The sequence below is a fragment of the Uloborus diversus genome, chromosome 1, assembly GCF_026930045.1.
Source record: "Uloborus diversus isolate 005 chromosome 1, Udiv.v.3.1, whole genome shotgun sequence".
NCBI lineage: Eukaryota > Metazoa > Arthropoda > Arachnida > Araneae > Uloboridae > Uloborus > Uloborus diversus.
Window position 1 is genome coordinate 208,498,828 of NC_072731.1, and position 144,179 is coordinate 208,643,006.

The 144,179-nt window shown below is 31.9% G+C and overlaps 5 protein-coding genes across 5 annotated transcripts in view; 2 read left to right on the forward strand and 3 right to left on the reverse strand.

The window, feature by feature from the left end:
- Positions 1 to 6,647: 6,647 nt before the first annotated feature.
- Positions 6,648 to 31,727, reverse strand: LOC129234148 (NADPH:adrenodoxin oxidoreductase, mitochondrial-like). Its single transcript, XM_054868047.1, has 11 exons — positions 31,445 to 31,727; positions 30,903 to 30,995; positions 22,533 to 22,655; positions 19,709 to 19,753; positions 16,532 to 16,702; positions 13,124 to 13,316; positions 12,686 to 12,858; positions 12,536 to 12,598; positions 11,197 to 11,305; positions 8,424 to 8,588; positions 6,648 to 6,989 (listed from the first exon to the last, which is right to left on the reverse strand). Exons 1-11 carry the CDS (start codon positions 31,592 to 31,594, stop codon positions 6,865 to 6,867), a joined length of 1,410 nt encoding a protein of 469 aa, XP_054724022.1. The 5' UTR covers positions 31,595 to 31,727; the 3' UTR covers positions 6,648 to 6,864.
- Positions 31,728 to 32,210: 483 nt separating this feature from the next.
- Positions 32,211 to 47,133, forward strand: LOC129224564 (rho GDP-dissociation inhibitor 2-like). The gene is made up of 5 exons (XM_054859044.1): positions 32,211 to 32,343; positions 34,600 to 34,774; positions 40,423 to 40,506; positions 43,482 to 43,622; positions 45,784 to 47,133. The coding sequence occupies exons 2-5, from the start codon at positions 34,603 to 34,605 to the stop codon at positions 45,981 to 45,983; spliced, it is 597 nt and encodes a 198-aa protein (XP_054715019.1). The 5' UTR covers positions 32,211 to 32,343; positions 34,600 to 34,602; the 3' UTR covers positions 45,984 to 47,133.
- Positions 47,134 to 49,302: 2,169 nt separating this feature from the next.
- LOC129218420 (dynein beta chain, ciliary-like) lies at positions 49,303 to 70,153 on the reverse strand. The gene is made up of 5 exons (XM_054852678.1): positions 70,090 to 70,153; positions 59,116 to 59,271; positions 55,493 to 55,663; positions 52,942 to 53,214; positions 49,303 to 49,503 (listed from the first exon to the last, which is right to left on the reverse strand). Exons 1-5 carry the CDS (start codon positions 70,117 to 70,119, stop codon positions 49,303 to 49,305), a joined length of 831 nt encoding a protein of 276 aa, XP_054708653.1. The 5' UTR covers positions 70,120 to 70,153.
- Positions 70,123 to 77,463, reverse strand: LOC129218429 (dynein axonemal heavy chain 11-like). Its single transcript, XM_054852689.1, has 4 exons — positions 77,332 to 77,463; positions 73,400 to 73,520; positions 70,170 to 70,345; positions 70,123 to 70,129 (listed from the first exon to the last, which is right to left on the reverse strand). Exons 1-4 carry the CDS (start codon positions 77,361 to 77,363, stop codon positions 70,123 to 70,125), a joined length of 336 nt encoding a protein of 111 aa, XP_054708664.1. The 5' UTR covers positions 77,364 to 77,463.
- A 55,039-nt stretch (positions 77,464 to 132,502) lies between these two features.
- LOC129218434 (zinc finger protein 678-like) overlaps positions 132,503 to 144,179 on the forward strand; it is a gene marked incomplete at its 3' end in the record, with an annotated part of 13,224 nt that continues 1,547 nt past the window's right edge. Inside the window, exon 1 of the mRNA XM_054852703.1 lies at positions 132,503 to 133,333. Coding sequence (XP_054708678.1) covers positions 132,503 to 133,333 — 831 coding nt within the window. The remainder of the gene's footprint in view (positions 133,334 to 144,179) is intronic.

The window sequence follows — 144,179 nt, forward strand, 5'->3', positions numbered from 1 at the left end:
TACTCCTTACCATAAGGAAAGCTGATTAGTTCAAAAAAGTTTGATGAGCTGCAGTTTGCTATGGGAACAGGCATCCTGGTTTTAATCCAGTTCCTTGCATTTCTTTTTATAAACACGTATATATATATGTGTGTGTGTCTGTGTGTTATAAATTATAAATAAAAACGATTAAAATAATAAATTAAAATTATAAAATGTAATAAGCAGAAATTTATCAATTATTACTATTAATTCCGAATATTTTGGGTTGCCGTTTCTGAAAATGTTAAGCTGACCACACATTCTAAAACTGAAAAAGTTTCAAAAAAAAAAAAAAACTCTTAAAATGTTTTTTTAAATGATTTTTGCATTTATATTTAAACAGTTTTTACGGGGGGGGGGGGGGGGGGGGTTGAAGCTTCATTATTGTTTCTGAAAATTTCACACAGTCTTCAGAAAATTTACTTGAGTCCACTATCACACCTGGTTCTACTAGTCACCAAACATGTAAGCAATTACTATACTACTAGGTATGTCCTGAGAGTAGGTTGCAAAAGAACTAAATTAATTAATCCGTCAACTTTTATTTTAAAGGGTTTTTCCAGAAAATACAAGATCGCTTAAAAATAGTATTTTTTTTACTTGTATTGTGATAAATAAAATTTCATGGTTAAAGGGAAGTCATTAGACTTTTTTTAACCTTGCCTTGTAACCGATACATTTCCAGATCTTGTAATAATGTTTGATATACAGCTTACCTATTTTAAAGCCTATACATTATTTTTTACTCTTAGCAAAAATGTTCTTGAAATCTACATTGCATTTTGTATTTATTACAGGGACACCTATGTAAATTTTAACATTAAAAAAAATTGTAGGACAGTCTTTGATTTTGCAACATTAACTGTATATTTTAACTCTGTTGAATTTTAATACAGTATACTGATATGCTAAAAACTGAATGAGAAACGTAAAATGGTGCGTAATGGTATAAAATAATCATAAAGTTAGTAAATCATTATTTGAGTATGATGTGAAACATACAATTGATATTAACTATTGCACTCATTTCATTAATCTTAAAACTTGCCATTCTTAAAGTAGTTTTATAATTTTTGGAAGTCATTCCTTCAACACCTAGCTCCTTGAAAAATTCAGGTATTGAATAAAATACATATGATGTGATGAATACAATTATAAAATGAAATCTTTTATTATGTAGGATGATTTTTATTCCAAATTCGTTTTTAACGATTGAATCTATTCTCATAGATAATCCAGTATATATTTAACATATTTGTTATTTAACTGATTGATCAAACTAATAATGGTAATGAGCAAATAAATAAGCATTTTGTTTAATAAAAGTAAATGAATGAAATATAAACTTCAAGTGTGCATATATGCTTAAAATTCCTTAATGGGAGGGAAATGTCAAATATATATTGCTAGCAATTGTGTACAATACAGTCAGTTCGCGATAACTCAAACATTACTATGACTCAAAGTTTTTATTGAGTCCCGGCCTTTTTGTTTTTAACTCCATGCTAATTATGCTCAATATCTCGAAGTTAACTTCCTTTGACTCGAAGTTTTTTAAAGATGACTTGAAATTTATTTTTAAAAAACGTTACAAAAAAAAAAAAAAAAGAAAGAAATATATAATTCAAGTGACTATGACAAAAAAATTCATTCATCCTCACTTAGACCTCTAAGCACTTGTTGAGCCTATGTGCAATAAAGAAGTTACACTTGTGAAAATGAGTACAGCTTGTTTTTATTGTTGTACTGTACTGTTTAACCTTAGACCTGTTGCTGGACTACAAATCTGCTTTTAAGTTGTCAAATTGCCGAGTCAACCTAATGTACCTTTATTCAAAGGCTGACCTAAGTTAAGATGCGTTCCCCTTCATTCTTTAGTCGATCATTTCCTGATAAGTTCGAGAGAGAGAGAGAGTTTTCTAAAGATATCTAAACGAAAGCTAAAAACCTTGAGTTTAGAAAATAAAATAAATCTTAAAATAAATCTAAAATTAAAATTAAAAGGAATCTAACAACCAAAAAGAAAGTAATACATAGAAATATGGCTCCAAAAACTTGGTCAACGATATTAAAAGAGAAACTTCAAAAGCAGTATAAATTCATAAATTCGAATTTGATACGAATGAAGATGTGCACCTTTCCTGAAGTAGAATCAGCTCTATTCAAGTGGTTCCAGCAGTATCGAATTCAAAACAATGCCATTAATACAAGTAGTAGATGTTTGCTGCGTGAGAAAGCAACAAATTTTGCTATATTGCTGAGCATAAAAAATCGCCACACTAGTGCTGGATGACTGGAGAAGTTCAAGACCAGACACAATTTCGTCTTCAGAACTCTTGACGGAGAAACTGTGCATATTGTGCTTAAAAAGTTTTCAGTTCTGTAATTTTGATGAAATATGTACAGATTAATTAAAATACTTGATGGCTTTTAATATTAAAATGTCGAAAACTGAAACTAGCAATATGTCGAACTACCAATAAGTTGAAGTTTTTTGTCAGTCCCTTTAGATTCGAGGTATCGAGAATTGACTGTATATATATAAAACGTCCTTTTCATCTTTAAGCTATTCATTTGTTTTCATATCATCAGCATCGTTTTTGTTTTCTATCATGTTCGATCACATGTTTATTCATGTTATTTTTCAGGTTTTTTTTTTTTTTTTTGCACCATCAGTATCATGAACTCACGCATCCACTTGGACAGTTCTAAGACCTAGAAGTGCATTTCCTATTTTGAAAAATGTTAATATTACAACAGTTCTCCTAATTGGTAATATTAATTTGATACAAATGTCATAGTAAGCTTTGTTTCCTACATGTAATTTATAACAATAAATACAATGATAAGGATTAATTAAAGAGTTTAGTGGATGAAGATGTTATGCGAAAAATATTGAATTTAGAAAAATCTTATTAAAAGCCAGTAATTTGCATTACTGGCAATTGGTTTATTTGATGGGAACAGAATGAGAAACAAAATCACCCAGACTTTTTTCTCGCTTTTAGAGTGTTACAAGAAAAATATCTTCTATTGTGACAATTTTTCGTGATTTCTGGGTTTTGTAGCATTGCTAATACTGTCGGTCCCACTTAAATGAATACCGTCGGTTCCAAGAAATATTATTCGATTAAGCGAGGAAATTTTATTTACTTTTCTTGGTTGATAACTTTTGTCTTAAAATGTAATAATAAATCAATATCTAAGTAATAGAAGAAAAAATGTTTTTTGTTAAAAAGCGTTTTAAATAAGCTAAGTAATCAACAAATTAGTATAATAATTAAGTATATATAATACAAGTACACATGAAAATTATAAATGAGTAACTAACAACTTGAGATATTAGATCTTTGTTTTGACACCTTTTTTCCAGTTCATATTTTTGGAGAAAGTCTATGAATAGTGGATTCCTTGCTCAAGGTATTTTGAGAATACCTTTCTAACTTCAATTACCATGTTTTACGTAATTAATATTTATCAATTTCTTATCGTCTGCAATGTTTATATTTTGTTTTTTAATTTATAAAGGAAACTAGATAGAATAGTGGAAATGCTTTGATGGAATATGAATGTATGTTTTTCCCACCCGTTATTTGCCGTAATTTGAAATTTTTACGTCAACAATTGCTCATTTAATTTATTTTTAACATATTCAAAAAATTTCTCAGCAAAATATATGCGAAAGCTGATTACTATTATTCGATTATCTGGGGAAATTATTTGGATTAAGCGGGATCTCTAACATTACACTTATGGGTAAATATTCGGTTCCAGAATATTTTATTCGTATAAGCGTGGTATTCATATATCCGTCACCCGATAAAGTGGGGCTGACAATATATAAAAGGTGAAACACAGTATATTAATGACAGTTTTATCCACTATACTCTTCAGTTGTGAAAGTTTCTTTTTAATCATTTTACACTAAAAAATTCATTTGTAATAACTTTCTGGGGGCTAAAGTGTATACATGGATCGCTAAGATGTACTTTTTGTGTTAATCACTAAATTAATATTTTTATTTTTAATACATGCACATTTTTATTACTTACGTTAATCCGTCCTTTAATTTTTTTAAAACATAACTATAATTTTCAAATAATGAGCTAAGGAAGTTCACAATTTATCAAATAGATGACTAAGCTTATTAAAAGTAATAATAAAATTCATTCAAATGTAGAATATGAAACCTTAAGTCATGTTAATGCTTATAATGATGTAAAGAAATTTTAATCATGCATTATAAAAGTACTATGAGCAATGAACGTTATAGTTTTTGCTAAAAACTCATTTGAAAAGCATGCATTTGATTGTCATCCTCGCATTTGTTCTATCATATTTTTGTTTTAATTCACAAATAACTTGACTAAAGTATTAAAAAAAAATCAGTTTTTGATCAATAATATGTATATTTTTAGATGCATAATTTAAAAATAATTTATTGTAAAATGCTTTTATTAGAGGAGAACCGAGTAAATGACTATAAAATGAAAAAAAATATGGCATAGATGAGGCAGTGAGAAGCAAAAAGGTGTGAGTGCTAAAATTAAAAATTTGGAGAAATAATCAGAACAAATGGTGGGAGAACCTCTCCTCAGCTATGGATAACACTAGTAGCCACTAGGTGGTGCTATACAGCAACATTTAGAAAAAAAAAATTCAATGAAAGTGTATGTAGGTTCTGAACTTCAAATGCATTTTACTCCAAACTTTAAAATGTCCACTTATGTCCATTTGTTTATCACTGCCTCACATTAAGTATAACACTATGGGGATACTGTAATTTGTCGTTGCTAATCTATTTCAGTTGTTTGATATGAAAAATTACAGAAACTCTTGTGCCAAAATATTAACTTGTCATGTAGCTCATGTCTAGTACATGTCTGTTGCTCGATTAGTTGGCAATTTATTAATTGCTACTAGTGATGAAATGAATACAGTCCCTTGACATGCGGAAAGCATTTTCTAATAAAATTTTAAATCATAGGTAGCTGTTGAATCATTGCCTGTTCACTTACAGTTCTGCAGCACAAATATATCCTTTGAATGTCTCAAAAGTGACAGCAAATATAAAGTACAACATGTAAATGAGAAATTTTTGAAAGACAGGTATCGGGTGAGAGGATGAAATGTCGTTATTTACTGTACTTGAAAATCATCCATCAAGGCATGACGGGTGAAAATTGCTTCAACATTTGAACGAAGCAACTGCCTGTTTGGTGACATTTTGATGATTGAAATTTTAACCCTAACACCAGTGGATTCCTCCTAAACTCCAGTAGATAGCGTTCATGGTAGATCGCTTTTTCGTTCCTTCATTCTCCTAAAATGACGGTCTTAGCAGTAAAACAGTTAATTTAACGAATCCAGTTCAGCCTCATCACAATAAAGCCTTTTCCTGCATTACTAAAAAATATTATCATGCCGTGGTGCGAGTTCCATTGTTGATGGCATCAAAGCGTTACTCCATCAGTGACTTCTTTATTATATATATGAGGATTGATAAAATATTTCATTTAAAAAAACATATTGTGGCTTTCTGTTTCCTCATAACATGTTTTCTACAATTTTTAAATACATGGATGTATCCTACCATAGTTGAAATAGCCTACCCAAGAGCTACATGAAACAAATCTGCTAAATTTAAAGCAGATTTAGAAGAAAATATCTGTGAAAGTTATGTGTTTGTTGATTTTTCATGTTTGTCAAATAATTGACTAATATTAGTGGTCCACATTACAGAACTGTAATTATTTTTGGATTAAGTAACCTTTTTCTATAAATACAGCAACTTTTCAATTTGATTTCTCATACACTATAAACTTCCTAAAATATCTTTCTATTTAAAATATACAAATATATTTGCTCTTACTTTCTGAGATGTTTACATATTCTCATTGTATTCCTAATGTAAGTGTTTTCTTTTTCTTTGCTTATGTTTTGTTATACATTTTCAGTGCTGCTAGTCAAAATGTTCATTTGTCCTTAAACAGATATCCTGTTCAGATCCCCCTTCCCCTTTGAGTTCTAAGAAAAATGTTATAAATTGATGCTCTTGGACAAAATACAAAAGTTTTTATTTGTTGGTTTCATAAAAATGGAAATAGAAAAAAATTGTACTGAAGCAGGAATGTATATGTATAGTATATATATATAAATAATTGTGAATTTTCTGTAGTCAAAGATTATATTACGGGAACAACAATAATAAAATATAATAAAACTGAAATTTGAAGTGTTTTGTTTTAAAAATTAACCAAATCTCAGCTGCACTTAAAAAATAGGCTTTTGTATCCCTTATTTTTTGCTTAAAATGTTTTATTACAATTATTTGAATATAGGAAACACGGTAAAATAACTGATATATAATCTGAACACTTCTGTCATATTCAGATACAGTGTTGAATTTTAAGAAGGATGAATCTTTTATGGAAAGTAAAATAAAGAATCAGATTTTTCTGTTATTAGCAGAGGCATATTAGTATTTTTAGATGAATGAGGACTGATATCCCTTAGAATTGGCTGAATAGTAAAAATAACAAAACTTTAACTTTTTGTCTTTGTTTTTTTATAAGCATTTGATCATTTTTTCCCTTTATATTTACTATAATTGTAACGAAATGATAAACTTATTTTTTTATTGCTATGTTCAAAATTTTAAGATTAACAATATAGTTTTCGTTACTGTACAAAGTTTTAAATTTTGGTAGCAAATGTACAGCATAGGAATAAAACACAACATAATTATAAACATAAATAATAATTTCTATTCGGTTGAAATCGAATAATTTAACATAAAATTTATATGTTACAAAATCACATGAAAAAAAAATTAAAAGATAGTTAAACTATTTCTAACATTTCGTCTATATCACATATCTTCACTCTTGGCTTTCCAAGAGCTTTTCCTCTTTCTTGTTCTAGTTTATCCATTTCCATCCAATGGTTGAAAGTGGTGACTTTCACACCTCAAAAGTAAAAAGAATTAAATAGTTCATTATTTCTATACTACTAAACTTAATAACTTTGCTGAATCAGAGCTGGCTCAATGGTATAAGTAGGGGTCGAATTTTTCAGTCTGCTGATAGATTTTCGTATGCTAAAAAAAACTAAGATGGAGCAATTAAAAAGTTAGAAGGAATAAATGAGTTTAACCTGGGAAAAGTTCAAATTAGCTTTTTAATTAAATTTGTATTTTGGGATCATATTTAAGAAGAAACTACTGCTCATTACCAGATGAAAAATCAATAATTCTTAAAGTGATTTAATTTATGATATTTCTTACTTTATTTTTTAAGTAATTGTGATAAAGTTATCACAATATTACTCGGCATGCTGGAAATAAGTGAGGTTGACCTGAATGCCGTTTTTCAACAAAAATCAATTTTCGTTTTTCAACAAAATAAATAAATAAACAAAAATTAATTTCCCTGTAATTTTTCTTTTTTTAATCAAGGAAGGGCATAACTTTCACTTTGAGGGGGACAAATACAGGCCTGATTCCTTTTTTTCTGCTCACCCTTTCTTAAGTTTAACCAAACAATTATATATATAAGTAATAAAAATTTTATTCTTTCAATATAAATGATTTTAAATTCCTTATATGAAGGCAAGTTCATTTATAGAATAGCTATAGTAAATTTATTATATAATAGTAAAGTATTCTAATTTTACCACTCCAATTGTTTACTTCGTTTAAATTAATTTGTTTACAAAATTATTTATAATCAATTACATTTTTCTTATCAGAATAATGAAATTTGTAGTATTGTTAATTATTTTACTTTAACAAAATTAAACCATTTATTAATATGATTACGATAATAATGGAACTTACATCATTTTTGAAGTTAATTATACCCTTAGAGAGTTTAATATGTTTTTCTAACCTTTTTATTTTCTGGTACGTGGGAAAGCACCAGGTTAGGGTAATTGAAAATCTTATGAATCCCGAATTTTATAGCACGTCTGCTGATGTGGGGTAATACAATATGTTTATTTTACTCAAAATTATTACTTCTGTGTGATTCTAAGTGTGGTGAAAGTCAGAAATTATTACTGTTACTGTTCAAGATGTATAAATTATAATGACTTGAGCTTATGTTTTTGCATTTTAAAAAGACTTCTCTTTTTCTTTTTTTAGTTTGAAGTAAAAAGTTTTACCTGTAACATATTTTCATGCATCGCTTTAAATTTAAAATGTCCCAGAAGTCACTAAAAACGTAATGTCAGGAAACTGTTGAAAATTGACTTTATCATTAGTTTTGAACTCCTGTGTGTCCAAGAAATAGTTTTCAGAGGTAAAAAACTCCATTAAATGTATCACTGCTATACTGACATCATTAAATATAAACTTTCAAAGTATTTACATCTAATTTCAATTTTGTTTCACTGTAACTTACCTCGTTGTTTGAGTAACTCCAGTATAATTTCATTTCCTGCTAAGGGCTTTGATGCTAATTTATCAATGTCTGCAAGGATTTTTTCTGCAGTCTCATAGCTTCCAGACATAGTGGATACAATCACACCGGTAGGACCCGTTTTAACCCAACCACTGCAGAACAGATCTATAAATTAATTAATTCACAATTAGGTTTCAACTTATATGTGTAAATTAAGATTGATGATAGCAATCTACTTCCACACACAATTATGAAACCTTTTAAATTGATTTACATGATGCTCGCAAATCTTTGCTTATTCTTTACACATCATGGTTTCCCTCATTGTTCTTACATTAGTAGGGTTACTTGCGTAAATGATCAAGTAATAACTCTGCTCTAAATATATGACATTCTAGATAATAATACTGTCGCCCCCGTTAAATTAAATATCGTTGGTTCCAAGAAATATTATTCGATAAAGCGATAAATCGGGGTATTTGATTAAGCGGAGAAATTTTATTTACCTTTCTAAATTGACAAAATTTGTCTTACATTATAATAATAATAAATTAACAGTTATATAAAAGAAATAAGAAATATTATTGCTAAAAAGTTTTTGAAGTAAGCTAAATAAGCAGCATAATATTTCAATAATTGGTATATAAATTGCAAGTGTGTACGAAAATTATAAAAAGTAATTTACAACTTGGGTTGTGAAATCTTTGTTTTCGCACCTTTTTTCTGTACTTTATTCTTTGAAAAATTCCATAATAGGGGATTTCTTGCTCCAGGTCTTTTGGAACACTTTTCTGACTCTCCCCCCCCCCTCATCTACCGTATTTCACATTTAATATTTATCAGTTTATCATCTCCTAAAATGTGCATATTTATTTGTTATTTTATTTAATTATCAACTGCACCATTTTTTTTCTTTGTCATGACAAAGAGATTTTTCTCGCCCGTGGTCAGGGGTAAATATTACTTTATATTTTAATGTCAATAATTGTTCTTATTTAATTTCTTTCTAATTTATTCAAAAAAATTCCCAACAAAAATATTTGCAAAAACTGATTAATATTATTCGATTATCCAGGGAAATTAATTGATTAAACGGGGAACTTTAACATTGCGTCTGTGGTGAAATATTGGGTTCTAGGAGGGTTTATTCATATAAGCGGGGTATTCGCCTATCCATCACCCGATTAAGCGGGGCTGACAGTATTTTGGAAACTATTCTTATTAAGGATAAGAAAAACATTCAATAAAAACTGAGTTACATTAATAAAATAAAGTAGGACACTTTTGGATGTGAATGAGTTACTCAATCAAAAGAATTTAAAGAAAAATAAAACCAATAAATGTGAATTGTACAAAAAAAAAAAAGCCTTTAACTTAAAGATATTTACACTATTTAAAAAAAAACTGTTCTTAATAACCGTTCAACAAGCAATACTAGGTATTCTAGCAATGAAAATTTAACATTTATACTCTTTGTTCAAGGCTCAAGTGTTTAGTATAGTTCATTAGAACAAGTTTGAATGACCAAAACTGCTATCAAAAACAAGATAAATTTTCTTAAAAGCATTTAATGGAGTTTTTACAATTTAGGTTCAAAATGAAGTTTTAAAGAAAAATTTTACAGCTCAATCATTTTTCACAGCAGTCGGAACATAAAGTACAGGGAAAAGGCAAATTTAAAAGTAATATATCATAAAAATTTGCAAGTTATTTCCATCACATTCTTTTTTCTGATACTCTTTTTAAGTAATAAATGATTATTGGTTCAGACTTTTTCTGCAATGAACCACATTGCTCTAACCCTTCAAAAGGGGATTAGGGGGGGGGGGGGATGGTAAAATTATTAGTCTTCTGATAGGATAGGTGTAAGAAAAGAAACTTTTGTCTCAATTTTAGCATTCCTTTATTAGGGAGGGGATGGGGAGCAGTAGCGTAACTATGGGGTCTAGCACCCCTGGCGAACTAAAGAAGTTGTGCCCCCCCCCCCCACCAGAGTCGCCCACGTGGGAAGTCGCCTGAGGTCATTGTGACCTCTCAAAAAATAATTTTTTTTTTGAAACATTTTATTGATTGATTTGACAAATAGGACAGGCAGCATTGTAATTTTTTTTCTTATTTTCTTTTTTAGAATTGTTTTCAATGATGCCCAATGTTCCTTCTCAGTAGATTATATACCCCCCTTTAGCTCTTTTTCTTGCGAGTGTTTTTCAAATTCTAAATTCAAAAAAAAAAAAAAAAGTCTTGAATTTTTTTTTATTTTTAAATTAGTCGAAATGTTGCCTCCCTGCTGCTGCGCCTCTGGTGGGAGCCACTCCTGCCAACCCCTCGTTACGCTACTGATGGGGAGTATGCTTCTATAGGTTAAGTATTAACATGTTTCATGGTTGTACTTCCCTGAGGTTTTGAGATAGAGTGGTGGTTTATGCTGTCAAAATTTACAATAAAATGCTAATATACTACAGAACAAGCTTGATTTGACGATTGTCAAGGGACTGAAAAAGTTATCGGCAAATCAAAGATATCGTTAAATCGAGGATTATAGACAGTACAGTCAAATCTGTACCAGTGAAATGTATCATTACATTGGGGAAATAGTTAAATCAAAATTATACTGTAATTATAAAATTTCTATAAAAACTTTTTTCAAAAACAAAATATACTTCATGCAAAGATTCATTTCAGAGGCAAAACTTAGCTGATGAAGTCTGTTTATCAAACAAATATTTCACAGAATAGCTTTGCAACAAAATATTAAAATTGCTAATGTACATACTTTCCTTTCCTTCAACTCTTCCCCCATCGTTTAATATGATGTGCTTAGTTTTATCAAAAGGAATGTCAGGCTCAATCAAGACACTTTTGTATCCAACGCTTCGTAGAACCTATATAACAAATCCATCAAGAACAAACATGTTTTTACTAAAGAATTGGAAAAATATATTTTTCATAAAAAGAGTTTGAAGAATTCTTTACAAAGAAACAACATTTAACAATTAATACTACAGTCAACTCATAACAACTTGAATATCTCAAAAGTTTTCTTTTAGGACTTCTATTTACCGAGAGTGGACAATAGCTATGAAAAATTTCAAATTTCAAAAAAAGAGCACAAACTTTACAGTATCTGTCTTATTGGTATTTCAGAGAGGATTCTTCTATTAGATAATGGACAATTCTTTATACATAGTAGAAATTATTTATATAACACTTCACAGGGTCAAATCTTTCATTGTTCTAAACTCATGTTAAAACTAAGGTACGAAACTGCGAAGAGAAGATCATAAAAGTCTCTTGTATCTATCTCCACAGTCTTTTAATTCATCCCCTGTTATGACTATACAACTCATTCTAATAGAGAAAGTTTTTACGAACATGCTGGCAACTCATGTCCACTACTAGTTATAAAAATATTTTATTTTTAATTTGCAAATGAGTTTTTACGCCAATTTCAAAAAAATAACTTTTTAAAACTGAAAGACAAAAAATAATTAAATGGACTAATAATTCACAAGTAATAGGGAATGAATTCAAAAGAAAAAAAATCGAAATATACAAGCACACTAATGAGCATATCCAAAGAAAGTAAAAGGAGAGCAGCTGCCCCCCCCCCTCCTCTCCCTTTTCAAAAATAAAAAATATTTAAAAGAAAAATAAAAAAACTCTTCCTTTTCTGCAAACTCCCCACAAAAAAGTCTTCTTTAGCAAAAGAACCCCCTTCCCATACACCATGTCTAAGTTAAGTAAGCTATCTAAAAAAGTTTTAATTAAATAAAGTGCCTTTTCCCAGACCTTCATTTAAAAATTTTCCATTTGGGGGGGGGGAGAGAAACAGAGGAGCAAAGGGCAAGATACTAAATGCATTTTTTGAAACAACAGAATACACACACGAAAGCATAACTAGATTGTTTCCGAAATGTGTGTGTGTGAGTAGGGCGGGGGGGGGGGGGGGCAATTGATTTGCCCCTGATTGGTCAAATGATAGGTCTGCCCCCCCCCCCTTTCATCTTGAACTGGATAAGCGTAGACTGCAATTTTACCTGCAGAATTATTCATAAGCATGCCTTCAGGAACACTTGAATCAAAATTTTTTTCAAGAAAAGAGATCTACTTACTAAACCACATTTTATCACATCTTCTTCCTCAGTCTGTAATATTTGTGGATTTTCAAAGGTCCCCTTTTGATTAAAACAAAGAATTGAAGAATGACATAGTAATGATTGAATTTACAATTTGAGCATATAATTAATGATTATGAGACATACTTCCATTTTATTTATCTTGCAAATTAAACTTGTTACTCTTCCTTGGTCATCAGATAGGATACAGTTTGGTCTTCGCAGGAACTTTATTTCACATGTTTTAGAACTTCCAGTTTCATTTTTTGATGCAGTGTCATACATCAGCTGAGTTATTCTCTTTTTAGGCCGTGGTAAAGCTAAAATGAATAAAACTTTATTGATCAAAAATTATTAAATCATGGATTTCCAACACACCATACACACACAAAGAAACACACATGGTTACTTTCTAATGCCAATATTTTCTAAATGTGGAAATGACTCATAAATGCTTTGTTTTGCCACAATTATTTAAAATTGAGAAAGATCTCTCAGACAAAAGATAATGCTTAAACAAATTAACAGAAATATATAAGAATGAAGCAAATCAAAAGCACTGGGAAAAATTAGTAAGTAACTTACATGAAATGATTTCAGGAATTCCTTTGAAATCAGTGACATTCATTTTTGTTACACATCCAGACAATTTTATCAATTCTCTCAACTCTTTAATTGTGAATGAGACTTGAAGAGGCCCTCTCCTACCAATGAGAACAACTTTCTGCACTTGACTTTTCTTTAAAGCTTCATAGGCATATTCAGTTATATCAGTCGTCTAAAAAACAAAAGTATAGTTCATTGTTTACAAGAAAACATTACTCTCTAGAATAAAACATAAAGAGAATAATGGTTCAATAGTTACATTATAAAATTGGATAAACAATATAATGCTATTGATACATGCTCAACCTTTAAGGAGGTTTGGAAGGAGTAACTGACTCCCCCCCCCCTGAAATCAATGCAGTACCATATCTCTAGTTCTTAGGGTTGGTGTCCTAAGAGTATGATAACAAAGCAGTTATTTAGTTTTACTTATTTATTTTTTACTAGGGGGCTTTGCCCCCTACTCGCTAACGCTCGCCAACCCCCGGAACTGCTTACCCAGTTCCCTCGGATCGCGAGGGATCGCTTCGCGATCCGAGCTCGCTACGCTCGCTCACCGGTCACTAAATATTAGTCTAGCTTTGTCTGTATTAAAAAAAGGATAATGCTTTTTTTATATGAATATCATAACACTTATGATTTTCATACATTTAAAGGGGACAATTACTTTGACATGCAACTCGTGCATTGGATTATTATAAAGCAAAAGTTTGCAATTTCATTATCTTTTGAGAGAAGTATGCAAAGGAACATTTTTTTACTAAAATTACAAACATAATATAATCTTTGTTTCCTACATTTACTTAATGCAAAAGAAATTGCAGTGAAAAAACTCTACAATGTTAAACACACTTAAAAACATTTCATGGTCATTAACTATACTATGTTCAGTGTCAAAATATGTGTGTATATATGTTTTAAAATGTCTAACAGTTACAAAGAGAAAGCAACTTCTGACATTCTCTGAAAGCTGCAATTTAGTAAAAAAAATATGTTAGAATGAGTGTTTTAAGAGTCAAGAAACCAAATCCAGTGGCACGACAGCTTATGAGGGCGAAGGCCTTCTGTACCCATCTCACTCCTTCTGACCAAGGGCTCTGGGGTGCTAGGCAGATGTTCCAGTTAAGAGGTCAGTCTAACACAGAATCCCCAGGGTTTAGTTCCCAAGCATACTTGGTACTCATTTTATCGACCCACTGAAGGAATGAACAGCTGAATCAATCATGCCCAATCCGGAGATCAAACCCAAACCTGCAGCGTGGAAGCGCTACCACTGAGCCTCTGAGCTTCAGAGCACTTGAATGTAATTTACGAAGAAGAGAGCAGTGGGCTACGGAATCTTTAGATGAAAGATCTGAACACAGATTGGTCAGAAATGCTACCGATAAGCGAAGGTGCACAAATGCACATCGTCTTCAAATCAAGAAAATTCCGCAAATGTTTCCGAACACATTTATGGATTAATCATGCACCTTACTGGAGAAAAAGGGTTGACCTAAGACTGATAATTATAAAACTGGAGAAAAATATTATTGTAGCAAAAAAAATATTGATTATTATATAACTGTAATATTTGTCATACCTCGGATACCATTTATTTCATCCGACAGCAATGTGCCTTTTAAATTAAAACGTAAACAATTTCCTGTTAGATTAGCCTTCCTAATGACTATAAATAAAGCAGAAGGTCAAAATGATTTTGTGAAAACATATTAGCAGTAAAATCAGGTTTCACGATTCAATTTGTTGCTTTACTTTGTCACTGTGGTTCAGTTCTTAACATCAATGCCATTGCAAAAATATGTGAAATGTTTCGCTCTTCAGGTCTTCATGATTCAATTTGTTGCTTTACTTTGTCACTGTTGTTCAGTTCTTAACTTCAATGCATTGCAAAACTAAGTGACATGTTTTGCAATGCGAATTGTCCAATAAATTCATTTAGTCTATGCGGAATAACATAATACAGTGAAGCATGGTTTATACGTTTCTCTTCTATATGTTTTTATCAATTATACGTTTTTTAAATTGTCACTGGAGGGTCTAATATACATTAATCTTTACCAATTATACATTTTTTCATTTGTACGCTTTTTTCATAGTCCCTTAAAAAACCTATAAGCGGTGCTTCACTGTTTATACAAAAATGTGGTTGGAAAAAAAATTTCAGTATTTACAGGTTGCAGTTAGTAAAGCTTGACCACGAAAAGAAGGTGGATGACCTTGAAGGGAAACATCATTTGCATCATTTGTAATAGGTAGGATCTTCCAGAAAGCACCAAATAGTAAGAGGCATGGTCTCGCTAATCCTATCTATTCCAAAATAATAACAAACAACCTATTACAAATGATTTTTTTGCATTAAGGTCATCCACCTTCTTTTGGTGGTAAGCTATAGCAGGGCTGTGGAGTCGGACTGGATTTATGGTAAAGGAGTCGCAGTCTCTCTCAAAATTCGCAGCTCTGCCAATATTTGTGGAGTCAGACTAATTTTGGGTAAAGGAGTCGGAGTCTCTAAAAAACCTGTAGTCAGAGCAAGACATTTTTCCTCCGACTCTGCAGCCCTGGTAAATAGGGAATTTTATTTTTTGTAAGCACTATGGTTAAGGGAAAAACTTTTCAACATCATAATTAACTTTGCAAAGGATTAAAAAAAAGAAGAAAATCATAATACTTCTCTGCATACATGATAGAAAATTGTATCAGAGACATAATCAAATGATATGACTCTTGAATGCCTTACATATGATATGTCTATGACTGAAAAGTGGTTTTGTCAAATCTAAACATATTTTATCAAAAGTTTGATCCTGTGCGTTATTTATAGTCATTAGGGAAGGCTAATCTAACAGGAAATTGTTCGCGTTTGAATTTAAAAGGCAGGTTACTATCGGATAAAATAAGTGGTATTCGAGGATAAGTATCAGTGTGATTATTAGCATTTTTTTAAAAAATAAAATAATATTTTTCTCCAGTTTTATTACTATCACTGTTAGTTCAATTCTTTTCTCCAGTAAAGTGCATGATTATACCGGAAATAAGTTTGAAAACACTTACAGAACTCACTCGATTTGCAATTCGCGGTTCACGGCGTGCGTTTGCCTGCCTAATCCTATCGGCAGCATTTCTAACCGATCAGCGTTTAAATCTTTCATCTAAAGACTCCCAATCACACTGCTCTTTTCTTTGTAAATTATATTCAAGTGATCGAAAACACTCATTCAAAAATCAAAATTCTAACGCTAGAAGCGAGTCTGCAGCACTTGTAAACAACCGATCGGCGTTTTATATATATATAGATACTTATTTATTTTTTAGGCTCATTGTTTGAAGAGAAATACAAAGCCTTATGATGTCTGGAGATAAAAGTACACATTTTATTTATATTACTTTCAAATTATCCAGTCTTTGCAATAAGATCCTTGCAACATCTAGGGCCACATTTCCATGGCCAATCACAACAGCAGTGTCAGTATCCAAGAGAATTTGCTCATTGACATGATCTGGATGACCATTGTACCAGCCTACAAAACTACGAGCAGACAACACATTCTTTGATTCCTGAAAAAAATATCAATTTTTGAAGTAAAAATTAATATTGAATATAATACACTGATTAAAAAAGGAACTTGACAGGGAAAAGACGCATAACTTAAGCAAAAAGTGAACCTTTGATAAAAATTTCTTGTGGATATGCTCGAGTACATTTGAAAACATCAGCAGCTATAAAATTTATAATAAAACAGAAATAACCTGGGAAATTATATTTTTTTAGCTAAAAAATAGAAAAGTTTTCCTTTAAATATTTGTATGCTTGAAAATCAATATTGATTTTGTAATGAAGCTTTAAAAATGTCTACACCTGGAATATAAAAAATGACTTACTTTTAATTAAAAAGAAAAAAAAAACACACACAGATTTTTTTAAAAAAAGTACTTTACAGGATCAATTGCACAATTGCATTGTTTATGGATGAAAAAACATCCGAGAAAAGGTTGGATTTCTTTTGTCGGATGTCTTTTCATCCAAAAGCTCATTTCTTTTGCATTGAAAAAGGTGTCCATTGTAACGTTGAAACACGTTTCAGTAATCTTCAATTCAGTCTGTTTGATGTGGTTATTTATTTATATATTTTCTACAACCAAATTATGTTTTGGAAATGCATTAACATATGCTTCATTGAATGCTTAAAATTTCAATAATTTTGCCTCCTGTATTGTTTTTAATTATTTTGCAAAAATTGAACTAATTTTAACTTACACTACTTTAAATTCACTTATTTTATTTTTTTATTTTAATGATTATTCTAAAGCTTAAGGTTAAATTTAGTTATTATAAATTTATTGGTATAGTTTACTTATTTTGCGGAGAAGAGTATATTTTAAGCAGTCTTGATTTTTCATTTGTTTACAAAATAACATATTTAAAGTTATATTCTATTTTAAATTAAAGCTGATGTGATTATTTTACCTTACCCCAAATTTGAAAAAGGCCCCAATGTAAAAGAAATGAACGGAAGAATACAAGTAGACTAAACAAAAAACGTTTTGAGAGAGGAGCCCCACACTTTTTGTATAGGGTCTTGAAAGTGAAAGCCATATCTATTGAAATCAAATTAGAAACAGCAAAAAACATAATTTTTTATTGCCAAATTCTTTTCAATATTTCATGAAAATTACAAAAGACCAGCCTTTTGTTTAAAATATGTTTTGATAATTGGCCTATTAGTGCAACTTTTCTGGCATAGATTGATTTGATCAAGAAGAAAAGATGTGAACTTTAAATGGAAAAATTTTTAGTAGTTCACAATGTCTTTTTTTTTTTGCATAAACTCAGAGCATTAATAAGAAAGAGTGTTTGAATTAAAGGGTCATGTAGAAAAATTATTTTGTTTGGTTTCAGTTTTTGACAGCCCACTCCAAATGTTTTGGCGCAGTATAGCCCTCAAGGGCTCTTGCGTCATAAAAAATAAATAAACCAACCAAACCAAACGTATTTGTGCTTTAGACTTAAGTCGAATTTTGGGACTCTATGGCATTATGAAGACACACATCGCCGCTTAATCAGCATACCGTTAGATAGATTTTCAAAAGAATACGACCTCAGGAAGAGGGTGTAAATTGAGTTTCAAGATTCCGTAAATACACTAGATAACATCTGGAATCAATTAGGTTTTGTTACCATTGTTGCGGGAACCGAAACCGGTGGTTAGTATCCCCGTCCTTTCTCCCTACATTTTCTTAGAATTCTTAGTGTTGTAACCCCTACACCAATTCCAAGAATCTCCAGTTCAACCTGGCGACCATAGCTCTGAATGTCAGTTTTTTTGAAGCACCAGTTTTCATTCTACATGCACTCGTTTTCCTTGCCATACTTAAAAACCGGTCGTCGAGTGTCCAATCTTGACTAGTATTCTATTATCTTTGTTAGTAGAACTCATCAGTCTGAATAACCGAGCTAAAGGCAGTTCTCAACTCATTGAAGCTGAAAATGTAACCAACTGATGGATAAAGAAAATTTATCTCATCAGCAAATGTCCGCAGCATGGTGCAGTTCGACTCGTGAATTGAAGGCAAAGCTTGGGTATTTAGCAGTAAGTTACCGCCCCAAGTGATAACTACATACAATATACCTGACAACCCAGTTATCATATCCAGTTTCGTTCTTATTAGAACTCATCAGTCAGGATTTGTGACCTGAGCTGGAGGCAGATGTCATCTGGTGAGATAATTTTTTTTTATCCACCAGTTTTTTTAGCACTCTCAGCTTCAATGAGATGACATGTGCCTTCAGCTTGGTTAATCACAAATCCAGACTGATGGGTTCTAATAAGAGCAAAACTGCAGTCTCTGGATATGATAACCAGACTGTCTGGTATATTGTATGTAGTTTTGCATTAGACCGGGCTTAGGGTAGTAGCTTATTGCTAAGTAAATGTATTTTTTGATAAAACCTAGTACATGTAGCTAAACCTATAAACATTAACAACACATTATAAAAATAATTAAAATGTTTAATACTACTATAAATTTCAATTCATACAGTACAACTTGTTAGACTTCTTAAAAGTTGTAATTAAAAATTTAGTGCTCAAGTATTCTTATGGTTGATCGAGTCTGAAGACTCATAAAATAAACAAGTGGTATGAAATAATCAGGGGTGATAGTAGACTTAAGTAAAATTTTCTGAAGACAGTGTGAAATTTTCGGAAACTATAAGGAAGCTTGATTGTGAATTGAAAATTGTTAATGCATAACTTCTTAAACTTTATTACGATTATCTACCTACATCAACCTCACACTGCTTCCATTTACTAACTGGAGGGAAACACAATGGGGTAAACATAAACACGATTTCATTCACAAATCAACAACAGTTATACAGTCAAATTTTTAATACCCAGTGACTCTCAAAAGGTTTAGTCTTGGACATAATGCACAAAATTTTACTTCTCAACAAAATAAAATGAAAGGAAAGGATCTAAAGTTGAAACACAGAAATTCTATTGACATTTTTCCCAATTGACCCTAATTATCTTGTTGATAGAAAGAATAATGATAGAATACCTCACCAGGAATTTGTAATGTTCTATCTTGACTAGCTCCATATGCCTGCAAAGTAAAAAGCAATACCATTATGATTTGAGCAAATTACAAAATTATTTGTACACAATCCATTAAAAAAATTGCCAATACATAAAACCAAATTGTGCGAAATCATTATATGTAATTCATTTCCAACAATTTACCAATTATTAAAAATTAAAACTAAATTAATCTGCCTTTCTTAATGAAAAACAACTAAGATTATACCAAGTACAACTACATTAACTCCATAACAGTGACATAGGGAATTTTCAAATATAAATATTTTATATTAATATTTATTTCAACATAGTAAAATGACAGCCTCTAAATAATGATAAACTCAAAAGTTTCAACAGCTTTGCCAACTTTGGAAAAACTGATCAATTTTTAAGGAAAAGATAAGGTTGAAATTTGAGATATCATTTTCAAAGCTAGAATACATATTTAAAGAAAAAAATACTAGTAAAAAACTCAATTTAAATAAAATTTAACTTTATGCAACAAATACTTTAAGTACGTAATGAAAAGTGCATGAAGGGGATATCAAAAATTCAGATCAGTTCTTAAAAAATTTAAAAAATAGCTATTAAACGACTAACTTGGTTCTAGCAATAAAACAAAGGAGTTAAATGAAATATACTTCAGATCTTTTTCAGGTTGAGCATATTTATTTATTGGTTATTCTTTCAAAAAAAGGGAAAAAAAGAGAGAGAGAATTTTATTTTTTGGCTAAACAATAGATTGATTCTAAAAGTAATAAAACGACATATTAACATTTGAATAAAATTATTCCATAGTTTGTATGGGTGGAAAAAAAACACACACATTGCAGTACATTTTTCTTTTCTACAGTTTGCTTATCACAATGAGTACTTCCATGTACCTTCAGCAAGATTTTATAAAAACAAATAAAATAAAAGCAAAAAAATAATCACCAACCAGGTGTTTATTTTCATTTTAGCTCTACTATAGTAAAAAACAATGTTCAGCACACAATAGTTACAAACTACTTTAAAAGGTCTTCTATTACTTCAACTTTTTTATTTTGAAACAAACACAAAAGAAAAAAACTTAGAGAACCACTTAAAATTAGCTGCCCTCATAGAGGGTACTGTTCAAAAACTTTTTACTTCGTTTTTCTAATTTATTTTAACCTATCACATTCATAATTTTAAATTAGAAGGAAAAATTGCTGTAATTCAGTTGAATGAATTTTAAAATACTGCATGACAATTAAATATTTTAAAACCTTTTTTTAATATACATACAAGTATCTCATTTTTAAGCAGTCTTGAATTATGATTTGTCAAGCCTTGAAAGAAAGTGTAAATCAAGTGACCTAAAGGTTTTTCAAAGGTCATGTTCTAAAAATATATACAACTAACTATGGGAACACAAGAAATAAAGGACAATTAAAAAAATATATACAACAAACTATGGGAACACAAGAAATAAAGGACAATTAAAAAAATATAGGAAATATAAGACACTTTTGATGATTTTTTTGAAAATATAGGATATATAGGACTACTTCCACCCCTATTTTATCAATGTGAATATTAAATAGGGAAGACAAATTAAGGTTTATAAATGCAGAATTTTAATATTGTCAAGTTTAACAACTTTACTTTTAAGCAAATTTCCATTTTTGTAAATGTATACCAGGGGTTCCCAAACTCTTTCGATTTGCAGCATTCTTTGAAGAGTAAAAAGAAATAAAACAATAAAAAATTTTCAATACTGCAATATTGTCTTCAGATTTTCCTAATTGTCTGACAAAATTTGCTTAGTTCTTTTTTTGGGGAGGTTGCAGTCCCTACCCGTGGCCTTCCACCGGGGCAACCCTGAAAATGTATTATAATCTTCCAGTTTGATTTCTACTTCCTTTTGCAAAATAGGAAGTACTGCATTTGCGAAAAAAATTTCACTCAAAAATCGGTCTTAGTTTCCATTTTGCTCACTCCTGAATGAATGCTGAATTTTTTTTTCAACCCAACCACACATGGATAACTGCCTAAGAACGTATAGACCCCCGAAACATCCATTTTGACAATCCCCGAGTTAATTATGAGTTTTCTCCTGGCATCCGTATGTATGTATGTATGTCGCATAACACAAGAACGGTATGTCCTAGAAAATTGAAATTTGGTACGTAGACTCCCAGTGGGGTCTAGTTGTGCACCTCCCCTTTTAGTTGCATCTGGGTGTTTCTAAAGGGGTCTTTTGCACCTTTTTGGGGGGATGCAAGGCATTGCATCCCCCTAATCTCATTGTTAATTTCGATGTAAACTCAACTGGTGATATAATTTGGCGGACACTTGGCGATATACTGCCAGTCTTTTGGCCGCCAAGTTTTGTCGCCAACTTGGTGACAAATTTGGTGTTTTTTTTTAAATATTTTCTTATTTATTTTTTAAATCTGGTTTCAATTTGGCCACTGTTGGTGATATTTCGAGAGTTAAGTATTGAATCACATTGAAATCGCCAATAATGTGAAAGTAATATTAAATTGTGTAAAACGAAGTCATGTAATGCACTCATCAGCTCGTTTCCTTTTTGATAAATTTAATAGGATGAAAAAAACACAAAAAAAGGGCCAAAAAATTAATAAAAATGCTGATAATAAATAAAAATTAAATAAAATAAAAAAATAAATAGCATTTTTGCAGAAATTCCCGAGGCTGTAAACGAAAAAAAGAAATTAATCATTTGAATTATTCCTTGTGTAATAAAGAGACAATAACATACATAACAATCAAAAGGTAATCACAATTTCTAAAACTTGATTAAAAAATAGTATTACCAAAACAACTGCATGATAATTGTCTTGGAGCTCAGAAAGCTTTACATCTTTTCCAACTGTGACGTTGCCGTAAAAATTACATCGTTCATTCTGTGCAACCTTAGTAAAACTATTTGTTACAACCTATTAAAAAATTAAACTTTTATCATAAAAACATATTACACATTTTGTTTTAAAACAGTATGAATATTTGAACATAATTATGAACTTGTGATTTAAATCATCCCTCCGTTTAAATTCTGATCAACGTCTTGAAAAGTTCAACTTTAAAAGAAAACTAACATGAAGATTATACATTCTTTATGACCAGTGGCTTATTCAGAAAGGATATTTGGGGATGTATCTCCGTCCGAAACTTGGAAGTTTCCTTTTTTTGACCCTAGAAAAGGATGAAAGCTCAGGTCTATTGCCCTTTTTTTTCAGGGGGGGGGGGGATTTACCTCCCCTGGCTTTGAGAAATTAATGCATACAGATATTTGAGGGCATGGTTTTTCTATATTTTTCGGTATAATATACATTGAGTATGGGGGGAGATGAGGCATGTTGGTCCGCTTTTCTACTTTTCATTTTGTTTTCATCAAAAAACTGAATGAGTGCAGTTTGATTTTCTACCATAATATTCATTAATTATTTAAAGCCATCCCAGATATTTTTTAAACATTCAATTCATTAACCTTTTTATATTAACTTTTTAATAGAACTCTGCGAAGCGGACCAATGGGCTATGTTGGTCTGCATTAAGAAAACAACTTCTAAAACAATTTTAATGAAAAATATTATCCAATATTGAACCTAACTTATGTTCTTTTATGCCTAGCATAAAAAAAAGTTTAAAAGATCAATATAGCCATTAAAACATTAAAATGATCAACTTCTACTTTTGCATCTATTTAGTTCGTTAAAATTTTTTTAAAGTAAACATTTGAAAAACTGCTTCCTTTCATTGCTTATGAAATTAATGAGTGACATTCATAGCTAGATAATATAGATGCACGCCATGCCCGGATACATTTGCTGCATATACGTGCACTGGCTGAAAATCGTTAATAATATCCATATTAAATACAAACTATCTTCAAAAGTTGCAGATAAATTAATGAAAAATGTCCATTATTGCTTCCACAAATACATGATTGAAAACAAAAGGCATTTTCTTACTGAAATTTTTACTTACCCACTGCATGTTAACTTTCATTCCTGCAGATAGTTTTGAGCTATGGGCACAGATACTTTATACAGTAAAACTTCTCTAATGCAGATACTAACGGGACAAAAAATTTTGTCCGCAACAGAGAGGTGTTTAATAATGTTATTTGCATTGAAAATTGGGGAATTAAAAACTGTCCACATAAGAGGGGTGTCCGTTAGGAGGGGTTTTACTGTATTTTTATCTTACTATGGTGATGTTTGGTGATTATTTCAGGCCAAATGCATGCTCTTTGTTAACATTCAAACAGTTCCAGAAATCTTCCACGCCAAAAAATGTAGGCTCGTTTATAGGGGAGGAGATGGTGGGGAAGGGGGGGGGATACCTCAGCACACCGCCTCCTTTTTGAAAAATCGTAATATCTATCCCTGCCTTTCAGATAGTTTCATTCAGTGTCCACTTGACTTTTTCCAAGTGCATTTCCAATACTGTTTCTTTTTTTAAAAAAAGTGGTAATGGTTGACAAAGAAATTCCAAAGTTTTCATCAGTCTCAACTTATTTTAATTTATAATAAGTTGTATGCCAGTAGTTTATTTTTCCTTAATTGCCTTGAATTTTGTTATCTACAGGGGTCTGGCCAGAGGAAATTTGGGTCCGTTAACGGACCCTTCACAAAAATCCGATCAACCAAAACGGACCTTTCACAAAATCCCGACCAACCAAAACGGACCCTTCACAAAATTCTGATAAACAAAAACGGATCTTTCACAAATTGTTGATTGGAAGAGCAAATCTCAAGTCAAAATAACGCAGCATATTTCCAACAATAATGTTTGGAACCTTTTTTAAAGTTTAATCAGAGGTATCAACTTATACAAAATCTGTGCTAATTTTGCAAAAGAAAAAAAATGCGCTCTTTTGACGCTCCTGCAAGCGATAAATAACTACTAAGGCCAAATAAATATAATGCTTGTTGTTGGTTTCTATGAAAGAAATTAACAGCTGAAAGTCAATTTGGTTTATAATTTTGCTTGTTTGTTTTATGCAGCTGTGTTGTTGCAAACTTCTCTGAAAAAGTTAGTCGTAGGCACTTTTCTCCCCGATCATGATTCAATAAACAATAATATACAGCGAAATGAACTTGGAACTGCAAAGGATAGTAGGGATGGGGGGGGGGGGGAATGTGATCGCTTCAGATAGGGTTACCAACTTTAAACTTATCGCCACTTAGTGTCTGGCGGGTGCGATGTTTAACTATTTATCGCTACTTAGCGTCTGGCGGGACGATGTTTAATTGTTATTTTGGAAGAAAGCTACATGGGTTTGGTTTTTCGATGCTAAACAGGATAATTAATTTTAAATAAACTCTTTTATTCATCGTTTTTTTCTTTAGATGCCTACATTTTGAAAAGCGCAATCTTTTTAGATTCGATATGAGAATCATAATACTTTATTCTTTTTTCAAGCTAACTTCGCTTTATTAGGATGCAAATAAATGAAAAATCTCTTTATTTTTGTAACAACGCTTATTTTAAATTTTTAAAGCGGAATTCCATTTTCTTTTATGAGTCAAAAATTTAAATGCTGAATCGATGTTCATTTTTATTTATTTATTTATTTTTGATTCAACTGTGTCCAGACATTAATGAAATGTTTATCATAGGACTCTAAAGTGCAATTCTAAAATAATTTTATGAGAAATATTTATTTTACAAGCCGTTTTTATACTTTTTATGTTTTCACTTTGAGAATTGCGATCTGTTTGCATCCGCTATGGGAATCTGATTTTTCAAATTTTCGATGTTTAGTACGCTTTGTTAAGAGGCAAACAATTAAAATATTTGTTTATTTTTGTAAAAATCATGGAGTTTATAAGTTTTAAACGAAATTTTGTGTTTTTTAACAATCGTGTCTTGGTTCAAAAAGTTAAATGCTGAATCTTTGCCTGAATTTCTTTATTACAATTATTTTAAATACTATACATATAACATTTCTAGTATAATTTAACATAATGTAGAATGTAAATAAATATTGATACTTAGGGGCACCCAAAGAGCGATGCCGCCCTCCCATACTCCAATACTCGAAAAACACTCAAAAATGGTATTCTCAACAGAAAAGAGGGAAAACACTCAACATTAAGTGTCAATGATGCAGTTTGCGCCATCTCAAAATTCAAAAATTTCGTTTTTACATTTTTTTTTTTTTTTTGCAAAATTTGATTTTTCACAAAATTAATTGATTTTTCACAAAAATAATTTATTTTTCACAAAAAACGGACCTTGTGAAAAATTCTGGACAGACCCCTGATCTATTATTCAGGACGTGGTTTTTAAAAATAGTGATGTTTTTTTTTTTGAGAAAAGGCCTAAAATATTTTTGTAGACAGGTGCATCAGAAATCTGATTATCACTGAAAATACATGGGATATATAAGAATTTGGACAGAACCAAAGAAAATGTTGCAAAATACAGGTTTACAGTTATAGACAGAATTTCTTTTCACTGCATTTAAAATAGTGTATTGAAAACAGCTCTTACTTGCAATGCAACAGGGGTGAGAGTTTTAAAAGGGCAGCTGATTTTCCCCAGGAGATTCCTAAAGTGGCAAAAACAAGTTGATTGGGCGTATAGTCTGCTTCTGTATATCACTATTGTACACAGCGGCATAGCCAGGGGGGCCACTGGGCCCCCCCCCCCCCAAATTTTCGTTATCGACATAGTAATATTTCATGTAAAAATTATTTTTTTAACCAACTTTTTCATGGCGAAAAGGTTGGTTTAAAAAAAATTGTTTGTATGACAGCAGTGGTGTAGACGGGGGGGGGGGGGGAGGATGCAAAAAAAAAAAAAAAAAAAAAAAACTAATACAGACACGAACAAAGTACATTATGTTTTAAGTCAAGGAGAGAGGAGGCAATTATTCCCACCTAAAATCCTCTCTCCCGAATCTCCGAGAAACCAAGGCTAGCATGGGGCAAAATTTAAAGTGTATGCCTTTGATATCACTGCTTCAAGTCGCCTGAGCTATCCGTACTGGATCTTGTCGGATGACTCGTTGACCCCCGTGTCTAATGATGGGAATTCTTAATTGGTCTGGCCTGGCGTACTACCAGTCGAGTTTAGAAGGGCCCTAAAGCGTATTCTTCAGTCTTCTATTGTAAACAACGGGGCCCTTTATGCAATGTATGCTCCAGGAATGACGGCGTCTAAATTGATAATGGCCCAGTTTTACTGCCCAGTTAACTGTCGGATAAACTGTCTGCGCCACCCGCACTCTGTCCTCGAGCTGGACAATACTAGACAGATTGCACCAATCACCAGACCACAATACGGACCCTGCCCCTGCCCCGGAAGTGCTTTCGGCTCTTATGAAAGCGCAAATTACCCAAATCGACAACAACTTGTCACAGAAATCCATTGACACTTTCCCTTGAAGATTGATGCCTAATAAAACTTCCAAATTGTTCCTTCTTGGCTCGGTCTTTTTGTCCTGAAGCATCTACAAAAAGTATCCAGTGGAGAGGGATCGTTTTTCAGAAAACATTAGTTTAATCACTTTACAATAACGGAAGGGAGAAATTTATTTGGATGCAGTGAGATAAGAATCAGTCCCTTTTCGGTTCTCTACCTAAACACAAGTTTTATTTTTGATTCCGCTATACGTTAAAGTTCTCTTTCAGTTCAGAAGGAAAAAGCATGCACAAAGAGAAACTTTTGATGGATTCTACAAATAAATGAGGTAAATTATCCTGCAATATTTTATGAGCTGCTAACTTTTTATTTCATATTTCATTGCTGTTATTCTTTAAAAAGAAGGGGTTAGGGGGGGGGGATTTGGTTTCAAGAAAAAATCATATGTTAAATTTCGAGAGGAGATTTATTGTTTTAGCTACTTTTACATTGAAAAATGCATATCCCATGAAGATTGTCACGAATAAAACATTTTGTACTTATGCTTGAGGATAAGGAAAAAGATTCTTTAATTAAAAAAAAAAAAAACGACTATTTATAGTTATTGAGCTTTTTATTTATTTATTTATTTTGAATTTAATTATTTTATGATATTTCACTCTTAAGAATGAGAGTTTGGTTTTGTCCCTCGAAGTTCACAATTTTTGTACTCCTTATTTGCAAATAGTCGACGAAATGACTTTGTTTTTTAATTATTTAAAATTTATATAAACTGAAAAAAAAAAAATAGAATAAGTAAAAAAAAATTGGTTGATTGACACAAAATTTATTTTCTGGCAGATGTGAAGCCATACAATAGTTTAACGTACCAAAAATGAAAATTAGGTTTAGCTAATAATTCTAGTTAGCTTTACTATTCAATAATTTCAGATTTAAAAACAAATAGAATTTTTTTTTTTTACAAACCATACGACAATTCAAATAAAAATGAATAGAGCTGCACATTTGACCAAAGAGTTATTTTTTTTTACTGGGGAAGTGGAGTGAGAAAACTTCAGACAAAATAATGTAGTGACGAACAAAAGAATTCATTAACGTATTACATAATATTTATAATTCAGTTTAATGTGAGTTTCTTTTCATAAATTTTTATTTAAATACGTCTAAATATTTTTCTTAAGCATCATAAAATCCTTCGAAATATACCAGGGTTGGTAAAAAAAACTCGTTTTTTTTTCAAAAAAAAACCAAAAAAAAAAAAACGTTTTTTTTTTGTTTAAAACCGGGTTTTTTTTGGTTTTAAATACTATTTGCGAGAAAAACAATAAATTTTCGGAAGGTAATTAAGGTTCCATGTAATTAAGTTATTCAATATATAGTCATATTGTACCTAATTTCTTGATTAATTAAAGAGATAAGAACAAAATCTTGTAACTAAATTAAATAATTAAAATAGCTTTCTGCGGGGAAATATTGATTGAAATGTTTGACTTGATTAACATATTAGTATGCATGTATACATAGACCCTTTATGATACGAAATACTTCAAGAAGTGGTTGTGATGCGGGTTAAGATAAAATATAATGAAGATCCAAGAAAAAAAAACTTTATAAAACCAACATAATATGAATAATTATCGAATAAAGTAAAAGTTATATTTTTAAGCATAATCTTTTTCAAAAGAACAATTTTCATATTTTTTCTTTCTGATCTTACATAATGCTAATTTTTATATACAATGTCGCAAATATTGAAGTAAAGCAAAATGTACAACAGTACATGATTGAACAGTCAAAAAATTGATTGCTGTTGTACTGAAAAAGTTTTTAAAAAAAGTGCTGCTCTATATTCCGACTCCGTTCTTATTTTGGAAAGACTTGGAAAAGATATCGACTATCGCTAAAACAAACCAAATCAAAAATACGAAAATTGGTGTAACATAGCTTAAATTATAGCTTATTTACTGGCATACATGTTGCATCCAGCATTGAAGTTTAAAAAAATATTAAATGCAAACTCTTTAGAACAAATAAATGTGTAGCAAATTCTATTTCAAGAATTTTTATATATCTTCTGCAACAGTGACTGAGTGGTGGAAAAGCCAGGAAAAAGAATTTGAAAAATGCAATGCAACCATCTTTGGTCAACCTTACAAGTCAGAGTTAAAATTCCAGGAAAGTGCAAATAAATGGGCAAAAATGTCACACCCCTGCAACAGGAGGTGAGCAATATAATGGATTGCATCTACAATAAAAGATTCAATCCTCGGTAAATCTTAACTAATCATGCAAATTAAGCATAATGATGGAAGTTGACTGAAATCTGCTTTATGGCACATATATCGAAATAAAAAATATATTAATATTTTTTTTCGATTAAAGCTTGTAATACATTTTGAAAAAAGCAACTTTGCAATTTTAGTATTTATCTCTGCAACTTAGCTAGGAACTTAGCATAAATGAAAATTTTACATTTTTCAATATGTGTGGGAAAATCAATGTAAACCTTTAAAATGGATATTTTTTGTGCTTTAAAAAAAAAAAAAAAAAACATTTTTTAAAAACACCGCATGGTTTTTTAAAAAAAAAAACCAATTGGTTTAAATCATGGTTTAAACCAATGTGGTTTAAACCAAACAACCCTGAAATATACTTTACCAATTCTACACTAATAACGAAGTAATTAATGGTACATAATAGCTCCTATTCTGTTTATTTTAGTTTTTAAACAAATATTATTTTACGTAGATTCCTTCTTCATCAGCTCTCTTCTAACTAATGAGATAATTAAAAAGATTAGTTTCTTTAGATCTCAATTTAGATATCAAATCTAAAGTTTTCTTTAGATCTCTTACGGGATTCTAAGAATAATTATAAAAAAAAAAAAAATGAACTGCTGAATGAAGGCCTTCTCGATATTTCCTTAGTAAACTAAACTATTTAATTTTGATCCGAATCTTGTTTTCAACTGATGAAAGGGTACATACGAATCATGAATATAGTTTTTATTTAATACTTGATGAAAATGATTTTAAACAATTTTATGGAACACAGACACACTATATATTTTCCCAAACCTCCATATTCTTCTTTTAATACTGGCCACTCTTCTCGTCTCTACGGCAGCAGTAGAAAGGACATTTTCGACCCCTTAAAAGAGTAAAAACCGAACTAAGGAGCACTATTGGCGAAGAACGTCTAAATAGACTTGCTCTGATGTCAATACACGGAGAACTAAAAATTTCAGATGAAGAAATAGCGGAAGGTTTTTTAAAAAATAAAGAGGTGACTAAATTTTTAATGCAAGATAATTTTTATGTACTTTTAAATAGCTAACTAACATTATGGTAAATACATTTCATTATTTTTGATTACAAATTAAAAACATTTACATTTTTTAGCATATTACTGGTGCATTAATCTTGATGTTATTTATCATCGAAAATATCCAGCACCACAAATATGGGTGCAATTAATTTTTATTGATTTTTAATGAATTATTAGTAACAATTTATAATGCACATAATGCATGATGAAATCTATTTTTAATAACGTAATTCGCGATTTAATGAAAAATAGTTAATTTGGAAGTACATTGATAAAATCACCTGCCACCCCCCCCCCTTTCGAATCAGAATCCTGGCTACGCCACTGATTGTACATATTTGTATTTATGATTCTACTTCCTCCTTTTTAGAAATTTTTGCTCATTTTGAAATTAAGATATGAAAAAGAAACAGTACAAATAGCACCCGCCAATTTAAAATACATTAGTACACATAATAGAAGAGAAGAAAATCATATTTAACCTTAATTTCCGGGTGATCAGGAGCAACTCCATATCTGATCAAGCCAAAAGGTACAGGTAATCTCTCAAAAATATCTATTTCAATACTCTTGTTCTGAAAGAAATGGTAGGAGGGAAAGAATGCAAAATTAAATACTTTTAGGCCATGTATAAAACCATTATCATAGAAAAATTTTTAAAAAACATCATTTTAACACTTAATGAAACAAATGTGTTTGTAACCCCATGAGAAAAAAAGTTAATTTTTTGGTCATACCTGTTCTTTAAAAAATCATTTGAGTAGTTGAAATTAGTTTTTGCAGCATTTTATCTTTGTTCATAAAAATCCGTTATGGTTGCATTATTTGTTTTGTCTTTTTGGAAATGGAAGAAAATATTTTTGATGGTTCAAAATAAAAAGGAATCCATACAAAAATTCATCACATGCTTATGAAAGTTTAAATTTTTGTATGCATCTCGAAATTTTTTTAACAGAGTCACATTATATTACAAAAAAAATTAAATAATTTTCAGACATTAATTCAATAGTAAAACAGTAAATACTTTTAACAAATACTGAGCAGTGTAAAATCCTGCAGGACCGCTCCCAACAATACAAATTTTTTTCCGAATTGCATTAGATGTGTATGAACGAAAACTTTGCGCTCCTTGTAGCGCTAACATAAATAACTTGGTCGGTTTGCTCGAAATCATAATCTACAAGCATTAGTAACAAAAATACTTTCAAATATAAAAGACACACAAAAGATTAAAAAAAAAAAAGAACAGCCTCTCGAAATCTTGCTAACTCAAATTATCTTCTAGATTAAAATGACAGCATGTTTTTGTTTACAGATTTACAACAAACTATGCAATCACAGTTACACTTAGGTTGCGTTCGACGAACCTCACCGGTCTACCGATAAGTAACCGGTTACAAACCGCAGCCTTCTATGATCAACCGGTTACCATTCTGAGCAGTTGATTGGAGCGAGTGATCATTAGTTGTCACGTGATTAACTAATCGGTCGCTCACGGTCGTGCTCGTCGAACGTAAGCATAAAGTGGAGATTTAAAAAAAAATTTAAAGGTTTTTCAAAATACATTTTGACTAAAGAAGTGGATACAAGAAACTTTTTCTAAAACTTTAGTGCACATATAACACTTTTTGAGGTTGAGTTCGAAAACATATGACCAGTACACTTCAGTGCACCACCGCGCGGTGATCATGTTGCGGTGCCACCTCTCCTTATTTCCGAACGTCCCCTAGAAAAAGCCTAGGTTACTTAACCGGTGATACTTTTCGAACACACCCTTGCACTCTCGACAAAAGACAACTTTTCTTGTTGTATTTACTACTCTCGTCGAAAAAAACTTGAAACAAATTTCTGAAGTCTGAAAAACACGCACCGGAAGCGATTTATCGGTTATTCCCAATTTGGAAGTTACATTTGCTAATAAACGTAAGAAATTATATCTTAAGAATGTTTAAAACTAATATCCGTTGCACTCTAGAAAATATTTTAATTCAATTAATCTCAAGATAAGACGTAAGCCTATTGTCTCTCAAAGGAATTTGATATTCACTTGTGTAACAAAGTTTCCATGTTTAAGTTTCTTTCTCAAATTCGGGGTTACACCCAAAATGCAGAATTTATAATTTAATCTTCTTTCATTCGTTATTATTATTGCTATTTATTTGTTTGTTTATTTTTTCTGTACTTTTTTCAAGAAACCGTAAGATTTTAATAAAAAAATATTTTAACATATTTCTATCGTTTTTTAGAGAAATAAGTAAATTACAGATTTTTTAAAAGATGACTTTGATGTGCATCAAAGCAGGGGGAAAAACAATTGTTTCTGTTGAATTTGCATACTAAATATTTAACTGCTGAAAAAAATGTATTTGGGAATCAAGGAAGGGCATAATGTACAGGAATTAATGAAATGATTCTGTATGAGTCGGTTTTTGCTTTTGCTATGAAGGAAAACCAAATGCAAATTTTAATTTTCAAAGAACGTATGTTACAAATCAAATACTAAAACTAGAATTCTGACCATTAGCTATGGTTTAATTTAAATTCTGAAGGAACCGCAAGAGTAGGGCACCGAGATTTTTTGAATTTATCCGGGATTGTCTTGATTTTTAGAAGTTTGTATGGGTTTTGTCTTGAAATTAAAATTATCATTATGATCTTTCTGAAATTTTGTAAAATAATCAAGATAAAAGTGCTGTTTTTGATCCAATAGATGGCCCTATAAATCTAGATGGTTAGAAACAGGCTTCCACCACTCTTTGCTGATTCCTTCTTGGCACTTTAAATTCTATTTACAAAAAGAGATTTTGTAGCCTTGTTAGATTTGTTTACATTTTGTATTGGCTAGGCTGCACTGCCCCCCCCCCCCCCCATGTTGAAAACGTTCTTCTTTTTGTCATGCTCTGCCTATTTTAGAAAAATGTCAACTTCAGTACAAATGCAGGCAGGTATATTTGATGTCTGTGTTATCCCACAGCAATTAATTTCTCCATAAGTTGATGTGCAGAATAAGGTTTAGAATAAGTTAATTCAGATACTTTTTGAAAATGTGCAAAATGATATGTTTCTGAATGCCAGCTAGGAAAAATATCTGGGAGGGTAGGGGTGGCATAGAGGAAGAAGAGCACTCCATTATGCTTCTTTTGTTTCGCTGTGACAGGAATTTCGTTGTAATGGAATCCAAGCAATGGAAATTGAACCAGAACTGAAAATTTATTAATTTTGTTGTAACGGGATTTCTCTGTATTTTGTCATTCTAGGAGGGTGGATTTGTTGCAAATAGAAAAAATTATGTATTTTATCAATTATTTCTTTTGAGTACAGGCATAGCAGACTTCAACCTATTTAAGAGTCATAAGAGCATATGTCCACTTGGTTCCAGTTCTGATTTGTGCATGTGTATCTACATATAATGTTTACCTTGTTTAGATAAAGATAACCGTAATGTTGATGCGACTTTGTGTCATCAACAAATAGATACAAGTATAGTTTGGTTTATGTGGCCCCAAGCTCCCGATATGATAAACTTAATGTTTGATGAATGATCAATGTATTTTTCCTCAATAACTTTTCCATATGTGCATTTCTTACATGTTTTGGGAGAAATGAAAGTCAAGCTCTTATCTTCACTGTTAAGCCAGATTAGTTTGACTCACTGCTAATTCAACTGTAATGTGAAAAAATTAGAGACTAAAACGGCAGCAACCCAGGACCAGTATCTGTACTTTGGAGCTGTATTGATGCATCAGTTTAGAGAAAAATTCTGAACCGGTTTAACAGTGTGGGATGCTAAATTTGTTTAAGTTACTAGTTGGGACTCTCAGTTTCAATGAGATGACATTTGCCTCCAGCTCAGTTTTCAACTGTTCCAGACTGATGAGTCCATAACAAGGACAAAACTGCAGTCTTTGGTTATCATAACCAGGCTATCGATATACGATATATAATATTTTTCAAACGATATGTTTCAAAGCTAATAGCTATAAATGTAGATTAGAATAGGTAAAAAAAATAGTGTAATTTTGGTGTTGCAGTTGACTATAAAAATGTAATTGTGAAAAAATATTAGTCAAATTGAATTATTGTCAGTAAATTCAACTCAAAAACTAGTTTCGGTGAAATTATCAAAATTGGTATCTGTGCAATAATTTCTGAAATTCACTGTGTATATCTTTTTTAAAGGCAATGTCTGATGGTGATAAGGTTGCAGATCACCATGATGAGGAAGACACAACTTACAGACCTCCCCCTGAAAAGACGCTGAAAGAAATTGTTGAGGCCGACCAAAACGATGCCAGTTTGCAAAAGTACAAGGAGGCATTGCTGGGACAAGCCCTAAAAGAACCCATAATTGTTGGTTAGTGATGATAACTGAATTATTTATTTGACTTATATTAAAAGCTTTATTTCATAGCACTAACATTTGTTACTGGGTCCTCTTGCCATATCATTTAAAAGACTTTTCTTTGTACCCACAGAAAAGTCTACAAATATAAGTTTGCTTGCTATTTTAATGCCCAGAGTTTCTTTCTCTTCTCCAACCCCTGAGATATGCTTGTTTAAAGCTGCTAATTGATTCCATTAGCCATGTTAATTTTGTTTTACATATTTTGTTACTTTTCATTATTTAAAACCAGGATGCAACTAATTTTCTAGTGACTGGTCTGTTGATCAGTGAATTTATTTTCTAAATTTCTACACCTACTGATTATATTACCAAAATATATTATATTTTCAAGACATTTCATTTATTTTCAACAAAATATTGAAACAAGATGTCTACAAGTGAGTAATTTGGAAATTGGTCTCGAAGTAGTCGCAAGTATTATGAATAGGTCACGAAAAATTTCCACCAGCATTGAAAGAAAGATCTGCTAAACCTTTCCAATTCAATCTGCTTTTTTCTCTCGCTCCTGCACTCAGCCAGGTAAATTCAAAGACATAAAATAGTCGAAATATCTGCTTTTAAAATTATATTGCTTCTGTTTTGAATATATCGTCTAAACATGCAAGTAGCTACATTAGCAATTCTCTAAATGTGTAGATCAATAAGGTTGACAAGCTTTTAACTGTTTTATAGATTTTTAAATTGATGCTCAATAAAGAATTCCAAATATAATTTCGATTCAACAAGCTGCTTGTCTATAGAATGAAAGAAATAACAGAGCTACACTATTAAAATTTATAAAAAGTATTATGAATAGCCCTATATTAAAAAAACAAAAGTTTATTCCTTTAATTTTCAAATCTAAAAGTACAGGGCATACATTTAAATTTGTCTGGTTTAATTTGCAAACTTACACATTTAAATGTTCCATTCTAAATATTTTTTTCCCACAAAGCATGCTGTATCAAAATATCAGTTTTGAACCACTGAAGAAGTACACCAAGTTCATTTTCTAAATTTGGAATAGATCAATCCTAAACTGGAGGAGATCCTTTCAATGCTGAGCTACAGAAGCTATATTGATTTTTCTAAAACCTTTCCACTATACTCTTTCTGAGCCATCCTAAAATCAGCAGGCTATGGTGCAGATCCAGTATCAAAACCAATTACAAACTTCAATGAATTTAGTTGTTTCAAGAAAATATTACCTCATTTATGAACAGAGTATTTATGTTACTTCATAAAAAGGCATAAAGTTGAGAAAATAACATCATCAAAAGTATTTAAATAATTTATAGATGATAATCGAGTCCTGATCAACTCGGTTTTACATTTTACTCAAAAGAAAAAATATATTACATAAGTCCTGACATATAGATTTTTAGGGTGATAACACTACTAGTAAGTAGAGTGCCTTGAGAACAGAGTGGTGACAACAGCGGTGTTTTTTCGACCCAGACAAGCGCAGCCGCAACTTTCGTTCAGATGCGACGAGAGAAAATTTTGACTGTTTGGCTGAAATAAGTCGATTTGCCACCAAGTGTGAATCGTTATCGCAGTTTTGGCAGCAGACGTGACTTCAGTTTCTGAAGCATTTCGCGGATGCTACTGAGTTTTTCTCCATTCTTTCTTTTCACACATCCGCCAAAAACAAATACATAAGATTTCTAAGAAAACGAATTGAAAATGATAAGCGACCTCACCATTTTCTTTACGTATTATGTGTGCATGAATGAAAACAAAGTAAATGACAAATGACAGAGTAACGAATGAAAGAAGAGCATTACTTTAAAATGAGTCTTCTTGAAAAAAAGAAAAATTCTATGATAATTGTTTTTCAATGAGAGAAAATTTGCAAAATAAATAATGAACTTCCATTACTTATTGTAACGTGCAATAAAAAAAAAGTTCCTCTTGAAGCAAATTAGGAAACATAATATATCTGTAGCTGGGCAGTTTAAGGCAAGTCACCCGATAAAAAATCGAGACTTTTTTAAACTCTATTCAGAAGTATAAGAAGAATTATATGCGAAGATTTCAATGAACAAATTTTCATTCTATAAGCTCATAAATGGCAATCCAATAGAGTAATAAAAATTTGTAACTCATCTCTTGGCTTTGTTTTAGTGACTAAATTCCCTTTGCCTCTCAGGTACAGATCACACTATGAATATGAATGATTTAAATTAATTTTAAACACATTTAATTTTGAACATTTGTACTGTGAGTTATTGGAATTGAGTTTCACATTCCCCTCTCTCCCCCTTTTTTATGGATTCTGCATCTAAACAATAAAAATGTGCTCCAGTTTCAATTTTCTTTATAATGAATCATAAATAATAAGCAGCTTCAGAGAATAAACTTTAAATAGCTTCCATATAATAACTAATATATATTTCTTTTTCTTATAAACGATGCATTTTATTCTCAGATAATTATTTCATTTGAGTAAAAATACTATGGGCAGAAACCCATTTACGCACATAACTAACTTCTAAAACCCAAAAATCAAACGTTCCTGAAGCGGAGAATGGTTACCGCAATGTTAGTGAAGCCAAAAAGCTTGCCAACGCTATCCGAATATAAAATCCCAAGATCAATGCTCTATAATTAAATCAATTTCTCACTTAGAGTTGCAAAAATGATAAAAAGTGATAGCCTTTATGCACTTCAGACATAAGGTAAAATGTCAGTACAAAACTGATTATTCAGAAAAACCGCATTTTTCTGAGACCCATCCAATCTTCCTATGTTAAGTCTACGAGAGTTTTGTCAAGATGCCCTCCGGCGGACAAAGGCGATTCCCCGCTTCTCAGTGCGGGGTGTTCTTGTCACTCTGATCATTCAAGGCACTCTACTAGTAAATAAGTCTTATTTATTAGAAAATTTAAACAAAACTACAGTATAAACAAAATTTAACAATTGTCAAGGAACTAGAAAAAGTTATCAGTAAATTGAGGAGCGTGGACATTCAATGCAGTCAAATCTGGACTAGTGAAATGTATCGTTAAATTGAGGAAATCGTTAAATCGGGTATTGTTAAATTAAAGTTATTCTGTACTTTTAAAATTACGTTTAAAAGCAAGATCTACTGGCGACCATATAGTTATAGCAATCATACTGCTCTGATTTGTACCGAGAAGAAATGGTTAGTCTCCATTTTTCCCTGTATGGGTCATTCCATGTCAAGTGATCCAAAGTTTTTTCCCTCACCTTTTTGTATTTCTTTGAAATTTGGCTCATCAATTGTACCCTTTGAGTTAATCAAAAGTCCAAATTTTTAGATTTTATCTCTATTATTTTTTTATTTATGACACTTTGATTTTTCGAAAAACCCTCTTTTTTTCATGGATGTTTGAACATAAAATGGACGATAACTCAGCACCAGACATAGATAGAAAGATTTGGTAAAAAGCATTTTAAAGTACATTAGTTGCTGTTTAATTGGATATGCAACATGACTAATTTCAGAAAATTTTTAATTTTTAAAAAATGAAATTTAAATTTTAAATTTGAATTTCTCAGAAAAGGTATAGTGAATTTTTTTTTTTAAATTCTTAAAAATGTGTGTGTATTTTATCTTTATTTGTGCAAAGTTTCAAGTTGGGATCTCAATGTGATCATATTTTTATGAATTTTTTAATAAAATTTGACTTATGAAATAATGACATTTTTCAGATTCTAACTAGTTAAATATAGGGTTCTCTTACTAAGGATGGTCTAGTAAGTAGTAATTGATCATGACTATGCTTGAAATGAGCTTACATGAATTTGTAGATTGGTACCCCCCCCCCCCCTGCCACACAACCACTTTTTATCTTTCTTTTTTTCAAAACTGTATTTAAAAAAAAAAAAAAAGCTGGCTTGTAAGAGTTATAATCATAATAAACTGGGATGCACGCTGCCTGCTAAACATCAGCAGTGACTAAGGCTTAAAAATGGGGGGGGGGGGGAGGTCAGAAAAACTTTAACAGACAAATAGAACCACTCATTTGCAGCCTTTTTTTTTCTTTCGAAAAGTGAGACAATAGGGGGAGGGGGAAGAGCAATCTGGAATGAAGCTTAACAACATGGAAGGTTATGCTCAAACTAGCAAAATTTGTTTGATCTATAACTGCTTTTAATATATCATAAATAGATCTCGCTGCATTGCTCTCCTTTACAACTGAAACTAAAAAGAAAACTAGCATTAAAGAAAAGAAGACCGCCGCACTCCAAATGTTGTAGAAAGACAGTTTTATGCGGAGATACATATGATCTGATACTTAGATTGATTTTTAGTTTAGTGTGAAAAGAATGAAACAAAATGGGGGGAATCACTCCTATTTTGCTATGATCTTGGGGCAAACTATTTCTTTCCTCCCTCCAAAATTGAAAGTTGGCACAGGGGTAGGGGATGAAATGAATCATAACTTTCCTTATCATATCAAGTAAATTTTGTGAAGTTCGGATTGAAAAAGAAACACTTGGTCCGAAAAAAAAAGCGTCAGGTGAGGCGTGATACTATTATAGTGTTAATCGTATGTGTGGGTGGGGGGGGGGGGAATGTACTTCGTCTTGCTTTAAAGAAGAACATTTACCAGCTTTTTATATGCTTTCTATTCATTTTGTTTTATTTTATTAATTTATTTTTTGCGTTTTGAAAATAGTTTTGAAAAAAAAAAGTGGTGGTGCTGGGGGGGGGGGGGGGGCTTTTTCTTGCTTTAAAGAAGATTATTTACCAACTTTTAAAAGGTTTACTATTTATTTTGTTTTATTTATTTATTTATTTAATTTTAATTTTCGAAATGTTTTGAAAAAAAAAATTAAAAGTGGTGGTGGGGGGGGGGGGGGGCTTACCAATCTACAAATTCATGTCAGTTCATTTCAAGCATAATCATGATCAATTACTACTTACTAGACCATCCCAAGTAAGAAAACCCCATATTTAACTAGTTAGAATCTGAAAAATGTCATTATTTCATAAGTCAAATTTTATTTAAAAATTCATAAAAATATGATCCCATTGAAATCCCAACTTGAAACTTTGCACAAATAAAGATAAAATACACACAAATTTTTGAGAATTTTTTTAAAAAAATTCATCATACCTTTTCTGAGAAATTTAAATTTCATTTTTTAAAAATTAAAAATTTTCTGAAATTAGTCATGTTGCATATCCAATTAAACAGCAACTAATGTACTTTAAAATGCTTTTTACCAAATCTTTCTATCCATATTTGGTGCTGAGTTATCGTCCATTTTATGTTCAAACATCCATGAAAAAAAGAGGGTTTTTCGAAAAATCAAAGTGTCATAAATAAAAAATAATAGAGATAAAAATCTAAAAATTTGGACTTTTGATTACCTCGAAGGGTACAATCGATGAGCCAAATTTCAATGAAATACAAAAGGGTGAGGGAAAAAATTTCCCAAATTTTGGATCACTTGACATGGAATGACCCGTATGTGATAGTTACTGATGTCACTATAGTTTTCTCAATTCAGGGAGATTGTTTTGTACCCTAGTGTTTGTGTTTTGCACCCATATTGAAGCACTTATGTTTTTCATATGTTAGATACATATTTACTAAACAATTGTTTTTCTAATTTGTTTAAATCAACAAACTTCATTTCAGAACCTGACAACCCTAGCAGAGTATTGGTGAAAAGATTAGCACTAGTTGTTGAGGGACGTCCGGATGTTGTCTTGGATTTAACCGGTGAGTATTTGTTTTTATTTCAATTTAATACAAATATTGTCTTTATCATTTTTGAACTACAGTAGAGAACCAATTATCCGGGAAGTTCGGGACCATAGCTATCCCGGATGTCTGAATTTCTCGGTTTTCTGGATCGCTAAAAAGAGTTTTAGGTCGATTGTTTATAAAACTTAAATTACTATAATAAATAGTAATATGTATTAAAATAAGAAGAAAACAGTTCAGAAATGCTTATCAATATCGAAACATTGAAAACTACTAGTGAGAAAATAATTCAAACACCAAAATCTTAAGTTATTTAATAAGACCTGAGACTCTCACATTCATTCTGAAAAAGAAAGAGATACACCAATTTTCGATGTTTTAAAATGAAAGACAATGAAGGGAAGAGCAAGAAACAAGTTTTAGAACGTAAATGTGTGATTCTTCCACTATAGTGTATGAAAGAATTTGTTTTCATGAATGAGTTTTTTTTTTTTTTTTTTCATTTTTTTGTGAAGGTTTGGCATTAGCGATCATTGCTTTTGCATTAAGTTAATGCCAATTGAAATTTAATTTATGAGTTCCTGCAGCCTTATTTACAATCTTGCGTTTAACGATTTCAAGATTCCACCATCAACTATCCGGAAAGTTCGAGAATTGCGGCATTTCACGAGCTTTTGCGACGTCACTTCCGCTCTAAATGGTTATAATTAAAGGCCATTCAATAAAACATTGCATTATAATGTGACAGTATTTATTTCTTTAGTTTTCAGTTGGAATAAAACACAAAAATTTCAGACTTAGTGTGTACTTTTTAGTTCAAGAAAATATTCCGGAAATTTTTCCCTGCGTTAAAGACAACCCTTTGAAGTTCATTTTTGTAAACATTTTCCAGAGTTATAGATAGTAATCTGGTATTTATTAAGAAACCGCTCATTTTCTTTCATGTATTTCAAAAAAAAAAAAAAAAAAAGCTTAGTTTTTCAAAAATTGCCAAAAATGCGTATTTTAAAAAAAATGGCGGGAAAATCGCCAAAAGTTGTCAGTTTTTTGGTTCCCAGATAAAAGGTTCTGCATTGTATAAACATATGGTAATCATTGAAAAAAATATATATTTCATTTTGAAAAAGTATTTTTCATTTTTACTTTAAAATAGAAATTGTTTTTTTAGCTTTTTATTTAACTATTATTTTTAAAAAATGTCAAGTGGCTCTGTCCCCTGCTTGCCAATACTCACAAACCCTCGAAGATTGTTTTGTAATACTTTTTTTTGAATCATATGCTCGGAAGAATCGGATCAAAATCAGCATTCGGATTAGAACAAAATGAAAACCTGCTCTCCCCACGTAAAAAAATAGAGTACCATAGTGAGTCGAAATTCCACACAACTTGAAAGTAGTAGTGCGGATTTTGGCAACAAAGAAAATAAGCTATTTTTTAAAATTGGAAAAATAAAAACAATGATAAAAGCGAAATATTCATGTGTCACTTCATTAGACAATTGATTTTTTTTTGAAATCATACAAAAAAGAAAAAAAAAGAGAGAGAGAGAATTATGAATAAAAAAACTTAAATCCTGATTGACCTTGAAGTAACTACTGCCATGCAAAAGCACGCACAATAAACGGCCCCATTTTGAAAAAACTTGATACTTTTTTTATTTCAAATACTAAAAGCATTTGTTTTCAATTTAAATATCCAAAATTCTTTACATTCAGCTTTTACATACTGAATTCTTGGTATTGTTGGCTCCTTTTTGTGTTGGACCCCACTTGCCTTTCTTAATATTACCAATATTGTGCTTGTAAATTATAAAAATCTTGAAACTAACCTGATGAGATAGCAAAGTTTGTTAATTAACTCCAATCCCCCCCTCCCTCTTATTAAAAACATTAAAATGTCAAGATTCTAAAAGTAATTTTACAAGATTTCATTCTATTTTTACACTTATTTTGCAGGTGCATATAATAAATATGCAAATTAACCTGACAGTAGATGGCTGCATAAGTATTGAATTAGTGATCTGAAAACGGATGGAATTGAATGCGGCATATTTTTAACCCCCGACACACAAAGGAATGAGGTTATAAGTTTGATGTGTCTGTGTATCTGTCTGTGGCTCTTTAGCGCTTAAACGGATGGACCGATTTTGAAAAAAAAAAAAAAAAATTGTTCGAAAGGAGAGTTGATCAAGAAAGAGTATTCTTAGCTAGGTTGCATCCTTGGATGACATTAATTAACGAAGATATTAATTAAAAACCTCTAAAAGGTTTTTTGCGATTTTTGCAGTGAAAACACAGTTAAGAATTTTTAAATGTAATACTAAAATAAAGAGAAATTTTTTCCACGTCTGATAGAATGTGTTTGGAACTTCCCATGTTTCATAGAATTCAAATTATAACGTTTTTTAAAAGCAGATTTTAATAAAGGCTAAACTTTTATTCATGCAATTGATAACCAAATTCATTGTTGGCCGACAAAGAAATAAAACGCAATGATTTAAAAAAAAAATTCTGTTGCCAGTTTCTATTTAATAGCAAATAATATTCTTGGCATTGATTTTTAATAATGTAAGGCTTTTTAAAAGGATTTTCAATTTTCCTTCTTGATTCTACATTTGCGACTCAGTTGGGGTTTTTTTAAATTTTTTAATTTTATCAAAGGAGATTATTGTAGGTTTGGAGTCTTCAGGATTGCTTCAGAACTGTAAATCATAGATTTGTTAGAGAATTATAATCTGGAAAAATCAGAATCATTATTTGAAAAAGAAAGGCCTTTAATTTAGAGAATTAAATTTTGTCCCTTTAAAACTTATCACAAAAAACCCTTTGTATGATCATGTTTATAATTTTTAGTGTAGAACACAAGAATTTTCTTTTTGCTCACCTGCACCTCAATAAATTATTTCCACAAAGGAAAAGCATCATCATAATTATAATTTTGAAAGAGAAAAAAAAAGTTTGTTTAAATACAATTTCCCTTGTTTACTCTAGGTGATCTGGATACGTTGAAGAAAAAGGTATTTGTGGTCAAAGAAGGAATTCAATATCGCATACGTATTGATTTCTATGTGCAGAGGGAGATAGTAACTGGCCTGAAGTACATTCAAAAAGTGTTAAGGCATGGCATTCAAAGTAAGTTTTTAAACCTAGAGACAAACTATATGCTCTTTATCTGTGTTCATGTGCATGCATGTTTCATCTATTGGTTTGAATTATTTTAAGAGTTGATAGGGTGGAATTTTGCTACACACAATATTCAATTTCTCTTAATTCAAATTCCCTTGTAAAATTTGAAATGTTACTTAAAAAATGTTAACATATGTTTAAAGAAATAATAAAATACTGTCTGACAACAGATTGTATGGAAAGACAAATATTTCTTTTACAGCCGGAAACGGACGAATCTATTATTTTTTAGTGATGCCAGCTTTTGCAAAAGTAGAGTCTCATTTAAATGAGCGGAATACCAGCATCAAATTTTTACTTTTCCCTCATTCAGATAGCCTTATCTGGACGTTTGAAAATTCCATATAATCTGTAGTTGGACAGTATATACTCCAAACCCTGATTACAGATGATCGAAATTTTGTCAGGGAACTTGGTTTGAGTTGGATTATGAAGGCAAGATAAAAAAAAATTATGATTCTAGATTTCAATTTTGAAGCTGAATTCATTGTCAGAATTCGAAAAAGGATTCCCCATTTGCGATGGAAATTTCAGGTAAAACTTTTGAAAGAAATGGTACTTGATATAGAACCTGCTGAATTGTTTAACTTCCAAAACATCCCTCGTCACACTCAAACAGTGGAACAATACCTTAATTAGGCACTAAGGTATAGTTTGTGATGTAAACAAGAGATGGGTTTACAGTTAGGTCCCGCTACAGTGCGATCCGACTTACGCGAAATGGCTATAACGCGAGTTCTTCATGAGTAATGAAATTTTTATTGCTGATGCAAATTGCTCGCCTGCAACATGAAACTTTTTGGAAAGGAGCAGTGGCGTGTTCAAATGGGCTTCGTTGACACTATACAAGACGAGTTTGATGGAATCTGCCATACGAAAGGGGGTCAGGGTTGCCACGCACCTGGAAAATATGGAAAACCTAAAATTCAGGGAAAATGAAAACACCTAAAATGGTCAGGGAATTTTCTGGGAAAGTCACAAATTTTTGAAATTTCTAGAAATGTCAGGGAATTCCTTCCCAATTTTTGCATCTGATGGGTGAAACTGTTGCGTAAAAATGTGAAAGTGCGGTAAATGTCGCATTTCAGATAAGCGAATTTTCCTGATAGTTGAGAGGAAGAAAATCTAAGCCCAGCTAGGCTGTTCCTAATCAATTAATTAGTCCCCAATAAAAATTAATTGCCATTTTAAAGCTATCTACCCCCTTGCTCATTATAGCCTCTTTCGGTACACTGTTCTGAGTACCCACAACCTTACAAAAGTAGTAATTTGTATAACATTGACCTATCCATAAAACCTCGTTAAACCGCCAACCTTAGTGACAGGCTAAAAGTTGGGGAAACTCGAGGGTGGCGGTTTAACGAGGTTTCCCCTATCTTTCGTAAATGCATGGTTTTAAGAAAATATAATTAAAATTATGTATTTTCCTTCCCAGTTGATCTTTGAATCATAATGGAAAATGGATACTAAAACAATAAATAAAACAAACACAAATATTTAAAAGATAAACTTACCGGCATGAACCAGTTTAATGTTTAAAAAAATACCTATCTAAAGTGCTTTGTTTTTTTTGTTGGGTACATAACTCATCCACATATTTTTCAAGACGGAGTACATTGTTAATCATTTCTCTGTCAGTTTTTTCATTTTGTTCAAAGTAGAGTCTTAAGTTTTTTGACGCAATCCTGTGCTTCTTTCCCGGTGACTTTTGGTTCTGATTCCTCTTCGTCGCAATCCGAAGGTTGGTCAACTTCAAGATGTGAGTGAACCCCCAAGATATATTTTGATATTAAAATGTTTTTTCATGACAATATCCATTTGTCAAATTTTAATTTTTTACTCCACTCTACTGGCCTTGCCAGATAGATGGGAGTCTACTGTATTAATTATTCAGTTGGACATATACCCACTTGCTTTATTGTTTTAAAATAATATGAGTGGAATGTACTATTACAGGTGCTAATAAAATGTTAAATGTTTGAGCAATTTTATTTGAACAAAATTTTTATCAAACGATAAAATTTTGAGGAAATCTCCAAAGTTGTTGAAATGAAAAGAATTAATTTTAAGTATGTATTTTCAATAAATTGCTAAAATTATGTTTTAGATGAGAAGCTTACCCACATGGTTGGAAGTTACGCTCCAAAGTTAGAAATGCAATCCTATTCAACTCCACTGGATGAAATGCCTAGTGGACTGCTTACAAGGGGAACATACACAGTAAAATCCCTTTTCACAGACGATGACAAGAATGAGCATCTGAAGTGGGAATGGTCTTTTGAGCTTAAGAAAGACTGGGAAGACTGAATTTGCATTTTGTACAGATCTAAGCCATTTTATTTCCCTTTTTTTATGTTTTAGGAACACATAACTGATCTATGCCAATATTATTTAGCTGTTTGTTATAATAAATCAAAAAAATTTGTATATCTTCTACAATTTTTGACCAATCAAAATATATACCTCCTGTTTAATGCCAGGACTTCGTATCTCAGTGATTATACATTTAGCGTTTGAGACTGCCTGCTGAACAAATGCATTTTATGCATCTGAAACCAAAGTCTTCTGATGCAAAATGAAAGCATTGTTTGTTTTGTTAAAAATAATAACTTTATAATATAAAATAAAGATATGTTGTTAATTGCAGTATTAAATGAGCATATTTAAAAAATAATACTAATATTTTTGTCAAGTTGTCTAAAAAAATGAACAATGCCATCCCTTTTGTTCCATTATGTATTTTTTTTTTCTTGAATTTTATTTCACGTAAATGTGGCTCGTAAGTGAAAATTTAAGTTATATTTCATTAAACATTTCTGTAACAGTAAACGTCTTGAAAATCAAAAAAAAAAAAAAAAATTCTTTTGGTAAACATTGTATTTATTCTATTGCAGAAGGACTTGAATCTGTTTTATCATTTGCATATCAGTTCCTTTATCCAAGATTTATTAAATCGTTAAGACTGAATCTGTGCCTTAGAATAGATTATGTTGCTTTATAGTAACTTGTTATTTATAAATGCTGGAATGCAAAAATGGAGTTGTTGAAATGCTGAATATTATTAAAACTGTTAAGATTTTTAAATACTCACTTAATTTTTCACTATCAAGAAATCGTACTGAGGCCTTTAATGTAGAATATTAGACAATATATTTTTTTACTTAATAATTTATCATTCTTGATAATTACAATCACTTGCCCAAAACCATTTCCAGTTTTAGCATATTCCTAGTTATATGTTTATTGAAAGTATGTTGGATTCATGTGCTGTTTAGTGTCGCATTAAGTGCAATTGTCATTTCATTGGATGCATTGACTGCAAACAATGTGTAAGAATATTTGTAATTTCAAACAAATTGAAATGTGAACATAATGTACTTGTAAGTTACACTTTTTTATTGACGTGCACTTCTTTTGTACTATTTGCAAGCAATAAACAAGTGGATATTTTGCCTTACTTTTTATTAACAAGTTCTTATTTTGTTCTACAATTTTTAAATACCACTGAAAGAACTTTTCCCGCCTTCATAAAAATATAAGTAATCTTCATCCTTGGTTTTTTACATGTCACTGAAAAATAAAAGCAAATATTAATAACTTTTGCTCTCAATAGTTAATTATAATAAAAATTTAAGAATTTTTAAATAATTTTTTGAAAGGCTATTTACAAACAAATGATGTCCTGTTTTGATGGGGGGGGGGGGGGCTGAAATATGGCATGACATGTGACAAAGGGGGGAGGGGTAAAGTGGGTCAAATGTTAATTTAAAAAAGACATCTTTTATGGACAGCCCCTTATAGGTTTTATGTTATAAGCATCCAATCATTTTGGTAATATTAAAGTTCTGAGAAACCAAATGGCAATCTACTTATATTTTAAAATTGCATAATTGGTACATATCAGAAATTCTCAAAGTCAAGGCCACCATCAAATTCAAGCTAAATATCACTCTTATAGGGGTTAATGGCTCCTTGGATTTTTGGATCATCACAACAGTCCTTATGTGTATATAAAATACCATATTAGGATTGGAAATCTCCTTCAACAGACACTGGAGATAGGCATGTAACGTATTTCACTCTTTAGGGGACATAAAACTGGCCAAGTTTTTTTTCTGGTGCCTGGTAAAATTCTGCCCTAACTGCTTTTGTAGATCCCCCCCCCCCCCACTCCTTTACAATCTTCATAGGCTGATAAGAGGATTAACACCTTTTTTTTTCTTCAGAAAACAGGAGCTATTCAAATGTAGGAACTCTTTTGTCCACCTGCACTTGGTTATGGAAAAGAATGAATAGATGGGTTTAATGAAGGAGTGATTCTGAGAATGAGTGGTCATGTGACCAATATGGGCGAACGAATTTCATTCTTCACTAAGAGAGAGTTTAGTTGTTGCCATAAATAATGTTGTGCAAAAGAAAAAATAGAGATTATTGAGTATGAAAAAGAAATAAAGCTAGCATTAAAATAATTGAGTATTCTGATGTTGGGAAGACACAAATTGGAACTTTTTTAAAAGAAAAGAATAGCAATAAAGAGCTTTGGTTTTTGAACAGCAATAAAAACTAAAAAGGTACTGAAAATCAACGAAATTGATTCTATTGTATTTGACTGGTTTGGTTCAGCTAAAGGAAACAAATTAAGATAGGGACACCCAGATTACCTAGTGGTACGAAATATACTTTACGACCTATTCTCATACCAACCAAATACACATAATAATTGGTCGAGCCGTTTCGGAGGAGTTCAAACACTAACGCCATGACGGGATTTTTTATATACAGTCGATTCAGTTAATAGGACCACATTGGGACTGGGTTATTTTGGTCCTAATAACCGGCTAGACCAAACTAACTGAAGCTTGACCTTTACACATAACATTTACATGCCTTTATGATTATTGTAAGCCTCATATGTATGGTAAACATACAAAGAAAAATTTCTGTTGACAAAATTTTTTCATTAAAATAAAGCAAATAATATGTTTACGTTGGTTCAATAACATGTTTAAATTGATACGGTTTCTTTTATTCCTTCCATTCAGTATCGATTCATTTCAGTAACCAGAAGTAACCGAAGATGTGGAAATAAAAAAAATAAGTAATAAAAAATACTAATTGGTCCTTAAAATTCCACTGAACTGTATTAATTACGTATTTTACAACTAAACATTTTGTTTGGAAACTATTTACATATTTTTGAACATGCTATCCGAACTAAAGAAATTTGAAACTTCACTGAAATTTTGATCTCTGCTGGAACAGTGCTGTCATGCAAATAAAGATATGTTAACCATTTTTTCCTGCAAATATTTCTGAATTTAGTTTAAAGTTACAAGGAACAAATATTAATTTTCACTGCACTAACTAGTAAGTTCCTTGACCCACTTCAAACTCGTTTAAGCAGGCGATTTTTACTTTTTTTCCCAATTTGTTCTCATGCTCCTTAGTCCAATTAAGAGAAGTTTTGGTCCCTACAAACGAATAATATTAGGCTTGTGTAATGGGATTTGTTTTGGTGCTTTAAGATTTGGTTCAAATAAGCGGCTGGGCCGATTAACTGGTGGTCCAATTAAGCGGATTCTACTGTATTATATTTTTACGGGTAAGGCTAATTTTACCCCAATACTCACCCATCATCTTCCAATTTTCTTAATTTTCCTTGTGCTTTCAACTCATTCAGCTTCTTTTTATATGCAGAAGACCAATTTCGAATCATAATCAATAATCTCTCTTTGAATGTTGCAACATTTAGTATTAACCATACTTCTATTTCCATTTCAAAAGGTATATCTTCCACTTTTCTCAACAAAAGATCAAATTGCGATATCTATTTTTAAAAATAAGAAAGATTAGACATGTGATTTTTCAGTGTTTTCACTGAATTCAGTAATTTTTAAGAGAGCAAAATACTGTATGCAGAAAAAAGAAGGGCATTGCAGGCTAAATTCAACATCTGAAAGTTAATTTCATACTTCCAATTAAAATTGTTGGCTATACAGAAACAAAAACACATGGTGAACTTACAGGTGTAGTTGATATACTAACAAGGCTGTTTGTACACACAGCTATGCAATTTTAGTATTTATCATCCTATTTGGGTCAATGTCAAAAAGATATTGAAGTGCCAATAATTGTAGAAATTAAACAAAAATACAGAAAACATACAAAATATGTGATTGTTTTTGAAAATGAATGTTAATTTAAAAATGTGCTAGATGAATTAGCAAGATAAGTTTTATGAATGTTTCATATGCATTGGCGAAAGAGGTCATATGCATTATCAGTGGTAGTTTTTCGTATGCAAAAGAAGACAAATTCTTAAATTTTTCAAGTAAAATGTGTCAGATAAAATAAATTGTATCACATAAAAAATTTATCATCTTATTTAATGAATTTAATTAATTTATAGATTGCCCTAAAAATGACCATTTTTGCTAATAATAATAATTTTTTATTATATTTAATTTTTTAAAAGAGTAGGTTTTAACGACTCCAAAAATGTCTCTTTTTAGTAAATATGATAATTAAAAATGAAGTTATAGTCGATTAGTACACTGGAAGTGATTTCTTTAGAACTGGAAGATAAGTTGAAAGACCAAGTAAAAAGAAAAGCTTAAAAAATAAATAAATATATTGAGGAGAAGTCTAGTCAAAGAGTATAAACTACTAACGTGGAGCATTTTTCGCTCAAAAATGGTCTTAAATGTTAATATTAATATAAGAGAGATCTTTAAATGCGTTTTCTGAATAACTACTTTTCAAACAAGGAGGGGGTTAACTCCGTTTTTTAGAAATGAGGCTACAAATTTCAATTCAGTGATCTTAAAGAAAAAAAAAACCTTTGCAGTCTTAAAAAATTGAAATTAAGGAATAATAAAAGTATTTTTTGGATAACACTTCAAAAGAAAACGCAATCTTTGAATATTATTTAAGAACATATAAGATTCTGTACTATAATTTCCTTAAGTAAGGGCTGCTGAAATATAGATTTAAAAAAAAAAAAATTCCACCAAAGTGAAAATATCCACTTAAGCTATATAGCACAATTTTAACCACGTCTTTCTCTGTAAAAGCCTGCCACTGTTGCATTCGCAACATATCTCATGATTCAAAGGTACTCTTCCTACTTTGAAGAACAGCTTGTTAGGCACTCTTGGCTTCCTTAAGAGGTTTCCATCTCCAGCTCAGTCACTTTCCTATGCCGGGCTGATGAGTGCTAATAAGCACGAAACTGCAGTCCTCGGGTGGAAATGACTGAGCTGGCGGTGTATTTCATGTATTTCTGCTTTAGCCCTGGCTTTTGGGCGGTAATTTACTGAATATACCGTGCCTTGCCTTCAATATTCGAGTTGAACCAAACCATTGTTTTGGTCACTCGTCTGGTCTACGCTAATTCTGCATTAGCTACCAGTTTGTTTGGCACTCTTGGCTTCCTAAAGAGGTTTTCCATCTCCAGCTCAGTCACTTTCTGATGCCGGGCTGATGAGTGCTAATAAGCACGAAACTGCAGTCCTCGGCTGGAAATGACTGAGCTGGCGGTGTATTTCATGTAATACACTTAATTGTTATTGTCTGTGCTGACTAAGTGGTGCGAACAATAAAGGTTCTGGTTCATTAGTCACACTTGATGAAAACTGTAAATATTTTTTTTTGCACAAAATCTGCCTTGAATACAATTTTTTATGGTTATTCAACTATTGGTACTTGAATATATATATATATATATATATATATATAAAGACCAATTAAATAACCTGCTTTTTTAAATATTTTTTCAGGGAAATTTCTAACAGTCTAACTGAAAATCGTCAGACAAATCAGTTCAAAAAGTTGCAAGTTTAATGGAAACCGGCCGAGTATTAACATATATTTGAGCATTTACATGATAGAGAAGGAATAAAAGAAAAATGCACCAGGTGGCAGATGCCCACCCAAGTCCAAAATACTTTCTAGGACACCTACTAAATATTTTTGGAAAAAACATGTGAGGAGTTTACTTTCAGAAAGGATTATATCCAGTTTTATAATTCTTTGGCAAAACGAAAAAAACGTTTACGCACAAACACTAACTGTTAGAATTTCAAATTTCTCACAATGTTTTGGTAGAATAACAAGTGACTATTGGCATAAGTTTAGGAATTTTTCCTCAATTTTACCAGACCTAAACAGCAAATTTTATTTTGAATATATTCTCTTTTGGTGTAAAACAGTGGATATAGTCCCTTTTGCAAAAAAAAAAAAAAATACGCATTTTCTTCAGAAATTATTTTTATTAGATTGAAACAAAATATTCATCATTTTTTTAATGTATATATATATTTTACTCTACTTTACTTGATTCCTACATACTTCCTTTGTTCTTTTCACTCAACATTTCAAAAAAAAAAAAAAAAAACGGACCTTCCATCCAATTAAGTATGAACAATGAAACCACCCAGCCGATTCAGATAACGACGCTGTAGCTATTAAAATTAATAGATCACAATTTAATCAATTAACCACAATTTAATAGTAATATTAATTATTTAATATTAATTTAGTGATCACAATCCGAGGTTGCGTTTGCCTAACTGATGACAGACTTCGCAAGGTGATGGGATTTCTTAATACGGACAGGTATCACGCTTGATTGGAAATGCTTAGCCAGTGCTTCGTCCGCTATTTTAATTATGAACTACTTTTGAATTAGAAGTGGCAAATTCAAACTTGGATATGTGCTCTTTTGATATGAAAGTGAATGAGTGGGCGCCGGCAAATAAAGGATAAGTTCCACTTAGCTGTAAAAGACATAGTGAGAAAAAAGGGGATGGACATGTACCGTTTAGGTGGTAAAGCCAATGTTTATGCATTTTTTAACAGTAGATATTTAACCACTTCAAAAAGTAAGAAGTTCATGGGTCGATAGGGCTTATATTAGAGATTCTGAAAATGAAAAGAGATTTTTTTTTTCTCTCCAAAAGTGGATATAATCCGTTTTGTAAGTAAACTCCTCAAGTCTCTGTGCTCAAGATTACTTCCGAAGGCCTTAGCATTTATGAAAGCAAACAGTCGCCATCTTTAATAACATCATAGCTAGAAAATGTACTAGGTGGCAGATGTCCACCCAAGTCCAAAATACTTTCTGCCCCATCTAGGCACAGTTTAATTTTTAATTAAATAATAGGTTGACTAAAGATAAAATTGTTTATAGAAATGGGTTTTTCTCAATGTCCTCTATACATAAAAATATTTTGACAAAATAAGAAACAACCCTATTTAAAGTCACCTGATGTTTAAATTCTTCTTCAGTAGGTGGTTTTTCCTCCAATGGAGTAGGTTCAATTTCTTTGAGTTCGTCTTCTTCCATTGCTTCTGCAGTTTCAATGATAGGACCATAAAGAACAAAGTCTTCTAGAGACTCCTCTATTGTTTTCATCCATAAATCTGAATATGTTTTGAAAGTAGCAGATACAGAGAAAATTTGAGCTACAGCAGAAGACACATTGGATGTAAGAGTTTGTTTCAGGTTGCTTAGAAGCTGGCATTCCTCCATGCTCTCCTTATAAAAAAATCAGGTCATCAATGGTGGCAATTCGGGGAGGGGGGGACCCCTCCCCACTTTTTATGGTTCATTTATTTATATAATTTTCCAATTTAGGAACCAAAACTAGAAATTACAAAAAGAGCAGAAATGTCAAATTTCCAGATCATAATTATTTGTTTTACTTTGCTGTATCTGTTTATAAAACACTAGCTGCATTGCCAGTCTTCGCCCAGTCTACCTTGGAAATAAAAATTGTGTCAAGTGACGTGTATTCAGCAATAAGGCTGAACTAAATAAAAAAAAAGCCCCCAAAATTTCCCTTAAAAACAATGACTTTTAAGAAATTCAATCATGAAAGATGGATTCAAAAAGCGTAACCATGGAAACACAAAATAAAATAAGTTTAAGGAATTAAAATGCGGAAGAAAATGGTTAATAATTTGAGCGAATATGAGCTTTTTTGAACTTGGTTTAAAAAGGCTTGTAACTTTTTTCCCTTCCAGATAAAAGCTTATTTTTTTGACCATAGGTCAAGATAAATCTGGAGTAAAAAAGGTCGCTTTTTCCAATGGCATTAAAAAGAAAGCTGTGGGACAATTCCTTCACTTTTTATTGATTTATCTAATGAAGAAAGTAATGCCTAAATTTCAGCTAAGCCTAAAAAAATTCGAGCTAAAAACGCAAATAAATCCCGCTGTAATAAAGTTAGAGCGTTGAAACAAATTGCGTAGACCGCGGAAAATTCTACCATTTCCAACGATATGCAATGTTACTATATTCAAGTAATTTTTCACTCCCATAATCAGGAATTTACGTGAAAGTTGGGTCTAAATTGGAATAAAAAAAGAACTATTCATCGAATTTTTTTCGAACTGGCCTGCAAACCTTCTCAGGACTTAAAGGAACAAGTTGTGAAAATTTCACCGCAATCGGCCGGGTAGTTCTCGAGTTTTGCGAGTTCAAACACACAGACGCTTTTTGGAGACTTCATTTTATACTATGTAGAGATTATTTAGGACAAGCAGTAACTTTTAGTTAAATATTCATTGTTTAGATATTAGTAAATCAATTGTTTTACTTAAACAAGCCATACTTGATTAATAAAATTATTACTAATGTTTGTGACACCTCAAAATACTTTGGGGTAAATAATGCAAGTCTGATTCATGTCTAAGTGTTTCTTCAAAGGGAAATATTGTGTACTGACTACTTTTTGCATCTCGAAAATCCACTGAAGCAGGTCAGAACCCGGAACCACATCATAAAAGGCCTTATCACCACACCACCCAGCCGACACTTAAAATATACTGTATTTCAGATCTTAATTCCTGAAGTATGGAAATAAATTTCAAAGCTTGCATTGGAAAGGGGGTTCCAAAAACCTTGAAACATGTCTAAAATTTTAAAACTATTTTTTCATTTCTAGAATAATTTTGATTTTTAATATTTCAGTGAAAAGGGAAGTTTTTTATGACAAGTATGCTTTTTAGATCACGGAAAAAATAAAAAAATACTTTTCAAGTTGGATTTCCAAAAAAAAAAAAACATTTGGCAATAGGGCAAAATGCTGCACCAAAACATAATCTTAATAGTTATTTTGGCGATGCACAGAGATGCAAATGAGCAAACAGAAGTAAAGAGAAGTAATTGGATCTTCTGAAGGTCGAAGTGAATGATAAGACCGAACACTGAAGTGAAACAACAGCTGTCTGGATGCCATGTCGGTGTTAAAAGTTTGGAAACAATGTTTACTGGCTTTATTCAAGATTTTACCTTTTTTTTTTTTTGGAGTTATACTTTTTTAGTGTTTTTTTTTTTTTTTAAATAAGTGTTCAAAAAATAATTGTGTCATGTGCTGAACTGTGGGACATGCAAAAATGCATTAACAAACGCCTCCAACGAAAGGCGATAGTTATTGTTCCATATTTGGTGCCATACTTCAACAGACATGCAAAAAAAAAAAAAACTATAATTAATGCTTTTTATCATACATATATCTGAGTAACCATAACCCACAAGTACACTGATTGAATATATTTATGCAATTGTGTATCAAGATTGTAAATGAATAATAAGCCCAGGGTTCCATCCCTTGGAATAGGATGCATTTTGCATACTGCCAAAAAGGAAAATGTTGCATAACGCCATGAGCACACTCTAAAAACTTTAAGTCCAAAACATATCAGGATTTATTTTCAAATGCAGTTTTTTCATAATGTGTGAGGCTTAATGCAATGAGTAAGTTTCTTAACAACTTACAGGAATGCAATTTAGTTGAAAATTTTCATCTTACCAGGTAGTCTGCATTGGGATCAGACATCTTTCTGATTTCACTTGCTGGAGAATATATTCTTTGAATTACTGTGTCAAACAATTGCTGAAAACTATGGGGCTTCTCCCTGGATAATGGCGGTGCAAAAGTTATATCATCAGTAAGATTCATAGAAATTTTGTAAAAAGGTGCCTAAAATATAGCAAGGAAAATAATCAGCAACAACTCATAAGAAATGAAGGATCTGATTGAAATCTGTCCACACCATGAGAAGTTATAAATGGGCACAAAAAATAAATAATTAAATAAAATAAATAATAATTTTAAAAAAATACATACTTATGAGAATAATTGAAATCGGTTATATAAAGGAAGGGGGGGGGGGGTGTTCTGGATAGCCAAAGAAAAAAAAAGAATTGAGAGCCTCTTCCTTTCCAAAGTCTAATTTTTAAGATAAGAAATCATTAAGGTGCTATATGGTATCATAGTTGTTTAAGAAATCCTGGTTTTTATACTGGCTAGGCACCCATATTGAGAAACATCCCAAGTCCCTATCACTGTTACTACAACATGTAGGTAACTTTTTAATTGAATTATTTATACATTTTTTCCCCTCACAAATATTATTTATACAGTTCAATCCTGTTACAAAGAAACTTCAAGGCACCCGAAAATTTTAGTCATTGCAATGGGAATTTTGTTGTAACGGAATCCAAGTAACGCAACGGCAAATTAAACAGGTCTGACATTTTATTTCGTTGAAATGGATATTTCGTTACACTGCTATTACTGTAAAGAGATTTTACTGTACATCACTTTTATTTTATTTGCATATAAATTTTATGTCAACATTAAATTGATCTGTTAGGAAACAACTGTCAGTAATGTCCAGATTGTAGGTTTTTTTTAGAAAAACATTGCAATTAATTGAATCAAAAGATCTTAATACTATGTTGTATTATATTGTTCAGAATTTTTTTTTTTTTCACTTTTTGCATTTTATGCAATTTTCTTTCAAACAAATGTTGCAAACTTTTTTGATTTGAATTGTACAGGGTTCATACTCTATTTGAATGGAAAAATTCCATGACTTTTCCAAGACTTTTTCATGACCACACAAAAATTTTCATGACCTTGTTATACGAAGAGAATAATACTGTTTAATATCAAATTTGCCAATTTTCAGAAATAAGCATTAGCAAAACTCTTACATGAATGTCACTATCTCATCGAAACACTTACTTGTGATTGAAAAAATATCAGTGTATGCCTAAAAACTTTGTCTTCATCACGTAAAGTAAAAATCTCAAAGCAAAGTAAAAATATAGTGAACGGAATATAATGATGCTTAAATGTTTAATAATTTTATAAACAGACAGAATGATAATGAATGGGACAAAGGTTGAATGAGTCATTACTAAGTTTCAATAAATTTGTTCAAAAGTTGCCTCTTAATGTCAACTGTGCATTTAATCATGCACATAACCTGACAGTATTTTGGTTCCTTAAAGTAAAGCCACATTCTTTAGTAAATTCATGTTTCTAAATCAGATATTTATTAAAAAAAAAAAAGAAACATCTAGTAGTGAATAAATCTTCTGATTCATAATACTTGTTAACTTATTTGCTCATTTTCAAATGCTTCTAAATCAATAGGTTCAGAAATTACAGAACATAGTGCTTGATTCCTGACTTTGGACGTAGCAGTGGGTAGCATGGATTAGTTTTGCAGAGTGTATGTTGGGTACTACTGTTTCAGAATGCCTATTTCTGTATCCTAATGCCTGACTAAAGATCATTATTTTCTAAAACCTTCGACAACTTAAGATAAAATAAGATGAGTACAATAATAAAGTTTTTGCAAGTGATGAAAAACTCGGATGCGATTGAATCGCATTTTTTGAGTTGGCGAAATCAAGAGCTTCCAAGTTTTATGCTAAAGAATATAAAATATAAGAAGTGCTGAAAATAATGGTAAATTCAAAATGAGTGATGTCCAGGCAGTAAAATCATAATGCAAAAAAAGACGAGTGGCTGCTACAGAAGTGGATGCAATGAGATTTCAAAATTCGGACGTGTTTTTGGGATTGTTCAGTTTTTCAAGTTTAACAGCTTTTATGTACAATACTATTAAATAACTCAATATTTCTAATACTCTTCTAGCTACCACTTCGTTTTCTTTGCCCAAGATATTTTTCCATGACTTCAAACAAATTTCCATGACTATGAAAGAAAATTTCAATTTTCCATGACTTTTCCAGGTCTGAAATTTGCTTATTTTTTTTCCATGACTTTCCAGGATTTCCGTGACCCGTACGAACCCTGATTGTAAGAATTATGTATAGTTATTTTTATTTTATTTTTTAAATGTTTAGAAAGAGACCTTACGGTCTCGGAAATTCAGATCAGGATGAAATTCAGCAGATTAGTAGTACCCCTTAAGAGTGTCCACACAGTAAAGTAATAAAGCGCACTAGCCAGAACATTCCGAGAAAATGGCCTTTACAGTTTTATGCGCGGCTTATATACTAGTAGAGATTTTTGCCAGCAGCTGCTCGGTGGCTGTGTGGTCAGCATACTGGATTCCCACGAAATAATTTCCGGGTTCGATACCTCTTCAAAAAAATTTTTTTCACCAAAATGTAACTCATTTGTTCAACCTTGCAACGTTTATTTTTATAGACAGTTAAAGAATCTAAATTGCGCATATCTCGTTGAAAATAATAGAAAAATAAATACCCGTGAAAACTGCATAAAAATACTATCAACAGTCCATCATCAACTGTCATTGCCAATTTTTAATAAAATCATTTGGTATGCCTAGTATACTTCCAAACTTTCGGACAAAAGAGAAATTTTCATGAGTATTAATGAAGTATGTTTTCCTACGAATCTTTTACAGAAAAGTTGTTCCTGTAAACAATTTTCCTTCATACATTGTGCAAGATATCAAAACAGTTTTCGTTTCCCACGATTTAATGATAATTATCTTTCTGGTGTAAGTATATAAATATATCATTGATAAATAAAAACTATGTTGTTTAACTTTATACATAAATTAACAAGTCCTACCCTAATTTTGCTACAATGGTAATTCAAATTAAAATTTATAATTGATTGAATTTATCTCTATTTTCTATTAAAAATACATTACATATTTAAAAATAAAGTATTTTCTTCAATTCAAATTTCAATTAGCTGTAACAGTCGCTTTATAAATTTATATAAAAACATTCTTCGAGACGTATCGAATCCAGGATGGATTGCACGAGAATCCAGTACGATGACCACATAACCATTGAGCTGCTGCTGACGAGAAATCTCTACTAGTGTATGTAAGCTGTGTGTAGAACTTTAGAAGTTGTTTCCTCAGAATGTTCTGGCTAGCCCGCTTTATTAATTTACTGCTTGGATACTCTCAAGGGTTACTACTAATCTGCTGAATTTCACCACAATCTGAATTTCCAAGACCGTAAGGTCTCTTTGTTCATGTGACAATTTAATGAACTTCAACTTGAACCAAGCATTTTACAGCATCTGAGAAATTACAACTGTATTGAATAGCATCAATTAGTGGTAGTGTATTTAAAAGCTTTAAAACTGAAAAGCAGACAAAAACCTGCAAAGTAGTTAAAATTTATTACCAATTTTTTATTTCTTTTATTAGTATTTTCAATCAAATATTCTAAACTACATTTAATGACATTTTTAAGTCCATCTTCAATTATTGACTCCAGATAAGTTATGTAACTCTTCCACTGATCAGAATTTTCGTTGCTCTTGAATAAATCAAGATTTTTCTGAAAAAAATATAGAAGCAAAATTTAAAAATTCATCATTTTCGAAGTATTACATTACATATATAAATCACAAAGATCAAAACTACCAATTATAAATACACTAAATAGCACTACATAAGTAAAAATGAACTGTTTCTGAAACTTGTATGAACTTCATGTTTACAAACAGCGTTTAAAGGGGTTTTTTGGGGGGGGGGGGGTGACACTGCTAATCATAGCACCGGGTGATTGTCATGCTAGGAATGCCCCACTGATTATATACATATATATGTATGTGTGTGTGTGCAATGATATTCCCATAGGATATACTCTCAAACATTTTTTAGACATATAACGCATACCCTCAAGCTTCAAAAATTTCATATTATGACATACTATGTACATGATCATCACATACACATATTGTGCATAATGGATTACTGGGAGAATACCCTCAGAAAAATTGATGAGAATATCACTGTGTATGTGGTTCTGTAAAAGTTTGAAATCTGGTAAATGTTAGCGTTTATATAAGAAAGACCAAATATTTCCGGTGAAAGTCAACATTCTCCAAGTTCAGTCTTTTACGGTAACATATACGCACACAGTTAATGCTTGATTCGCAAAAATAATAGTTGGGGCCGTGGTAGCCCGATCGGTAGAGTGTCTCAATATCCTCCAAGTGAAATGATACCTCTGGGGGTGCTAGTACTAGGTAGCTATTAGCTCCTGGACTAGTTCTAAATTCTCATTAACTGTTCGATCCGGTGATAGTGCTGCCATCTATCGGTATATAAAATAATGGAGGCAAGGCACTTAGTATGCAGTCCTCGACATAAATACAGTTGTAGTCAGTTGTGACTCTGAATAGGAATAGGAAAAATAATAGTTCTTGGAATCGAAAAACATTGAAAACCAGGCACTTTATAGGATATGCATATTTCCACAATCAGCTTTATTAAAAACTAGTGGTACCCGCAAGGCTCTGCCCGTAGTAGAAAATTAAAAGGTCATTTGGTTCGCCTGTATATTTACAAATAATAGATGATGAATTTCTCGCTAATTTGCAATGTTCATTTGCTTGCCAATGTTACGGTTCCACGTTAAGATAGTTTCGTAATTTTCTCTTCTATGTTATGATAATTTGCTGGGTAAAATGTTCTTAAAATTGGAATAGGAAAAGAACACAATCAAATTTTAGAAAAATTGCTTCGAGGTGCACACCCACATGCTACAAACTAATTTTGTGTCAAATTTCATGAAAATTGGTTGAACAGTTTAGTGATAGCCACAAAATGTCTATTCAGGTTTTATTCTCACCAATTCATCTTGAACGATAAGTGTAAGATGTATTTACTCACTTGTTTTCTTATTAATGCATGAGCAGTTGTCTTGTTCTGTTATTGAGGCTTGTTACGAGTCTCGGATCAGAAAGAGTTACGATGTGTAAACATCAAAGAATGAATGATTCAAAGGATGTGACGGTGCGATGTAGGATATAAGCAGAAGGAATTGAGGAGGAATCACTGCTGCTCGCGTTTTTCATCCCTTCGGCTGTAGATAGCCGTTTTTCAATGATCGCTTGCTTATTGAAGCGGCGTCCGGAACTTAAAATAGGAAAATGGCTGTTCGTTTTTGCCAAGAGTGTTAGGGAATTAAATTTTTTTTAAAAACATATTTCGGTTACTGAAGTTAGTTGCATGCTGTTGAAACATGTTATGATTCTTTTACTATTTACAGAAGTTATATAATTTACAGTTGTTAAATATTATATTGTTCAATAAAATGAAGTTAGTTTTAATTGACTTCTGTTACTTCAATCTTCGATGAATCATTCACATATGACAAGAAGGCATCTGCTAACCTGTGGAGTTGGCTCTATTTTTAGAATTACAAGAGTTCAGCTCCCGTGTTAGTGTTAGACATAAATGACTGTTAATAACAAACAGTAAAAAATCCTATCTCATCACCTCACAACACCAATAGTAAAAGAATATGTTTCTCGTTACTTACAATGTATTACCAATCATTCTGCATGACTGGGGTAAAAGACTCTTATCAGCACTCATTCACATTGGTCGAATCAACCAAATGTTTGGTTTCACTGATATGGTTGATAGCACGTGTGCTTAACGATAGCAGGACGAGTGTCCGTTCATGGGACTTGGATATGCTAATGACAGGGGGATATTTAAAGTGCTCGTGGCTTATGTTCTTTCTCTTTTGATTATCACTCATCATCGTAGGCGGTCTCTAGATCGGTATTCAAACTTGCTTGTTCGTGCCGCTCGCCTTTCTTGAAAATGACGAGCTGGAGTTAGCTTATTTCCTAATGGGTTTCTTCTTCGAAGTATTTTAGTCGATAGTCATGCAGTTTGCATAGCTGTATTAGTTATTTCGTGCTTGAATAGCACATGGAGAGATATAAAAATGATTGCAATCTTAGTATATTTTTAACATTTACAGAATGTTTTAGCTATTTACTTTATTGTTTAATAAATGTCATGCAAGTCAGAAATAGTTTGTTAGTCTTATTTCAGAAATCACTCTGCTAGTATTAAAGGAAATATTGGGGAGATATTATTAGATTAGAAATTCTCCCCAACAGTTAGGCTAACATTTAGGCGCTGTGCGCATCACAGAGATCCAGACAGAGATCACGATAACCAGACAGAGAGATTTTGAGCTTTATTATTAGTAAAGATAAAGATTTTTAGTTGAGTAAATTGAATGAATAGGTATGCTACAACAAAATTAGTGCATGCAATTACAATGCTGTCTTACTAACCCTTATTTAGGCATAACAAAGTCTTCAATTTCAGTTTGCTTAGATATCATTTTTTAAAGATAGGTTATTAAATTTGATCAAAAGCAATTTCATTTTTCTTTTGCTCTAAATTAAAAAAAAAAGTCTTAAGTTCAGATCTTCAAAAATTTTGAATGTGAGCTCAGGGTCCATTGACCATTTTCAATGCAAAATTTCTTTGTAGAAATAAAAGCAGTGGTGGGGGTTGATGAAATTTCAATAGAAGTGAAAGGAATTACCTTCTTCAATCAGTAGGTTTTCATTTATTATTTTGATAGAGAAACAAATGTTAAATTTGATATTAAAGCATAAAAATATTGAAATATTACAGGCACATGTTTTGGAGTTATAGGGAACCTCTTTCTCAATATAGAAGTTAAAAAAGCTTGTCACTAAGCTGTAGTCACCCAAGGAGCTTTAATTATTTTTGTGTAACTACTGGTCAACTTCAAAAATAAAATAATTCATACTTGTGAAACAATTTTCATTTTTTCTTCAGTAGCTTTAACAGCATTTATGGTTTCCCATACTTGAGGCGCCTGATGCACCATGAAATCAATTAAAGAATTCGGGCCAGCTCGTGTAAACATAGGAGTGTTGCACCAAGTAGCAATAAAATCTTTGGTCTCTTTGACATTTTCTTTGGCTTCATTTATGTTTTCAAAAATAACCTTCAGCTTACAATAGAGATTTTCAGAAAATTCATATATTCCTTTAGAAAAGAAAATAAATACACATAAAATGCAAAAGGTGTTATTTATGTCTAAAAGTAAATTGCTATTTCAAGCAATGATAAAAACTTATTTCAATCAGCCAATTAAAAAAAAAAAAACTTCACCAGCTATTGGTTGTGATATTGGAACTACATTCAATTTTGTTTCATTAATCTATCTATTACATTTCTAAAGACAGTTGATTCTATTTCGATAGAAAAACTACATTTCTATTGTCTTATTATCCATAAGATTTAGTAAATTGAAACATATGTACTGACATAGCTTTTCTAAGCTAGTCAACTGATTTTTAACGTTAAAAATAAACATTTTAATTATTATACATTTCAATAAATAAATATTTTCCCCATTGATTAAGAAAGATAATTAGGATATTAAGTTAAATGTTATCAAAAAATTTTAATTTACTGCATCTACATGTTTACCAAAACACCAACAAAATTACTTCAATCCATGGCACCGCTGATGATAGTTTCTGCATCCATGGGTCTGTATCCTGTCAGCACACTACTTTTTTTTATTAACTAGCCTCGTCGGCATAGCTTTTTCCTTCTAAAATAAGTTTGATAATTGCCTGAGGTTCTTTTTCTACCCCCTCAATTTTTATAATTTGTTTGTTATGTTCATAAAATGTTTTTCACAAAAATTAAACTTTGTACCTTTGAGACAGTATTGTAACTAATAGGCTGGTCTAGTCCTAGTGGAGGTGAGAGTAAACGCGAGCCCAGCACATGAGTAGCTATTCTCAGGGAGGCTCTAAGCATTATTCAAAACCAGTGGATAGAAAAACTACATTTTATTTGTAGCAAACTATAACTACAACTACTTTGATACAAATGTAGTTAACTACAACTGCTTTTTTTTAAATGTAGCAACTTCAAACTGCTTTTGAAATGTAGTCGCTACTTCGCTACTTTTCAAAAAATAAGTAACTAAAGAGCATACAACTAGGGTGTACCACAAAAAATGAAAGTCGATTTTTCAAGTCGCATATCCTCTAATATTTTTTTCTCTTATGTGAAAACAACTGTGAAAAGAAGTTTCAGACAATTTGAACAATGGCAACCCAGGCTGACTTGCGTCTGAAAGTGTAAACCAGCATGCTACGTTAAATTGTGTGATCGAAAGTGTATGCTAGGTCAAATCGGGAAAAAGAAGCTTTTCTTTGAAACTCGTACTTTATGTTGATAAAATGTTGCCCCTATACCCCACATGTACAACAAAAACATTTATTCAAATTAAAAAATATTTTGATATCCCACATTTGGCCAAAAATTTATAATTTTCTTCAAAAAATTGATTGTTTTTCTATTTCTATTTTTAAAAAAAATACAAATTAATTTAAATAAAATATTCAAATTAAAAAATATTTTGATATCCCACATTTGGCCAAAAATTTATAATTTTCTTCAAAAAATTGATTGTTTTTCTATTTCTATTTAAAAAAAAAATACATATTAATTTAAATAAAATATCAATTTCAAAAATGATTAGCGAACACATTTTCAGATCTATGAAAAAAACCTTATTTTTGAGTAGTACAGTCGAACTCGCTTCTAACGAGAACCCGTATTTATTAAGAAATCAGGAAGACTTGGTTGGTACAATGTTTAATCTATGGAAACGTAACTCCCTTTTAACGAGTAAACCTTGCTTAAAGCGAGCAATGTTTTTGTGATTCGTAAAATTTCTATAGGCTTCCAGCTCAGCTAATCCTTTTTTTGGCAAATTCACTTTAACATTCCAAAGTCAACCTAAGTTAATGATAAATCATAAATGCTGAGAACAAGTGATGACAGCACTTTTTTAATTTGTGGAGTAAAGAAACATTTAAAAACTATATTGTATACATGTGTATTCATCAAAAACAATGGCATAAGAAAGAGACATTGAGAGAGTTCAAAGCTTATTTAGTACTGAACAGTGAACGAAAAAAAGAAAATAAAGCAATTATAATGAATTATGATTTTTTACGAACTTGCTTTTTATGAGCACTCTGTTATAAAAAGCGAATATCGCGGTTCGTTTGCGCTCGTTAGTATGAATGAGTTCGACTGTACTATGTACTTAAGTATTGCAGGAGAGCAAAAGTTTCTATGTAACGCTAATCACCTACTTTACTGTTTATATTTTTCAGCTTAAAAATTTCGTAAAATTTACCTACATTTTTTAAAATTTGTATCAAAAAAAAATTTTTTTTTTTGAAGAAAATTATACATTTTAAGGTCATGTGTGGGATACCTAAATATTTTTTTTTCTTTTTTTTTGTGGTGCATGTCGGGAATATTGGCAACATTTTATCAACAGAAATTTCGAGTTTCTAAAAAAGTTTTTTTATTTGGCTTAGCATTACAAGTGCTGGTTCACACTTTCAGACAGAAGTCGGTACTGGTTGCTGTTGTTTAAATTATATGAAACATTTTTTTACAATTGGTTTGATGTAAAAGGAAAACCATAAAAGGGTGTGTGACTTGAAAAATGAACTTTTGCTTTTTGTTTTGGATACCCTTACACACACACTGAGAGGATTGAACCAAAAACGGTGATTGTACTTATTGTAAGCCGGCCGGAGCAGTTCAATATTATCTTCTTAGATAAGATTTACAGTAGCTTCTTTATTATGCTCTTTATTTGGTGAATAATGTAAAAGCACTTATCTTCGATAAACTTTAATTTTCACGATTTTTTTTTTTTTTGCATGTTCGTCGTAATCACAAAAATTTAAGCGTCGCAAAATATTTTTGTTTTTTAACTTTCAGTCTGTTCATATAAAATTGACAAAATTTTAATATATTTGTGAAATAATCTTCATTTTTGCGAAAATAAGTGGTTTTTCAGTATTGGAACAATAATCTCTTTGAAATCTAAAGCATTCATTTATTTCTGGCTGCCGAGAATATCCCTAGGGAAATTCTTGGCAGCCAGAAATAAAAGGAGCTAATTGGCGGTTATCGCTAATTCAAATACTTTACTTTTTAAGTCAAGCTCTCTTCAATGCAAATATTGGGGAAACGTAAAAATTGTGACGGCAAAGAAACTAATGACGCCAAACAGATATAACGTATGACGTCAAACTGATATGCCTGAGGACAGGTCGTATTTTTATGAGTCTTATTCCTCATTGCATCTGTGGTCGTACTTGTGTAAAATTTGTAGTCGTCCAATTTCGTTTAAATCTTGATTCTTTTTTTTTTAAGTTTAATAAAAGCAGTTTACAGAAATCACTACAAACTACTTTTTTTTTGCATTGAACTACTCACTACACAAATTTTTTAAAAAGTAGTACACTACACTACAAACTACTAAAAAATATAGCTAGTGCAGTAGCCTTGCTACTTGTAGCGTGCTACTTCCAACCACTGTTCAAAACAATACTTAAAACTAAATCAAAAAAATATTGGAAAGTGAAAAATAGAGAAATAGAAAAAATTTAAATATCTGAAAGGCATGAAATCTTTATTTCTATAAATGAACTATTAAAAAAAATACACAGCTGGAGGAGATGACGAGATCCTGGAGAAAACATGAAGGATCAGAAAAAAACTTTCTGAAATTGAAGAAAAGACAGGAAAAGTCAAAATTTAGATAATCAGACTTAAATAGATAAATGCTATTTTGGCCTAAGAAATGCATTTTAATTCGGCAGTTGCACCCTTGAACTAATCCAAAAACGTTCAAGAATGGTTGGTCCCTGCTGGCCTTAAAAAAACATGGTGAGGATATAGGAGTTGCCAAGCAAAAATTCAGAAAATCAAAAGAGTGAGAAGGGATCTACTGCAAAAAACTACAATTTCTTCTACAAATAAAACAATAGTTTAAAACACTAAAAAAAAACGCTTTTGTAGCAAAATGAACTAAAAAGTGAAAAATAATCTTTGGATTATAGTAGTTGACCAATCACTTAATTTTAATGTAATACAAAAACCGTGGGGTGCTGTCTATTTAAATTTTTGCATGGACATTGGACAACAAATGGAAGAAATTCAAGACAACTGATAAGAAGACCCCCTTCCCCCCGCCCACACACACACACACACGCTTTTTTGTATTACATTTAAGTGATTGGTCAACTACTATTATCTAAAGATTATTTTTCACTTTTTAGTTCATTTTCTACGAAAGCGTGCTTTTTTAGTTTTTTAAACTATTATTTTATTTTCTTCTTTTTAGTTTAACTTGTTTTACGAAAAAAGTATTCATTTTAACATTGGTCAAAATCTTTTAAATTCATGAAATTTGCCCAAAAAAAAAGCGACTAAAGGTCTCGGGTGGCATTCAAAACGTGGTCTCTCGAACTCCAAAAAGAGCAACTGCACCCCTTAAAGTGTAATAGCCGAGCTCTATAAACATTCAACTTCGCTGATAAATTGCCTGTGGAGTAATTGTCTAATCCAACTAATCCATCTCAGTCATCGATGTATGTGTGCGGAAATCATATCTACATTACTTTGAAAATTTGAGATGCATTTGAATAAAAGTTTTGTTCAACAATGGTCTGATCAGCAATGAATTTCCAATTGAAGGCTCACATAAATTTTGGCATGAAATTAGTTAAAAACAATTATATTTCATGTTCTAATTACCTTGGAACAAATTTTGTCTGATGCAGAAAAATTAAAGATATTTGTATATATTTTTAAATAATTTTTGCGAGCATTTTTTAAAGTATTTTTTAAAAATTCTTCCTTTTTCACATTGTTGGATTTATGCGAAAATATTGATTAAAATTGGAAACTAACAATTAAAAGAGTTAATTAATTAATTTGATTATAGAATATTGCATTGTCATCGGGTTTGAGGTCGCGTGCCAAATTTCAAAAGAATCCGATCGCAGGAAGTTGGCGAAATATGAGCTGCAAGATTCCGTTACAACAGGGGACGCATTTCAGCATTTCATTTGGGAGGTCGAGTTTCTCAAATACGAATTGCCTCAGTATAGAACAAAACACATATTGGCTAACAGCAAGTATTATCATGATATGGGAGGAGATTGCATACTTAAAGAGCCCCCAGAAAAGATATTTATTGGTGTGAGGTTTTTTTTTCTCAGTATTTTTAAAGAGTATCTGTGAAAGCATACTATGCATTGAGCAGCTGAAACTTGTTTCTAGCAGAACAAAGTGATGAACACTCATTAAATAGACACACTTAAAGTATGAGCGTAACAATAAAAGTAAAATACCAAGTCATTTTATTGTGAAAATCATGCAGCCACACCACTGCACGGGCCTCTAACCATCATTACGCAGAGCACACAAGAACAAGATATTTAGCATATATGGGGAAATTACGTCGTTAGTTAAAATTAACCATGATTCTTCATCAGTTTTTTTTCTGTTCTGAAAAGGCTTGATGAATTTCTAATAACTTAAAAAACGGAAAACGCTTGCTCAAGTGTTGAAATGTGTCGAGTTTCATCAACCATTACGGAGAACCAGCAAGATTGTTTTTCTTTAACATTGATTGGCGATTTACGTAAATTGAATTTGTTCATTTTTTATCATTCCTCTCAAAAAATTTGGAGGTGCGACCGCCTCCTATTGACCCCCCCTATTTGCCGCCCCTGAGTTACAAGATACATACATACATAAAGGTGAAGCTAATAAAAGCGTGTGAAAAATAAGCACTCATAATTAACGTAATGCATCTATGTTTTTAACAATATTCAAAGAAATAGCTAAAAAAATTTTAAAAGGAAAAAGATCGAATCAAAAGGTTGTGAAAAGCTATATCATTTGTTAAAAAAAAAGAAAGAAATGAATAAAAATAATTGAGATAAAATAAATAAATAAAAAGAATCAGAGTAAAAAAAGTAGCCAATATTTATTTCCAGGCAATGAATTCCATTGACATGCCACAGTGGATCATTTGACTTGCTATACAAGAATAACAAATAGATTTGAAGTCCTGTCAAATAAAATCAATACCCAACATTGATTGAAAAAAAAAAAGAATAAATGCACTAATGACAATAAACTGTTTGATTTTAAAAAAAGGATTTTCCTTTTTACAGAACTATAAAACAATGAAATTTAAAATTCTAAAAGCCTTTGAAAAAACTCGTTGGAGGAAATAGAAATGAGGCAGGGAGGAAACCTAAGACTAACATTGGATCTGCAGAGCTATAAAAAACATTTAACCAACCATATAAGGGTCATTTTCCCTAAACAGCGTAATTTGGACAGGGCAAGGAATGGCATTCACTGTGCCAGGGGAATGACACTTAGAGGAAATAATGCGTTTTACTGACGATATTATAATTTATGTGGGAAAAGGAAACACTACTTTTATGAAATTGAAAAAGATCCAATGTCATGGTGTCCAAAAAGTAGTTATTGTGGTTATTTGTTTCCTTTACATTTTACAGGGGAAGGACGACAGGGGAATGACAAAAATTAAAGCTAACTTATATATTGTCATAACTGCAAACAACAAATATCAATGTCACTTAAAGTAAGGGGGGGAAACTCTATACAAACAAGAGTCAATCATTCATTGAGCGATTATTACAAAATTAAATGAATTATCAAAGACAGGGTAATGACAGTCATGAAAAATACTTATCAAGATTTAACTTGAGATCACCCGAATATACTCGACATCGTATATTTATTCAAAAAGAACTAATTAAGATTATTTCTATGATGAGACCAGAATTCAAAGATTAAATTATGAGTTAATACAACTATTACCAGGTGTGAAAAACATTCATTCCATTCCTCGACAGGGGAATGACAAAAAATCAAAGGACATTTTTTACTATTTTTTTTAAAATAGTGCAAACCTTGAAGAATTTTTTTTTTCTCTTTTACAACATTGCATAACACTTCTTAAGTGGTTAAACAACATTTTCTGTACAAATATGCATGGCTTCCTGAATCTTTAGAGCTGATTTTGCTTTAAGGTGGAGGTAGGGAAACACAGGAGAATGACATTTATCATGTTAAAAAATTATTTAAATGTATAATAATAATAGAGTGTTTGTTTTTACTTATTTTACAAACATAAAAACATGTTGTTAAAGCATTCTAGCGTCAGTTTTATTTCTATACTAGTTAGTTTGTTATTTTGGAGCAAGGACAAGAATTTAGCAGTTTAGAGAAAATGACCCATAAAGTAAAAAATGATTAAAAATAAATGCACAAGTAAAAGAAATTTAAAACCATCTACAGCCTTTGTTCATGATTTTTCAAGTCCTTTCATACTTATATATATATATATATATATATATATATATATATATATATATATATATATATATATATTTCCCCATTATATTCTGCATAAAATATTTTTTACCATCATCATTCCACTTCTTAGAAAGACCATCTTTCAGTAACTTAACAATTTCAGTCCAAGGTTCCTCTATTAAATTCAACTCAAATTCAACTAAATTCGTAGCAAGGTCGTTGAACCATCTTACTATGGAAGCCATCAAGGATCGTGTCTGAAGAAGGTTACCCGCTTTTTCATTGAATAAAATGGCTTCATTGGTCAAAAAATCATCTTTCTTCAGCAGCTTCAAGTATCTTATTTCTTCAATGACATTAGTTATCTGCAAAATAATTAGTCTGTCAAGAAAATTACCCTTACTGGTGACTTAAAATAATGTTAAAACTACATTTAACTTTTGCTCTATTCAAAAAAAAAAAAAAAAATTTGATAATTGCTATAAGTATTATTTTTTAAGTTTTTATTTGCGTGCTGTGACGGCTATACAAATGTATTATGGGCATTAATGTCACTATGGTCAATCTGATTAGCCGATAAACAAAACTTGGTAAGGGCTTTTTTAGTGACTTAAGTCTCATTAAAAGACTTTTAAAGTTAGAAAATCTACTTCAACTTGTTAACATTACAGCATTTCTTTTCTTTCTTTCTTTTTTTTTCTTTTCTTTTTTTTTTTTTTTTGATAACAAAAAAAGAGAAAGCACCAAATTTATTTTTAAACTGAAATATATACTTTTTTTAAATTTATTAGTTTACATTTTAACAAAAACATTCATTACCAATCATGAAGAACAGCCAAAAATATAAGAAGACCTTCCAAACTGGATCTTGTCCGGCATTAAAGTCCCTAGCCAAATGTTCCTACTGTTAACTTTTATCCCACATCTAACTATAGAGAAAATTTTTGAATTTCAAAAAATGGCTCACTCTTAAAATTTTTGTTGAATATCTAACTGTAGTTCTATAAAAACCCATACCTCTTCTCTACATCTTTGATGTTGGCAAAAATAAACTTTTGAACTGGAAGTATCTTTTTCAAAAGTTGCGTGAATAACTATTACATTTAAATTTTTACATATCTTTATTATCCAAATTTTTAGAATTTTTTAATGATTAATCACTTTTTGATTTTCTAAAAAATTTTCAAACTACAGTCGATTTGCGCTACAACGGGATTCGACTTACGCGAAATGGCTATAACACGAGTTTTCACGAGTAACTAATTTTAAAGCTAACGCGAATACCCTCGTCCACAACGCGAAAATTTTTGACAGAATAATTTTGACCGAAAGCAGAAGATTAATTTATCACTCTTTCTTGTTTGTCCTCTTCTTCTGTGCATGCACTGACAAGGGAAAGACTGATAATCTGGTCTGCAGCATGAATCATCATCGTTTTCATATTCATATTTTAAGTTTTAAACAAAGCAGCTAATGCACTTTTTTCCATTAAAAAAATTTTTTTTAACAGCTTTCAAAACAAATGAATAATAATTAAAATTAATAAACTCCTTAAAATAAATACATCATATCAAAAAAAAATCGTTTCTTTTCCCCCTGCTGCCAAAAATAACTTTTTAAATGAATTAATGCATTTACCAAAATAAATAAAAACAATAAAATGTCAACTTAAAGAAATAATTTTCATTGTCAAAAAAAAAAAAAATCGTCTGCGCATATCTTTATGTAGACACATAAATGATTTCGAGTTTATCCGCCGAAAACTGAATACCTAAATTAAAACTTTAGCGTGAAAATAAAAACAAGTTATATCAACAATAATTATTTCACAGTTAAAACCATAACTGTGGAGTCGGAGTCAATCTCATTTTGCGACAAAGGAGTCGGAGTCGAATATCTAAGAATCGGAGTCAGTCATTTGTCCTCCGTGAATAAATTGTTGCCAAAGCTAAGAAATCAGAGTCGAAAACGGGAAGTCGGAGTCCGATTAATTATTGGGCACAATAGTCGGAGTCAGGTGCCCCTATATTCTAGGAGTCAGAGTCTGGAGTTTGGCGTCAAGAGCTATTTCCAACAAAATTTGTTTGAAGTAAATCCGCCTTCAAGTACGGAATCCATTGACTTTCAGTTTCCCCGTAGGCGCTAATGTTAAGGGATTTGAACTGTTCAAAATTGAACGGAAAATTGTTCAAATCAAAAAGATATTTTATATATATGTTTTTCAACAAAAGCTTTTTCCTACAAAGTTTGTTTGAAGCAAATTCGCCTCATAGTTCGGAACTGCCTTGAATTTCCCCGTAGGCGCTAATGTTAAGTTTTTTTGAACTGTTCAAAATTGAACAAAAAATAGTTCAAATCAAAAAGTGAAATATGAGAATGAGGTGTCCTTGTCGAGATCTTTCGAACAAAAAAAAAGTTTGTTCGAATCGGACTATTCATTGAAAAGTTATTAGGGGGGAACAGACAGACAGACCGACAGACATTTTTCCCCATCTCAATACCCTACTTTCCAATTTTTAATTTCTCGATATTTATTTAATTATTTTATTTATTGAGCAATCACGATTGCTTATTGTTCTCATTTGACTGTTTTGATGTCCTATCATTTTATTTTCCCACCGCCACCCTCCGCACCCTGTCACCGTCGAGCGGCTCCTCACGATGCTGCTCCTATAGCGAAAGCCGTCTCCAGGTTGCATCCATGTCCTACACACACGCGCATACATACACAATTACACACACACACACACACATACACACACGCATACACCTACATACACAAATACATACACACACACGCATACATACAGACACCTACACATACACACAAACACATACGCCTACACACACATTCATACAAACAACTACCCACACACTTATGCCAGCACACAGACACAAACACACATGCCTACACACACATACACATAACCCCCACACACAAACACACACGCCTACATGCACACACTTGTGATTGCGAAAAACATTATTTGAATTCAAGATGTCAAAATTCAAATTAATTTTCTTTTTTTTTGACTTCTTTTGTTTTTCACGATATTTTTAAGATGTATTAAGCCTTCTTTCATGCTTTTTCCCTCTTTTTCTGACTTTTACTGGGAAAGTAGGCTAAAAACTGTATCGACTGTACAGTACTATTATAGTGCTGCATTTTATTTTTACTTCATACTACCACAATGTTTTATTTTATGCCTCTTTCTCCCACTTATCATTGATTTTGTGCATCGTAACAATATTTTATGCTGAATAATACAGATTTTTTAAAAATACAGTAAAAATTCACTTCTTTATCTAAGAAATGGTAATACATAGTAAAGAAATGGTTTGAAACAGCTTGAAAAGTGTTTACAAATGAGGAAACAAAATAGAAAACAGAAGACAAATGAAAAAACACAAGTCATTACTTGTAAATCAAGAGTTAAAGTGTAATGATTTTCCGCATCATCAATAAACAATGGTCGATTCAATTTCTGCTCAATATTTTTCAATGTTTCTTTCCATCTTCCAGAAACTGTATTTTGAAACCTGAAATATTAGAAGAGCATTAATTTTTCAAGAACAAGAATTCTGATGCAAAATTTATTCATACAATAATTTAACGTAATTTAAATGAAGTCAAATACAATAAATAATGAAAACCAAGTCTGTTGACTGATTTGCAATATTATTTTAAGAGAAGGTGTAATGTAATTTATTGCATGTCCACAACAAGGTTTGCAATGTCAATCAAAAAGTGTGTACTAGATGCTATTTATATTGATTTTTTTAAAAAAATATTTGATATGGTACTACATGCTGTAACAAAATACATTATCATTCAGACTATTGGACTAGAAGTTGGCTCGCTCAGAGAAAAAATAAGGTTGCTCTAAATAGTAAAATCATCCTCTCAGGGACAAACAAAATATTTGAACATGTAATAATTTGCAATTGTCACATTTGTTTACAATGTTGCATGACTCTAAATATGCTGAAAATAAAATTTAAATCAGAATATAAGTACAAATACAAAAGAGATGACCAGCAACAGCCCCTAAACCTAGTTGGACTGGCCTCAGTCAATTATTTGTTAATTAGTCCAGTCAATGAAGGTAAAAATAGGCTTTGTCACAGCTAATTTAGGGAAAGCTGAATTTTTGCAGGATATTAGCACACCAAGTAAACACTAAAAAAACACAAAGTCCCGACCCCCACCCCTCTTGCTTCCTCCCCCACCCCTTCCGAAACATTGCAAGAGCAGTACTATGATTATACGCTTAAAGCTCAAAAATTAATGATGTTACCGGGGAGTTCCTTTTTTATTTCATTCCTAACAATATTATAAACCAGTGGTGCCCAACCTACGACACACGGGACACATCTGGCCAGTGAAGCTGATCCACATGGCCCGCTGTTTTGTGAAATGTTATAACTCGAAGAGTCCGATTAATGACAATGTTACAAATTAGAAGCCAAATATTTAGAAATAAGTTTCTGAAAAACAGGTTGAATCTAACAAAAGAAGCATCAAGTAATGATAACAACAATTATTGATTTGCAATTTTTTTTTCCTTTTCCGTATTTTCCCATTTCATTTAGAAAAGAGTAAAATATTTTGAACTTTTATATGTGCTTTTATCCCGATAGAACGATTTTAGTATAATCTGCGGCCCTCGGGAGGAAAATGTTGGGGACCACTCTTATAAACAAATTATATTACATACACTTTTTATGTAGATAACTCAGTTTCACCATTTTAATAACTTAATCATTTACAGAAATCTCACTACAAAAAGTAACTTCAACAAATTATAGTTTTTTATCTATACATCTTGGGAAGAAATGTTTAGACAAAATTTATGGGTAATGACAGTCACTTAGCTGAAATGGAGCAACAATATAATGACTTTCACTAAGTTTTACTACCATTGTACAATTTTTTGTCACAAATTTTGTTTGGCTAACTATTTAAGTCTTGCATTAAATAAATCATGAATATAGTAAAACCTGTCACACACACACACACAAGTTGACCACCCTTGTAAGTTGACCACCTGTCTAAGTTGACTGCTTTTTCAGGTACAGAATTAGTCCTATATAATATAAATTAACCTCTATAAGTTGACCACCTGTTTAAGTTGACCACTAAAATAGTGCACTGCAAATGGTCAACTTTCACAGGTTTCACTGTAGTGTATTTCAACTGATTATTTCCTTGCAGCGGATATTATTAATGTTTAATAATACTTTTGGTTATTATTTTTTAGTCTTTTATAAGGGGTCATCTTCTAATGTTTAATGGTTTGGTCCGAAAATATTGTTACAGTGCATTCCACTACAATGTCCACACATTGACGTGCAATCGAACCAAGCTTTGCGACAGATGCAGTTTGTAACTCATTATGTTTTACAATTGCAAGATATTAGTTGGAGAAGTTCACTTAGAGCAGAGGTAATAGCCATGAATTTAGGAATCAGTCTGTTGCTTGAAGTAAATTGCCAACCCCATTCTTCTGCTGAAAGTTTAAAACCTAACCAAGTTTGAATCTGGTGGTAAACCCTAAAAAGATGCTGATGAGCGGCGCCTGAAGTTGGTGGAAGTTTTGCTAAATCAAAATTTGACTTTAGGAACATTTTTGCCATTACTTGCTTATACACAAACTTTTATTCATACTTGGTTAGGTTTTAAACTTTCAGCAGAAGAATGGGGTTCGCAATATACTTCAAGCAACTGATGGACACCTAAGCCCATGACAATTAGCCCTGCTGCTCCAAGTGAACTTCTCCTACTAATGATCTTGCAATTGTAAAACATTGTGTGTTACAAACTGTAGCTGTCGGAAAGCTGGGTTTTGATTGAACGTCTATTTGTGGACACTGTAGTGGAATGCATTGTAACAATATTTTTGGACCAAACATTATTCGGTAGACTATCAGCGACACAAACGAACTATAAACTTTTGTAACAAAATATTTCATTTTCGTTGTAAAACCTTAAAGTAAACGTAATTATATTGATGCTCCATTTCGACTAAATGACTATTGCAGATCATCATTGTATTATTATCTATAAGTTTTGCTCAAACATTTCTTCCCAAGACGTAATGATAAAAAGCTGTTGTTTGTTGAATTTATTTTTTTGTTTTTGTAGTGAGTTTTCTCTCTGTATATGATTAAGCTAGTAAAACGGTGAAACTGGGTTATCTACAAAAAAATGTATGTAACATAATATGTTTATAACAGTGGTCCCCCAATCTTTTTCTTCCCATAAGGGTCGCAGATCATACTAAAATTGTTCTCATGGACTGGAGCACATATAAAATTTCAAAATGATTTACTCTTTTCTAAATGACATGGGAAAATACGAAAAAGGAAAGAAAATTGCAAACAAATTTTTATTATCATTACTGGATGCTTCTTTTGTTAAATGCAACCTATTTTTCATAAACCAATTTCTAAATATTTGGCTCCAAATTTGGAACATTGTCATTAATCGTACTCTCCGAGTTGTAAAATTTCACAAAACAACGGGCCACATGGAGCAGCTTTGCGGGCCGGATGTGTCCCGCGTGCCGTAGGTTGGACACCACTAGTTTATAATATTGTCAGGAATGAAATTAAAAAAAGGAACTCCCGGTAACATCATTTATTTTTGAGCTGTAAGCGTATAATCATAGTACTGCTCTTGCAATGTTTCGGAAGGGGTGAGGGAGGAAGCAAGAGGGGGGGGGGTCGGGACTTTGTGTTTTTACACTTTAAGCACTAACATCCTGCAAAAATTCAGCTTTCTCTTAATTAGTTGCTACACGAAACGCGTATAATCATAGTACTGCACTTGCAATGTTTTGGTGGGGATGGGGAGAAAAGCAAGAGGGGTGGGGTCGGGACTTTGTGTTTTTTTAGTGTATACTTTATGTGCTAGCATCTTGCAAAAATTCAGCTTTCCCTAAATTAGTGTCGACACAAAAAACGTATAATCATAGTACTGCTCTTGCAATGTTTCAGAGGGGGTGGGGCGAAAAGCAAGAGGGGTGGGGGTCGGGACTTTGTGTTTTTTTAGTTTACTTCATGTGCTAACATCCTGCAAAAATTCAGCTTTCCCTAAATTAGTTGCAACACGAAACTTTTATTGACTGGGCTATATCCCCAATGAAGTTCAAGAGCATTCTCAAAATGATTCCCTCCATTGCATTTAATATCATATTCCAATGATCTATAGTAAAGGCCTAAAACCCTACTCATATAATATTTTTCAAAATCTTAAGCTTACTCTAGGATTTAATAACAAGGTATTATTAATTACATAAAACAAGGACAGGAACTAATTGCAAATGATAAAAAAATCTGGAATACTTGCATAATAAGGCATTCTTCAATTTCTTTATACATCTTAAATATTATATGATCATCATCCAGGTCGATAAAACTAGAAAATTAAAATGAGAAACTTATGTCATCAAGAAATGCTTTATTGATAAAAACAGATTTTATATATATCCCCAGTCTTAGTAAACTTCTCCAAAGCACAAAGCTTTATTAGCTTTATTACTTGTTCATTACCTATGAGAAACATCATAATATTTACATGTAATTCTGTGTTGTATATCTTTCACATCAAGGAGGGAGTTAAAAAAAAAGAATTTTCGGTTTAAGTTAAGTTTTAATTTTTCTCACAAATATTCATAAGGAAAAAAAAATAGGCAAAAAAAGTAAAATTAAACTCCAGCTATTTCTATGATTGCACATTCTTTTCTTAATGAAAATCAGTGAGATAAGATGAAACTTCAAACAAGTTTGTGGAAGTTCTCTTTTTGGACTTAATTATTTTTCCTTGCCAGGTAAAAAAAATTTTTGCCAAACAAACACAACTTAAAATCTAAGTAACTTTTAAGAAGTATAAAATAAAGAAATATCATTTTCAGTAATACTTTAAAGCTAAATTAATCGATAGACAAATAGATTAAAACCTAAATTGACTGATGTAATAATAATTTAAGATGTAGATCAGGAGTTAACAAATCTAAGCAAAAATAAAAAAATATATATATATATAAGCAAAAATTTGGTGTCTGCTTTTATGTTTCAAAATTTCGATATTTTACCATAATTTCTACAAAAAACATCATTTAATCACCATTTTTAAAAGCTCCATCATAAATTTTTAAATACATTTTTGAAATGTACAAATACAGCAAAAAATAAAAAGCAAGTATTTGTTCCTGCAACAGATAAGTTAAAATATTCCGAAATACACCTATTAATCATAAATTTATGACATGCTTAAAAGTTGTTAATGTAACATAGAGAGGCAGTACAAAATATTTTGTATATTCCTAATTACATCAGGAATGTCCCCTTTTTCTCAAAATCTGTAAATATATATAAAATGCAATAGTTATTATTATTATTATTTTTTTTTAATAAATAAATTCTGGGAACCTAGAATTGATTAAGTTTGTTTATGCTTATGCCCATGGTTATCTTTTCTGAAGATAATTTAGTATTAAGTCTAGAACTAAACATAATTTTCTTGGATCATATACAAATAAAAATGGTTCTAATTTCAAAAAATTTATATATAAATAAATAATAAGAAGAAAAATAATAACAAAGTTTTAAGTAGACTTTGTAGCATATTTAATCGAAAATTTATTAAATTTCAAATGTTAAGAAAACAAAAACATTTTTTTTTAAAAAGAAGAAAAATGTCTTCGTATAATGGACAACAGAAGTACATTAGTGAGGGCTTAACCAGTTTTTTGTTGCCTTCATAAATACAGAGGAGATAGTCCAGTCAAAATGTGATGCAATGGCAACAAAATTGAACTTTTGCAATAATGCCTTTTTGAAGATTACAGTGGATGATCAAAATTAGGGTGGTTACATGTTATTTCCAAATGGATTTCTTTTTTTAGGGAAAAAACATTCAAAAATCTAAAAATTTAAATCAGTAGACCTCATAAAGAAAAAGGTGGTTTTTGAAATAAGTTTAGAAAGTAAATATTTATAGATGAATCAAAATATTGATTAACATTTATTTAAAATCGACAAAAATGCACTATAGATGAAAATAAGAGCTTACGACTTCTTGATTTGTCTCATGGAGTCAATTGGAATATTTAATTTCTTTTGCAAATCGTTTGCCCACTGAAGAATACCAGACATTTTTGGCAAGTTTTTGTAGGTTACTGGATCTTCTTTCTCTTCAGTATAATTCACTAAGTTAGTATAATTTTCCTTGGCAGCCATGAGTTCCAAATAAATATTAGTCACCATAGATGATACGAGTTTTTTAAATTCAGTATTAGCTATTGGGCGAGTGATAAGATCTTGCAACAAATTCATGAGCTAAAATTAAAATGTGTTAAACTTCACCAAATGACTTTTAAGGAGTTATGCAATAAAATCTTAATCAGAAAGGTTTTTTTCCCAAATGATTATTAACACAAACTTTTGTTCTTAAATCAAATATTTTTTATCCTTAAATGCAGGCTTGCCAAATTTCTGAAATGATCAACTGGGACACTGGACCCCCCTCCCCTCAGATGTTGAATATTTAAAAGGGTATGGTTTTTAGTGTTTTAGAGGGTAGTTCACTCTCAATGAATAATAAATGACACAAGCAGATAAATTTATATATTTTATTTCTTTATAAGTTACTTATTTAAGAAACACTTTGAATGAGGAATAAAAATTTGAGCAATATTTACATGTACATTTATTTCATTAGTTAGAACATTTTTAGGAAGTCTTTTTTGGTTTTAATCTTGTAGTAAAAATTTTCACAAGCAAATCCAGTTTTAGTTCCACATGTTAATGTTACAAATAACAGAGTAGAGTTATTCTGAAAAATCTTTCACAGTTAACCATTTTTAGACTCTTTTGGTTATCTACAGTTAAAATTATCTTTTTCTGCAATGTGAAGTAAACCCACAGGGACATTGGGATTTTGTCTAAAAAATGGGACTGCCTTAGTTAAAGCTGGCTATCTTTAGGATTAATACAGAGCTTTAAACGTGTCGCAAAAATTTTCGGCTCTGGGCCGCAACTCACTGATATTTTATCCAATCCCTTGCATTAGGATTTCTTTAGGGATGCCATAGTTTTAGTAATTTTAGCACACAATCCTGTCTCCAGAACCTTCTTGCACTGTTGAACTGCATCAACCGAACCCAATCTAATAGTTTGGGGTGGGATATGTGCCAGTGGGAAAATATCACTTGTTTTTGTTGATCAGTAGATAAAATTAGTCAAAAAACATATTGCAAACACTTTTTAGAAGATGTTGTCTTACCTTGTTCACAAGATTTCTCTGGAAACAAAAGATGGACTTTCCATCAAGGTTCCACACCTGCACACAGAGCTAAAGACACTTAAGACTGGTGCAAGACACATTTTCCGGACTTTATTTGAGCTCAAGAATGGCCACTGTATTCCCCAGATTTGAACACAATGGATTATTCTGTTTGATCCATCGTAGAGACAAGGGTGTGTGCTAAACCTCATAAAACTTTGGCATCCCAAAAGAAATCCTTATGCAAGGTACAGCATAAAATATCAGTAAGTGAGTTGTGGCCCAGAGTAGAAAATTTTGTGACACGTTTAAAGTTCTGTATTAATCCTAAAAGTAGCCACTTTGAAAATTAGCAAATATATTAGACAAAATAATGTATTCATATTTACTTTGAAGTTCCGTCATAATATTTTCATTAGCATTAAAGTTATGGTGTATTAGGTGTGTCTAAGTTATTTCTTGTCACACTGTACATAGAATACAATTAAGTAGAGTAGCACATTGGGTAACTGATTTTCATGGCTTTGATGACCATAGATTTATGATCATTTTGAATTACTGTGTTGCCCCATAAATTCATGGAAATTCCCTCATACGGTAGAATGTCCTCCTTCAACGCATAGGTGAATGTGGGCTTGCTGACTTAGATCAGGCCCCTGCACAGAAATTTTGTGGCCAGTCACAAATGACTTCCCCCCCTCTCCATATTGTTTACCTCTATATTTCACCACTAGTCTTAAAAATATTGGGTTCCCCCCCCCCTGTGCACGCCCTTGACTTAGATCTTCGATTTAAAAATAACTCTATAGAAAGAAATTTAATGGTGTTAAATTACATGATCTAGGGGTCTATTCTGATCACAAAAACAAGAGAATACATGATCAGGAAAAGTAGATATCCCAACTCTGTACCTTAGTTTAAGTTGGTAAGTTCTTTGACAAATGTGCGAGTAATTCGTGGCAGGTATCAGTGCTGTAGTTGTGAACGTGTAAGAATGCTGTTTCCATAAAATATTTGATTTTTTACTGTAAAAAAAACTGCAAATATAGTGTAAAATGGTTTTAAACCACCTTTTTTTTTTGGTGGACTTCTCCCTAAACATTTTTCCCCCAAATACAGCAGTGGCATAGATGCACTATCTATGGCCCCCAGGATAAAAGTGGTCCAAGGAAGATTGTTGAATTGGTCTGCAGCAAGTCCATAAAAAATAGTTCATTCCTCCCCCTCACCTCCATTAAAAAAATTACAACTAATTTACCAAATATTTACTACGTATTGCTTACTTTTATTATTCATTGCTATAGCACCTGCCTCAATGAAAATGAATGCTGTGCCACTATGTTTGATGATACATTGACAAAAGTAAGGGATTAAATTGTGCAGTTTCAATTCTGTGCATTTAAGGTGCTTTATTTTTGCCACAAAAGAAAAAGCCGGAAGCACTTTGTCTTCACACAAATGATTATTGAGCCAAAAGTATCTCATTTTTATAAGTATTTAACAGGATTTTTGCTTTTTTGAGCAGTTATTAAAAAAATTCTTTTTCATGAAATACCTCAATGTATTTAGCTTAAAATAAAGAGTATTTGTACAATATTGATCTACGAATGAGTTGCCCAGTTGTATAGATATTCGGCTCTACTAAAGATGTCAACAATTTGTAGGTGAAGTCAGTATTTTTTCCCCTTCTCCCCCCCTTTTTTTTCACATAACCACATTAGTTGATTTTTAACTCATCAAGGTGTTTCTGTTTTATAATTATATTGCAACAATTTTTCCTAAGACAATCAATCATAAGAATATACTCCACATTTTAAAATTAGCTGGGAACTTTTTGTTTAATTTCACACTTGGTTGTTTCAATTATGTTCTACCTCCAATGCAATGAATTTTACATATTTTTATAAATCTGCAACAGTTGCATGGACTTGTGTCTGAAATTAAAAAAAAAAAAATCTTAAGACGAAAACTTAGGATATAGTGATTTTGACTTAGAATCTTTGGGTAGCATGATGTCTAGAGAAAAATAAATTCTGCAAAATTTTTCAGTCAATTTCACAATTTTTTTGCTATCATAAGCCATTTTTCACAGAATTAGAAATATTTAAAAACTAATTTGCAAGGTCATCATTGGAATATTTTGGTTCATGCTCAAACATGTTCCCATAAGACATAACCTGGTAGAAAGAGTAAACACATAATACATGAAAATTAAAAGTTTGAACTTGCATTTTGACAGCAAAATGTATAAAGCTCAATCCTTGTGTTCATTGTAGTAGAATTTTGTTGTGCTTTCTGGGATAATTTTTTTAGAATCAATATCCTTTTTCTGAAAGTTGCCTAAACCAGAGTTCTTAATGTTTCAACTGTGAAACATTTCCGTGCAGGAGGATGAACCTCTGAACCCCTTACCTTACATTCACTAAAGATGGCCTAGTTTTGCCCATTTAAGACTGGTTTCAGAATTTTTTCTAGGAAACTCCTCCCGCCCTCTTTTGCCCATCCACTTTTGCATCATCAAACAAAAGACAGTCAAAAAGTTAATGAATTCAATTTTGAAAATTTCTTGGGGAGGGGTCTTGAATATCATCCTCCTTAAATTACTTAAAGGTGAGTTTAAACTGTGTTTCTATTGCTTCAGCTTTGAAAACTTTGTCATGGGAAAACAACAGTCTAACACCTTCTCCTTATGTGACCTAAAAATAGCCTAAAATAGTCTGTTATTATATACTTCACATTATTATCAAGATCTAATAACCTTTACAATTTTATACACATTAGTTAAAAGTTTTGTCCATGGGAAACATTTAGAAGCAGCATTCCTAATTTGACATAAAACAAATTTGAAATGAAACATGAAAGAGAAAAACGTTTCATACTTTAAATGCTTCTTCAGTAGGGGAACAAGTAATACATGCTTGACCAACAGTTATGCCTAATTTTCGATCCATTTCCCTTAATTTGATGCAAAATTTTTTGTAATCTTCTGTAAATACCTAAAAGGAAAATAAATTTATTTTTGAAAAAATTTTAATTTGAAATTCTTTTTGATATTAAGAAAAATAATTTGACTAAAGCAAAGTAATAATAATAATAAATAACAATTTACTATTAAAACACTATGTATGTTTAACTCTGTGTTGACCATTTTTGCAACTGGAAGTACGAATATAGGATTAACAGTTGTGAAAATAGAGGTCTTGTGAGGTAAACGGGGACACGCTGTATATGCTTAGACCTTACAGGGTATCTGCTACTTTTTGAGTTTTGAAATCCATGACTTTCCATGACTTCTGTCCGAAGCTTTCCATGACTCACGTTCTTCAAATCCATGACTTTCCATGACTTACGCAAGTTACTTCATTTGACAATGACATCAAAATTGCGTATAAATATAAATAGAGACTATAAAACAGTATAACTTTGTTTTAGGAAAATATCCTTTTTATCTCAGCTATGTAAATAAATTTAAACAAATGCAGCAAAAAATATTCAACTAAATATGTATATGAAAAATAAATGATGCAACAATTTATTGAGACAAAAAATAAGTACGAGAATTTAAGAACATTTAAAATCTAAAATAACCCATTATCTCCCCAAAGCGCAGTGTGAAATTGTAAAATACAAATTTAGTAAATGCATTCATACATTAAACAGAAAAAAAAAAATTCAAAATACTCAATTCCAGAGTCATCATGGCGAAAGATAAGTTAGTAACAAAGCTGAATACGATCAGTATAATTATTCAATTTTAATGTACAAAAGCAAGCTTACCATTAAATATCTAAACTTCAAACTGCTATTTCTACTGTTTATGTGTGTTTTTTTAAACATTGTAGAAAAGCTATGATATGAAAAAAAAAAATCCCCAGTCTCCGGAATGGGAAAACATACGATATTGATAACATACGATAGTCCTGAGCGCGAAATCCATGACCAACAGTCAGTTTCCATGACTTTTGGACATTTTACACTGAAATCCATGACTTTCCATGACCAATTTCGATCATGTTCGAAATCCATGACTTTCCCTGACTTTCCATATGCGCGGACACCCTGACCTTAGCTTAAATTATTTGTGCTTATTGTAATTAAAGAAAATGACTTACTTTATTTCACAGGGGCCGCAGGGGGATTTCATACACAGTGATAGCAAAGGTAACCAAAAAAAAGTTACAGTACTGTGCTTTGAATGACTTTTTGTTGGAATATCAGTTTTTTTTAGACATTTGCAATTTGTTGCTAAAATCCTATTCTTAGCAATCTCTGAAAGTAAAAAGAATGTTTTTTATTCTTAATTTATTTATTAATTCTATTTTTTTTCTTTTTCGTGTGTGTGTGTATAAATTGCATGTGTGGAAGACTTGGCTGAAGCATAATCAAATGTTGAAGAAATAAAAACAGTCGGAAAGCCTATTTTTCATCTGTACAAACGGAGTCACTCATTTAGTAAGAAAAACCATAAAATGTGGCAAGTGCAAGCAATAAAACAGCAACCCTTTATGTTTATGTTCGCTATCACTTCTTTTGAAACAAGATACACATTGTTACATGCATAAATAATGCACAATATTTATGAATGCATTTACATTTTAATAATAAAAAGTGTTCATAATTAATGAGTTAAGATGATAAGCAAAACAACCAAAAAATGAAGTTAAAATGCAATAATAATGTACTGTTAATACTTTTGAATTTAAGTCAAGAGGGTCATAGGAACTGTCCACAAAAACAAGGTAGTTTTCAGAAAATAAATTGTAAAGATTTTCCAATCTAATTCTGTAAGAAGCCTGTTGAACACCAGGAATTTTGTGCTCAGGTATACTTAAGTATATATCAGCAGCTTCAAATATTTCCTAGGGATAGAGAAAAAATTTTTATGAAGTAATTCAATTTTAAGTCCTTCAGAACATGAAACATACAAAAAAAAAAAAAAAAAATTTGAAATACTAGTGCTTTAATCAAACAGACAGTATATTTTTATGCAGTATTCTTTTTAAATTATTGCTCAAAAAGATATTCAAGAAAGTACCTAATGAACGATTCACATCAATTTAAAAAAAAAACCTTATTTCTGAGGATAAAAGTATAATCATTTAACTAATAAATTCAGACAAGATTTTGCCCAGTGGCCGAAATTCGATCATAATCATAACTGAAAATTTGAGGAAGAACAACTTACAATTAAAAAAAAAAAAACAGCCATGAAAAGATAATCAAAAGGGAAATATTTTTAATGCTTGTGGTTACCTACAAAGCCTCATAATTAACAAAAAGCAAATTAAACAAAAGCAAGAATTTTATTAATTAACACTCAAGCCAGAAACGGCAATACATAATATTATTCAGCAATTCCTTCACACCTAACTATCAAGCTAAAGATCAAACAAAAATGAATTTTCACTTACTTAAAATTGCTTAAAGCTCTTTTTCTAGTCAATTTAGGCCCTTCAATTAGGCGCGTATGGAGAAAATGTCTTAGGGGATATTTATTACATGGGTCTTTTAACCATACCAAGTTCAAAGGACTGCAATGAATTTTTCTTGTAGGAAGAGCAATTTAGGATTTCAAAAGATAATTAATTAAAACTTGGAGGTTTCATGCTCCTTATAACTCCTCTTAAGGGGGAAAACAAGTTTAGACGGGTCAAAAATCTACTTTTTTTGTGTCATAAAATGTTAGCAAAACTATTCAAGAATATGTGGTCAAAATTTCAGTAAAAAATTTCTGATTAGTTCCAATGCCATGAGCACTAAAGTGACTGTAGAGATTAGAAAACGTTCACAGCCCTTTTTTTTTTTTTTTCAAACGTGTTTTTATTGAAACAACTTTTTTCAACTGGGCATTCTAGCTCAAAGAGTTATTGACCATTCGTTCTGAAAATTTGTGAGAATATTCATAATTAAAGATGAATAAAATATCCTCCAAGTTTAAACAAATTCTGATTATTTCTTTTCTGCTAAATAATTCCCAAAAAACACTAAAATTTTGGCCTCCACAACAGCATTAGATTCCAAAAGAAAAAAAAAAACCTATTTTTGATGCAGAGTGCTATAAAGGAGTAGTATGTGGGTGTTTTTTATTTATTTATTTATTGTAGTGGCATGTGGAAGCAACAATATACAACTGTTTCCAAAAGTGTCGCCTTTTCAATGAAGCACACAGTAAGGCAATGATGATTGAAGTAAAAATGAAGACTGAAGGAAGTTGATAAAGCTTTAAATGCTATGACATCATAAGTTTGATCAATACAACGAGGTTTACCCATTTACCACAAAGAGTTTGTACAAAACGTGGAGGAAAATTTAAGTGCTGCTAAAGCAGAAACATTTATGAAAAAGCTTGATAATTTACTATTTCACAAATCACAAAACTGTTTCATTAAAATTAAAATACAGTAAGCTCTGATTATCCGTGGAATAGGGTGGCATGGTAACCGCGGGTAAGCCAAAATCGTGGATAATCTGAATAATAGGTAAAAACGATACTTAGTGTATGCAATAGATAAAAAATATTAATGACATTCACACATTCATTTAAATTATAACTAAAAACGTTGCTAAATTGCATCTACTAACATTAAATTTCAAAAATATATGTAAAATCAAAAACCGAACAACGACACAATCAAGAAATGTTTCAAAGAAAAAGAAATGTGAAAGGCCCCGCCGATAATTCGACCGCCAATAATCACAGCCAATAATCGGGAGTTTACTGTAGTGGATTATAGTAAAAGAAGGAAAATATGAATAAAACGTAAGATTCACTTTGATCTTCGTTTTTATTCTTAATGTTGCAATTAAAATTGTGGATACTTTCTTTAGTAAAATATTTTTTTCATCCTGTAACTTTATCTGTTAACAATATATTAATTAAAATATCTAAGTTTTTCTTCATTAAATTGTTGAAACTGAAAACTAGTCGTAATTCAAACTTCCAATAAGTCAAAGTTTTTTTCAGTCCCACTAGATTCAAGTTATAACGTATGTCCTTAAAATTTAACTGGAGTAAAAATGAATATTCATTTTTATTACATTTAAATTTTAGTGTTTGTATTGTAACTTAAAATGTAACAATTAAACTATGCATTAATTTTAATTTAATGGTAAAAGCCTTACTTAAAGGATTTTATAATTTAGAGAATTTTAAACCAAATGCAAATAGAAACGAAAGCGTTTGTAACACTTCTATGCATTACTTTCAGCATTTCAGCACTGAAAAATTTGCTTGCAACACTGTTTGGCGAGAGTAATAAAAACTATAAAAATTACTACTAAGAATAACAGTAAATGAAATAGCAATTATACTCACATTGATTTCGTCCAACCTTTGTATAAATTTCTCAAAGTTTTCAAACACCCTAAAATCAGGAAATTCCCAAGGATATGTCTTTTTGTTTTCAGGCAATGTTTTACTTTGTTCTCGACAATCATAATACGACTTTATGAACAAACTTACAACTTCAGTCGATTTCTTTACACGTGTTTTCATCTCTTCCCTCTTTTCTTTGAATAGAGTAAGTGGTTGTAAAAACAGATGAACCTGAAGAGACAAAATATTTTTGTTCAACAATATGAATTACTTTCTAGACAATGATCATTTTTAGTTTTAAAATTTTTTATCAATTCCACAAAAAGACAAGAATTCAATAATATTCAATAAACCAGCAGGAACGTAACTTAATTCTTAAAGTTAATCAAAATGAAAGATGTTAATGGAATAAATTTTTGCATGGAAAGCAGGACGAGGGGTCATTGTTTCAAGCTGTTCAAATCTCAGGCTAACCTGGAAATTAGGGAAAAATACTACTTTAGCAGGGTTGTGGGCATTTGGAACAGCTTGTACTGAGAAAGTGGGTAGATAGCTTTAAGAGGCAAATGATCATCATTGGGGTCTAATAAACTGACAAGGAATAGCCTAGCTGGGTCCAGAGCCTGTTGCTGGTCCGCAACATAGCATGCATTCAGGGGTCTGACCAGGATTTTTCACAGGGTCCGTTTTTTGTGAAAAATTGATTAATTTTGTGAAAAATCAAAGAAAAATTAAACACTGCATCATTGAAACTTCAAGTTGAGTGTTTTCCACTTTTCTGTCAAGAAAATCATTATTGATTGAAATAGAAAAAATTGATTAATTTAAATACTTTCACAATTTAAATTTATTTTTTATTTGTTCTTTACCACAGACAATGGACATAAAAAATGAATTTTGAACTTAAATAGCATTTCTTAACTCTTGACGGCATTTAAAAAAATACTTCAAAGGTTTTAAATAAATATATTTAACTTTTTCTTTAACTGAAAAATAACTCAAATTATCTTGACTAATTCCTGTCACGTCTGATTTTCTCAATATTTGTAGATTGTACAGAGGAAACTACTCAAGCCAAAAGGCTTTCATGTTAATAATTTTCTGCAAACCAGCACGTCACAAATCTCAAATAAACAAGGTATATTTTTTAGAAATTAAAAGGTTTCTCAAACGGTTAGACAGAAAACAGAATAGGATGTACAGTATTTTCAATATCTTACAAAAATGTTTAATATTTCTTACTCTGTACACAGAAATAGAAAAACAGGCAACATAAAGTTCAAAGAAATGTCTTGATTAAGCTGGAATTCAGTAAAAAGGGATTTAAACTACTTGAGGTTCTACAGTAGCTTTGCATAACAAAATAAAATACAATAAAGTTAAATGCAAAAGAGAAAAAAAAGCAATAAAAAACAAACAAATGAACAATACATTTTATCACTCAAGAAGTAAATTTGCCTTAACTGTTGGTAAAAATGGAAACTAAAAAATCTGAAACTTTCTTCGGTTTTTTCGTCTTTTATACTTTTTTTCAGAAAACGCTGAATTTTAACTCGTTTTCCAGCTTTTTTTACCTCAAGAGAATTTTTGCGCTTTGTCAATATATTTACGCTACAATATGCTACAAGTACCCCACACTTTCCCTAAAAAAAGACAAAAAAAACCCACATTTCTTTTAAAAAACCCAGCTTTAGTTGGGTTTTTTTTGGGTTTTATTTAAAAAAACCCAAAAAACCCTGGGTCCATGGGCTTTTTTTAAAAAAAAACTCGGGTTTTTGCCAACCCTGGTCCTTTCTTGTTTTTATTTATTTATTCATTTTGATAATAATAATTACTATGTACAGCAGCAACTAATAAACATATAATAGTCAATTATTTTTGCTCTTGGGCTTTTTAAAACTTAGTTGCAATATTTAATAATATCATTTCTTGTTTTAAGTTTTTAAAAACAATTTGAAATATTTGCTAGGGTTGGCTCTGTAACCCAGAGCTGGCTCTAGCAGACTTTAGTTATTGTTGAATGTGATGTTGCAAAATGAGAATGAAAATATAAACACATGAGTCAGAAAAATATAACTTTTTGAGCACCTGGATAAATAAAACAAGAAAATACATCATTGTTTTTTAACCTTTCACATAAGAAAGTTTATCAAATAATATTTCAAATAAGAGAAAACTAACCTTTTCTATCAAAAGATTACACATCTTTTGAACTAAAACAGATATTCGACTTGGCATACTATTAAAATATTTGGATTGCATCAACGATAATGTAACAGTTGTCATAGCTGTAGGTATGATTTTTAGAAGTTCAGGTAACTCGCATTTTTTGAGACTTTGTAACTGCTCTTCCATTGATGTTAAACTGGTACTTATCTCAAAGGCTTCTGCTAGTCCTAAATATAAAGGGGAAACTAATTTAAAAACAAGCTAAAATTTTAAATGCTTGGCATATTTTACTTAGTAAGAAAACAGTTGAACCTATTTTTCTTGAACTAGTGTACATTGAAAGTTTCTGCAAACCAATTTTTTTTTTTTAATTTCCTTGGATTGGTAGCCTAAATTTAACATATTTTTAAAATTTACCTCAAAAGCATTTATGCGTTTGACAAACCTCACCAATCGACCGGTGAGTAATCGGTTACTAACCGCAGCGTTCTATCATCGGTTACCTCACTGGTTACCATTTTAAGCTGTGGATTGGTTGATTAAAACATGTGATCAGTATCTGTCACGTGATCGGTTAACCGGTAGCGACCGGTTGAGCTGGTCGAACAAAAGCTATCAAAAAACAAATGTTGCAGAGTTGCATATATACAAGTTGCAGAAAAAATATAAGACCTTCTCATATCAACTGGTGACTGTTCTTCGACTCAAGGGGCACAGTGAAAACCAAGGAAAACTATGCTAAAGGGAAAAGTTTTCAAGATAGTCTACAAAACTGATAGTAGTTTACTAGTTAATTTGAGGGGGCAAATTCATGAATAGCACTGAACTTGGGCATTATTTTCGTAAGCCATTTTTGCTGTGTTCTCTGGTTTTCTGCGGTTCCATCAAAATTGAGATTCATAAGCAATAGAAATATCATAGGGATAAAAAGGAAGTTGAAAATTCATTGTACCTACTGAGGGTTAAGTAAAAACGTTAACATTTTTGAAAAATGATCATTGAAAGATCTTTTCCTTAAGGTATGTTCCAAGTCATTTTTACCAATGCAATTGCTAAAATCAATAAGCCACATATCCATATAAATAAAACAAAGACTATTTGGGTGTATGTTTCCTATACAATGACACAATTTAGGTCGGATCTCAACCAAATTTGGCAGGGAGGTATTTGGGCGCAGGAGAAGAAACATAGGGGGGGGGGGTCGAACGCCAAAAAAGAATTGAACCGTTCAAATTTTAATTTCAGGACCTGAAAATAGCATTAAATGGCTCTTTCTACCCGAAATAATTATCCGATTAGTTCAACTTTAAAGCCATTCAAAAGTCCGCGAAAAATACCCATAGTTTATTCACTTCCTTTGAATTTCAAAAAAAAAAAAGGCTATAAAATCACTGAGAAAAAAATTAAAAAGCACTTTTAAGCCTAATAGAAATCTCTTTTCATATCGGAAAACTATCGTTTGCGCAATCTCATTTTAAATTAGGGTACAGAAAATTGCAACTTTTTTTTTTCTCGGCTGTGACAAAATAAAATTTTGCTTTTGTTTTGAGGTGAAAATTTCCTTTTTTGATTATTTGGCGATTTATCTTCTTTCCCTTTTTTTTTCAGGATTTTAGTTTTATTTATGGTGGGTTGTGTTTAATTTATTCGGGAATTTTTAATTTGCCGTTTTTTTCTTTAAGAATGATTATTTTGAGGTGAAGTTTTACACAGTAGTTTTTTCCCTCAAATTGAAGCCCGATTGTTGTTCACGCGCCACTTGACATAACTTTTATTTTCGAGGTAGACCAGGCAAAGCCGAGCAATGCAGCTAGTATGCAATAAATAGTGAAGTTACCTCTATATAAATAAAGTAGAATCTAAAGACTCTCTGAAAGTAGATTTTATAGGGTTCATACTCAATTTGGACAAAAAAATTCCATGACTTTTCCAAGACTTTTTCATGTCTTCATAAAAATGTTCATGACCTTGTTACACGAAGAGAATAGTACTATTTAATGTCAAACTTGCCAATTTTTTCGGAAATGGGCATTAAAAAAACTTTTACATGAGTGCCATTACCTCAATGGAGCACTTACTTGTGACTGAAAAAAAATATCAGTGCATACTGCTGAAAGTAATAAATTATTCTTATTTGTCTTCATCACACAAATTCAAGTAAAATAAAAATATAATGATTGCAATACACTGATGTTCAAATGTCTAATAAATATTTAATAAATAGGGCAGAATAGAAATGAATGGGATAAAAATTGAATAATTTTAAAATAATAAATTTACTTCATAAAATCACTTCGCTTTGATGTCAATAGTGCATCTAATCACTCATGTAACTGGACAGCATATTAGTTCATTAAAGTAAAGCCACTTTTTACAGTAAATTCATTTTTCCAACCAGATATTTCAGCTGGCTAAAAGGATCAGTTTTCTGAGTTATATGTTGGGCACTACTGTTTTAGAGTATTAGAATTCCCCTATTTCTATGTTCTATTGCCTGACGAAAGTCTTCATTTTCAAACCTTCAATATATCAAGATAAACTCTGAAAAATTTAATAATGAACTTTTTACAAGTAGTTTAAACGAACTTGGATGTAATTGAATTACACTTTTTGAAGGGGCGTGGCAAAATCAAGAAAGTGTGAGTCCACTACTACAGAATATAAAATATAAGAAGTACTGAAAATAATGGGTGGGTTCAAAATTAGTAATGCCCCAGTAGTAAAATCACATCGGAGAAAAAGGTGAGCGGCTGTTACAGAAGCGGATGAAATTGGATTCCAAAACTCGGATTTGTTTTTGAGATTGTTCAATTTATATGCAATATTACTAAATCACTCAATATTTCTAACGCTCTTTTGGCAATTCAGGGGTCTGGCCAGAGGATATTTGGGTCCGTTAACGGACCCTTCACAAAAATCCGATCAACCAAAACGGACCTTTCACAAAATCCCGATCAAACAAAACGGACCTTTCACAAAATCCCGATCAAACAAAACGCATCCTTCACAAAATTCTGATAAACAAGATCGGATCTGTCACAAATTGTTTATTGAAAGAGCAAATCTGAAAGCAAAATAACGCATATTTCTGTGTATAAACTGATAATTTTTGGAACCTTTTTTAAAGTCAAATTAGAGGAATAGCTTATACAAAATCGGCTAATTTTGAGAAAAAAAAAAATCGGCACTCTTGCAATGCTCCTGCAAGCGATAAATAATTGCTACTGCCAAATAAATATAATGGTTGTTTGTTTTATCACAGCTAATTAGTGGCGGTGTTGTAAACTTGCGGAGAAAAGTGCTTACCAATGCCTTTTCAGAAAAAGGCATTGGTAAGCACTTTTCTCCGCTCAAGATTTAATAAACAATAATAATATATATCTGCGAAATGAACTTAGAACTGCAAAGGAATAGTAAGGATGAGGAAAAAATATGATCGCTTCAGATAGTGTTGCCAACTTCAAAATTATCACCACTTAGCGTCTGGCGTTGAACCTTTAATAATGACTTGATTAGAAAATATTCTCATCATTTTGCCAGCTTGTCAATATTTGCATTTTTACGGTGCGGTGCGGTGCGATGTTTAATTGTTATTTTGGGAGAAAATTATATGGGTTTTGATTTTTCGATGCTAACAAGAATGATTAACTTTAAATAAACTCTTTTAATTACCGTTTTTTTTTCTTTAGATGTCTACATTTTGAAAAATGCAATCTTTTAACATCCGATATGAGAATCATATTTTGTTCTTTTTTCAAGCTAACTTCGCTTTATTAGGATTCAAATAAATGAAAAGTCTCTTTATTTCTGTTAGAACTCTCATTTCAAGTTTTTAAAACAAAATTCCATTTTCTGTTATGAGTCAAAAATTAAAATGCTGAATAGATGGTTTATTTTATTTTATTTTTTGGGTCAACTGTGTCCACAGATATTAATGATATGTTTATCATAGGACTCTAAAATGCAATTTTAAAATAATTTTATCAAAAACATTTCTTTTACAAGCCGTTTTTATATTTTTGATGCCTTCACTTTGAGAATTGCGATCTCTTTGCATCCGCTATGGGAATCCGATTTTACGAAATTTTGATGATTATTACGCTTTGTTAAGAGGTAAACAATTGAAATATCTTTTTATTTTTGTTAAAATCACGGAATTTATAAGTTTTAAACGAAATTCTGTGCTTTTTAAGAGTGTCTTGGGTCAAAAAGTTGAATGCTGAACCCTATTCTGAATTTTATTTTATTTATTCATGTTTTTGTTACAATTATTTTAAGTACTGTACAGAAATATATCTAGTCTAATTTAACATAATGTAGAATGGTAGATAAATATTGATACTTGAAACAGCAATGCCCCCCCCCCCCCGCCAAATATCAGAAAAAAAAATCCAGAAATGATTTTCTCGACGTAGAAGAGGAAAACACTCAACTTTAAGTTTAATTGATGCCGTTTGTGCCATCTCTAAATTTTAAAATTTTGTTTTGACAAAAAAAAAAAAAAAAAGCGAAATTTTTTGATTTTTCACAAAATTAATTCATTTTTCACAAAATTATTTGATTTTTCACAAAAAACGGACCCTGTGAAAAATCCTGGACAGACCCCTGCAATTGTTGCTTTCTTACTGCCCGACATTTTTCCATGACTTGAAATAAATTTCCATGACTTTTATGAAAATATTAATTTTCCTTGACTTTTCCAGGTCTGAAATTTGTTTATTTTTTTCCCATGACTTTCCAGGATTTCCATGACCCGTACCAACCCTGATTTTATTATTAATTCAACTTTCAGACATAAAATATAAATGGGGAACTTCTTGCATCCCCAAGTACTGTATTTTTGGGAGTTATTGTCACACCCAAAGTTAAATAATTCAAAAACAAAATTAACAGTAGATGAAACTAGAACATAATCAAAATAAATTTTAATTTTTAAAGGTCTTTAAAAAATGATTAATTATTAGCCTAGGAATCCTGCAGCCACAGACTTTGCCCAGTTACAGATTGTAACTGAAAATTTCAACATGGTGGATGGTTAGAGGATTGACCAAATACATGCCTTAGTGACAGAGCATTCTTTAAAATAGGGATTATGCTACACTAATGTCGCCTAGGGAAAAAAAAATTGTCGCATGGAAGATGAAAAATCAGACCACTGGGCGACATTGGGAAATCTATTATTTGAACACTCCTAATTTTTGCAAACTGATTTTAAATCAAAAATCTTTTTTTCCCCTTTTCTGAACAACGACTATATGTCCGAGAATCCTAAAAAAGCGCCTAAACAAAATCTATTAGTACCCCTTCAATCTACTCCATTAAGGAAGACCCTCATCTTCAGCAAAAGCATTTCCTGTTTTCTGAAGAGACTGGTTTTCTGTCCGAATCTGAAGCTGCATGCAAAAAGAAGTAATATCCCAAGTTTATAGAGACCAATGCAAAAAAAGGGTCACTTCCTAGAAAAGGTCATTTCCTATCAGCAGCTTCTGCTTTAGGATAATAAGTGAGAACCACACCTGCTATTTTATAGCTTTCAATAAGGAATTGTTAGTCCCCTGTTCCGCGAGAAACTCGCAAGCAGATCGTAAATTCTTAGTTCTCAGTTTTAACAGATCATCCAAAAAGGAAACATTGTCTTAGTTCCCCTCTCCGCAAGAAAATGGCCAACAGCTGGTAAACACATTCATTGTCATCGAAAGATTGATGAGAGTCATCAACGATAAAAGCCAATAGCCACGAAATTGGCCCGCTTTACTTTTCTTTCTCAAACATGTCAGAGGCAGGAGATTTGTAGGAATGTTTTTTCGGTAAGGTCATACAAAGAGGAAAGCGACACTTGAGATGTTTTGAAATCAGAAAACAGATCCCTGTTTCTTTTTTATCGTACAGAGGTGGGGCTAGCCGCAACTGGACCTTTGTAATACAGCGCCGTCTTTTTAGAAGGTGCCTATAAGGCTCCTAGAGTTATGGATGGCGCACCACTCTGTCAACATTCATTCTCTATCACTGCCATTGGTATGGGTTTCACAAATTAATTCTTCCACATAGTTAAAGGAAAAAATCATGAACAAAACCATAAAAACATAAGAAAAAAATCGCTGACCTCCACTGGGTGAGTTGTATTGCAGTTTTTCAAATGTTTTTTCTTTTCTTTTTTTAACAACAGGAGTTTTGCGTTGTTTTCTCATTTAAAAATTTTGTTCCGACAGAAATAGCATCAAATACCATTTCCTTTTCTAACTAATCAATTCAATTTATTTTACTTATCGTTTTCATTTGTAACAATGATGGATTATTACTTATATCATTGTGTCCCGGAAGCTCGCAATTTTTAGTACTGGTCAAATGCTTTTTTACAACCATGAAACTAATGTTTGGAAACTCCTTCTGAATATTTGTTCATTTTCATCACAAGATAACAGAGAGATTTTTTTTTCTTTCACACTTCCTGAGCAAAAATGTAGTAAAAAGAAATAGAATTTTCGCGAATGTTTTATCTCTTGCGTTTTTAGATCATGGAACTGTATAAAAAAGAAAAAAGAACTGTAATGTCCGCTGTATGGTTTGAAAGTGGACGTTTTGTCCGGCTCCCCCCCCCCCCAAAAAAAGCACATGCTGATGTAACAAAATTAATTTCAGAGACATCAAAGTTTAAAAAATGATGAATTGAATAAAAAATTTTTTGAATACCTGAATGTGTTTAAGGCATGTGTATATGTTGAAATTTAAAGATATATATATATGCAGACCGCGGCCAGATTTCTGAAATGTTCAACCGGGACTGAGACACTGGAGTTCCCCCCCCCCTCCCTGCCACAAGTATTCAAAAGGGGCTGGTTTTTAGCGTGTTTTAAAGGGTAGTTCTTTCTCAATGCCATGAATAAATGGTTACTAATTATGAGCCTAAACTAGGTGGAATAATAAATGATACAAAAGCAGATAAATTAAACACGTTATTTCTTACATGTTGATATAAATTACTTTAAAAAGAAGAAGTACTTTGATTGAGGAATAAAAACTTGAACAAGATTTACATGTATTTTTTAATTTGCTAACTTTGTTTAGAACGTCCTTTTCAGCTTTAATCTTGTTGTAAAAATCCTCATAAGCTGATCCGATATTAATTTTACAAGTCTATGTTAAATGACAAATTAGTTATCCAAAAAAATCCTTCACCCTTAACTATTTTTGGACTTTTTGGTCATATGTAGTCAAATTTATCTTTTACTGAGACGTGAAGTAAACCGGTCGGGGGACCCTGGGGTTTTGCCTGAAAACCGGGACTGTTCCGGTCTGGCAAGCCAATACATTAATCATTATTTTTAAATACTAACTGAATTGTGTTCATGAAGTAAAATACTCTTTATGAAATAAAATACTATATGCTATTCGTGCATATGCTTCATTTAGCAAATTTGTTGATAGCTATTTACTAACTTTTTCGAATTGAAGAATTATTTAATAGGTATCTGTACATTCATAATTAAAAAGCACAATAGACTCCAAATTCAAAAATAATAGTTGTTATCCCCCCCCCTTATTGTTATATAATTTTAATACATCAATTTAAATTTTACCTAAATTTCAAATTTATAACTCATCTTAGTGTTTTTACTGGAGATTTGTCTTCTCTTAAGCCTTTAGATTATAACATCTGATTACTTAGAGCAAAAATGTTTGCAAATTGAGGCTTTAAACAACCAATAAACCGTTTATATTTGTCACCAAAATACTACTAACTAAAAATATATGATTACTTTCTACAGCGTATCTAATTTAGGTGCTGTCGTATTATCACAAATAGGGCAAAGATTATCTCCTATAGGATTGAAATCGGATGACTGCCGCCAAAAGTAGAAATTTAAATGTTTACATTTGCATATTGTTGGTAAAATAACTAGGTTCAGAGTGACAAATTTTGTGTGTTGTGATAATTCATTACTGCTACTATCGATCATTTTCCATATTGTTGATTAAATATAAATTTTGAATTTAACATTTTGTACAGAAGTTGTTTTGAATCAGCATAATGAACAGAACCACTGATCAGATTTAGTTTATTTGTTTTCCTGCCAACGGGTAATGACTATACATAAAAATATTATGTATATACAATGTGTGCCTGAGTGTATTCAGACTCATGAATTTATATTTCTAAGTTCTAAAAGTAATGATTTCTCTCTTCCCGCTTAAAGGACCCAAAAATGTAAAACTCCCATGTGAAACTGTTTAAATAGAAAATGTCCAAGAAAAATGTTAAATATCTTTGATGGCCCTATAAATAGTATTTATAAACAAATTATTGTTTTCTTCAAAATGTTGATAAAGAAATTTTAATGTTTAACTTAATTCAGCATAAATACCATAACTGATCCTTAGATGTCAATTTTAGCCATACATCACAAGAAAATACTTATTAACAACACATTTCTATATACTTTAGTTTTTTGAACAGCTTTAGCAAAGCTTTCCTAAGATTTAAATGATAATACTATGAGAACAGACGAAGATTAGAAGTATCATTAAATTTCTTATTTTTAAATGAATTCTAAACACTTAAATATATAAATAAAGAAATATTTCGAACTTCTCTTTAATGAGCCTTGGCGATATTTTCGTCCTCAGAAGCATTAAATTTAGTCAAAATCCCGCTCGAAACTGTCAGGGGTGTAGATATGGAACATTCATAGAGTTAGACAGTTGATAATGTAGATAAAATAAATATGAACTTTTTTTTATTATTATTTTTAAAACAAATAGTTTGGATACTTTAAAAAATTACCATCTACTCTTTCCAGGAATAATTTTTAGCCATTGAGTTTTCCAATTTACTTTGGTAACAAGTTTTTTAGTTACGGGAGTAAAACCATTTCAAAGCATCAGAGCATAATGTTTAAAAGCATAATGGCTTAAAATTTGGAATACCTAATTCATTTTGAGCTAATTATCATACTTATTAATTGTAGTTTTCATTGCAATAGTACTTTTTATTTATATAATTAACAGTTGATGCTTCTGATTTAACATACCTCCATTTTTAAAGTTCAGGCAGCCTTGGACACCTCCCCCCCCCCCTTAACAAGATCCTAGCTATGTGCCTGTTGAGCCCTTAATGACTTAATGTTACCAAATATGGTCTGAAGTAGCGTTTTTAAAACTTCAATTTTGAAAACTTTTGCTGTAAAGTTTCATATCTACATGTAATAGCTTTTCTTTGACTATAATTTATAAAAATTTCCACAGAAGGCCCCCAGATTCTTTTCTCCTCGCAATATCACGAGAGATCGTCTAAAACTGAGATTTCAAGACTAAAATTTCAAAATTTTCCCTGGGGGAGGACCCTCGCCCCCCTATCAAATGGGGAAATTTTTAAGAGTATCCCCTAAAACCATTCTATGGTTGGGGTGCTCCCCCCTTCTCGCAAAATTTTTAAAACTTGTTTCACAAATTGCGTTTTTAGACTTTCAATTTCAAAAAATTTGAGTGTGGGAGTAGGGATTGGTTTTAATCTATTTTTTGAAAAAATCAGTCGGGAATAGTTATGAAATCCCTCCTTTACCCTAACGTCAATAAATGTAAGATCTATAATCTAAGGCTTCAATTCCTACAATTTTCTGCTCTGAGCCCCCCCCCCCCCCTTCTTCACCAAAAAAGGTTTAAAATTGCGTTTTAATGCAACAATTTAAAAAAAAATTTCAGGAGTAAACCCCAGGATCCCTGCTCTCTCTATCAGATGGGAATACATTTTCCAATGTGCCCCCCTCCCCCCAAACCAGAATTCTGACGCTTAGAAAAGAGGAAAATTATTGGGAAGGTTACAGCCTTTATGTTAAACTTGCGTCACCTAGTGACACAAATTCCTTAAGAAATGCTCTGCTTAGTGATTATTTTAAAAAGTTATGAACTATCATTGAAATAATAACCATATACTCGTTTGAATTTGAGCAGTTAGTACAAAACACAATGTTTAAAGCTGGAGGATCCGACTCATCGACCAGATAAAACTTCCAAAGTTTTCCCCGAACAACTTGAAAATCTGGACATTTTTCTGATTTCAGTTTAACTCACTAGCATTGCCAGAATTTTTTCCTGGGGGGAGGTTTTTGATCCAAACAGCTTTCCTTTACATGTGTATACACAAACTACTGCATTAGGACTAGCAAAATTGTTAAAATCAAGGCCTCTAGGGAAATGGGGGAGCGAGGTGCGCCAACCCTCCTTTTTACTGCACCAATTTGTTCAACCCTTTAATTTAAACACTTGAAAAAGAGGTAAATAAATAAATATCAACATATCACAGCATTATAAATCGTCTGACCATAAATTAAAGATTTTGATTACAGTAAAAGTCAGACGATGAAAAATGTGGGAAACATTGAATTCTGGATTGGTGAATGTTTTGTATGGTTTGATCAAATGGAAATTAACTCCTCTAAAAAAAGCATGTGCAATAATGCTACAAGATATTAAATAGAAGAATTTCATGCCAAATAATTCAGATTAAACAAAACAACTGGTAGAAAAAACAAGTTGTGTGTGAAAACAAATAATATGACTATTACATTCATTATTCTTGAGAGGAAGAAAAGTTACCTTCAGCAACCTCTTGCAATAAGTTTTTCAATAAAGGATAGTGACAATTATTTGTTTTTTCAAGAGCTAATAGCATCATTTTCACATCAGGCTCATTTAGCTGCAACAAAAAAAATTAATATTTTAAAACTATTGTTTAATGTTGCTCAATTTTAAATTAAATTTACAGATTGAATAACATTAACAACAATAAAATACAGTATAACTTTGATTTAACAGTACCCAAATGAAGGATTTCCTCAATTTAATGATACATTTCACTCTCCCGGATTTGATTACATTTAATGTCTATGCTCCTTGATTTAACAATAACTTTTTCCAGTCCTTTGACAATCGTTAAATCCGTACATTATATAACCAACTTGTCATACATGCAGAACAGATAAATTCCTAAGGATAAATAAATTCTAATTCAACTTTTTGTAAAAAGCCAAAACTCATTTTGTGCAAGAGAGGAATTACAAAATGGTTAGATACTTACCTATGTATGAAAATTAAAATATATTGTTATACTGTATATACAACTAGCAAAAATACCCGGCGTTGCCTGGGTCAGTAATAATTATGAGAAACAATCGTTACTTGCTCTTGTTTTCTGTTTTAAGCGAAAGAATTTAAAACAAACCTTTTTGACGTGATTAAAAATCAAGCTTCTTCCTTACTCATTAAACTAAAATAGCAATAAGTATAAAGAACAAAATAGTATTCAATTAGAAACGAAAACACGACATTTAAGCATATACAAATTTGAAGAATTTCCGAAATATGAAATTAAACATTACATGTTTAAAAAGATTTATCTGTTAGTACTTTTTTTTTTAAATCTAAAACCTTCTCTGTATGGCTATTGATGTACGAACTATTTTAAAAAATGTAGCCGCCCGTGTTTCCCTTACACTTGCTTTAGTTATTTTGGGAAATTTCAATTTTTGTGGGCACTTGGTGCGGTTTAAAATCTTACCAAATTTGCGAGAATCATTTTGGGACACTTTCGATAATACTCCCCCTACTTACTAATTTTTATTATAGAAATATTGTTGCCAGATGCTGAGATACTTTTGGTCAAAATAAAATGGTGCTAAACGGTTTCATTCGAAATGTTTCCAAAATAAGTAGTAAAATTTGGCAATTGTTGAAATCGTGCAAAAAGAAAAATTAATAGAATTTTTGTGCGGTTTATGGATTTGCCTAATTTAGTTGTTGAATTATTTTACACAGTATTTTTTTTTTTTTAAGTATCTCTGATTGGCGATATTTTGTTTATATGGTGAAAGCTGAGAAACATTATTACGTAGTCTTTGGGCTCAAAAACAGCGACAGTGGAAAAAACTGCGAAATGCATCAGCTACTGAAATCTTTCTGAAAAAATTCTGGCGATATTTCTGCTGGTTGATTGGATATAGTGAGCAAGTGTCCAATTAGCATAAATAATAATAATAAACCGTTAATTACATAAGTTCTGTTTAAAAGTAAAATGATCAGCCAAATCCATTTATTTTTAGACAATCTTGTGGAAAAACGTTACTTTAAGATTTGACTTGAGAAAAGCCTCAAAAAGTCAGACAAAACGCAAAAATATTCAACAATACAACAATTCTTGGGAGTTGAGATGACACACTAAATAATGACTTGGGTTGATGAAAGCCTTCGAACAGGGAGCAAAAAAGCTCATAACTCGTTTTTTATACAACTTAGAAACTTCGAACAGATGCTATCTTCAGCAGAAAAATTGGCGCTTTCGATGGACATATAATGTTAATATGTGCATGTTTTTTTCCACCCCCATATTGGGGCATTTATGCGAATATTGGACTAAAATTTGAATAAAAAGGGAACTATCAATCGGATTTTTTTCGAACTGGTCTATAAACCTTCCCAGTACCAAACTGAACAAACGGTGAAAGTTTCAGCCAAATCTGCCGGGTAGTTTCTGAGATCTTAGGGAACAAATTTACCAAACTCCATTTTTATATATATAGATAAGATATACTGCAACAGCCAATGTAGCAAATATCATTCATCAAAAAAGGAAAACAATTTTGGGGGGGGGGGGGGGGTCTTTTCTTTTCTTTCAGAAATTTTACAGCAGCACATGCCCATGCATCATGAGCAATGCTGCAGTGTGTATGTGGGTCACTGTTTTGTGAACTTTTTAGTTAAATATGGTAAAAATAATACAAATTTAATGTAAATTGGTTTCAAAGCACCTTTTCAAAAAAGTAAATGCTTACTTTTTAAATTAAAGCTGGCATAAGTAATGGGAATTGACCTTTTTTGCTCTCACAAAAATCTGTAAACCTAGTCTACTCTATCTGCCCTACAAAAGTTAAATTTCCTCCAATATTTTTTCCAATGACAGTACTGATCACGAAGATGAATGACTTAAAAGTTTACATGAATCCATTTGTACACAAGCAGTGTTTAGAGTGGCGATTGCAAAAATTTTAGGACACAATTTCGATAAAATTTTAGGACTTTTTTGGACAACTAACTAGATTGGAATTCAATAAAATACTGCAAAGCTGAAACAAATGTTAGTCTCTCTAAATTGTTAGACGAATATAAAGAGTAATTTAGTGATGATTTGGGAGAAATTAAAAATTACGAATGCAAATTAGAGCTAAAACCTGACGCTAGTCCTTTATTCTGCAGACCTAGGCCCATGCCCTTTGCACTGAAAAATAGGGTTGGCAAGGAAATAGATTGCTTAGAACATGAAAACATAATTGAAAAAGTACATATTTTGGATTGGGCAACACTGATCGTACCAGGGGTAAAATCAAATGGTAAAATTAGGGTGTGTGCAGATTACTCTGTAACATTAAATAGGAATTTAATAGTGCAACAACACCAGCTTCCTAGAATGGAAGATATTTTCGTGTCACTAAGTGATGGTAAGGTGTTTTCTAAGGTTGACTTCTCTCAGGCATATCTGCAAATGAAAATGCACCCTGAAAGTCAAAAATTATTGACAGTAAATACGCATAAAGTACTATACCTGTGTAAAATATTAATGTATGGGGTAAATGCGACGGCGGCGCTCTGGCAGAAATATATTAAAAGCATTTTTCAGGATTTAAAGGGAGTTGAAGTATTTTTCGACAATGCTAGAATTACAGCTCCAGACGTTGAAACTCATTTAGTAAGATTAAAAGAATTTTTTAAAAGATGCCGCGTTCATGGCTTAAAAATAAACGAAGGAAAAAGTAAATTCTTTCAAAAAGAAATAGAATTTTTAGGGTATAAGATAAACTCCCAAGGACTGTTCAAAACATCAGAAAATGTTGAAGCAATAAAAAATGCCGCAGAACCAGGGTCGGACTGGGTCCTCAAAAAGGTGCTTACCCCAATTTTTCTGAAGGCGCATGAAAATGGGGGGGAGGGGGATCGCGGGAAGGATATAAACGATCATTTTAGAGGAGCGATCAGTGGCGGACCCAGACGATCCTGTTGAGAGGGGCGATTGCTTAATTCATGAGGGTGAACTGATAAAAATAATATTTTTTTAAAAGTTAAAAATTTGTAGCATGTTTTTTTTTTCTCTGAATCATGTGTAATGTGCTTCGCTCAAAGAGTTTGAATGAAAGTTATAAGTGTTTCGAGTATCACACACACAAGAATAAAAAAACTGAAAAAAGAGTTTCTACTAATATTCTGGATCTATTATCTAAATTAAACCCTTTAACTTTTGATTCATTTGAAAACTCGTAAAGTTTTTTCAATTGTTATTCAGGTCCTCAATTGTTTTTTTTTTCCTTATAAAAGAAAGGTTGCACAACAAAATGGCATCTCTTTTTACCAGTTTACGTACCAAACATAATGAAATACTAAAATTGCATTTGTAAATAAAATTTGAAGATAGTTTTGGATTTGTTTGTTGAATGAGTTTTGTTTAATATTCGCGCAAAGGAAGGAGTGTTTGCAGGCTTTCTCCCGAAAATTTTTGTTCGAAACGCATTTTTAGACTATTTGGAGGTTAACAAGTAAAAGGGAGGTTTGGGGGTCCCGTTCCGGAATTTTTTTTTTTATTTAAGGGTATATTTTTGAAAACACAATTATTTGCTATCTTTGTGTTCTTGAAGGAAAAGATGAGAGACATGAGTTCTCCCCAGCTGTTTTATGATAGCTTCAAAAACGCAATTTTAGTGTTGCTAAAAACCAGGGGGTTCGGGGGCTTAGCCCCGTAAAAATTTTTTGTAATTGAACTCCTAAAAACGCAATTGTAGACCATCTTTGATGACGTAGCAGAAGACATGGGGTTCGGAACTTTTAAACAGAAACTTTTCGATGTTAGGAGTTCCAAAAACGCTGTTTTAGACAATCTTTGAATGATGTTGAAAGATGAGGAAAGAAAGGCGGGAAGAAAGACATGGGGGCTCCTCTCCGGAAATTTTTTGAAATTGAAGTCTCAAAAACGCAGTTGTAAGCCAATTTTTATGACGTAGGGGGAAGGAACGGGGTTTGGAACTTTCCATCGAAAATTGTTGGAAATTGGAGCTTTGAAATACCATGGTTAGCCATCTTTGGTAGCGTAAAGGGAAGGGATTGAATCCGGAGTAAACCTTCAAATTTTCAATATTGAAACTTCAAAAACGTAAGTTAGTGGGTCTTCATTGACGTTAGGAGAAGGACTCGAGATTGAGGGCTCTCCCCTGGAATGTTTTCGGAACTGAAGTTCTAAAAACGTAATTGAAAGCCCTCATTAACGACATTTTTGAAAACGTTTTCGATTCCGGCAATTTTTTCGAAATTGAAGCTCCAAAAATTCAAAAGTTTTGACAATCTTCGATGGCTGTGGAGAGAGGGGTTTGAGGAACTTTCCCCTGCAAAATTTTCGGAATTAAAGTCATAAAAATACAGTTTTAAACGATTTCTTGTGATGTGTTGGGGGGTGGAGAGAGAGAGAGTTTGATGACCTTTCCCGGATTTTTTTAACACAATTTTAGACGATTTTTGTTTATTTGGGAGAGGAGAGATTTTGTGGACTTTCCATTGAAATATTGAAATTGTAAAAACTTGACTGTAGGCCATCTTTGTTAACTTTTAGTGAAAGCACGTTTCATTAGTTTTTTCAATCAAGTGCCAAAAACGGCAATTTAGAAAAAATAATGAATAAGTACATCCCGAATTTCTGAAGTCGCCCAGTGGTTTGATTTCGCATCTTCTGGGAGAGATTCTTTTTCACTAGGCGACATTGATGTCAAGTGGTCATTATGTTATAAAATGCACTGCTACATATCTAATCGAAATTCAACTTTTCCACTATGAAATTCATTAAAACTAAGTGTAGAAAAACTCACTGACAAAAGCCTAGACAACTGCATTCAAACAGCAACCCCTACCGACTCTACCAACAATAATAAACTTGTTCATATAATTCAAAAATGCAGTTTTAGACTAACTTCGATGATGTTAGAAGATAAAGAGAGAAGGTCTAGTGGCCTTATCTCCAGAAATTGTTTTTAATTTCAATCTTAAAACGCTATTGCCATCCATCTTTAATGGCATTAGGGGGAAAAATGCGATTCGAAACTTTCTTCCAGAACGTTTTCGAAATCGAAGTTCCAGAATAGGCAGTCTTTTTGATTGAAGATTCGAAGGTTTCTCCCTTTACTTTTTTTTTAAATAAGAGTCTTAAAAACGCTCTTGTTGGTCATCTTTGGAAAAATTACGGAAAGGGGGGGGGAGATGGGATAGAAGGAACTTTTCCCCCGGCAATTTTTCGAAATTGGAACTCAAAAGACAGAAAATTTTAGACGATAACATTAGAGAAACCGGACTCGGAGGAAAATTTTCGAAACTTCAAAATGAGGGGAAGGTATGGGCAGGGCCGATCCTAGCAGGTGTACAGGGTGTGCAGCGCACAAGGGCGGCCAAAGCAAGGGGCGGCCGCGGGCTGCATCATATTATTCTTATAATCAAGCAAAATTCCTCAAGAATTTCTCACAAGATAACTAATAATAAGTCGAATAAATATGCTGAATTTTAAATGTTCAGTTATCAAAGTACGTAAGTGTCGATTTCCCGACAGCATAGCATAGTTTAAGAAAAATAGAAAATTAGGGAACATTTTGTTGGTCTATTGTCCATTAATATCTACTCTTTACACACATGCTTCATTTGGTTGCAAAATTTGTGACAGAACTGTTAATCAGGCAGAATACAGGGGAGGAGAAATGAGGGAAATGGCCTCCGACCTGAATTATGAAAGGGTGCCTTCTAAAAGGAGCACCGAGGACGGTCACTAATGTTTTTTACCCCCAAACTTTTATAGACCTAAACAATGAAGGCGTATTTTTTATTTATAAAAAAAAGAAGCTATACTGATTAGATACTCTCGCAAGCATTTCAACAACAAATTCTGTGTTCAACAATCGTGGATGCGTGGAGAGAAAGTGGAAAATTGTGACTCCCCTAGGAGACAAACATATTTGAATGACAAACTAAAATTTTGTAATTTTCCCCCTTTACAGCAATTTTTTCTAATTAAAATCCCGAATGAACTGCCCGGTTTCTGATCAGGTAGGAGGACAGGGCTCTTTCACTGGGAAGCAAATTTAAATGTAGCTCCAAAACGAAGATCCAAAAGGATGCCATGACGAGACTAAAGAAGGCTTAAAACTGCGTTTCTAGGACTTAAATTTCGGAAAATTTTGCTGGTTGAAACACCGATCTTAAGGACCCAATTAAGTCTCTGATTCACCCCTTCCACCTTAACTTAATCAAACATAGCCTAAAAATGTAGGCTCTAAAATCCAAAATGTGTTTTCAGACGACAGCTTTTCCTAATGTCATCAAATATTGCTTAATGACATCTTTCGGATTTCTTTTTCGAAATTTTAGCAATGGAGGGCCCCGAAATTCATTGCCAAACATTACTACCAAAGACAGTCTCAATTAGCGTCTTTAAAGATGCCTCTAATCCCAACCCCTCTCACTTAACGTATTGAAAAACAAACTAAAATTGCGTTTTTCAAACATCAGTTTCAAGAACTTTTGGAGAAGGACCCCGGATCCCCCTTTTCTCCAACCCTATCACTATACACCTCAAAATTTCGATTTTAGACGGTTCCGTGGAGCCACAGAACCCTTCCTGCCTAAACTAGCCTGAAATTGACTTCACTTTCAAAAAATAGTTCGTGAGGGCACACTGAACCCCGCCCGCTCTTAGTCTCATCGATCTCAAACAATGCCTAAAATATGATTTTGGGACTTCAATTTCTAAGAAATTCCGGATTAGAACTGCCTGGCTTACGTAACTTTTCACGGCGCTTGGGCATACCCATCAATGGTCAAGGTGAGGTGGATAAAAGTCAATAGTTGTATTTTTTAGATATCAATATTGAAAAATATCCGAAAGATCCACCGAAGTTTCCCAGTTTCGTTAACGTCACCAAAGATAATACATAGTTGCGCTTTTAGAAATATCCGCATGGGAGCCCCAAAACCCTTCCTTCCCAAAAATAGCTCATATAATGGATTTTAGTTCCGAAAAATATTTTGGTTCAGAACATTTTCACGTTACCCTATCGTTTTTAAATATAGTTAAAAATGGGTTTTTGAAATAATAGTGCCGAGAAACACCCGGAGGAAGGCCGCCAGATCCCCTCTACCGTAAGCAAAGACAGCCTAAATTTGCGTTTTAAACTTCAATTTCGAAAACTTTCGATGGGAGACGATTGAATCTCCCTCCCTCTAGCAACGTCAACGAAGGTGACCCAAAATTGCGGATTTAAAACTTCAGTTTCGGAAAATTTTCGGGAAGAGCGCGATCCTTCCTAAGCTACACTCACCAAAAATAGCTTCAAGTTGATTTCAATTTTGAAAGAATTTTAGGAAAGAGCTCCGACATTACTTTCCCCAGAAGTCTCGAAAAAGTTCCTAAAATTGCGATATTTGATGTCAATTTTGAAAATTTCTCCATGCACATTGAATATACCGAACTTGCAACCGAACACAACCAAAGATGAACTAAAACTATTTTTCATACGCCAATTTCGATAATCTTTTCGGAGCAATCCCCCCTCCTCCGTCCTTCCTCTAATGTCACTGAAGACAGATTGTAAAATGCGTTTATACGACTAGTGAATTTTGGCATCTATTACTTTCTTCAAACATACAAATTGCACCTAAGGAGTATCCTACTATAAAACTTTTCTTCCTTCTTATAAGTTCATCATTCTTCTGTTTTTTTTCTTTCTTTTTTTTAATTAGAACTTGGTATAGAAATTTGAAGAAAGATTTATATGGATGTTAAAGATTAGTCAAAATATGTAAATAACTCTTGAGGGGTGGCACATTAGGTCTTTGCACATGGGCGGCCGATGTTGGCATAAAATATTATTTTATTTTTATTCTCGGTCCACAGCCGATAATTTAAAGAAAATATTTTAAAGTTAATTGTTACCTACTTTAAGCCCAGTCTGGTAAAAGTAGAATTCAACTAGTTGGTGCTAACACTTCAATCGACAATTCCCCCACGCCATAATTAATGGCGACTGTTTACTAAACCATTGAAGATTGCATGTCTTGATGTGTCGATTCAGAAAAAGTTGAGTTGTCACCTGATTGATTCGAATTAATTCCACTTGTTGACCGCACGTGCTATGGAGAGGAGTACGAATATTCGAGGCAGTGGAATAAACAAATGAGTGATGGTTGAAGTAGAAGTTAGTGTGGTGACGTCATCGAGGCATGGAATCTAATTGGCTGATGAAACATATATATTGAGGCGAGTGGCAGCACACTCTCTCTTCACTTTTCAACGATCCCCAGTTTTGTTTTGATCGTGAAGCCTAGTTCGGCTCACGTGTGGGGTTTTTTTCCCCCGCGGTGCTAGCGGGGTTTTTTTTAGTGGTGTGTAAATGGTGATGAATATTCACCTTGCTTTTCAAGTATTGAAATTTTCCAAGTCCTGGAATTAGAAGGAGTCCAGGTGAAGAAACACTTGTGTTGTGTCCGGCCAATTGATATTGCCGGGGAAGTGAGTTCTGAGAATTCTACCGAATATGTTCGCCGAATCTTCAAACTGTCTAACGTTGCCAACCTGCTAAGGGCGTTCCTGAAGTGTGATACGAGAGACTTTTTGTGTTTCTGGATGTGGATCCTTCGGACTGGCCAGTGACTACATCGAGAGATTGGTGACATTTTTCTTTTACTTATTGGAACCACTTATGTTGTGATATTTTGGGGGTGTTCTTTTATGGGGATATTGTATTATAGTTCTAGTCATATTTAATAAATGTATTTTTCTGAAACATGTTTTTTGCTTGTCTCCAACTTGACATTACACGGTCATTTAATGTTGACTTTGTTTAAATTTCTTAAACTTAACTTTGGATTTTTAAACTTAACTTTAATTATGCCAACAGCCGACACCCTAGGATCGGCCCTGGGTATGAGAGCGTTCAAATCAATTAGAAAACTTCGTTCAGAATTTGCAAGTTTTTTTTTTTTTGAGCAATCACGATTGCTTATTGTTCTCACTTTACCGTCTTTGATGTTCCGTGCCTTTTTCAACCGCCACCGTCACCTGCAGGCGCAACTCCGTCCCCCGGTAACATATCCTGATCCGTGGCGTGCATGTCCTACACACATACACGCTCATACACATACGCACTCACACACATACACACACGCCAACATGCATACACACGGGTCTACGCACACACAAAAATCTACACATACACAACTAATACACACGTCTCCGTTCAAGAAGAAAGGCAGGCTTGGAGGGACAGGAGCCATGTCTAGAAACCAATGAGTTGGGTAGTAACCAATGAGTAGGGTCCTGTTGCAACTCGGGATTGCGAAAAGCATAATTTGAATTCAAAATTTCAGAATTCAAAATTTTTTTTTTTAATTTTGTTTTTCAGCGAAGGCATTTGTATTGCATTTCATCTTAAAGAGTAGGAAGGGCGCACCTGCCCTTGGGCAGGTTGGCAGGCGGGCCAGTCAGAGCCTGCGCAGAACCCAAAAATGTCCATGAAGTAAAATCATTTATGGGGTTGGTAAATTTTTATTCGCGCTTTTCAAAAAAGTTAGCTACACTGGCTTATCCTTTGCATGAGCTAATGAAGAAAGATGTTAACTGGAAATGGGATAAAAGTGTAAGGAAGCTTTTCAAAGGGTCAAAGATGAAATTTGTTTGGAAAGAATTTTGGCACATTATGACCCAGAAATTTTACTTTTGTTGGCAACTGATGCGTCATCAGTTGGACTAGAAGCAGTATTGTCACTTAAGTTTCCAGATGGTTCAGAACATTAGCTTGTTTTTGCATCTAAAACTTTTTCTTCAACTGAGCAAAGGTGTTCTCAAATTGACAAAGAAGCTTTAGCTATAGTCTAATCAGTAAAGAAATTTTTTATCTATGAGAAAAAAAATCACCCTCTAAAAGTGAGAAAGAAAAATAATGACTTTTGGAGGATTTTAATCACTATACAGGCCCTGAAATTGGCATTTCCCGACCTATTCTTATGATTGAGCTTTTGCTGCAGTTTAATCTTCCATCAAGGATGAGATTACGTGTTAGAATATACGTGTATTTATTTAATTAGTGTTAAGTGAAAAGGGGCAAGCTAAAATCAGGAAAATATCAAGGTTCTTGATTTATGTTCGGGAAGAAAAAATTTCGGAAGTTTTGTCCCGCAACATGGTTGATCCCCCAAATTTGAGCCTCGTTTTTTACTCTAAATTGTTCGACCAACATCCAAATACAAATTGCAATTATTTCAATTTAAGAGCAGAAAATTCTAAAAACTATCATTAAAGTGAGTGTTCGACAGGTGTCTGCAATGTTGTGAAAATTTTGGTAGTGATCCGAAACTGGTGTTGGTTCCATTGCTATCCGATTTCGGGCCCTATGTTGTACTTCCTTTTAATCATGCAGTAAAAAATAGATTTAAAAAGTTAATTTTATTTTTTTTTTCCGAAAAACATCGGCGATACATCGGCAGTTAGATTTTTTCAAGGCCGATGGGCCGATGTTTTATCCAAGTTAGCATCGTCCGCCGATGCTGATGGCTAAATTTTTGAAGCATCGGTGCCAAGGCATCGTTCGAGTCCCACAAATAGGGCATAAGCTATTTTTTTTAAGGCAAAAAACTAAGTAATATAACATTAAATAAAAAATAGGGTAAGTAATATTTGTGTTAAGAATTTAAAATAAGCTCATATAAACAGATATAACCTATGAATAGTGTTTCAAGAATGTGTTCAATGAGTTGTATATCTGAAATTTTAAAGTGCAACAGCATAAAGTAATATACATAAGCAATACATAAAAAGTAAGTAACTGTACCTGTAGGTGCATGAAAGTCAAATTATTTTTCCGAGACACCCAAAATGCAATCTCTGTTTCTGGTCCTTGCTCCACCTTTGCAAGAATCTGTTCAGATGTAATCTCCAAAAACTCTCTAACAATAGGAATCCAGCCATCTACCATTTCAGAGATGGAGTTTAAGATATTTCGTAGAGCCCAATCAGTATTTTCACTGTTGATTAGAATGATAAATTTAAATACAAAATTTGCAGTTAAAACAAGCCTTCTGTTTTACCATGCAAACATAAAATTTGTTAAGCAAATTAAATTATGAAACCGTTTTTCATCTTTTCATTTTAACTCAAAGCTTTTAAATGAAAATTAGTATCCACAGTAAAAAATATACCAGATCAATCTTGAAGATACAGCTGCTATTCAAACCATGAAAGTAGCAGAAATGCAGGAAAATTCACTTTTTGATTTTGAAACACATTTATTTGTGAATGGCAATCTATATATATATATATATATATATATATATATATATATATATATATATATATATATATATATATATATATATATATATATATATATATATATATATATATATATATATATATATATATATATATATATATATATTATATTGTATAATTAGTGCTTTAATACTCACTGTAGTTAAAACTTATTCTGAAGTGCAAAAATATAGATGTATTCCAAATATTAGTTTCAAAAATTGTGAAATGATCTATATAACGCAAAAACCTGTAAAACGAAAAAGCTCTTGTCCCAAGGTGTGTGTTACAACTGTCTTCTATTGTATTGTTTTTTACATGTTCGAGAATAACCTTTAAGAGCGATCACTTATTTTGAGAATGGAGAGTGGTCGTTCCAGAGAAGTTTCCATTGTATATCTCAAAGATTACTGAAATTATATTTGTGTTCTTAGGAGGCCATTCATTAATTATATAAGGATGATTTTGGCGATTTTATGTAAGTGTACGTAAGATTTTTCAACCCCCCCCACCCCATTCTTACATAAGATTCCATTTTGTTTTTCAAAATAATAATAAAATAACGAATCTAACATCCCTAGAATCGTTATTAAATTCACTATTATTAAATGTAAGACCTTTTTGTGTGAAGAAATATTCAATAAAAAGTTGAAGTCCAGACTGAATGTTTTTTTCGACATGTTTTTGCATATGATGCGATACTAATTAAAAATAAAACATGCCGTAGGTAATGCGATTCTTTTATTATATTTTATACTATTCATTCTTTATAAAATAAATAAAAAATAGCTCATCCTAATACATTTTTTACCTTCCCGAGGCAAATGAAATATGATCCTCGTCAAATCACTTGACCGCGCAATTTCTAATGTAAAATATCGACTTTGAAAATATTACGTAAGAATAGGTTTGACACCCCCCCCCCCCTCATTGTAAGGGTATGTAGAGATTTCTCCAACCCCCCTCCATAGGGACCCTTACGTAATTAATGAATGGCCCCTTACTAGCTTCTGAAATAGGGATTCAAATTTGGACGTCATAATGGCACCTGACTAGGCCTTACAGGTGTCAAAATGAAAAATCTAGGTACAATGTTTGATAAACTAAACGTGTATGAGTTTAAAAAAGAAAAGTCCATTCAATAGATATGATGCACACACACATGCATGAAAAAAATGTCTAAGCTGGAGAAAAGTACATTTTATTTGTACATGTCAATCGCGGGTTATGAGAACAAAAAATTTGATGAGAGGTTCCAAATTTTAGGCATCAAGTTTGGTGCCTATGATTGGAAATAAAGTTTTTGGTTGCAAAACATGCCTTAAAACTGATTTATTTCTAACACTGGTTCTTACCAATGAATGATTTTGATTATATTTTTATTCTTTTACTTTTTAAAATCATTCTCATCTCTGCATTTGATTACCTACCACCCATGGGCAGATCCAGGGAGGGGGTCATGGGGGTCATGGCCCCCTCCGATCCCCTTTTTTGAGCATAAGTGCAAAAAACTTCCCTTATAATGCATACAAAGTCTAACAAGACAATGAGAAGGGGCCCATGGCCACCCTGATAAAGTTTTAAAAATATTTAAAAACCTCTTTTAGAGCTAAATAAAAAAAATTCTTTTATTCCTCAAAGTCTAACAAGAATATAAAAACAACGCCGGGAGCCATAAAACCACACTGAGGAAGTTTCAAGTATAGTTTTTTAAACTCTCTTTCCTTGCTTAAATTGAAAATAAAAAAAACTTCATTGTAATTCATGTGAAGTCTAACAATAATAGAAACAATGCCAGAGGGAGGGCATGGCCACCCCACGGAAATTTCAAAAATATCAAGTGTATACCAAATATTTGTGTTCATTTAGCATAATGGGCTTTTCTTGTTAGATGTGTTTACTTCCCCCTGGAAGAAAGAAAAGGGATATGTGTTAGCAGTCTTGCATAATATAGACGAACGCGCGAACGGCGTTCGCAGAAAATTTTTGGCTCTGCAGAAATTTTTTTCAAACTGCTAACGTTGATTTAAAAAAAAAAAAAAACTTTTTTTAAGGGGATTTTTTAAGAAAATCCTAGAGTTTCTTTCTGTTAAAGCCTTTCTCCAAAAGCCTTTTAAAGCACATGTGTAAAAAAAAAAATGGTTTTGGTAGTTTTCTTCAGTTGGTGAGAAATAAGCAAACTACAGTCGAGCCTCCATATATCGAACTTCCACATATCGAAATTTTCTATATATCGAAATCCCAGCAAATTTCTATGTTCATTACATAGAAAAATAGTTTCTATATATCGAAAAAATCTCTATATATCGAAAAAAAATTTCGAGACATTCGTAGATTTTTTTTTCCACTTTAGATTGTTTGTCTCATTGAAAAATGAAGGTTACGGGAGAAAATTATGTTCACTAAAGGTTGCTAAGAAACTCATAAGAAATCATTGTTTGAGGGGTGTGTAGATAGATCGTTGTTCCGTTCTGGAGTTCTTAAATTCCCTCAAGTTTATTTCAAATCTTAGTTGTAACCAGTAACACTGTAAAATCAGTTTCAAGTTATCCTTTTTGTCTGTTGATTATCTTTCTTAGTCTTTTTAGTTTCAGTAAAATCATTCACGTTAAGTAGATTGATTTTTTACTTTTCTCTCGATTACATTGTCAAAACGAAAATCCCCTCATGTTGCGAATCAAGTTGAACTGCCGAAGAATGAAGATGTATGAATGCAAAAAAATGTAATTTCTGTTAATTTTCCAGTTAATAACTTTCGTTTAATCCGATGCTCGTATAAATTAGAAATTGGGTTTCATGCACGAAAATTAGCATTAATTTTAATGTTTTAAGAGATTTTTATGATAAAATAAGATTGTTTCTATTTATCGAAATTTCTATATATCGAATTTTTTTTCCGGAAATTTGCTATTTCTATATATGGAGGTCCGACTGTATATGTTATTGCAAAAAAAAAAAATAAATAAATAAATAAATAAAATAAAATAAATGATTTAAAGCCTTTTTTTTTTTGTCTCTTTCATTTTTGAATATAAATTTAATTTTTTATTCGAGGGTGAGTTAGGCAAAATAATTATTTGCAGAAAATTTTCCAGTTAGGATTTGTGTTCGCAGAAAGCTTTTCATTTTATCTAAGTCTGTGTGTTAGTAAGTGTCCGATAATAAGTTATACATTTATTGATCGTGCATTAAGTTGAAGTTAGATTTAAGTTTTAACCAGACTTTATGCAGTGCTATGTAATTATTCTTCATTCCCTTTTTAATATGGGACCCTCCAAACCATTCCTCTTGTTAATATTACCAAAGATCGTCTACAAACCACGTTTTAAAAAATAACTTGTAAAAGTTTCCAGGGGAGGGTCTCCCACCTCTCACTTTTGTCAACATCGTTCCAGATCGACCTACATTTTGTATTAGCGCTTAAGTTTCAAAATGTTTCCGGGGGGAAAACTCCTCCCTCCCTAATATCATTGAAAGTTTTCAAGAATTACGTTTCTGGAGCTTCAATTTTGAAAAATTACTGGTCCTCAAAAAGTTACTCATGAATCATGGATTGCCTACATTTGCAATTTAAAGAGTTCAATTTTGAAAAAATTTTGGGAGTGGATCTCAGAATCTCTTCAACCCCTAACCTTAACTTAGATAGTCTAGAATGCGTTTTTAAGTCTAGAAATTAATAAAATTTCCTGGGATGGGCCTTTTGATCTCTCCTCCCCTTAACACCATCAAAAATCTTCTAAAACAGTCTTTTTAGAGCAACAATTTCGGGGGAATCACTCCAAACCTCTTTTCCCCTACCATTACCAAAGATAATTAGAATGCATCTTTAAGACTGCAAATTAGAAAAATTTCTTGGTGTGGGCCCTCGAATTCCTCCTCCACATATCATCCAAAAAAATCCGCCGGAGAAACCCTGAACCTCCCTCTTCTTAACATTATTGTAGATAATGTTTGGGTTTTTAAGGTTTCAATTTCGAATAATGGAAAGGGGGGGGTCTCACCCGAGCCCTTAATATTGCGAAAGACAGTTAAAATGCATTTCTAAGATTTCAAACCAGAAAAATTTCCTTAGATGGGACCTCAAATCTCTTCACCCTCTAACGTCATCAAAGATCGTTTCAAGCTGCATTCTTAGAGCAACTATTTCGAAAATTTAACAGGGGAGCGCCACCAATACTCTTCTCCCCTAACATTACCAAAGATTGTCTAAATGTATTTTAAAGACTACAAATTCAAAAACTGTCCGGGGGAGAAACCCCCGGGCCTCCTTTACTTCATAGTTAATACTATACTTTGGTTCATATTGACTTCCTCTTAAATCAGAAGTCCTATACAGTCCCCTCAGAACACAGCACTGATTACAGGAATACTGCCGTGCTAAGCACAGATGTGGTCGATTTCACAATCTATCAAATTTTAGTCTCTATAAAATTTTATTCTACAAAACATTTCAAAACAAATTATCAAACACAATGAGACTCTTTTTCTAGTCATGCTCTATGAACTTTCAATCGACTACCAATTTAAACGTAATTGGACTAATTTTTTCCCAGACAATGGAAAACGTTTACCAATGATGGACTTCAATGTAACTAGAATTAATGATCCATTATTTGGTTAGAAGAAGTATACTGCCGTGCTAAGCACAGATGTGGTATCTGCAGTAGAGCTCAAAATGAGATATTGATGATTAAAGTTTTACAACTCGTTTCTTTGATTTATGACTTAATTAAATGCTCAACTTGCGGTATTTGTTTCGTAAATAACTTTTCTAAAAACCGTGAGAGAGTATTTTTGCAAAAATCTTAATTTAAAATTAATAAATGTAGTTACGACAAATTTTCTTTTGAAAACCGTTTCATATACTAAGCTATTTTCACCGTAAATGACAATTACTAGGCATTTTTAGGGGTATCTGCACAGATACAACAAAAATAGCATAGTAAAACGTGCTCAAAGTATCATTAAATAATACTAAAACCATCTGCTTTCTTTGGGCTTAGCTGTTTCGCTTTATTTTGTTAACAGAATCTGCCTTCTGAAAGATACCATTTTCAAAACTCTGAACACTGTAATCCATAACAATTTTCTGTTTTTTATATTCAAAGAATGTTTTTTATATTGTTTTATTTTCTAGATTCATTTTTACCGAGCATGAAGATAATTTTCACAGCAGACGATACTTAAATAAAAATATTACTGGCCGTAGAATGAAATGCGGTTTGTTTGTCTGAAAGAATTAGATAGGAATGTTTTACATGCATTTCATTTTTAGAATTGCATTTTAAATAAACATTTAAATAGAAAAAGCTGAATATTTACTTTAACAATTATGCAAAGTTGTATTAGTTTTTATTATCAACCTGTATCAACTATTCAACGGTAAACTAATTTTAATATTCCGTGTTACAATAAACTGCTACATTATTAAATCTGCTGCTTTACTAAGGTATAAAAGTCGTATCTACAAAAAATACTAAGGAAAAAAGTGGTAACTGCGCAGATACCACTTTAAAGGCTTAGTATTTGTCACTTACATTCAAATTGCCTTAGCAAACTACACAAACTGTGCAGTTACGACTTTTTTCTTAAAGCTTTTTTTAATATTTCGCGTTCACAAATCGCCAAAAAACTTGACATTTAGGTAAATTAAATTACTAACGATCACCTGGTGACAATAACTCAATTTTGATAAAATGTGCAGATACCACATCTGTGCTTAGCACGGCAGAATACCACTTTGAAGTGACAATACATGCACACTAGAATGCGTCTTATAATGCACTTTTTGAAAAAATTTTGAATTTTAAATGGGGCACCCCTTTAATTGCTTCCTTTTGATGAAAAAACACTCACTTAAAAGATTCATAGAATTTGAACAAAATTTAGAGGTTGCTACCAGTGATTAAAATTACGTTCATTCTGAAAAAATAGAGTAAAAATATATTCCCAATTTTCTTTTGAAATATTTGACATCAATTTGAATTTGGGTTGGTTAAGGTAGAAACATAACGCAAATACTTATTTCCTATGCATACAAAAACATAATAAGCATTTCATAGTTTCTATGCGGTGTAATAATGTCAAACAAAAATCATGCAAAAGTTCCACTACGCCATTCATATCATTGTTTTACAATTTCAGTCTTTTACATTCACCAATATTGTAATTTGTTCCCCTTTTTACTTCCTTTTACAAAAAAGGAAGTATTGTATTCGCAAAAAAATTTCACTCAAAAATCGGCCTTAATTTCCATTTTTCTCACCCCCGAATGAATGTTGAGTTTATTTTTCAACCAGACCACACGTGGATATATGACTAGGAACGTACCGACACCGGAAATATCCATTTTGATGATCCCCGAGTTAATTACAATGAGTTTTCTTATGTCTGTATGTACGTATGTATGTGCATATGTGTGTATGTATGTCGCATAACTCAAGAACGGAATGTGCTAGAAAGTTGAAATTTGGTACTTAGACTCCTAGTGGGGTGTGGTTGTGCACCTTCCTTTTTGGTTGCATTCGAATGCTCCAAAGGGGGTCTTTTGCCCCTTTTTGAGGGGAATCATTGTTAATTGCAATGTAAACTCAAGTGGTGTTATAATTTGGCGGACACTTGGCGATATATCGCCAGTTTTTTTGGTCGCCAAGTTTTGTCGCCAACTTGGCGATAAATTAGGCGATTTAAAAATTTTTTTTTTTAAATCTGTTTCTAATTTGGCCACTGTTGGTGATATTTAGAGAGTAAACTATTGAATCACATTAAAACTGCCAATAATGAGAAAATGACATTAAATTTGAGTAAAAGGAAGTCATGTGATGCATACATCAGCTCGTTTTCTAGTAATATGAAATATACAAGCCTTTTTCTGATTGCTATTCATCATCCAAACTATTTGATAATATCTCTTCAAAAAAAATTGATGAAAAGACCTTAATGGTGAAAAATCTGTATGTTAGTAATGAAATCCTCTATTTTTTTTCTTTGGTTTTAGTTCTACAACATCTGCTGTTCAGTGTTTCATTGGAGGAGTTGTTCTTTTAGGTTTCTTTAAGAAAGAGACCAATTTGGAGTTTGTCTCTTCAGAAATGACACATAGATGTTAAATAAAATTGCTTGAAGCAACAGTTTCTTTCTTGTAAGTGAAAATGCTTTTCAACAACAAAAAATCAAATCTAGATAAACTTTATTGCAAATTCTTGTTCTTCAGAATCAGTCAAAGTACATTCAGTTACGACAGAGGCTAAAAAAAAATTCTTTCACTACAGTTGATTCAGATTCTTCATGATTTTCTTTCTTTCAAAATTTATTCTTTTCACGCAAATTCTGTTGCCTTTTTAAATAAAGATTTATTTGTTACCAATTTCGCCTTTTAATCCTACTTTTTTTTTCAGTTAGAAGTAATTTCTCGCCTGGGAGGGAAATCTTGCGTAAAGTATCATCAGCAAGAGCAAGGTCAAGCAAATAATCTAATGATGGATTCCAATAATTTTGTTTTTGATTATTGAAATAGAACACTTTTAATTTTCTTTTTGAGTTCTTAACTGACAACTTGTGTTTTTTTGAGTTGCTAACCAACAGATAGTTAAGAGGTTAAGAGTTGATTGTAGCTACAGTTAATTAACATGATTTGATAAAATATGAAATGATTTAAAAGTCAGTAACAATCTAATTTATTAATAATTAAAATTAATGCCAAAAACTAACATAAATAAATATTATAATAATAGATGCAAAAAAAAAAAAAAAAAAAGATTTCAAATTTTGCAGCAATGGTAGCAACCTCTAAATTTTATTCAATTTTTATTTTTATGATATGTGAATTTTTTTTCCATCCAAAGAAACTTGCATTGCCTAGTGAAAATTCCTTAAAAAATGATCTAGTTAAAGATGGGCTATATTGATATTTGTAAAATTCAAAATTTTTTCAAAGCATCGTATTTTTTCAAATGACCCCATCCGAGAATTCCGTCTGGATCCACCCCTGCTACCACCTTTACATTTTTTTTTATTCACTAAAAGTACTTCTTCCAAATGAAAATCTCGATTGGGATAAAATTGTGAATCGCAACATGGTATGGAAGGAAGTTTTGGGTTAAAAACGATTTCATCGTAGTAAAATTGGCTCCAAGTTCAAAATCTTTTAATTAGTGACAGGAAAATTGTGTAGTGGAAACGAAAATGTAACAGATAGTTTAAAGCAAAATGTAGATTTAATTGTATTCAGAATCTTCTTTGGTTGTTTAGAGTTATAAGAAGGTCGCGGCGTCCATTTTTTCATATTTATTGTCGCCACCTTTGGTCTTAGAAACTACTTTTTTGGCAATACCGTGGGCGCAATATTTATACGCAACCAGCTCAGAGCTTCCCTAGGTGGATGTCTGTGGGGGAAGTGGAGGCCTATATTCAGTAGTAGGCTTCTTATAGCTGAAATGATTATAACGCTGATGAAGCGTTTACATGTGTATATCTATCTCGTTTCTCGGAATCATATCTAAAGATTGGCGAGAACCTTAATATTTTGTTAACGTGATGCTTTTCAAGTATATTTGAAAAAGTATCGAACCTTAGAAAAACACGAGTTGACAAAAAATAATTCTATTAAAGCTGAGCGAAGCTCGTTCGTCTAGGGGTACTGTACTTTTAAATAGAGTAACAAAAATATTTCTCCCCAAATTTTTGATACAAAACATGCTTATTTATATTATTACTTTTCTACTCACTATAAAAAATTTGCCTTAAAATATGAATAAAGAATTATCGGCTTCAGATTTTTTGTTTTTTCTGAAACCATCCTGCATCCAGAATGCAACATGGGCCTATTTCTCAGGGATGCCAATCTGGTGGTGGGGGGGGGGGGATGCAGACTGCAGCATTGAAATTTTTAGGGGGGGGGATGTTTTTAGGACTTTTGGTTTGTATTACTTTCTTCAAAGCAATAAATTGTGCACTAGGAGTTCCTTGTAAAACTTTTCTTACATTTTATAAATTCATTCCTTTCCTTTTTTTTCTTTTAATAATTAGAACTTACCAAAGAAATTTGAAAGCAGATGGATAAGGACATTAAGTACCAGTTAAAATATAAAAAATTCTCTACAGGGACCACATATTAGGGATTTGCACGTGTGCAGCTGACACCCTAGGATCAGCCCTGGTCTCATTTGGGATTCCATGACAGATAATGAAATTGAATTGACAGAGCACAAATGTTATGTGTATCAACTTACCTAGTAATTTTATTAATATCATAATTTTTAATCATTCTTGCAGCATCGGGAATAACAAGAACAGTCTTTCCTTCAGCCAAACCAAGATGATATGTCACAGTTTTCTCAAAATCTAGGAAATGAAGAGCAATATCTTGAGAAATTTCTTCTGGCCAGCATTTGTTGTTTTGTGGGTTACAGAAAATTGGAAGGAAGATCTAACAACAAAAAAAGACTAATTTTAAAACTGAAAAACTTGAAAATATATACACAACAGCAGTTCTCTCCAGAAATCTTAAAATATGTGTTACTGTTCATTTCAGTGGTACTCAACCTTTTTGCCTGAGGGCACACTCATATTGCGGGTCAGATCAGAACACATATAAAAATTCAAAATATTTCATTTCATTCCAAATAACATCAGAAAATATGGAAAGGGAGAGAAAATTACAAACCAATTATTGTTAATTATCATTTCTTGAGGCTTATTTTGCTAAGTGCAAATTTTTCAGACACCAATTTACAATACTTGGCTCCAAATTTGTGATCGTCACTAGTCATGCTTTTTAATTTCAGGGTTCATACCCTTCAGGGAGAAAAAAATTCAAGCACTTTTCAAGGCAAAAAAATTTTTTTTCAAGGCAATATCATAAATTTGTACTAAAAATATTGAATGCAGATTTCATTTACTGCAAACATAGAAATAAGGCAATAATACAGAAAAGTATAGGAAAACCAAATTGCTTTTTTTACAACAAGAGACACTTTGGTGAAAGATCTGCTGTGTCGAAAGTTTTTCTGAAAATGTCTGAAAAGTTTAATCATGAAGAGAAGCAGATCCCAAGAGGTTTAATTTTGCAATCTCCACAGTCAAAGAAGTACATTTTCTAGAATCAGCAAATTAATATTTAAATTTAAAAACCCAGTGGCATTGCCAGAGAGGCGTTTTTGAAGTCATAGAAGAATGATTAAACAATACCAAAGTAATTAATTCTTTAGTTATTTAAATAAAAAAATAAAATAAGCTAATCTGATGTAGCATGTGTCAAAATAACTTCTAGTTGGCAAAAATATAAAAATATTTACAAGATGCAAACTGATTGAATTCTCAAACAAGAGAAGCTACTTTTTGCGATGTTGCATATTGGACACACGTTCAGAAAATTGCATTGGTGAAATACGATGGTACAATCCGATGATTTTTGAGAGATTTTAAGCACTAAGAAACTTTTTCAAGGTTTTCAAGCACTTAAGTACGATTTTTTTCCAAGCACTTTTCAAGGTTTTTAAAGGGCGTATGAACCCTTTTTTTGCAATATTGAACAAAACAATAGGCCACACAAATCAGCTTTGCGGGTTGTAGGTTGGGCATGACTGGTAGAGTTGAATTGTTAAGCATACAGATGCACGCTGCTGTAGACAGATAAAGGGCAGCAATTTAAAAATTTTCATTTTTTAGCATTTTTGTCAACTATTGCATATTAGCTTTATTGTACAAGCTGACTTATTTGGCTTGTGTGAAAAAAAACACCCCAACAAATTCCAACATTTCCCTATTGTTGGTATAAAATGCAAAATGTGGTTCTTCAAATACGTATTTCGAAAATTCATTTGGCAGATACTGCTGTTTACCTGTCCACAAAAGTATAGTACTTTTCTGCCAAAGGTATATCACTTGGTTTGGCAACTTGTTTAATTTCTATCGAGCCCACAATGGCAAAACAGCTTCAAAGCGAATAGCGATTTTATAAGTAGGGGGAGATTGGGCACATTGAACCAGTTTCTATTACTGTATTAATATTTTTAATTTTAATTTACGACTAACAAATAGCACTTATGGTCCTACAAACAGGGTTCATACTCTATTTGGATGAAAAAATTTCATAACTTCTCCAGGACTTTTTCATGACTTCATTACATGAAGAGAATAGTGCTATTTAATATCAAACTTGCCAATTTTTGGAAATAAGCATCGACAAAACTTCTACTTGAATGTCACGACTTCATTGAATCACTTACTTGTGACTGAAAAAATATCAGTGTACGCCTAAAAAACTAAACTATTCTTAGCAGCAGTGATGTTCCAACTATTTTTCTGAGGGTATACTCCCAGTAATCCATCACGCACAATTTGTGTATGCAATCATATACTGAATATGTCATTATATGAAAATTTTTGGAAGTTTGAGGGTATACGCTATTTCCCTCTATATTTATATATGAGAGTATATGGCGTATGTGGAGTATACCTTTTGGGAACATCACTGCTTAGAAGTAAGTTACCACCCCTAAGTCCCGGGCTATAGCAGAATAATATGCAATATACCAACATACATGCAATATTTCTGAATGTGGTAACCGCGCTGTCTGGTATTGCATGTAAATTATTCTTGTTTGTCTTTATCACAAATTTAAATAAAGCAAAAATACAGTAAATGGAATATAATGATGCTTAAATGTCTTTTTATATATATACTAGTAGTACCCGCACAGCGATGCCCGTGCTAAAAATTTAATGGAAGCCCGTTGAATAAAAAAAAATTGACGCCCTCTCCCCATCTAATGTGAAATGATCATTTTTCTTTGTATAAAATGCGTACACACCTTTTCAAAAAAAAAAAAAACATTTAAGTTTCTTTGGAATTTAAAACTTTACATTAAATTAGATTTACAGTTGCTTTTAAACTCTATTTAGCGAATGAAGCGGTTTTTACTGCAATTTAAAATATTTCGCTAAATAAACAACAACAACAAAAACATCAAATAATATTTTTCATATGTAAAAATAATTCCGCAACTCTATTGTTTACCGCAAAACTTGTCCAGCAACCAAGCTATCATAATTGATCCATCTAACGAAAAAAAAACATCCCATGGAACATTCAAGAATCGTCGTCAGGAAAAAAAAGAAAGAAAATGTCGTACATCTCACTCGTATAAAAACAAATCAAAAGTCTTTTCTTTCAAAAAATTTCCAAAACAATGACTTACATAAACGGTTGCCTTAAAATAATAATCCTAGACTGAACCGACCACGCTACCGGAACCCGGCCCTTTTGAGAGTGAAGCGGATGTTCTTTCTTGAAACTGAACTTGAAACTGATTTTACAATGTTACTGGTTACAATTAATATTTGAAATAAACTTCAGGGAATTTAAGAACTCCAGAACGAAATATCGACCTATCTACACACCCCCTCAACCCCAGATTCCTTATAAGTTTCGTAGTAACCTTTAGTGAACATAATTTTCTCCCCTAACTTGAATTTTCCATGAGACAAAGTCTTAAGTGGAAAAAAAAAATCTACGAATGTCTCGAAATTAAATTCGATATATAGAGATTTTTTCGATGTATAGAAACAATTTTTCTATGTAATGAACACAGAAATTTGCTAGGATTTCGATATATAGAAAATTTCGATATGTGGAAGTTCGATATATGGAGGTTCGACTGTAATTGTTTAGAGCGCAGAAAATTCTACCCTTTTCAATGATATATAATATTAATATGTGCAAGTAATTTTTAACCCTCTTAATAGCCAATAATAGGCAATTTACGTGAAATTTGGGCCTAAATTTGAATAAATAAAGAACTATTTATCGGATTTTTTCGAATTATAGCCTATGTTACTCAGTAAGAAAGCACCTTTCATATAGTGAAAGAATTTTCCAAATAGGTGCAGTGGTTCCAGAGATTACCTGGAACATATAAACACACAAAAGTCAGTCCTTTCTCTTTATAATTTTAGTAAAGATAAACAGGCAAAATGATAATGAATGGGACAAATGTTGAATGAGTCATTACTAAGTTTCAATAAATTTACTTTAAAAGTTGCCTTTTAGCGTCAACAGTGCATTTAATCATCCACATAACTTGACAGTATTTTGATTCTTTAAAGTCATCGTTTGGTAAATTCATGTTTCTACACCAGATATTTAAAAAAAAACATTCAGTAGTGAGTAAATCTACTGATTCAAATGTTTACTTACTATTTACACATTTTCAAATGCATATAAATTAATAGGATCAGAAATCTATCGCCTGACCAAAGATCTTAATTTTCTAAAACTTTCAACAAATTAAGATAAACTCTGACAAATGCAATAATAAAATTTTTACAAGGGGTGGAAACGACCTCGGATGCAGTTGAATTGGGTCTTATGAGTGGACGAAATCAAGAACGTGCAAATTTTCTACACTACAGAATATAAAAAACATTGAAAATAATAGTAAATTTAAAATAAGTGATGTCCAAGCACTAAAATTAACATTGCGAAAAAAGACGAGCAGCTGCTACAGATGTGGATGCAATGAGATTTCAAAATTCAGATTTGTATTTAGGATTGTTTAATTTTCCAGTTTTCATTGATTTTATGAGCAATACTGTTAAATCAATCAAGATTTCTATAGAAATCTCAATAGATTGATCTCTTAATTACTGTTACTTTCTCTTTGCTCAGGACATTCTTCCATGACCATAAATAAATATCCATGACTTTGAAAGAAAATTTCAATTTTCCATGACTTTTCCAGGTCTGAAATTCGTTTTTTTTTTCCCCATGACTTTCCAGGTTTTTCATGACCCGTACGAACCCTGTACAAATCCTATACAATGATATAACACGGTAGTTATAGTGAACAAATTTTATTGCAGAAAGTTGAAAGAAAAAGAAAAAAACAGCAAATTTTAATAGGTTTCATTAAAATTATAGAAAAAAAAATTAACTCTTTTTCTCAAAATAAGTTTGTTTAATTCAATTATTTTGCAGGGTTTTTTTTAAATGTTTTTCCACAATGAAAAAAATTATGATTTATTCAGATCAAGTTGGTCCACTTTTTGCAGGGCACGTTGAACCGGACCAACCTACCGTCAGTAATTTTAAAACTTTTTTCTTTCCTCTTAAATCTTAATGATCAAAACATACTCTAAGTGTTTGTCTATTACATTCATTTCATGTTACAAATGTTTGGAAATATTAATAACTAGCTGCGTTGCCCGGCTTTGCCCGGTCTATTTTGAAAATAAAAATTGCGTCAAGTGACGTATATTCAACAATCAGGCATAAATAAAAGAAAAAAAAATCATCATGCAAAATTTCTCCTCCAAGCAATGACGACAGATATTAAAATACTTTTAAGAATTAAAATAAAATGAGAAAGATGGATTTAAAAAAACGTAACCATGGAAACACAAAATAAAATAAGTTTCAGAATTGAAAATGAGAAAGATGGAAATAATGGATTCAAAAAGCGTTACCGTGGAAACGCAAAATAAAATGGTTGAAAACTTGAATAGAGAACAGATTTTTGAACTTCATTTAATTCGCTTGTAACTTATTTTCTAATGGAGATAGAAGGTTAAACTTCCGACCATAGGTCAAGTTAGATCTGGAGTAAAAAAGGTAGCTCTTTTCAATGGTGTCAAAAAGAAAACTGTAGGACAATTCCTTCACTTTTTATTGATAAATTTAATGAAGAAAGTAGTGCCTAAATTTCAGCTAAGCCTAAACAAATTCAAGCTAAAAACGTAAATAACTCCCGCCGCAATTAAGCGTTGGAACAAATTGCGTAGAACGCGGAAAATTCTTCCCTTTCCAACCATACATAATATTACTGATTGCGAGTGATTTTTCACCCCCATATTCGGGAATTTATGTGAAAATTGGGCCTAAATTGGAATAAAAAACAAAATATTCATCGAATTGTTTTCGAACTGGTCTGCAAATCTTCTCAGGACTTAAAGGAACAAACTGTGAAAATTTCAAGAAAATCGGCCGGGTAGTTCTCTAGTTTTGCGAGTTCAAACAAACAGACGCTTTTTAGAGACTTCATTTTATACTATGTAGTAATAAATAATTTGACAAAAATTATACTAAATTAATTTTACCAAGATTTATTTCTATCTGCACTTTTTTACTATTCAAAGTGTCAAATATTCTTCTAAATTTTTGCAGATAATTGTTTTCAAAGAATAAAATATGTAATATACATGCTAGAATAAAATTCCTGTAATAATCAAAAAATTTTATTATAACAAAAAACAATATTACAATATGATGTTTCTAACAAATCAATGACCCAAAAACCAATATTCCTAACACTACTTAATCCTAAGCTCTGCAGGGAGGGTTGCTGTATTTCTTTTACCCCATCAACTCTTATGAATTTTTTTTTTTTTAAATATTCCCCCCCCCCCCCAAAAAACCCTTTGAAAATATCCCCAGAACAAGTATTTTATTTTACAATCCACACTCCAGAAAAATATGAGTTTTAAAAGAAAAAAATATACCCACATTCTCAAACAATTTCTGATAAAGCTTCAGTGGTGCATTGTTTGTATTACCGCACATGATTTCTTGTCTGCAATTTGAAGATGAGACTGCTATATTTTGCTTTAAGAAATAAGCAAGATTTTCTGGCATTGGTGGCCGCACGGGTATTTCAAGAGACAACTTTAATTTTTCGTTGTGATCAAAATAAACCAAAAGCATGAGAGTTGAAGGAGAATCTAAAAAATCTTTTATAATTGCTTGATTATCTTCTTTCCAGATTAATTCATCCCAAGGATTAGAATCAATATCCAACACTTGTAAAGCGACATTTTTGATGTGATCAAATCGAAGATCTTGATCATCCTTCACCTGTTCAGCCATCAGGATCACAACACGTAAAACATTTTTAAACTTTCGGCGACTAAAATTCTAAAAATATTTGCTAAAAAACAAGTTTTTAAATTTCGTTTCAATTTCGATTTTAAGTTGAGTTGTATTTTTGCTATTGAATCAAACAACATTATTGACTGTGTTCGCATACCTCAACGCGTCCTATGGATGAAGAAGATTTCGACAAAAGCAAGGCCGATCACCGCTTCCTCCAGATTTGTTTCCTTTCTTTTTGATTCACCTTTTAAACTGCAACCGCGAACTTAAAAAAAAATGTTCATTGTTTACACCGATTTCGTCGTTTTTCTAAAGTTTACGAGTTTGATACTGAGAAATTGAAAGCGGATGAAAATTCCGCCGAGGGATAGTATCTGTTCTATTAGTTGCCTATGTTGAGAGAGAACTTTCAGTTGCTACAGTCAACACTTCGATATCTTTACATATTCATCAAAACAAGTAAGTTGTGATATCTGCAAAACGACTTTTTGACTTGTTAAGCTCGCTATGCTATGACTTTTAAATTCTAAACAAATTTACTCATGTGCTGGACATAAATACATGGCAGCCTGTGTATACTTTTTACAGTGAATTGTTTCACAGAAACTAGGGCGAAGATATTCGGTTTTTTAAAATATCTTATTCTCCAAGTTTACCCGTGAGAACTATTTATTCACCAAACCTGCAATCCCAATTTAAAACTAGAACGTTGAGAAATGAGGGGGGGCAATTCATTTCTCTTATTAGCATTGATAACTGAAACAATATCTGATCCCTTAGCTAATTAGTGCTTGATATACCTTGTTTACTATTGTTATTTCACTTCACATTGTCATCATGTGTGCTCTTTTTCCATTGTTACATTTTAATGGAACTCTTAATGTTTATTTACAAATTGATAAACAGTAGAACTTTGTTTGTCTGGATCAAATTTGTAACTTAAAAAAAAATCAGGTAGATAATTTCAAGTTATGATGACTAAAAACATAACTGTGAGTACTTAGTGGCTGATATCCAGGTTTGGGGCCCTTTTCCTATCACAGAACTATATAAAACATTTATCACGTGTAATTTTGAATCCCCTTCAAAGCCTCCATGGTCATGGGGCCCCTTTGCAATTGTGACTGTTGACTTGAGGCATGGTAAATCTGCCAGATGCTGAACTTTCTTACTTTGATTAAATATACAGTTCCTGCATAGCTTGTGCAATGAATTATGGTACAATAGGTGGGCCATCTCACAAAAAAGTCAACTGCTTGTCCCGCACGTGACAGTTCATATCCTCATATAAATAATAGCGGATGATAGCGTAACCCGCTTGTTTCAACAATGGAACTTGAGCCACGGCATGATAATTTGATAATATGTTATGGTAATGTTTAACATGCATGGAAATGCTTAATTGTGACAAGGCTGAACTTGATCCAGTAACTTAACTGTGTTACTGGTGATAACATTACGGGCGATATTCTAGTATTTCATTCAAAAATAATACTTTTAAAGAGTAATGACAAAATTTTTTGCTTAAGATGTCACACATAAGTTTGTAATTTGTTAACCAGAAAAAATTAAAATAATTTTTTAACTTATTTTGAATGACATATGAGGCGCCATGTGCGGCACCAAGTGACCGCTTTCTGTGGAATGGCCCTATGGGACCCCAAATCCAGAATGCTCGGGACTGCTATCTTTCTGGATTCTGACTCAAAAATAATAAAATCTCCCCCATCGTGCAATATTTGTCTTTTTTTTTTTCGGGTTTCATGATTGTTCGCAACAAATTTCTTGCTTAATCTGAAAGTACACTTCAAAATGCTACCACAAAAGTCAGATATTCTGCAGTAGTATATGGTCCGCAAATGCTGATTTTTTACTTTTATGCTATGTGTCGATCAATACAAGAAATAACTCTCATTTATGCTAAAAATAGCTTTGTACATTTGTTCAACAGACTTTGCATTAATACTTCAGGAAAGAAAAAAAAGGATTATCATTAACCGAAAGCCTGTGTTAAAAGATTGCTGCAAATAACTGTTTAGCACTCATTTACACATGACACATGGCATCGAAGAGAGGTAAAAATGAGCTGAATTGAAAGAGATGTATGTGTTTTCAATAGGTAGTAGCCTGGGTTGGCAAAAACACAGGTTATTACATAGCATGTGTTGATCACTAAATTTAGAACCCCTGGTACAGTTTCAAACTATCAAATTATGAATGTGCCTTGGTAAAGCATTCCAAAATGCCATATACTTGAGTCATAATTACAACTATAGGACTACCAAATGAGTTCATTTTCTCTAAACTATCATTTTTGACTATGAAAACCACTTTTGATGACCTCTAAAAAATCAAAGGACCAGTTTAGAGAAAAAATAAAAGTGATTTTAAACATCTTTCATGCAGCTTTTAGGGATATGAGTTTCAAAAAAATTAAAAGTGGTCGAGCGCATCCATCCGTTGAGCCTGTATGGATTAACCCCTTTTCTTCCTCCTGGAGTTAACATTTACAGTCTAAAAAAACATTGGTGCCATGACTTTCCACTGCCGCCCCCTCAGAGAAAAACAAGGAATTGTACTGATATGCTATTAAGAAAAACTCTTGTTTTGTATCGAAGTAATTTTAATCTGGTAGTGATACCGAAGTCTTCCATTTTGAAAAGATTTTCTTTTTGCCTGCAGTAACATGTTAAAATGATAATTTTCTTACTTGAAAAAAAGTTTATTTTTTCCCATTTCAAAAGGGTTAATTTGCCGCCACTAGAAAAGTGCCGCCCAGGGCGGAACACCTGCGCCGCTCCACCCTTAACTACGCCACTGCATATGAAGCACCCTGTATGCTTGTATTTTCATATCTATTGTTGGTTCATATTATTTTTAAACAGATATCCTTTTCTCCCATCAAAACCATTTATTACACACTTCATTAATTTTTATGTGTTGTTTTTTTTATCAATTCAATCTAATTCTGTCCATTATTTTCAGCACGATTGAGTGACATTGTATTTCATCAAGTGTGATATGTTTCAACTATAAAGACACAAACCTTCCCCTACACATGCATCTAAAAAAGTTAATCAAAAAGATTTTGAGAAATTAGGCTGAAGAACAATTTTCCTAAATTTCCAGACTTAAAACAAAGCACTGTCTTTCCTCAACTGAGCCAGTCAAGAAAAGTCAATGTGAAGTGTCTATTGCTAAAAACCCTGACCTTTGTTTTGTGTGTGTGTATCTCCAATAATTTTGTACAGTGCTGTACATTCAAGTCTGACATAGTGCTAATATTTGCTTATTTTAATCTAAACATCCTTTAAAAAAAACTTTTGCTGGTTGTCATCAATGCGTGAAAAATTTACAACAGTGTTCATAAGCAGTTACGCTTTTTACAGAACTTCAGTTTCTTTGGTTTCACATGTCCTTCAAATTGTTCCTTGTTTTTTTACAAAGCAATAGGTATTCAAAGGAACTGGTAATATCTAACATATTCGAATTTTGAAACTGAAACACAATTTTATTATTCACAAAGGCATTTCTGAGCCTTACGCATTTTGTTACTTGCTGTAGTCTACCTAAAGAAAATCGAGACATTTTATTCAAAGGATTCTTAATAGAATATTATAAGAGCTTTGTTGTTTTCATCAATACCATGAGTTTAAAAATCGTCTCTATTTCTTTCCAAATTTTTAGACTATCGTGTGCATCATAAGATTTACTGAACATTGTCTAATACTGTAAAAGTAGGGTTAACATAATTTAAAAGAGAGACCTTCAATTACTTCTTGGCACTCTCCACTTTTCTAATGATGAATGAATACCTTGCAATCGGACCAGTGCTCACGTTTCAAAATTCACAAAAGAGTATTTCAAAAACAAATGTGCAGGAAGATACAGAGGTATCTGTGTAGTTAGTTGGATGTTGTGTTATGTGCACCTGTTTATGAAATTACGTTCTTGGTAAGTTAAGTTTATGTAATTTTCTTGATTCTAACTTGAAAAAGCCTGGTGTCTGAAAAATCTTCTAAGCACGAGTTCTAGTGTAAAGGACATCTTCTGTTTTATACTTTTCGAACACTAATTTCAATGTTTACTCAAACCGTCGCTCTCCGAAATATTGCTTGTCTAGTGTTTATAGAATAATTTTGTGTCAAAACTAATGTAAGAAGTAATAAGAAGTGAAAAACATTTAACTCTTTTACTTTCTGATTAACAGCATGTTCAAATATTTGAGTACTAGGAGAAAAACTTGAATACGTTTGACCACGGATTGTATGGAAAGGCAAAACATACGGTTTATTGGCGGAAATGGGGACATCTATTAGTTTTCAGGGATGTCAGCTTTTGCAGATGTCTGTTAGCCTCTAAATTAAGCAGAGTCATAGAGCGGAACACACGCATCAAATCAAATATTTATTTTCCCCCCTCAGATTGACTCGTCTTAACTGGACATTTGCCCATTCCATATAATCTGTGGTTTAACTGTCCATCTTTGCGAAAATCTTGTTTTGGTGCAATGGCTCATCATTCAAAGGCCTATGTTGGTGAGAAACGCCATGCTTGTGAACTTTGTTCAAAAGCGTTTTATCGTATATCGGAGCTTAAGAAACACAGAAGAGTCCACACTGGCGAAAAGCCGTATTCGTGCGAACATTGTTCAAAGACATTTTCTCTCACTACAAACTTTAAGACACATTTAAGAGTCCATACTGGTGAAAAGCCGTATTCGTGTGATTATTGTTTGAAGGCATTGTCTTCGAGTTCGGACTTAAAGAAGCATTTGAGTGTCCACACAGGTGAAAAGTCTCATTCGTGTGAACATTGTTCAAAGTCGTTCACTCAATCATCAGATTTAATGAAGCATATGAGAGTCCATTCTGGTGAAAAGCCGTTTTCGTGTGAATATTGCTCAAAAGCGTTTTCTGATGGTTCAAGCTTCAAGAGACACTTGAGAGTTCATACTGGGGAAAAGCCCTATTGTTGTGAATATTGTTCAAAGACATTTAATAATGGTTCAAACTTTAAGACACATTTGAGAGCCCACACCGGTGAAAAGCCCTATTTTTGCGACTATTGTTCAAAGGCATTTTCTGACGCTTCAAACCTGAAGCAGCACATGAGAGTTCATACTGGCGAAAAGACTCATTCGTGTGACTATTGTTCAAAGGAATTTACTCAATCTTCAACTTTAACGAGTCATATGAGAACCCATACTGGTGAAAAACCATATTCTTGTGAATGTTGTTCAAAATCATTTTCTCGGGCTTCAAGCTTAAAGCAACACATGAGAGTTCATCCTGACCAAAAGCCCCGTTCGAGTGAATCAAGTTTAAAAGCATTTTCTGACAAATGAAGCTTGATAAGACATGTAATAAACAATGCAATGAAAATTATGTTTCCTATATGAATCGTTGTGAGATATGGCTAGCTGGAATTTAATCCATGTTGATCAGTTTGAATTTAGATTTAAAAATTGTTAATGGCAGCTTTTTCATGTCTAAGACCAGACATCGGGTGTCTAATCGTGCAAAAAAATGTGCTTTTTTTACTGTCGTTATTTGTAACAGACAATGAATAAATGAATATGGAAAAAAAATGCATCTGTCCGTTTAAACAATAATTTCAAGCCTGGCCAAATTTTAAGAAAAGTATAAAATTTAAATACTTGTCTCCATGTGGCAATGGCTAAGCATGAAAAACCTCTCTTCCGTTACTTAACATAATTCAGGGGTCTGGCCAGAGGATATTTGGGTCCGTTAACGGACCCTTCACAAAAATCCGATCAACCAAAACGGACCTTTCACAAAATCTCGATCAAACAAAACGGACCTTTCACAAAATCCCGATCAAACAAAACGGACCCTTCACAAAATTCTGATAAACAAGATCGGATCTGTCAAATTGTTTATTGAAAGAGCAAATCTGAAAGCAAAATAACGCATATTTCTGTGTATAAACCGATAATTTTTGGAACCTTTTTTTAAGTCAAATTAGAGGGATCAGCTTATACAAAATCGGCTAATTTTGGAGAAAAAAAAAAAATCGGCACTCTTGGGATGCTCCTGCAAGCAATAAATAATTGCTACTGCCAAATAAATATAATGGTTGTTTGTTTTATCACAGCTAATTATCAGCGGTGTTTTTGTAAACTTTTCTGAAAAGGCATTGGTAAGCACTTTTCTCCTCTCATGATTTAATAAACAATAATAATATATATCTGCGAAATGAACTTAGAACTGCAAAGGGATAGTAAGGGTGAGGAAAAAATATGATCGCTTCAGATAGTGTTACCAACTTCAAAATTATCACCACTTAGCGTCTGGCGTTGAACCTTTATAATGACTTGATTAGAAAATATTCTCATCATTTTGCCAGCTTGTCAATATTTGCGTTTTTATGGTGCGGGTGCTATGTTTAATTGTTATTTTGGGAGAAAATTATATGGGTTTTGATTTTTCGATGCTGACAAGGATGATTAACTTTAAATAAACTCTTTTAATTACAGTTTTTTTTTCTTTAGATGTCTACATTTTGAAAAATGCAATCTTTTAACATCCGATATGAGAATCATATTTTGTTCTTTTTTCAAGCTAACTTCGCTTTATTATGATTCAAATAAATGAAAAGTCTCTTTATTTCTGTTAGAACTCTCATTTCAAGTTTTTAAAGCAAAATTCCATTTTCTGTTATGAGTCGAAAATTAAAATGCTAAATAGCTGGTTGATTTTTTTTTATTTTTTGGGTCAACTGTGTCCACATATATTAATGATATGTTTATCATAGGACTCTAAAATGCAATTTTAAAATAATTTTATCAAAAATATTTCTTTTACAAGCCGTTTTTATACTTTTGATGCCTTCACTTTGAGAATTGCGATCTCTTTGCATCCGCTATGGTAATCCGATTTTTCGAATTTTTAATGATTATTACGCTTTGTTAAGAGGTAAACAATTGAAATATCTTTTTATTTTTGTTAAAATCACGGAGTTTATAAGTTTTAAACGAAATTCTGTGCTTTTTAAGAGTGTCTTGGGTCAAAAAGTTGAATGCTGAACCCTATTCTGAATTTTATTTTATTTATTTATACTTTTGTTACAATTATTTTAAGTACTGTACAGAAATATATCTAGTATAATTTAACATAATGCAGAATGGTAGATAAATATTGATACTTGAAAGAGCGATGCTCCCCCCCCCCCCCCCCCCGCCAAATATCAGAAAAAAATCCAGAATGATTTTCTTGACGTAGAAGAGGAAAACACTCAACTTTAAGTTTAATTGATGCAGTTTGTGCCACCTCTAAATTCTAAAATTTCGTTTTAACAAAAAAAAAAATTGCGAAATTTTTGTTTTTTCACAAAATTAATTCATTTTTCACAAAATTATTTGATTTTTCACAAAAAACGGACCCTGTGAAAAATCCTGGACAGACCCCTGTAATTCCTAAGTTTGGCGACTTTTCCTAAAATTTCAACTGACATCAAGGCCTCATTTTTTTGGACAACGGGGACACGAGGGGAAGTAATTTTTGCATTCAGAAACATATGTTGTACTATGATCCCCAGTAGCAGAATATTTTTCAGCAGTCTGTGATACAGATTAAAAGCTCAAAAATAGTCTGCAAAGTAAATCAGCATTAGATTAGTTGCAAGTTATACTTGATAAGCCTGAAAAAAAATCTAAGTGAAACCATTTTTTTCTTCTCATTTTGAAGCTTTGTATCTTGAGGCACAGGTAGCTGCCGAAGCAAGTACTTCTGACCTCTCTGCCATTAAGGGCTCTTGCTTAAATTTTGGTGCCTCTTCTTGTTTTTTCATTTTGTTAAATTTTATTTTATTTGCTTTCTAGCGATACCTGCAAGGCTTTGCCTGTAGTGGAATATTAAAAGGTCATTCGCCTGTATATTTACAAATAATGTGTATTATGCATAAAGATTTTTTAAAAATCTCTTCATATTCACGAAAGATTTGAAAACTTAGCATGTAGCTTAGCAGAAACCAACAAAAGCCTTAGAAATATTTTTAAAAAGAAAGAAAATTTCTCTTCCTTGCTTAAAAATGCAATATAAGACTTTTTCCAAAATTTAACACAATGGAAAGATTGTTTTGAAAGCAATATTTTAATAATATACTGAACATATGTCAATAAAAACAAAGAAAATAAAAACAGACAATATTTTCTTAACAGTTCAAATATTTTAATTTAAATCCTTTTCAATAAAAGAAAAGGACTGATTGACAAAAAAAACACGTTTTTAAAAATGTGAAAAAAAAAGGTGGTAACAAAATTATTAAAGAGAGTAAATGATGTAACCTTGGTAACATACAAATTTAATTTCCACTTTGAAAGTAATATCCTTTTATCTTTAATTTTTGATTTTATTCGCTATGTTGTACGCTTGTCACTGAATTTGGTGCATCATTTTCGGCTTTAAAGCAAATAAGACATTTTTCCAAAATTAAACACTGTAGAAAGACATTGTACTCCAATTTTTTAATAAATTATTAAGAATAATTCTATAAAATCTAAGAAAGTAATAGCAGACAACTTTTTCAAAACAATTAAAATATTTCAATTTCAATGTTTTTCAATACTAGGGGGCTCCGCTCGCTGCCGCTCACCAATCCCTATAGATTGCTTCACAAGCTCATTAGATTCGTAAATATTTAAATCACCAATTGGAAAGAAACAGATTAAAAATGCATTATGAGTTCCCTTTGGAACAAAAAGCCCCTATTCCCCGAGTTTCAAAATAACTTGTACCAACTTGCAGAGCTGTAAGGCTAAAGGGTTCCTGATGGTTGCAAAACTGCAGTTTTGTATGTTTGATAAGTCGCTTTCGTATTCATAGTCTCTAGTAATATATTTTCTCTTTAGCTCGGGGCTTGAACTGAGTTGAGCCTAAAATTTTCTGTTAAATTCGAAACATTTAAAATTTGTGAATAAGAAAGAAGAAACAAACGAATATAAAAGACATAACTATGGCAAAGCCAAATACAACATCAATAATTTGAATGGAGATGAGATTTTACGAACTTGATTAAAACAGCTTGTACCTTTTTTCACTTTGAAGATAGAAGCTTAGTTTTTCGACCATAGGTCGAGTTAGATCTAGAGTAAAAAAAAGCTGCTCTTTCCAGTGGTGTCAAAAAGAAAACTGTGGGACACTTCCTTCACTTTTTACTGATAGATTCAATGAAGAAAGTAGTACCTAAATTTCAGCTAAGCCTGAAAAAATTCAAGCTAAAAACACAAATAACTCCCGCCGTAGTTAAGTTAATGGAAACAAATTGCGTAGAACATGGGAAATTCCACCCTTTCCAACGATGCATAATATGTGCAAGTAATTTTTACCCCTTTAATAGGCAATTTACGCGACATTTGAACTTAAAAAATTAATTGCAGAAAAAACTAATTCGTTATTTAAAAAACAAAACCCCAGCTGCCAGCAATTTGGGCTCGAAGTGAGTTTTCTGGCCGCAGACCCGCCACAGACTTCCTTTCAGAATTTCTTTGATCCTTATTTTTTTTTTTTAAATATTTAGAGAAAATAAAGGTTTGGATCGCAAAAATAAGTGCGTTTTTGAGAATGTTAAAAAAAATAATTAAAAAAGTAATGACACAAACAGACTAAAAGACATGACTATGGTAATATACGAAAGTTAATTTCCGTCTCCAAAATAATTTACATTTTTCTTACATTTTTGATTTTATTCTCGAACCTATTCATTTAGAATTGTTTGGCTTGCTAAATGAAAGCCTTGTATGTTGGTTTTCTTTAAACAGTTACTACAGCTCTCCTAATACTTCTGAAACTTTGAACAAACTTCATATTAAGCAGAAAATTCCAGGCTTTCGAATGACTTAAAACTCAAAGATGTGAATGAAATACTCCCCATAGTATCAAAGTTATGTGAAAAATAGGCTTAAATTGGAATAGAACAAGAACAAAATCGAATTTTCGAAAAATTGTTTCGAGGTGCACTATGCTACAAACTAATTTTGTGCCAAATTTGATGAAAATTAGCCAAACGGTCTAGGCGCTATGCGCGTCACCGATATCCAGACTTTCAGCTATATTATTAGTAAAGAAGATCTTTTTTGTTTTGTTTTATTTTCTGCTTCATTCTGAACTGGTAAGGACACGGCTTTGCCAGTAGTTGAAAATTAAAAGGTCATTCGGTTCGCCTGTATATTTACAAATAATAGATGACGAATTTCTCGCCAATTGGCTATGTTCATTCGCTCTCCCATTCGACGTCATGATCATTTGGTACTTTACTTGTCCATCTTATGATAATTTTGCTCTGGAAAACGTTCTTAAAATTGAAATAGAAAAAGAACAAAATCGAATTTTCGAAAAATCGCTTCGAGGTGCACACCCCATGCTAAAAACTAATTTTTTACCAAATTTCATGAAAATAGGCCAAATGGTCTAGGCACTATGCGCGTCACAGAGATCCAGACATCCTGACAGAGGGAGATCCAGGCAGAGAGACTTTCAGCTTTATTATTATAGTAAAAATTGTAGTTTTTCACTTGAAATTCAACAGATTCAGGTAAAAAGCATTTTTTTTTTTTTTCAATTCAGAAATAATATGCAGACCTCTTCAAGAATTTGTGACGGTTGTTGCAGCGCCATGCTGTTTATGCTACTGGACCATGCTCTTTCAATTATACTACTTATTGAAAATGTTTTCATCATCATGCTGTTTTATGATTTCCTGTAAGGCTGCATTCTAAACACTGGCAGAACCGTTAGAGAAAAAAAGCGTATAGTGCTCCTCAACATTGTTAACGCTCCTCCATGTTCGTGTCCGCCATAGGCGGATTTAGGACCAAGTTCCTGGGGGGGCAGGATTTTTTTTTTTTTTTAGCAACATTTTTAAATTGCCCCCCTCCCCTCCCCCATGTTTTTGGTCTGTTTTCCTGCGATGCATAAGGCCATGCTTTTACTCTTTTTTTCTTTGGTGTGTCGTTTTCATTAATGTGTGTGTTCTTACTGTCCTTTTTGAATTGACCTTAAGAGAGGTGACTGGTATCAAGAGAGTGATGCAGGGCTCCCTTCTAAGTGGGATAAAGAATATCTCCAAATTTAGGGGGTCCGGGGGTTTCTCCCCCGGAGTAAATTTTGTAAAATGGATGTAAAATTGTGCATTTTGAAGCCTAATAAGGGTTAATTGGAAAAACAAAAATCTCGGGGAAAAAATAGATAATTTTTTTTTCTTAAGTTTTATGATTTAAATGTGCTTTGTGATGTAAGTTAATACTTTAAAAGAAATGCTGTATAGGATTAGAAAATATGTAACATACTACTTATTAGAACAATTCATAATTTATACACTTGATAAGAAATAAAATCGAAGCACACTTTGCTTAGGAGTTTCAAAGACTTGTCTAATTATTTTCAAGGTTTGGTTGGTTAGATTGGATGTTTTAGCCCAAGAGCCCTAGTAGGTTATACTGTGTCAATTTTTTTCAAGGATTTTAGAACATTTAATAATTTAAGGCACTTCATTTGCACTTTCCAATCTCTGAAATTAAGCACTAGATTATACAGTTGTACAGTGTTATTCAAACTTTGTAAAAAAAAAAAAAATAGCTATTTTAAGTTTAAAAAAAAAAACTATAGAATTCTCTCATTACAACAACCTTTTTTTTAATTATAAGCAGTGCAGAAAACGAAAAGGAATAGAGGTAGTGTATCATTTTTTTCGGGCTAAACGGATTAACAATATGCAGTAGAAGCAAGATAAAAGCAATCAATACAAAAGAATTTCCAAAATACTGCATTCGGGATTAAATAAATAGCAAGATATGAAACATGTGAGTCACAAAAATTTATTTCAAGTAATATGTTACATACGTAAGAACCATGATTTTTACACTTTTGATGCACGATGTAGCAAGGAGCTAAATTTGACATATTTTGGCATTCTTCCCCCTACCATTTGTTAGAAATTTAAAATTTAAGGTTTGTAGCCACGCTTTTCCAAATATTCAAGGTTTTCAAGCACTTGAAAATGAAATTAGTTTTTTCAAGCACTTTCCATTTTTCAAGGAACAAATCATGCAATTTTTTTACGAGTTACGGACCCACTTCAAAGCAGTGGCCCGAAGCTATAGCTTGTTTATCTTATAGGCAAATCCGGCCTTATTACCTGCAGATTTTTGTAATTTTTACGAAAGTTCGTCAGTTTTTATGGTTAAAGGATTTTTACAGTTTTACCAATCTGAACGTGTGAATCCAGAAGGTTCTTCAAAATCTTTCGTCTGTAACAACACAAAATATCTAGTTTTTGAAATCATGCAAATTGAAAATAAACATTCTGAAAAGAAAGAAAACAAATCATAACGAGCAGATCGTTCTGTTAGCACAAATGGTGGAGGGGGGGTTCCCTTTGTTTTAGGTTCTAATTTATAAATAATCGTCAATTATTATAAGTGTTGCAGCTGAATGCATAGCTCGTTTTGACTATATTTTCATTTGTATACTTGCCCAAATGGTTTTCAGTCCAAAATAGTGAATTTAGGCATATTTTCAGCACCCCAGTGACAGTTGTACTATTTGTATTTAATGTTCTTTTTTTTTTTTCTGTTCTCCCATCAGAAAAGGACATTCACACTCCTCTTCATTTTCACTGAACTATTCAAAAAAATTTAAAAAAATGATTTTTTGTTTTAAGATTTTGGAAGATGTGTTGTTACTATTTAAAGTCCTCCCAAAACTGGGGGGCATTGCCCCTATGGCCCCCTCCTATAAATCTATATTCTATTCTCTATATTTTAGATGGCAGGTATAGTTGACCACTGAATCATAGAAAATTTGAAATTCTAGTTTCGTGATAGTGCAGTCTCGTAAATTTTTCGCAAACGCAGTTTTGCATTGTCTAGAAATGTCGTGTAGCTCTAACATCCGTGTTTGTGAGAAACAGCATTCATGTGAATGTTGTTCGAAGAAATTTTCTACAGGTTCAGACTTGAAAAGGCATTTGCGTGTCCATACTCGGGGAAAAGCCCTATTCGTGTGAATATTGTTCAAAGACATTTTCTGACTCTACAAGCCTAAAGACACATTTAAGACTGCATTCTGGTGAAAAGCCTCATTCGTGTGAATATTGCTTAAAAGCGTTTTGTACTGCTTCATACTTAAAGAAACATTTGTGTGTCCATACTGGTGAAAAGCCTTACTCATGTGAATATTGCTCAAGAGCGTTTCCTGATGATTCAGGCTTCAAGATACATTTGAGAGTTCATACTGGGGAAAAGCCTTATTCGTGTGAATATTGCTCAAAAACGTTTTCTGATGGTTCAAGCTTCAGGAGACACCTGAGAGTTCATACTGGGGAAAAGCCTTATTTGTGTGAATATTGCTCAAAATCGTTTTCTGATGGTTCAGTCTTTAAAAGACACTTGAGACTTCATACTGGGGAAAAGCCTTATGCATGTGAATATTGCTCAAAAGCGTTTTCTCACTCTACAGGCCTAAAGACACACTTGAGAGTTCATACTGGGAAAAAGCCTTATTCGCGTGAATATTGCTCAATAGTGTTTTCTGATGGTTCAGTCTGAAACAAACCTTTGCGTGTCCATACTGAGGAAAAGCCTTATGCATGTGAATATTGTTCAAAGACATTTTTTAATTCTAAAGGCCTAAAGACACATTTGAGACTGCATGTGAATATTGTTCAATGACATTTTTGGATTCTACAGGCCTAAAGACACATTTGAAACTGCAGGACTGCCACTGACGACCCTAAAAGCACCCTGAAGAGGTGCAGACTATGGTGACTATTTTAGCTTAAATTAAGACAAAATAACTATTTTAAAAAACTGCTACTATTTTAGCCTATAAACGACTAAAATGTACGAAATACGATAGATGTTGGGAAAAAAGAAAAGGTTCATCATCAAGCATCTTCAGCAGAACTTATCAAATTTCAAACTCACTAAGGTCTGACAAGTTATGCGAAAAGTGGCCAAATAGTTTAGAGTGGCCTTGTTTATTTCCAGGGATAAGTAAAACAATATGTTTTTTTTTCCTCTTGGCACCATCTGACACAGGATGCATATTGTTTGCTAAAAAGAAGGAAGATTGGTAATTACAATCTTGTGTCCCTTGTGCTTCGTTGTATGGAAGGAAGTTGTTAAGATTACTCAAACAAATGCTCTTGATTCAATTTCAAAAAATGCTGATTAAATAACGAAGCTAAGTTTAAAGGCGGCAAAAGTGACTTTTTTTAGGTTTCTCTCAATCATCAACTTCTGGTGACCCTGCCAATTTTCTCTGCTTGATGTTCACTGCGGCTGCAATAGTTGGACGATGTTATTTACTGAACATAGATCATTCAGCCTTTTTATAATTATCTTTGTTGTGCATTTTTCTTTTGTTTAAAATACTATAGTGTGTTGTCAACACTTACTTACTTATGGGTCAAACCATGTAAAATCATGCAAGTCATGTTGCTCACTATTTTTTATTTAAAATTTTTTTGCCTGGTAATTAACTATTATATTGAGAATCTGAAACGGCAGTTAAAAAATTTTTTAAACCATCAGAATTTTTTTTGGCAACCACTTTTCAGTAGCCGTGGAGTCGACTTCTCATAAAAATAGTACTTTAGGAAAACTGTTAGAATTTTTTGTTTATGAATGTATCAGAAAATGACCTAATTTTTTATAGTTGTTATATCTCTTTAAATTATTAACAGTTTTGTGTAACATTTGCTTAAAAATAAGATTTTCCATATGAAATTTTACATTTTTAGCATAAAAATATGAGTGGAAGGAAGTAAGACTCACTCTTTTTTTTTCCCCCCTTGAATAGCTATCTTATAGAATTATTCTCAGAAGCAATATGAAACGTCTGAAGAAAGTCCATTTATTTTATATACAGTAGACCCTTGTTTTATGCGGTTTAAGATATACGCAATTTAAGATTTGACACCTTCCTTTATTTTATTTTACGCGAATGAGTTTCGGTTTTATGCGGATGTGGCCATGCAAAAAGTTAAAATTTTTCCTCTTTCAAAATCCAAACTCCTAAAGATTGCAGATTACGCATAATCAACTGCATTTTGGCATGCTAATAATTGAGCTTGGGCCACTTGAGATATTTTATGCGATTGGTTCCAGAGCTCTTTTCAGAAGTAAAGTTATTAAACTCAAACAATTCAGAACTCACTAGAAGAAGAGCTTTTAGGAGTGACAAAGGAGGCTAAAACCGATAAGGATACTGACGTCGGTGACACACAACCAAAAACGTTCTCTTTGAAAATTTTGAGCCATTCCTAGACAATAGAAATGATCTTTCTGATTTGTTATAGTGAAGGAAGATTCTATCATAGATGCGTTAATGCTCTGCAAAGAATTACAGAGAAAAATTCTTCCAAAGAACTATCATAGCCAGCTCCTTTTTATAAACAGAACACAAAATTAATTTATGTTTTCTTAATGCATGTTGTGCATAAAAGTCGATATGAGTACACATTAAACTTATTATACAATTGGTCATCACTAGAATGAAGTATTTTGTTATCTACGGAACCAAACCCCTATTTTAACACTAGTATTAGGTGTCAATTTACGTGGTTTCGATTTACGCGGCATTTCCGTGGAACGTAACCCCCACGTAAAACGAGGGTCTACTGTAGTTAGTCAAATTTGACATGTTAGAGAAAAGATACTAAGTTTAAGATTCAATATCTGAAAAGGGACTGAAGGAAAATCTATAAAAATTTAACTGTATAACCTTCTTATAGTAGTAAATATGTGGCAAAAATTCTCTATGTGATCTCTTAATAGTTTTAGAAATATGGAGCCTCGTAGTTGTCTTAAAAATCACATTTATTTTCATGCCAAGAAATCATCATAATGCAAAATTTATTCTACTCATTATATAAGATCCTGTTTTGTGGTGTAAACTATCTTTTTTACACATAATGTATTATATTTAAATTCACTTATTTACAAATTTCACTCTGAGTTAATATCAATAAAATTTCGCTGTTAAATTTTTCATAGCCTTATTGTGGTCATTCTTTTTCACCAAGCTCTAATTTCTGCATGATTAATTATACAAAACATTAACGACACTGGCATTTTCCACACTGTCACCGAAACTGTAAGTGTTTAATTAATGTCAAATTCATTGTTATGATCACTAATGTTTTCTTCTAGTTTTTGAACAAAT

Excerpts from the sequence above, each read along its gene's own strand:
- LOC129224564 (XM_054859044.1), top strand. The coding sequence starts at position 34,603 with ATGTCTGATGGTGATAAGGTTGCAGATCACCATGATGAGGAAGACACA. Across the intron at positions 40,507-43,481 it reads TGTTGTCTTGGATTTAACCG|GTGATCTGGATACGTTGAAG; the intron begins GTGAGTATTTGT and ends TGTTTACTCTAG. Across the intron at positions 43,623-45,783 it reads GTTAAGGCATGGCATTCAAA|ATGAGAAGCTTACCCACATG; the intron begins GTAAGTTTTTAA and ends ATTATGTTTTAG.
- LOC129234148 (XM_054868047.1), bottom strand. The coding sequence starts at position 31,594 with ATGATTTCGAGCAAACCGACCAAGTTATTTATGTTAGCGCTACAAGGA. Across the intron at positions 19,754-22,532 it reads ATTATCATGCAGTTGTTTTG|GCATATGGAGCTAGTCAAGA; the intron begins GTAATACTATTT and ends TTTACTTTGCAG. Across the intron at positions 11,306-12,535 it reads ATGTGATAAAATGTGGTTTA|GTTCTACGAAGCGTTGGATA; the intron begins GTAAGTAGATCT and ends TTTGTTATATAG.
- LOC129218420 (XM_054852678.1), bottom strand. The coding sequence starts at position 70,119 with ATGGTCTTTCTAAGAAGTGGAATGATGATG. Across the intron at positions 55,664-59,115 it reads ATAAAAGAAATAAAAAATTG|GCACCTTTTTACAAAATTTC; the intron begins GTAATAAATTTT and ends GCTATATTTTAG. Across the intron at positions 49,504-52,941 it reads AAGAAGAATTTAAACATCAG|ATATCGCAATTTGATCTTTT; the intron begins GTGACTTTAAAT and ends TTTTAAAAATAG.
- LOC129218429 (XM_054852689.1), bottom strand. The coding sequence starts at position 77,363 with ATGTATAAAGAAATTGAAGAATGCCTTATTAT. Across the intron at positions 73,521-77,331 it reads ATTGAAGAATGCCTTATTAT|GTTTCAAAATACAGTTTCTG; the intron begins GCAAGTATTCCA and ends CTAATATTTCAG. Across the intron at positions 70,346-73,399 it reads CTTTAACTCTTGATTTACAA|ATAACTAATGTCATTGAAGA; the intron begins GTAATGACTTGT and ends ATTATTTTGCAG.